Genomic DNA, 142,056 nt, shown 5'->3' on the forward strand with positions numbered 1-142,056 from the left:
TCTTTCTTTGCCTCAAATGAATAAATTAGAAAATCGTAAAAAAAAAAAAAAAAGAAATGAAAGTTTATCCCCATTGATCACCTGTAGAGGGTGTTTCCTGCCCAATATTTGAAAACAGGGTTAATTAAAAGTAACACATTTTTCAGATACCAAGCTTACACACATATATCATTTCTCCACATTTAAGATGCCAAATACATCGCTTTGTGTGCAAACATAACAATATTTACATCCAGCATCATTCAAGAAACTCATGTCTCCAGACACATGAAAAAATGCTCATCACTAGTTATCAGGGAAATGCAAATCAAAACTACAATGAGTCCGCTTCTCCCTCTCCCTATGCCTGCTTCTCCCCTCAACCTTGTGTTCTCTCTCTTAAATAAAAAATCGTTTTTAAAAAGGTTTTATTGGAGAGAGCATGCACGAGTGGGGGGAGGGGTAGAAGAAGAGAGAGAATCTGAAGCAGACTCCCCACTGAGCAGGGAGCCCAAAACAGGGCCTGATCCCATGACCCTGAGATCATGACCTGAGCCGAAATCAAGTCGGTTACTCGAACAACTGAGCCATCCAGGTGCCTCAAGTTTCACAGTTTATATTTGGTTAGACTCTTAAGCCTTTTTAAAGCTAGAACATGATCCCCCCCCATTTTTTTTTTTTCTGTTATTGAACCTTCAAAGAACAGATGAAAGACTTTACACATAAAAATTAGTATCTCGGGGCGCCTGGGTGGCTCAGTGGGTTAAAGCCTCTGCCTTCGGCTCAGGTCATGATCCCGGGGTCCTGGGATCGAGCCCCGCATCGGGCTCTCTGCTAAGCGGAGAGCCTGCTTCCCCCTCTCTCTCTGCCTGCCTCTCCGCCTACTTGTGATCTCTGTCAAATGAATAAATAAAATCTTAAAAAAAAAAAATTAGTATCTCAAGTCTAGAAGCCTGAGCAAGGCTCTGGGTGTCTGCACCCAGCCCTCTTCCTCCCAGGGCCCACAGGCTGGTAGGACAAGGTGTGAAGCCAGGCCTCATGCTTAGTGGCACCCAGCTGGTGACAGCCAGCCGGAATCCATCCCTGCCAGGCTTCAGGACCTGCAGCAGAGAGCTGCGGCAGAAGGGGCAGTTCTCCCAAAGTTATGGAGAGAGCCATGCCGTGGGAACCATGGACTGCCGAGGAAGCGGGCTTAAGGCTGCCAGCTACTGTAGAGAAGCTGGAGAGCGAAGGGCGAGGGGTACACCTAAGGGCAGAGCCCCAGGACCTCGAGATGCATCCAAACATAGATCTTTAAAGGTGTCATTTACAAAAATGAGGAAGTAGAACAACCCTGTTATTGGCTTGAAAATAAAGTTCATGTAACAGAGATTAGTTTTTTATTTCCTAAAGATTTTATTTATTTATTTGACAGAGAGAGCGAGAGCAGGAACACAAGCACGGGGAGTTGGAGAGGGAGAAGCAGACTTCCTGCTGAGCAGGTAGCCTGATTCGGGGCTCAATCCAGAACCCTGGGATCATGACCTGAGCTGAAGGCAGACGTCCAATGACTGAGCCACCCAGGCATCCCAAGAGATTAGTTCTTGTTTGAAAATTAATGTCTATATTATTCTTTGTTGAAAACAAGTCTACCAACGTATGCCCAAATTAATGTAACAAACTGATTACGTCCTAATGATTAAAATAGAGACTAACTGCTTTCCTCAGTATCCATTCTACAAGAGTTAGACACATTTATGGACAGTTGTTCACTATGAGTTTCAAGAATATTTCAAGCAGATAAAATGGTCTTTTATAGAAAATAACAATAAAGAGAGAGAAATCAAGTAAGACTTAAAGAATAATGCCATTATTTTTATTTAAAGCAAGACATGAAAGATTAAACACATCTCCATTTAAAATTAGGGAGGAAGAAAGGATGACAGTAAGTACTGCCTATAATAAACTCTGTGGTCCTCACAGGGAGTGTATTAACCAGGCCACCAGGCCTAGATGATTTTTCACTGGGTTACAAGGATCCATCTACCCAGCAGATGGCACAGAGACTGAGAGAGTTCACTTTATGTGTCACCTGGACTGGCCACAGGGTGCCCACACTAAACCTTGTTTCTGGATTCCTCTGCGAGGGCGTTTCCAGAAGGGATGAGCATTTGAATCTGTGGACTCGGTAGACTGCCCTCCCCAGTGTGTGTGGGCATCATCCAATCTGTGCACGACCCGAATACAAGAAAATGTGGAAGGAGGAGGAATTCACTTCTTTTTCCCGCCTCACTGCTGGAGCCACATCTCATTTTCTCTGCTTCTCAGGCCTTCGGACTTGGGACTGAGTTACACATGGCTTTCCTCAGTCTCCAGCTGGCAGACGGCAGATCGAGGGACTTCTCAACCGATTTGTCATAATCTCTCTCTCTCTCTCCATATATCTATCTCCTATTGGTTCTGTATCTCTGGAGAACACTGACTAAAACACACATAGTCAGTCTCCATAAGTGCACAAGAGAAACATCCGCAATTCTTGCAATCCAACCACCCATTTTCCACAACCATCAAACCGCTTACGTGTTATTTTATCATCTTTTTCATCTCAGTATATTTTTATTACAATTTCATTATAGTTGATATTTGTGGATTGGTCTATACCAAATGCATTTCAGATAAGCTATTCCCTAACAACACATGGGAAAGCAGAATCATCACATGGAGGGGGGCTGCCTATAAATCCAACTTCGCCTGTAGACTGAAAAATGCCATTGATAGAAATTTGACATTAACAACCTTTAATTCTAAGGTAATTCTGGGTATCACTGAAGCACCTGAGTGGCTTGGTTGGTTAAGTATCTGACTCTTGGTCTCAGCTCAGGTCTTGATCTCAGAGTTGTGAGTTCAAGCCTTGCACTGAGCTCCATGCTGGGTGTGGAGCCTACTTTAAAAAAAGAAAAAGAGAAAGCAAGCCTCGGTACCTTTTACCTTATCTTCTTGAACTTTTTCTTCCATTATCACATGTGCATCTACCTTATTGAGGTCTACAGCACTGTCACTAAACACAAAAATTAACCATGAATATTTTTTAGTTCCATTATATGCCTAGTACAGAGGTTCATCTGGTAGGGGGTTAAATACGTTCTGAAAGAAAGTGAATTTTAAAATATATATGCTTTACCTCCTAAAAATTTTTGTTTTTATAGGAAGCTAGAAAAGAAAATGAAAAAGCCAAAGAAATCATTTATAAAGAAATTACATATAAGGAAACCACGGGAGTGGCCTACACCCCATATTTGGCCAGTTCAAAAGATCACACGGGCTTCAAGTTATGACATATCGGGTAAGGCCTCCCCCGCGGACCTCTGAGAGCCTCCGGCAGTGTCGTAAGATATTCAGTATCACGTGAAACCGCTTGTCAGCTTTCAAAGCTGTGAACTCCTTTATGTCAGCTTCCACTATGAAATAATGACCTGAAAAGAAAGATATTAGTACTACTTTTCGTAAGGACAACTTTCAGGATGAGATTTAAAGGGATTTCATTGTGACCATGAATAACATGGATCATTTTTACTATCATTAGGCACCCAAAGTTGAGAACAGGTATCCTCGCTGAAATTATCCGTATTCTCTCACCTGAAGTTGCGTGATGTTTAGCGAAGCATTCTAGAAATGTAGCCCTGCTTATTGTATTACTAGCTGTCTGCTGATATCTTCTGAACAACTGACTTTTCAAGAAGAAATATGGGATAGTGGTTAAGAGAATGAAATCACTGGCAACTCCATCCCTTAACTGGCTGACCTCGGACAAGAACGGGCCTCATCTGCAAAACGGGGGTAACCGCACATAGCTCATAAGATGTGAGGACTAGAGCTCTCAGTACACTATCTGGCACGTGGTAAGTGTTTTCATTACTACTCCAATTCTGAAAACACTGGGTAGAGCTTTATAATAAACTCTAAAGCAGTGTTTCTCCACCTTGGAACTGGAGACACCTGGAGCTAGGTATTTCTTTCCGTGGCAGTGGTCTTGTGCACTGTACTCAACTGTGCTTTTAGTTTCCAGACGCCAGTGGAAGCCCAGCCCTAGCTGTAATAACCTGAATTATCTCCAGCAATGGAGAAAAAGTGCCCTACTGGGAAAACCACTCCTGGTTGAGAACTACCTCTCTAGATCCAGAATTTTCTAGAATTCACCTTGTTTCTCATGATTTAGTTGCACTACAAACATGCACACATATATAAGCTATCATTTTTACCTTTGGTATCTTTTGTTTCTTCGTCAATAAATCTGTGGTAGAGATTTCTGGCCACGGAACTCATGGACTTTTTTGGTTGATGTAGGATCTTGTATTTACTAACCACTGCCTTGTTGATTTCTTTAATAACATCATTAATTTGACAATAGGTTAAGCGAGATTTCATGTACCTGCAAATAAGTATGTGATTAATTTTTAAAGAATCATACAAAATTATTTTTTCTTTGAAAAGTGTTTCTGTATGATGACTTTATACAGAAGTAAAGCTATTAGAACTCTTCATAAAAATACATACATGTGTATAGGCACTTGGGTGGCTCACTTGCTTGAGCGTCCAACTCTTGGTTTCAGCTCAGGTCATTGTCTCAGGGTCGTGAGATTGAGCCCAATGTCCAGATCCACATTTAGCATGGAGTCTGCTGGAGATTTTTTCTCTCCCTTTCCCCTTGCCCCCAGCCCCCACCAAAATAAATAATAAATATTTTAAAAAAAGTATATCAACTTCCAAATAAACACATCTCAATAGCTGAAAAATTAAATAGAAACACAGAGTATCAGTTGCTTAACTTCTCTATTTATATCTGGATGTATTCATCTCCATTCTCTGCCTTAATACTTAATACTGTCTTAATACTCAGACTTAATACTACAATTTAAAAAAGGGTCTCAAATACTACAATTTAAAACAGGGTCTCTTGCTGGTTAACCACAAGAGAGAAGTTTATTTAAACATCTTTAAATGTTTGTGAGCAAGGGAAAGAAAAATATTAAGTAAAGGGATACCTGGGTGATTCAGTTGTTAAGTGTCTGCCTTTGGCTAGGGTCACGATCCCAGCATCCTGGGATTGAGCCCTACATTGGGCTCCCTGGTCAGTGGGAAGCCTGCTTCTCCCTCTCCCTCTCCCTCTGCCCTTGCTTGTGTTCCCTCTCTTTCTATCAAATAAATAAAAAAACTTTAAAAATATATATAAATAGGGGTGCCTGGGTGGCTCAGTGGATTAAAGCTTCTGCTTTCAGCTCAGGTCATGATCCCAGGGTCCTGGGATCGAGCCCCGCATCGGGCTCTCGGCTCAGCGGGGAGCTTGCTTCCCCCTCTCTCTCTGCCTGCCTCTCTGCCTACTTGTGATCTGTCAAATAAATAAATAAAATATTTAAAAAAAAAATATATATATATATAAATATATATTAAGTAGCTTACATAACTATATCTGGTTTTCTGCTAACTTATCTGTTCTGAGAAAGAAAGGGGAGGAGGGGAAGGGAAGATGGACAACAAAGACCACAACAAAGATGGTGACAACAATCAGGACAGAGGGCCAATAGTGCAGCATGGCAGAGGAAAAGGTCTGGGGGCGAGTTGCAGGGCAGAGGGGAGCCAGTGTGCAGCTAAATCCACTCTTCCAACCCCATCTCCCTCTTGCCATCCTCCCAGTCACCGTACAGTCTTAGAATAAGGCTGAAACAGGAGACTTGATTTCTCTGCACACACCAAAAACAAAACCCAATCACTTGCCTCAATTTTTCCCTTCAACAAACTGTGGATTCAATATGTGAAACGCTGCCCTTCACCTCTCTTCCTAATCAAAACTTCTATAATATGAAATAACATATATTATAATTATGTATAATAATTATATATTAATATAATATAAACAACATAACATATTAATATGTAAATGATGAAATATAAATAATATAGTACAAATAATATATTAATAATAATATATTAGCCAAAAAACATTTTCACTACTCTCTTTTTTTTTTTTTTAAGATTTTATTTATTTATTTGGCAGACAGATCACAAGTAGGCAGAGAGGCAGGCAGAGAGAGAAGAGGAAGCAGGCTCCCCGCTGAGCAGAGAGCCCGACGCAGGGCTCGATTCCAGGACTCTGGGATCATGACCTGAGCCAAAGGCAGAGGTTTTAACCCACTGAGCCACCCAGGCGCCCCTCTTCTTTTCTTTTATTTAAGAATTTTATTTATTCGAGAGAGGGAGAGAGAGCTGAGCGCACACCTACAAGCAGGGGGAGTGGCAGGCAGAGGGAGAGGGAAAAGCAGACTCCCCCTGCACAGGGAGCCTGATGTGGAACTCAATCCCAGGACCCCAACAACATGACCTGAGCCAAAGGCAGAGCCTTAACCAACTGAGCTACCCACGAGTCCCTATTCTCTTCTTTTCTAAATTCATTTTTTGCTTCTGTTGTTTGTAACTATAATTCCTACAAACTGTTGATCCTATAACTCCCCACAAAGCAATTCCTTTAAATCCTCTGAACTATTATCTTAATTTCCTTAGTGCCCACCCCCACCTTTGTCAATGTTCTCTATCTTAACTCTACCCTCAGTATTAATTTTTTAAAGATAAAATAAAGAAAAGCCCAATGCTTGGAATACGTTCTTCCTTATCCCAATCATCTAAGTTCTCTCAGTCAGTAAATAACCCCTTAGTTTAAAAATTAATACTCTACCATGACTATCCTAATTTCCTTCGTCTCTTCATGGAAGCATTTTATAAAAGCCCATCTACTCCGCTGTTTCTCACAGACATTTGCTTCTTTCTTTAGCTCAGCCAATGAGCAACAAAAATAACAGTTTAAAAAATTGAATAGCATCAAACACAATTTTCATGAAAATAAAGCTATCATAAAATAAATGACTGACCAAAAAAAAAAAGATTAAAGAGAAAGGTCAGTCTCATTTTAAGGAAATCTAACACAACTAATAAATCCAAGTTTACAATAATAGTTAACAATGGCAAAATGCTCATAATAAAAAAAGCAAGTAAACTCTATTAACAGTATAACTACATTGTTGTAATGACAATCAGAAACAACCTATTATACATGCACAATTAAGATCTGAAAAGAAATACTCCATCTTATCTGGGTGGTAGAACGACAGGTAAGTTTTTTTCTGACAACATTTTCTAACAAGCTGTTATTTGTAAAATGAGCACATAATACAATATGCAACAATATAAAGCCAAGAAGTTAAGCAAAGTCCTGGAACGATGAGAGTTTAAAACCATGAGCTTCCAGGGGCACTTGGGTGGCCCAGTCGGTAAAGAGTCTGATTCTTGATTTCAGCTCAGGTCGTGATCTCAGGGTCATGAGATTAAGCCCCACGTGGAGCCCTGCATGGGGCTCTGTGCTCAGTGGGGAGTCTGGATCTTTCTCTCTCCCCCACCCCTCTAAAATAAATAAATAAATCTTTAAACACACAAACAGGAGTTTCCATGATGGGCTCTCCATTACTGTCTTCTATAAAGAGCAAAGCAGACCTCCTTCCAGGGAAGGAATCTTGTCCTACTCACCCCTGCACTGTTCTCAGTGACCCATAGGCCAGAACAGAACACACACTCAAACATAGGTGTGGCATAAGTTGAAGAACAAATGGAAACCAAACACACACAACATTTGCCATTCTAATTCTCAAAGCTATACAGCACACGTTCCTTAAAATTACACCAAAACTGAAGCTACTTTTTTCTTTTTTAAGATTTTGTTTATTTATTTGAGAGAGGGAGTGCAAGAGAGCACAAGTGGAAAGAGGGAGAGGGACAAGCAGACTTGAAGCTAAGTGTGGAGCCCGACGCAGGGCTTGATCTCACAACCCTGAGATCATGACCTGAGCCGAAAACAAGATATGGACACTTAACCAACTGAGCCACCCAGACACCCCAAAACAGCTACTTTTAAAATGTAACTGGATAAATCTGGACCACAAAATGGTCCTGGAGAGGACTCAGCAATACCTTGACCCATCTCTAGATCTTGCTCTGAAGAGCTCTAGACCAAATAAAAACCATGTTTTTAAGCATCTTCAACTAAAGATTTCCTGCATTTTCATTGTCTGAGGTAAGACTAGTTGAGAAAAGATCAATATTTGAACACTGCACGCTGTGAATATAATCAGGCTTTAGGATGTAAACAATCACATACGTTAAAATTTTATCTTAAATACTTACGCTGGAATGCCATTAAATTCATCAGAAGTTATAAACGGCATTTCTTTTATACTTCTTTGTTCTTTTGGGGGCTTCTTTGTGGCTGCGGTTTCCTCAACTTTGACTGGTTCCTCAGGGTCAAGATCTGAGACATTAGCACTGCAGACAGAGATGCACAGAGGTACAAGCAATCATCAGAATTTTGCAGCATACTAGGAAGTTTTCCCAACTGAAAACAATCCGTTAACAAATACAAGATTCATCTTATTATAATTGTATAGCCAAAAAAAATTTTTTTTAAGATTTTATTCATTTATTTGACAGACAGAGATCACAAGTAGGCAGAGAGGCAGGCAGAGAAAAAGGAGGAAGCAGGCTCCCCGCCGAGCAGAGAGCCCGATGCGGGGCTCGATCCCAGGACCCTGAGATCATGACCTGAGCCGAAGGCAGAGGCCTCAACCCACTGAGCCACCCAGACGCCCCTATCCAAAATTTTCTTGCTGCCCCTTCTCCTATTGTTCATGAAGATCTGAATAGTGAAGAGAACACTGAAAAAAGAAGTCCCCAAATCTTTAGTAGTAGAATTATATTTACACACCCAAAACATGGATGTATGCTGTACCTAGGCTAAACGTCTTCATCAGTTATCCCACTGGCTTCTCAAAGTCAGTATGTGTCAAGTCGAATTTATCTTAACCTCTAAACAGCTTTTCTTCCTGACTCCGTAATTCTGAACATAGAAACATCAATCTTCTTATACTTCTATTTTTCTAGTTTATCCCACTGGTTGCTAGTATCAGTCTCTGCCTGTTGCAGATTCATTTTAGTTGCCAGCAATGAGCATGGAACTTTTGGATTCAGTCCTACCCAATTTTTAGAGTCAGTGAGAAGCCTAATATAGCTCCTACCCCACTAGCTAAGAGTCTAGAAATAGGCTGTAGCTCTGGGTGATTTAGCTGCCAGGGAAGGAACAGACCCTTGTTGGCAGCAGCAAGTGAAGCCATGCTGGCTCAACTACTCCAAAAAAGAAATGGGAGACAGGAGACAGAGCAGATCCAACCCAAGAGCAAGTGAAGGGAATCCCAGAAACACAGGAAGGTGAGACCCCAAGATGACAGCTGAGCACCAGACATGAGGCAACCAGGCCCTACTGAGGCGCCATGACTGCAGATGGACATACTGTAGGTTGTCAAGATGAAGATGGCCAATGCTATGGTACCATCAACCTTCTATGAGTGTTAACATGAGACTTCATGGTGAGCCTGGCTGACTCTTGGCTGTACTTGCTTGTCTTCACCAGATGCTAAGGAAATTACTGATTTTTTCCTTCATGCTCTGCTGTGACTGTCAGCTGAAAAGAACCATTTCAAGCTACACGGAAAGGTTCTGCTATGACCTTGGCTGAAAGCTGAAACTAAGCCACAGTGAGGTCAGGAGAAGAAAATTCCTCCTATTCCCCAAGCCATATTCCTGCTGGATGTCTGATGTCCAGCCCACGGCACAATCCTGGCAGATGTCCTGTGATGACCTCTGCTCTGAGCTTTCATTCATGACCTCGCCCACCATTTTCTCTTCATGCAGGGAAACTGCAGGGGAGCCTGACCATGCCAGGCACTCTGTGGAGCTTATCTTTTTCTAGAGAACTTCAACCATCCACAGTAACGTGGCTCATCTCCCACACGGCAAGGCTCGTGCCTTCCTTTCAGTTTTTCAAATTTAAGCAGCATCATGTTTATAGAAACACATATGTAAGAGTATGATTATCACAAACAGTAGGATGGCTACCTCTTTGATAAAGGAAAGGTCTGCAAGAGAAGAAGGGTTGTGAGGTACAGATAATATCGTATTTCTTTCTTTTTTTTTTTAAGATTTTATTCTTTTATTTGACAGACAGAGATCACAAGCAGCAGAGAGGCAGGCAGAGAGAGAGAGGAGGAAGCAGGTTCCCCGCTGAGCAGAGAGCCCGATGTGGGGCTCGATCCCAGGACACTGGGATCATGACCTGAGCCGAAGGCAGAGGCTTTAACCCACTGAGCTACCCAGGCGCCCCAATATCGTATTTCTTAATCTGAAAGTTAGATACACCGATGTTTGTTTAATTCTTCTTCAAATTTGCACAAAAAATGGTTAGTCACTTTTCCAGATATATATGATACATTTCAGAAGTTAAAAATTTTTATATTACGCATGGTATGTTTTTACATCCTTGGAACCCCCTTTTAGAGATGTAACTTTGGTGGCAGATGCCTGGAGAGGGGGAGCAGTGGAACCACGGAAGGACAAAGCACAGGAGCTCTCAAATCACAAAGACACGTGGTGATGGGAGATCGCACTCAGAGCCAGCCGATGAGAACAGAAGGGAGGGCTGGGACAGACAAAACCCCCCAGAGGCAGCGTGCATGGCTGAGGGCTACAGAGAGAAAGACAGGCGGAAGGTACCCAGCTCCTGTCCATGGGATGGACAGGAGGGGAGGAAGGGAGGGAGGGAGGGATGGGAGGAAGACAGCAGGCGGATGGGAGGAAGACAGCAGGCATGATGGGTTGGTAACAAGGAACTGGTCGGTTTGGCCTCAGACATGCAGAGCTGGAGGGAACAGCTCATGTGCTAGGCTCCTGGCAAGCAGCAGAGGTCACGTCAAGGCTGGAGTTAGGACACTTGAGAGCACTGACTATGGTGGAAGGGAAGCGTGAGCCAAACACAGCCTTAGGAGATGCCCGTAATTTAAAGGAGGGCAGAGAAACGGGAGGCAGCCAAGTTAGAGATGCGGGATGACAACGGAGCACTGAGGCAGAGCAGAACACAGCGTTTCAGAAATAGAGAGACAGCAAAATACAATCTGGAAAGAAGGATCGGGGCTGCCGGCGAATTTCTGGGTCCGCTTCCTAAGTGTCATGGTACTAGCAGCCCAGGGACAGGTGGAGGGGCTCTTGGGAAAAGGGGAGGCGCAAACACATACTGGTAGGGGACACTAGTTGTGGGGGAGGGAAGCAAAGCTAAGTGTTTTGTTCCCTTGGCTGTTTTTAAGATGGGAACTTCATTAAGCTTATTTTTGCCCTAAGACAGTGGTTTTCAAGGATCCGGGAGAGTCTGTCCCCCAGAGGACGGATGGCAATGTGAGGAGACATTTTTTTCATTGTCACAACCGGGCATGGGTGCGGGTGGGGGGATGGGGAGATGCCCCTGACATGTAGTTGGTAGACAGAGATCAGGCATGCTACTGAACCTCCTCACTGTCCTCACAACAAGGAATCATCTGGCCTAAGATGGCCGAGGTTGACAAACTCTGGTCTGAGGTAAAGGAATGAGACAAAGTGGGAAAAGAGAGCCTCGCGGACACTCGCCCGTGGGAAAGAGGCGCGATGATTTCTGCGGAGGCAGCAGGATAACTGTTTCTAGGGTAAATGTCAAGAAAACTAACAAACACTAACAAAACCACAAGTCCATAAGAAAGCAAAGAGTTGAGGTGTTGAAGAGTTTGATAAATGCAGATAGCAAGAATAATTAAAAATACACTTACAAGTTCTGGCTTACTGTTACTTGAGGCAAATGGGGAGGAATGTTTTCTTTGAGATGCTCCACGTCTTTATAATCCTCTTCAAGGGATTCACAGAGTTCCTAAAATTTAAAAAAAAAAAAAAAAAATGCTCCCAAGTAAGCATCTGTCCCACCTGTGTGTGTTTTAAGACATTGTAAAGAGCACAATCACAACCACAATGACAATGACTGGGAGTGTTCAGAACACAGAGGAGGTGGGAAAGCACTGACTGTAGCAATATTTTTTTTTTACAAACCCTCTGGTTTCCAGAGCTGGTTTTGGATGGCAATACAGTAGCTTTCTCTACTGGTTTTCAGAGAACAACTGTTATAATCACATTACAGCAGGGAGGGTTGACATGTCACCTTGGAGAGCAACTAAAAAATGCATGAAGGATTTTCGTTTGTCATTCTGGTAAATTGCTTTTGTTGACTTAACAAACATTCCCCGGTGTTATCTGTACAGCAGCGCCAGGAGGATGGTGCATGGCTGGAGCACACGTCCGAGACGCTCCTCAGAACCACCAGCATCGCTGACACGCACATACCCTGGCTTAATGGAAATTTCCACTGGATTATGACTGCTTTGCTTTTGTTCTGTCTTTACCTTTCACTAGAACTTGAGGCTACGAACTCATGCAAATTTAATAAGAAAAATACTCAACACCTTTGGATTGCTGTCTTCTGATTCTCAATCGTAAGATGAACAAAAATTCTCAATAGCCTTCAATTCTGAACGTAACATTCTCTAGGCCCACACTTAACTCTGGGCACTCCTGGATAGGTTAGAACTGAAACCAATATTGGTTTCTGTTTTGAATTTATAAGACTCTTTCTTTCTAAGAGCTGAATGATATTCATAGCCACTAATTTCATTTTAACAGTAGTAGGATTCATGCCTATGGTGGAAAAACGGATTATTTTAAATGGAAAAAATTAAGGATTATAAGGCTGAAAGGGACCATAGAGGCCACCTTGTTCAATCTCAGGGAACCCACCAACAGCTCCAACAGCACGAGGTAACTATGTACAGGTTGTGTATTTTCCCATAAGTACACAAGCACTTTCATTAGCTTAGTCAGTTAGAAAGCTTATTTAAAACAAAATGGGGTGTGAATGAGACTCAAATTTTTCTGTACTTGAGAATCCTTATATTACGCTTTATAGAACAGAGAAATGCAGAATAGAAGAGACCTAAGAAATAGTTCAGTATGACCCATTATTTTCCAAAGGTTGACCACAAGACCCAAAGAGGTAAAAGGGCTTTCTCAGGGTGGCAGAGGGTGCTGAGGGCAGCCAGGGCGAGAATCCGCATCTCCTCACCCCAGGCTAGGTGTTCCTTCCACAGCACTCTATCAGGTCATTCGTTTAAATTAATGCTACCAAGATTTATTTAGGAAATCTTCCTTTTCAGTACAGTTCAATTTCACTGGCTACCAACATAAGGAAACAAACACCTGTGGAGCTCTGGAGTCCTTTATACTAAGAAGATACAGTGTATACCATTAATAATAATTTACAGCTAAGAACATTTGGAATGTAAAGAATCCTTCAGAATTCCCTGGGGATTAGGCGGTTTGTATTTATTGCCCTTTCCTTTCTTCATTGGAAAAACATTACCTTGAGTGAATGGTTGGTTTGTTCTTGATACTGAATCTCCAACTCCAGTTTATTTAGAAGTTCATTTACTACAATGATCTCATCTCCTATTTTATCTAACATAGTCCTCAAGGCAGGTTCCTGACCTATTAGTAGACAAAGAGATAACGAAAAATCAAGTATACAGAAAAGTATTAGCACACTGTATTCTTCTCAATTGTACCCATTTAAACTCGTGGGCCAGAGCTTTACCTTAGAGAGACACTTGTGGGGAGGAGAAAGGACTACTGTTTCAGGTTTTAGAACCTGTCTCCATGGATAATCTTTTTTTTTTTTTTTAAGATTTTATGTATTTATTTGACAGACAGAGATCATGAGTAGGCAGAGAGGCAGGGAGAGAGAGAGGAAGGGAAGCGGACTCCCTGCTGAGCAGAGAGCCAGATGCAGGGCTCGATCCCAGGACCCTGGGATCATGACCTGAGCTGAAGGCAGAGGCTTTAACCCACTGAGCCACCCAGGCGCCCTCCATGGATAATCTTAAGACCTCATTTCTAAGTCATGTGGTAGTGAAGGAAGGGAGAGGTAAGTACAAAGTGTCCCCTGAGTCCCTTGATTTTGGCAAAGTCCTCCACTATAATAAACCACCTAGAAATGTTGGATTAGAAAAACAAACAAACAAACACAAAAAACCCTCTACCCTCAACCCTTCTACAGTTGAGCTTTCTTGAGAATAAGATAAATCTCCAATGGCTTCGGTATGAAGACAGACCCACAGACAGGCAATATGGGGGAGCTGATGCTACAGCAGCCCCAACTGGGTGTGCAGAGGAAACCTGGAGAGAGGAGTTTACCAGTCTCAGCAACCCAACACATTTGGTTTTAATGGGGTCAAGAACCAAGGCTTTGATAACTCAAAGCACAGGGTGTTGGAAGTGAGAATCCCAAGGGAGACTCATTCATGGGGTAAACCTTCAGTGAAATTGCATTCCTCAAAATTCTGTCACTGGCCAGAGAGAGAAGCTTTTGTTTTGGACTGGCTCTCAAGGGTGTGTGGAAGATGGGGGAGAGCTTCTCTTTATAATTTGTAGTAGTGGCTTGGGATGCACTTGGGTTTGAGATTCATATTAAACAGAAAAAGTAACATAAAAGTCACAGGCTAGTCATAAGCCTGGAGTTTTTGACAGAAACAAACATCAGGCGTTTATAAAGTAGCATGCTCTCATACTCCCAACACCCCCTCCAGCACCCCTCTTTAGTTCCATAGATTTGAGAATAGGAAAACCAGAGTCTCCTCCTCCCTAGAAATAAAAGTAGTAAAATAAAAAAAATTTTTTAGGAGATCAAAAGCACAAAAGAAAAACTATCCTCATAATCAAGTATTTCCATCTTTACTTCTAATAACCAATGAAATGTAAGTAAGTAAAGACACTATTAGGGAGATGAGGAAAAAAATAAAGAAAAGCACAATTCGACCATATCTGTAGATTCTGGAGGCTGTAGTGTGAAATGGCCAGAAGGTCCAAGACCTAAAGTCAGAGACACCGGCCCCTACCTCAAGGTTATTGTGAAGATAAGCAACAACATATATATAAGATAGGTTGAACATTGTGCCTGGAATCTAGTAAAACACTCAGTTTTACTATTCCTCATCAACATGACAAGCAATATATAATTCTTATCTAATATCATTATCATTATATCATTATCATATCATAATCATATCATTGTCTAATATCTAATAATTCTTATCTAGTATCAATGTTAATCACATTTGACAGTAGGTTCATAACGACTAAAAGAAATTAGTAAGTAAGTAAGAGTACAGATGTCTCTATCAAGATTAATTTCAGGGAGTTAAATAACTAGTTTGGACACACTTGCATTTCAAATAACTTTTAGTCGCCTCATTTTAGGGCCCTGTCTACTGATTTAGTAACTTATTGCAGCTATAGTGGCAAACAGATAAGGGCAAATAGATTGAGCTCTATTAAAAGAGCTATGGAGGGGTGCCTGTGTGGCTCAGTGGGTTAAGCCTCTGCCTTTGGCTCAGGTCATGATCCCAGGGTCCTGGGATTGAGCCCCGCATCGGGCTCTCTGCTAGGCGGGGAGCCTGCTTTCTCCTCTCTCTCTCTGCCTGCCTCTCTGCCTGCTTGTGATCTCTGTCTGTCAAAAAAAAAAAAAAAAAATCTAGATGTCCTTTTTGAGTTATTCAATAAAAGCGGCACAGAAGTAGAAAGAATACTAGACTGGGAATCAGGATACAAAACGGTAGTCCCAACCGACCACAATGAGCTAGGGAGCTCGGCAAGTGACTTGACTTCTGAGAGTCATGTGTGAAATGAGAGAGCTGGAAGAGTAGAACCCACAGTCCCCTCAGCTTGCACTTTCTACAGAGAAAGTAAGCCGTAAATTGTACAATGGGTGATGTTCCTTTACTGAAGGTTCTCGACAAGAAATGAAGAATACGAAAGTCCCTAGAAGGACACGTATAATTCAAAAGGGCATTTCAACATTATAATTTCATATTTTTAAAAATGTCTTAAATTATCAATTCATTGTACAAACTACAGTGAAATTCACCACAATTTTCCCAGCAAATAGAATTCTGCCTATAAATAAATCTTAAGCTCTCCTAGTATAGACTCGGGAGCTCACAATTTTTGTAAACAGTATTTTCCCAGACTTGACAAAGATCACCCATTTCTTTGCACTGTCATTGCCTCATCCTCTTTCAGCACTTCTGAATATTCTGGAAGATGGTTACAACCTCCAAGCTTCTGGACATTATAAAACTGGACATTTTCAATCAGTTGTTTCCTAGTCATATATAAAGAACAGCTTCTTGCAAAGCAAGCTGCTAGATGGATAATGGGCTATTTTTACCCCTGTGGGTCTTTTCCACTTCTATTTTTATCCCTTACATTTCAGTATCTCTAGCTTTACCACCACAAATGCCAGATAACCTTCAAATCTTCCTATTGTATCTTGTGTATCTCAGAAAAACACAAGCCATTAAGTCTAATTAAAATTCAGGTCATTGTTCAATATAACTTACGTTTTAGTACTCTGCTATATTCAAACTATTAATGCTGGAGCGCTTCAAAAAAAACACTGTTTGAAAGTTAAAATTACCTTTCACTTAACCAGGCTTGGGATATTCAAAGTGGAACAATAATTAAAATGCATTTTACATCTATGCCAGTGGAATCTGTTCTACTTACCACAGTTTCTTAGTGACAGAGTTCTTTTAATATTGCTAATCTTTTCATTAATATGAGAGCATAATTGTTCCAGATCTGAGGAGGCCATCCTTTAAGCCTCTGAAGAAAAAATAAAGAAATAAACATTTACAAAAACAGAAAGGACAACTTTCTGTTTATTTTCAAAATCCAATACTGGCATTTACCAGTATTGATCCAGTAATGTGATCCAGTAAATCATATCTTGAAAAGAAACTGCAAAAACTCAATTTCTTCTAATTCTACAAAATTCAGTTTTTAACTAGAGTCCAATACTGACTTGTCTTTGGGCCTTCTGTAATCAATGCATCCCAAACCAAGGTACAGGGGACTTAGGGGGACAAATGCACGACTTATATATATTAAAAATGTAAAATGCACGTGAATTAAAAAGAAAGCACACAGTAAGGGCAAAGAAACGAGTCCAAGTGAGCATTTCTCCCAGGCTGCGGGGGACTGGAGCTTTACGGTTTGGAGCTGATACAGAGGCAGAGGGAGGGGAAGGAAAGGAGTCAGTTATTCATTCCGAGGGTAGGACAGATCTAAAGCTTCCACTCCAGCCAGCCGAGTGGTGGGGAGACGAGCGCAGTCCCTCGGCTCGGCCTGGCGGCCCCGCACCCCCATTCTGCCCAAACAATGCCTCCGCCGGCCTCCAAGGGCAGGATCCCCAACTTCAGATTCCAACCTGCCGCGCGTCCGGGAGCAAAGCGCCACTCGCTACAGGATCGCCAGCGGCCGAGACCCCAGCCTCGGAAGCCCGGGATAAGAGATTCCGGGAGCGAAATTCAAAGTGCCCGCCGGGACCCCGCGCCGCGCAGGCGCACCTCGGCGGTCCCGGAACGCGAGCAGCTGGAGTTCCGGCGCCCTCCAGGGCCACAGCGGGGCGGGGCCACAGCGGGGCGTGGGGGGTGGGGAGGAGGGGCGGGGAAAAAGGCGGGGCTGGGGGGGGCTATTGACGCGCAAGTCTGCGGGAGCCCAGAGCTCCTCCCAGTCCAGGCGGTCTCGGTTGATCCCGGTCACTCGTCCAGTCTCGGCTGCAGGCCGGCCGGGGCTCGCGCGCTCCGGGGATCAAATGGTGAGCTCTAACAGTAGGTGTCCAGGCTGGTGGCAACGTTAGAATCACCAGGGACAGCTTTTACAAATTCCAATGCCTACGCTGGACCCCAAGTCTTTGAAATCAGGCACTCTGGAAGTGGGGTCCACGCCCTAATATTCTAAAAACCACCCCAGAAAATAAAAAAAAAAAATCCCTCCAGTTTGTGAGCTTAAAGGCAGAGACCTTCTCTTCCTAGAGTTTACAGCCTCTGTAAGGGCAAATACAAATTTAAACTAAGAAAAAGGGTTAATTCTCCCTGTTGGGGGAAAAAAAAAAAAAGAAAGAAAGTATCCCCAAGCTGGTGTGGCAACTCCACAGTCATCAACTATCCAGATTCCTTCTTTGTTTTGACGACACCATCCGTAGCATCATGCATTCTGGCTTTGGGATTTCCTGTGATGCAAGATGACCCCCAGTTCCTTCCTCAGATCTCAGTCTACAGCAGCAGAAAGAAGAGGCAAGGGTAACAGGCTCGCTTACCAGCTGAGCCACCATCTTTAAAAAGTTTTTTTGGAAGCCACACCCAGTGGTTTCTCTCTGCTTTCCACAGGCCATTCACATCTGCAAAGTAGACTAAAAGAAAAAAATCATTATTATTATTATTTTTTTTTTATTTAGACAGTTACATTGCATCCTCAACCATATAGGGGTTCTGTTTGTAAGGGAGAAGGAGAGCATAGGTTCTGGGTAGACAAATAGCATACTTGGCCGTTTCTACTTATTACTTTGAAAAATTTCTGGGAACTTTCAAACTTAAGTTAAAATAGGATAGTGAACCCCATGCTCAACCCATCACCCCAGCTTCAACCATTATTAACTTATCTCAAATCGTGTTTCATCTGTACCTCCTCTCCTCTCACCCTTTTCCTACTGGAATTTTTTTTTCCTACTGGAATATTTTGAAGCAAATTTCAGATATTGTATCTTTCCATCCAAAAACATTTATATGCTTACCTCCAGAAGATAGAAACTCTTTAAAAATCACATTAGCATTATTACACACAAATATTTTAACAATTATTTCTGAATAACAAATATCCAGCCAATGTTCAGTTTCCCCTGATTGTATCATTGTTTATTTTAAAAACTATTGGTTTGATTTAGAATCCAAATAAGAGTTACACATTATTTGGTTGATACATTTTCAATGTTTCTTTTAATTTTGACACACCTACTTGTCTAAAGCTAAAGTCCTTTAACAGAACAAAGCCTTTCATTGTAGGACTAAATGTGAGGCTTCAAATGTCAATATCTAAGAAAAATAACACAACAACGCAAATGCACCCTGTAGCATCAAGCACAAACATTTTCAGATTCTTTCCCATGAGAAAATAAACAGGAAGACCAAAGCATAAAGACAGTGAATACAAGGTGGGGGGGAATATGGGGGAAAAAATAGAGCAATTAGATTGCACTGCCTGATTCATATTTCTTCCCAGTATAGGATTATTTATCAGGATTTCAAGTACAATGACCGAAACTCAATCCAAACCGACTTAAGCAAGGAAAAAAAGACTTTCTTTGGCTTATAAAACTGTAAAGTGTGCATATATATGTGTCTACAGTTGTAGATGGACCCAGGAACTCAAACATCCTATTAAAGAACCGTCTCCTTCTCTCAGTTCTGCATTCCTCTGTGTCGATTCCATTTTCTCGCAGGCTTTTCCCTATGGTAACCTCTGGTACCTCTAGACTTATACTCTAATAGGTTAGAGTATAAGATCTAGCGACAGATCTAGCAAAAGCCCCAGGATTTCACCTCATTTTTCTAATTTGGGTCATCTGCCCAGTCTTAAACTAATCAGCCTGTTTAGGGGAGTGGAATGGTCTGACTGGCTAGACATTCAGGAGCTGGAAGTTAGGATAATCCTACCCTAAACAGGGGATCCAAAAGTAGGACAGAAGTAGTTTCTGAAACATTATTTTATGGGAAAGGAGGAGGGAGTTGGGAAGGGTTGTTTTGACCAAAAGTTTGCTGGGGAAGATCAAGAGTTCAGAGTGATGATGATTTCTCATTGGCTGAGTTGCAGAGATAGTTAATTTCTCCTAGGAGATACTATGTACATCTTTCTCTGCTGGGGCTTATAATTAATGGTTCTTTCTTGTTGGTGATTCTTCTTTTGGGGTCTATAATTGACAATTCTTCCTGTAACCAACACAGAATGGTAAGGCTTCCCCTTCTAGCCACCTGATTCCACCTTAGAGAGGTTTCCCTTTATTAATATTTACAAGAGCAAGATATAAGAAATTGCTGGGCTGGTCCTTGCAAGAAATATAATCAAGAGTTAAAGCAATGTGAACTCTAGTCTCCAGGGAAAAATAATATCAGAAAACTTTAATTGGGTACTTCATCTAATTCAAGCATTTTACACATATTACCCTGTTTAGTCTTTGTAGTAAACTTATGAATACTTACAATTATGACCTGTACTTTACAGATGAGCAACTGGGGCTTATAATTAAGTAACTTCCCCGAGTCGGTATCTTAGAGCCTGTCCTCTTTCCCATGATGCTCTGTGGCCTTTTGGGTGCAAGGGGTCAGTCACTTGCTCCTGTGTTTTATGTTTCTGAACCTAAAGACTTCCATCATTGTTTAATTCCCTCATGTGAAGTATATTACCACATGAACAATTCTAGATTCTTTATGAATTCTAAGCTTTTGATACCCAACGGACTTTGACAAAATACTTTACTTCCTTTCTGTCTTTTTCTTGCAGCAAGTTTAATTTCTTCAAGTTTAATTTCTGGATGTCCCTAAGTCAGAACAATTAAGGTCCTCATTGTAGAACAAAGATCAAAAATCTCTTTAAGCCCTAGGACTCTGCATTTCTGGGAAGCTTAAGAAATATTTAATCCCCTGGTTTTGGCAGTGGATAGTGACCAATAAGTTTGGGGACAGTTTTATAGCTGTCCTTTCAGAAGAGGAAAGGTCTATTGTAATAGATGGGGTACAATCTGAGATGCATCACTGATCACGAATAGGTCTGACCTTTTGGGAAGTAATAACATTCAAGGCAAGATTGTGTTTTTACATTTCCTACTAAACTATCTTCCTTTAATTTTTTTGAAGTCATTTTCCAAGTGGCAACATTAAAATCCAAGGCATATACTCATAATACAATTCTCACAGGGACCATTTCTCAGTTCTCATTATGTCATGGCACCTGAGGTGACGCATCCCAGAAAATCAAACTCCTCACTTGTACAATGTTTCATACCCTAAAATGATTTATAACTCTGGTGGCATTTTTTTTTTTTTTGGTTGGCTGGTTGTTTGGTTGGTTGAGGCTTTCTTTTTTGAAACTAGAGAGAAGAGGGAAAAGAAAACTTCTAACACTTTTTCCCTAGTCTTTATCCAGTGTGTACTTTTTTAAATGTTATTGTTACAGCCCCAATTTCTGGGCCAACAGGGTGCCTTTAACAAAGTCTCAGAGGCATATAGTATGATTAGAGATAGAGAAGGAAAGTCACAAGCTTGAAAACTACTCTGTGTGTGTGTGTCTCTCTCTCTCCCTCTCTGATGTCTAGAATTCTACCCATTCGTGGGACAGAGGGAAATGGAAAAAAAAATACCGGGAAACCTTTAGGTAGTCCCAGCTCAGTCATTAACTGGCTCTGTGAACTTGAGAAGTAGGTGATTTCTGAGATTTTGTCTAGCTCAAAGCATTTGGGTTTTTTCCTTCTGAAAATTATTTCCCTCTTCCTGAGACCTGCTTTTAAATATAAACATGACTAAGTGGAGAGTAATGGCCTTTAAAAAAAAATTAACATATAATGTATTATTACTCCAGGGGTGCAGGTCCGTGAATCGTAAGGTTTACACACTTCACATCACTCACCATAGCACATACCTTTCCCAATGTCCATAACCCAAGCACCCTCTCCCTACCCCCCCTACCCCCGGCAACCCTCAGTTTATTTTGTGAGATTAAGAGTCTCTTATGGTTTGTCTGAGTAATGGCTTTTTAAGTTAAAAGGGGGGAATTAAGACCATCCCACAGATTTTCCTTTCCCTACTTCTTAACAAAAGTCCCCCAAATAAGTTTTTATTTTTTAAAATCCTATTCCAAAAAATCACTAATAATTGGCAACAATCAAAGATAATGTAAGGTAATAAACTTCAAAACCTGATGTCAAGGAGGGAAGCAGATGATTTTGGAGCACAGAAGAGAAGTTGAGGATGGCTTGGCACCTAAACACACCATCACCCTGAAATCTTATTGAAGAACCTACATATCTCTGAATTGAAGGAAATCTGAATGTTACTGATTGCGGGATACTCTTTCTTTTCCCCCCTATTCTTGGTCATCGCTTTCCCTCTGAGTCTAATTTCTCATTGGGAAAGGACCCAAAATTGAGAGTATTCCTCAAAGGGGTGGACTATTACTTGAAATTGTGAAAAGCAGAACAATGGTTCAGTGCATTTAACAATGAAAATGAAAAAAAGGGGGAGAGTCAAGGAAGGAAGAAACCATGCAGAGATTGATAAAGAAAATGATCTACAAGAATACATATTTAAATGAATAGCAAGACGGGCGCCTGGGTGGCGAAGTCTGTTAGGGATCTGACTCTTGGTTTTGGCTCAGGTCCTGATCTTAGTGTTCTAGGATCAGCCCCAGGTTGGGTGCCTTGCTGGGCCAAAGAGTCTGCAGAAGTTTCTCTCTCACTCTCTCTCTGCCCCTCCCCCCAACTCTCTCTTTCTCAAATAAATAAATCTTTAAAAAAAATAGCACGAAATTTTTTATCTATATGAACTGTGTATATACTAATTAAAAATAAGACCTCATCAAGAACAGAGTAAACAGAAACAAAAGAAAGAAAACAGAGAACATTAGACTTAAAAATATAAATTGAAGGTTCAAACACAACCATACACTAAATTACAAATAGCAAGGAATAGAAGAGACACCCCTGACAATTAAGTAAAGAGAAAAGCTTAAGATGATTACAGTACATGCAGTTGAAGAAAAGGAAATTAAAGAAACACAGAGAAGCCCACAGAAAGAGAAGATAGAAAAGATCCAACATGAGGATAATTTGTGTCCTACATGCAAAGTGTCCCCAAAATGGGCAGAAGATTTATTTTTTCTAAAGATTTTATTTATTTATCTGAAAGAGAGAAAGCGAGCAAGCACAAGCGGGGTGAGGGGCAGAGGGAGAAACAGATTCCCAGATGAGCAGGGAACCCGATGTAGGGCTCCTGGACTCCATCCTGGGACTCCAGAATCATGACCTGAGCCAAAGGCAGATGCTTACAGGTGCCCCAGGGCCAGATGATTTAATAAAGATGGTTCAAAAAAAAAAAAAAAGTCTTTAGATGGAGAAGCACACTGCATTATTAAGGGACACTTGACAGCTATAAGTATCCAAGTTAAGTTATCCAACTTTAAGGATAAAGAAAGAATACTTTAAGCATTCAGGTAAAAAACAAACTGACTACAAGAAGGAAAAAATAATCAGGCTGGCTGGCTCTGGCAATGGCACAGTAACATTTCCCCCCATATTTTTATTTTGAAAAATTTCAAACATAAATAAAAATGGAAAAAGTCTGGGGTGCCTCGGGTGGCTCAGTGGGTTAAGCCTCTGCCTTCGGCTCAGGTCTTGATCTCAGGGTCCTGGGATAGAGCCCCGCATCGGGCTCTCTGCTCAGCGGAGAGCCTGCTGCCCCCTCTCTCTCTGCCTGCCTCTGCCTACTTGTGATTTCTCTGTCATATAAATAAATAAAATCTTTTAAAAAAATGAAAAAAGTCAAACAGCAAAGACTCATACACCCTTCACTTAAATTCTTCAAATTTAAACATTTTGCAATTTTGTCCTTGCTATATATCTGTACATGTATAGTGGTGGTTTAAAAACTCCATAAATATTATAGTATATTGCAAATTCTAGGGAGACCACTTTTTTTTAAAAAGAAGTAAAATTGTTTATTAATAAAAATGCTCAACTAAACCCAGGGAAAGTAGTAAAAGATGCTCCTAACAAAAAATAGAAAATAATTACAAACATGGCTGATATTAATCAATTACATCAATAATCACTTTAAAGGTGAATGGGTCTAGTTACACTAATTAAAAGACAGAGATTGTCAGAGTGGATTAAAAAAAAATAAGACCCAACCATATGTTATCAACAGGAAAACCATTTTATTTTTTTTTAAGATTTTATTTATTTACTTGACAGAGAGAGAGAGAGCGAGAGAGCACACCTGTACGTAAGCACAAGCAGGCAGGGCAGCAGGCAGAGGGAGAAGGAGAAACAGGCTTCCCGCTGAGCAGAGAGCCCAATGTGGGGGCTTGATCCCAGGACCCTGAGATCATGACCTGGGCCAAACACAGATGTTTAACCAACTGAGCCACCCAGGTACCCCAGGAAAACCATTTCAAAGGCACAGAATCTGACAGATTAAAAGTAAAGGTATGTAGAAAGGTATACAGTGATAACACCGATCAAAAACAAAACAAAACTGGGGCGCCTGGGTGGCTCAGTGGGTTAAAGCCTCTGCCTTCAGCTCAGGTCATGATCCCAGGGTCCTGGCATCAAGCCCCGCATCGGGCTCTCTGCTCAGCAGGGAGCCGGCATCCTCCTCTCTCTCTGCCTGCTTCTCTGCCCTACTTGTGATCTCTATCTGTCAAATAAATAAATAAAATCTTTAAAAAAAATTAATAGACCAAGCAGCCAAAAAAAAAAAATCAGTTAAGGATATAGTTTACTTGAACAACACTATCAATTTGATTTAGTTGATATTTATGGAATATTCTGTCAAACAAAAGCAGAATACACATTCTTTTCAAGCTTGAATAGAACTTTCACTGTGACAGACCACATTCTGGGCTAAAAAGTATACCTTAACAAATCTGAAAGACTAGAAATAATACACAGTATGTTTTTAGACTACAGTCGAATTGAACTCTTAAAAGTCGTATCTCCAAATACAGTCACTTTGTTGTGTTAGGACTTCAATGTATGAATTTTAAAGGGACACAATTCACTATCATATACACACATTTTTACTATAAGAGACTAACATGTCTCTGGCTTCTAGGGTCTAGCATTTTAATGAGACAGACTGTGTATATGTAATGAAAGAATAAGGTGAGAAGTCCAGTTGCTTATTGAAGGGAGGGACAAGGACACAAATGAAAAAACTTTGTATTTTTTCAATAATAATAATATCTTTCTAGCTCACATATTCCATAGGATGGCTGCTGCATTTGGGGGTATAAAATGTCCAACCCACACAATAACAAGGTATGAGTAACCCCTTGAATCCTGATGGGCTGTGGCTAAGCTGACCTCAAGAGAGACTCAGCTGACTGGAAATTGGAGCACTGATTTCTACTAAAAGAAAAGGGAGAAGAGATGTGTGACTAGAGCAGCTGTATAGTACAAAATTCCTCCAGTGTTTCACAGAGATGGTATGTTAGTATTTTCTGCCATATGCTTAGTTCACACAAAGGAAAGAGTAAACACATTATATTATTCAATATCTTGGCAAAAATAAGATTGGGGGGAACTGGATAATTTGAGGAGAATGTAATAAAAGGGACTACTTAAAATATGTGGTAGAGTTTTCAGAAGGTCACATCTTATGGCACAGTTCCCTGGGGTTTATAACTTAGGAAACAGTAATTATTCCTAAGCATAAAGATGGACAGTCCCATGAATTTGGGGGGCAGCTCTAAGGAAGTGACCACTTGTCAGGAGCCATGGTCTCTGGTTAGGTTCAGAGCACCCCTGTCAGGAATTCAGCTGGAAGGAAGCTAGGAGAATAAATATCTCCCTGTATTCTCCTCCCACCTATGGGTCTTCTGCTGATAACCCCAACTTCCATTGGCTGGACCCATCCCGAGGCCAGGAAGAAAAGGAAAATCTTGAAGCAGTCCATATGGGTCAGGCCCCCTCAGCCCAGGACTGCGTAGAAAATAATGGAAAGTAGATCTGGAGAGGAAGACAACCAACACATAAACTTGGATTACGGAATTCACATATTGGCATACTTTGTGAATTTAGTAAAATATTTTTTTGAGAACAGGCATCAGTATTTTACATATGAATATTTGAGATCAGGTTTTATACATTACAAAACTCTTTTATTTGACAGAGACTTCTCCCAAAGCATTTTAAACATGTAAAGGATAATGTTATATTGGTATTTATAAATGGCGCAGTTTGCAATTCTTGAGGTAGAGAGGAGCAATGCTTGCTAAATTTTCCAGAATCAATTAACTGCAGAAATACCTGCTAATCAGATCTCTAATAATGGGTCACAGGAAAGCTAGAAAAGACCATTTGTATACCATTTATATAGATGTGTTCATTTTGCTGAATATGTTCTAATCTTTTAGAACCAAGGTGTTTTTCTTGCTTTCCTTCTGCAAGTTCTTCTCCTTAATGGAAACTCAGCAACAAAATGAAAACTCAATTAGAATTTCATTTTATTAACTGTCATTATGATGTACAAATCTATAGAATGAGGTGATTTCCATGTTTTAGAAAATCTCTATCTGTCTAGATATGACCAAACAGGATATGTTTATAAATCTTGTGTAAGCTTTATATAAAGCTAAATTGATAACAATTCATGTATTTCAAAGATGCTTACAAGATTTTAGAGGTTTACATCAAAGATTTATCGGACCTCATTAGAACACTCCCAGCCCTCCAAACCCTCCAAATTAACTTCCCAGATAACCTAGGAAATTATTGAATTATATCAGAGATCTCTCACATGATGTTGAGTTACTATTATAGCAGAGGGGACAAACCCAAGCCCAGTAGATTGACCCTCCCAGGTTGCTATTGATGGTTGAGAGAAACTGAGGCCGCCCGGAAGCAGTCTGACTTGATGAACTCCCCAGAGCCTAGTGCACTCATAGGGAAGAGCACAATCGTGCCAGCCCAGGTGTGTCCATGCCACAATGGCGCCTAAAGCAGCAAAGCTCAATCCTGCCTGAGTCCACAGCTTAGGGATTACACGCACATTCTGCAGTTGAGTGGTTCAGCTCTTCCCTCATCACACCCCAGTGAAGCTGCTCCCAGGACCTTCACTGGCTCAAGGTCCCCCTCTGCCTTTTCTCTTATACCCAGCATGGGTCCCCCATACCCTGCTGCCAGACCATGTACTTCCCCTTCATGCCTTGGCCCAGCTGTTCGCCTCCCCTCCCCACTCCACACTATGGGTTTCCACACTACCCACCCTATTGCCTGTCAGGTCGACAATCCCCACCTCCATCATGCTCCACGGGTCTTTCCCAGCTCTTGGTCATGCCCCTTCCATTCTCACCTGACCCACTGCCACCCAAGGCACCTATGAAATAGTAATGGCACCCTTTTGTATTACTCCCCTCATGCTTGTTGTTCATTGAAACAGAATTGTGATTTCAGCTGATGGGAAGCCAAATGAGGGTTGAATTGTGCACCGCCCCCTCACCCCCATTCATATGTTGAAGTCTAACCTCCGCGACCACAGAACGTGACCTTATTGGGAGCTAGGGCCTTTAAAGGGGTAATCAAGTTCAGCTGAGGTCATTACATGGGCACTAATCCAGTATACGACCAGTGTTTTTATTAAAAGGGGATATTTGGACACAGAGGCACATACGAAGGAAGAGAAAGTGAAGAGGCACAGGGAGAACATGGCCAACCACAAGCCAAAAAGAGAGAAGCGTGGAACAGATCCTTCCTTCACAGCCATCGGAAGGTACCAATGCTGCCAACACTTTGATCTTGGACTTCTAGCCTCCAAAACTGTGAGACAACAAACTTCTGTTGTTCAGAAGTTGTTATAAGCGCCGAGCTTGTAGTGCGTTATTACAGCAGCCCTAGCAAACCATACAAGTTGTAACCGTAAGAAACCGCTACTCCAGGCCCCTGATTTACTGATTAACTATGACTAAACCGGGCTCTTCCTGGTGATATTGATTTTCTTTAAACCATAAGCTCTAAAGGAAAGGTTGTTTTGTTCAATATATTCTTTTTTAAGAAACAGTGAAAGTGTTCATTTAATTTTTATGTAGTTCCTTAAGAGTTAAACCTCGAGCGGAGTTCATAAGTGGAGTTCCTTGATGATGCCAAAAGGATGAGATTTTACCATAAAACAGAATACCTGATCTGTGCTTGGTATCAATAAGTCTTCAACCAAGTCAAAGTTTTACCCAGAACAATGTACATTTGTTGCCTTCTTCCGAAGTTGGTAAAACAAATTTTGGCTTTATTGAAATGCTGGTTGGAAGGCACCTTTGCCAAGTGACCACTAGATGGCAGGGCAGCACCATTCTTCTTGAGGCCACCAGCTAAATAAAATGCAAATTTAGGATACCTACCTGCTGGGAAAGTTTATGAAGATAAACTTCACTAGCTTCCTTTTCAGCGTTAGCTTTTTCTTTTATGAAGTAGTGCATGTTTTTAACGGCAAATCAAAACAACGCAGAAACGTATAGGGAATAAAATTAAAACTCTCATTATTCCACCTGTCAGAAGCAAGCACACGGAAGGTCCTCCTCCTGATATAAAATGGCTAAAGCGTGGACCATTCCCAGCATTCTCTGTAAACACCCCTGCTCAAGGTTCCCTCCCCTCTCACTAACTATGAATTTCACTCAAACTTAACAGAATCCGAACTCCGATCTAACCCTAACCCCAACCCACAATTCTCCTTAGGTTATTTTTAGAAATTTGTTAGCACTCCGGGTGAACACCCAGTGTTCACAGTGCTCACCATAAATACCAAATCTTATGTCAGCTGCGGCATCAGGTATTAATCTTGGTAAGACTGATAAACTCTGTCTTTGTTTTTTCCTTTGGCCATTTTTAATTATAGGTAAAACACTAACATCTGAAGAGACGTCACAGAGACATCAGACCAGTTAAAGAAACAAAACATATGTCACCTTAGGTGGTCAGACATAGGAAGTTTACTTATTTGGGGGTTAAGTTGGAAATTTCTGTTTTTTAAGTTAAAATACAGTGCTAAAATCTTATTTAGCACATGTAGAGATTTGCGTAAATTCCATGATGATCAGAATCCAGAGAAGTTGCATCACCCCAAAACAACTCCTCTGTCCCTCTGCCATCACACCCTAATGGCCTCTAAAATCTATAAATTCTCACGTGGCTTCGTCACTTCCCTGTTCTAAGTGCCACAGGACCAGTCCCCTGGTGTGTAACTTCTGCCTCCTCACCACCCCAGCCCTCCCCTACCTAATTCAACCCAAATCTAGGCATGTGTTTAGTGCTCCTTGAACCCTGAATCCATCCCCAAGTTTCTATATTGGTTTGCAAACTATAACAACATAAGTAGATGTATTTAATCCTCAATATGATAAAAGATCCTTAGATTTTAAAAAAACACAGTCCAACTATACACAGTTTGAGACACAACAAAACTAAACAGGTCCAAATATATAAAAAGAAAAAGGACAGGCTGCATGTGGACAGCATTATCTTTTCAATCTCACCTCCACAGTAAATCTAACATCTTCAAGCCTATAAACTGTTCTGAATTTAGATTTCAAAGATACTATAGATTTACATAGGAACAGCCATCTTCAGACTTCCAGGGGCAAATGCGGAAATGCCAAGCCTCCTTTCCTCCTCCCACCTATGCTCAGGGAAGAGGCCATGATCCTCCCCTTAAAGACGGATCTTCCTACTTTGTACAGGACGTTGTCCATTAAATTCTACCCTCTGCAGACTGTGTAATTAACATCCTCTCCCACAGGATTTTTTTTTTTTTAAAGATTTATTATTTATTTATTTGAGAGGCAGAGATCACAAGTAGGCAGAGAGGCAGAGAGAAAGAGGTGGAAGCAGGCTCCTTGCCGAGCAGAGAGCCCGATGCGGGGCTCGATCCCAGGACCCTGGGATCATGACCTGAGCTGAAGGTGGAGGCTTTAACCCACTGAGCCACCCAGGTGCCCCAGGATTGATTTTTATTTATTTATTTATTTATTTATTTATTTATTTATTTATTTTTAAAGATTTTATTTATTTATTTGACAGAGAGATCACAAGTAGGCAGAGAGGCAGGCAGAGAGAGGAGGAAGCAGACTCCCTGTGGAGCAGAGAGCCCAATGGGGGGCTCAATCCCAGGACCCCGAGACCACGACCCAAGCCGAAGGCAGAGGCCCAACCCACTGAGCCACCCAGGTGCCCCCCCAGGATTTATTTTTAAATAAATCTTCCAGCTCTGGTCAATTAATCAGCGAATCAATAAATATCATTCAGTACAACTAAATGTCCCTGGCTTTATTTTTTTTTTTTTAAGATTTTATTTATTTGACAGACAAAGATCACAGTAGGCAGAGAGGTAGGCAGAGAGAGAGGAAGGGAAGCAGGCTCCCTGCTGAGCAGAGAGCCCGATTCGGGGCTCGATCCCAGGACTCTGGGATCATGACCTGAGCCCGATTCGGGGCTCAATCCCAGGACTCTGGGATCATGACCTGAGCTGAAGGCAGAGGCTTTAACCCACTGAGCCATCAAGGTGCCCCATGTCCCTGGCTTTAATCCTTCTGCCTTTCGCACTGTTTTTCACTGTTTGTTTCCTTTGGTGTTTGCTTAAGATTCTCAGTAAAGCCTCTTGGTGAATTTCCTAGCAACATCACCTGCAGCTGGTCCGTCTCTCAGTGGTAACAGGTTAGTGCAATACAGCATCTGATATACCTGGACATTCCATTGCTAAACCGTCTCACCCCTAGAAGGAACATCCGGATTATGTGGCCCATTAGCCATCCTGGTCCTGTGCTTTCACCTGGACTGCCCCACATATGTTCAGGACAGATTTGGAATCCACAACATCCTCTTATGAACCATCATGGTCAGATTTGTTATTGCTTAGAAAAAATAGGATCAGAATTAAGAGTTCAGCCCTCGGGAGGGGAACCAGATCAGGAATGGTTTGAGTCGTTCGGTCAGGGGTGATTGTGGCAGGACTTAATGCTTCCCTGACAAAAGAGCCTTCGTGGCTGTCATCTTAAAAGGAAAGCCCAGGTTCCTTGGCCTGGCATACAGTTCTACTGTTGACCTGGCCCCTGACTACCTCATTAGCCTCAGCGACCACCCCTCTTGCCCAGCACTTGATACCACAGGAATCGATGTTCATGGTAGTTGCCAGTCCGTACATGCTGTGTGATACCTCTACGTCTCTGTTCGTAATGTTCTGTCTGGACTGTCTCTGAATAATTCCGAATCATCTTTCAAAATTTAGCTCAATAATTGCTTCTGCGGGTAATCTTCCTTGATCTCCCTTCAGAGCGAGTCAGATTTTTCTGAACTTTGCATTCCTCTATTATTGATGGTAGTTTTAAAAAAATATATTGAAATTGGTATCATATCGTCTTTACAACTACATCGTGAGTTTCTCACGGAAAAGGATGGCGTAGTAGCCGTCATAATCGATTTCCCAAGAGTGTCCACCCGCCCATCCAAAACCGAGAGCGAAGGAGCAAGGGAGACTGGGGGCGTGGCCAATGAGGAGGCCAGGACTACGCAGACTCAAATTCGACTCCCCGGGAAGTCGCGCGACTCCCCGGGGAGTCGCGCGACTCCGGTTCCCATGGTGACAGAGCCCACTTCCGGTCTCTTACCTCACTCATACCATGGTGGAGGGGGCACAAATATGTAAAGCCCCCTGATGAGACACCTTATAGCGTGAGGAGAAAAGCCACACTCCCACCATGGTGACCAAGGAAAAACAGGGGAGTTGTGGGAATGTGCCAGATCCTGAGATTCTCTGGCTTTCCCCGCCCCAGGCCCAACCCAGCCCAACAGGACCGCGTTCAGGTCTCCCATTAGGAAGGGAGCATGCTCTGGTATAGGAAGATTTGACAGATGAGTTCGCCTCTTAACCCACCGGCAAGAAGAATCCCCCATGAAGCAGCTTTAATATATAAATTATGTCTCTGGAAAATCATCTTATGGGGTCTTGAAGGTCGTTCAGTCTCCATGACACCCAACACCCAGGAGGGCCGTCACCTTGTGAGGGGTGTCTAGGTCCCAAGGAAGACACAGGGCTGGGAAACAGACATCTAGGCTCAGAGCTGGTCGTTAAGTGGCTTGAGATATGGAACTAGTTATGCATCTCGTGGTGCGTGGCCTGTGGGATCTGATGGAGCTGTGGGAGTCATGCCTTTGTCTCTCAGTCTTCTCTCCCGGTCTTTTACCACTGTTTTATGTGACCAGTTCGCCCTGACTAGCTGCCTGGCTGAACCGACCCCTCAGACCTGGAGACTGGAGGAAGGATGGAGGACTGGAAGGACTGTGGTTGTGTAGGAGACCAAGGGAATGCTACTGACCGGAGAATATTGCTAGACTCTGCATTCCACTGTAGACTGTTGCTGTAAGCACCCTTATTCCTTTGTTTCTGCCTAGCCAGTACGGTACTCCAGACACTATTCTGACCACACTTTTGCAATCACAGAAATATTGGTTTAGGCCCTGCACTGTGTACAGCTTGATGGAAGACCCAGGTGGTCACAATTATTCCAAGTATTACTGGTGGGAATGTAAAATTGTGCAGCCACGTTGGAGAACAGCCTTGTAGTTCATCAGATGATTAAATATAGAATTACCATATGATCGAGCAATTCCATTCCCAGTAGTAATTCCCAATAGCAATGAAAACGCATGTCCAGGGGCGCCTGGGTGGCTCAGTGCGTTAAAGCTTCTGCCTTCGGCTCAAGTCATGATCCCAGGGTCCTGGGATCCAGCCCCATATGGGGACTCCCTGCTCAGCAGGGAGCCTGCTTCCTCTCCTCTCTCTCTGCCTCTCTGCCTACTTGTGATCTCTTGTCAAATAAAGAAATAAAATCTTAAGGGAAAAAAAAAAAAGAAAACGCATGCCCATGCAAAAACTTGTCCACAAATTTCATAGCAGCATTATTCATAATTGCCCCAAAAAGTGGAAACATCCCAAATATCTATCAACAAGTGGCTAGATGAAATGTATTATATCCACACACCAGAATATTATTTGACTATAAAAAGGAATGAAATACTGATATATGCACCCGCATGAATGAATCTTGAAATTATACTAAGAAAAGAGTCACAAAATGCTAGATACTGTATGATTCCATCAATGTGAAATACCCAGTCTAACCAAATCTATAGAAATAAAAAGTAGATTTTGACTTCCTGTGGTTGGAGAAGTTGAGAGAAAGTGAGGAGTGTCTGCTAATGGGTTCAGAGTTTCTTTTTTGAGGTGATGGAAATGTCCTAAATTGACTGTGGTAATCTTTGTACAATTCTCTGAATATAATAAAAACCTTTGGATTACACATTTAAAAAAAGATTTTATTTATTTGAGGGGCGCCTGGGTGGCCCAGTCTCTAAACGTCTGACTTTGGCTCAGGTCATGATTCCAGGGTCCTAGGATCAAGCCCCACATCAGGCTCCCTGCTTGGTGGGAAGCCTGCTTCTCCCTCTCCCACTCCTCCTGCTAGTGTTCCCTCTCTCGCTGTATATCTCTCTGTCAAATAAATAAATACAATCTTTTTTAAAAGATTGTATTTATTTGTATAAATAAAATCTTTTTAAAAATATTGTATTTATTTGTATAAAATCTTTTTTAAAAGATTGTATTTATTTGTGAGAAAGAGAGAAAGAATGAGCAGGGGGAGGAGCAGACGGGGAGAGTGAGAGAGAGAGAGAGAGAAGCAGGCTCACCACTGAGCAGGGAGCCCAATGCGGGGCTCTATCCCAGGACCTGGAGATCATGACCTGAGAGTAAGATCAATACCTTGTTAAAGAAGAGTTTAAGTACAGTTGACCCTTGAACGAGACAGTGACTAGCAGCACTGATCCTATGTGAAGTCAAAAATCCACATATCATTTTGGGTTCCCCAAAAACTTAACTCCTAATAGCCTGCTATTGGCCAGAATCCTTATGGATAACATAAACAGTCGGTTAACATATATTTTGTATATTACATGTGTTACATATGGTATTCTTTTTAAATTTAATTTTATTTATTTATTTGACAGAGAGATCACAGGTAGGCAGAGAGGCAGGCGGGGAGGGGGGAAGCAAGCTCCCCACTGAGCAGAGAGCCCATTGTGGGGCTCGATCCCAGGACCCTGGGATCATGACCTGAGCTGAAGGCAGAGGCTTTAACCCACTGAGCCACCCAGGCGCCCCTACATATGGTAGGGGCATATGTACAAAGGCAGCTAGAGAAAAGAAAATGTTCTTAAGAAAATCATAAGGCAGAGCGGTGCCTGGGTGGCAGTTCAAATCCTTGTTGCTCAACACGCAACTTGTAATCTTAAAATACTACAAGCAATAAGAGGCTTGGTGACAGCTGCCCTGGAGGCAGGCAGGACAGGTGTGCCCTGCACAAGCCAGAGAATAGCAGGGAGCCTGCCAAAGCTCTTGTCTTCGCTTCTAAAGACCTTGGACGCTTGAAATCCATTAGTGGCCCAAAAGACGCCCCAAGGGTCTGGAGAGAGCAGTGGAGAAGAACGTCTTCCAGGTGGGGGCCCCGGTGCACTCCCAGGAGGACCCAGCCAGTGCAGCCTCTCCTGTGAGCCATCCTGCACTATTTCGGGCACCCAGCAGCATATCTGGCCTGACCTCTGTGCTTTGGCTCAGGAGATCCGACTGGAAGGCCACTGCAAGGGGGTCTCTAGCCACTGATCCTGGTGATTCCCTCCAGAGGCCTGGAGTCTGATGATGCACAGGAAACCCAGAAGCCTCTAAGGATGCATGCTTCCAGCCATTGACCTGGTCTACAAGTAGGGAAACACAGAGGCCACCTCCAACGGCTCCTGCAAAACATCTGGCGCAGAGGCAGTCCTCTGCAATTTCACAGAGCTGACCCAGGAGCAGCAGACTATCTCCAAGGATGGATCAAGGGTCAGGCACCAGGAGGGGCAGGAGGACATCTATGTGTATGACATTCACTACGTGGAGATGACCACTCCAGGATGGGTAGAGGACTTACTCCGTGTGGTCCTACAGCCAGGAGTGATGGCTAGCAACCAGAGGACATTTACGAAGGTGAAAATGATGAGAACAATGAGAAAAACTGGCAGAGTGAGGGCCCAGAGGAGGCAAACAATGCCGGAAATGAAGAAGATTCCAGAGGCTCTGATGAATAGGACGGCCTCAGAGAAAAGAAAGGAGGCAATGGTAGACCAGAGATGTGGGGCAAATCCCCTCTGGGGGTACAGAAGAAGTTGGGCTATGACAACCCCTCTGATCTGGAGTCAGACCAATGGTCTTGTGATGTCTGTGAGGTTCTGCCACTGGTCCTTGAGGGCCCTGTGACTGCAGTGTCAGCTGCCCTGGCAATATTTTCTTGGGCTTCCTAGCTTAACACATGGAAGGAAAATGCATGTCCACCAGCATCATTATACCAGGGAAATTTTTACTGAAGAAGTATGTCTTTTCGAGTAATAGTAGGGTTCCTTCACCTCAATCAAAAGTGATTCTATAGTTCATAATATTTTTTTAAAGCCATGAAAATGAAGCTCGTTTGCCTAGATGTTTTCCTATCCTCCTGCTGTGCTAAAGCCAGTAAGTGGAGGAGAGGCTCCCTTTCCCCAGCACTAAGATTTCCCATAACATCAGGGCACCTGTCTTCAGTAAAAGCCTGTTTCTTTTAATAGAGGGCACCTAGGGGCCCCTGGGTGGCTCAGTGGGTTAAGACTCTGACTTTGGTTCAGGTCATGATCTCAGGTTCCTGGGATCGAGCCCCGCATCGGGCTCTCTGCTCAGCAGGGAACCTGCTTCCTCCTCTCTCTCTGCCTGCCTCTCTGTCTACTTGTGATCTCTCTCTCTGTCAAACAAGTAAATAAAATCTTAAAAGAAAAATAGAGGGAACCTAGAAGGGCTATGGTGCGTCCCTTATAGCAGCTCAGACTAGATGGTAATAGCCACTAGGGAAGGAAATAGAATCTGCCTGAGCTCTGAGAGGTTCTAGTCAACAGCTGTCTCTACTTCTCTGCTTCCTGACTTTGATAATGGTTGTCAATATTGTTGTTTTCCTTTGGCAGTGGTGCCAAGAAACAGGGAATGTATGAATGTGATACCCTGTGTTTAGTAGAAGCTAACTTTAAATATGAAAAAGAAACACCAGAGCGATAGAAAAAAGTCAGTGACTTCCCTTTTCTCCCATTTTTGATTAAGGGAAAACATTTATTCATCTGAAAACATAAGCTTCAAATTATTTGTCACACCTTTTTTGTGGTATTACAAAGATTTCTCAAAATCTTTTACATAATGAGCAAATATAAGCACATATATTGTAAATTTATATAGGATTACATTAAAATGTTTAAGAGCAGACAATACATTTTATAGCTACATTTGTGTTTTGAAATGCAAACACACTGTCCATACTAAAATAACACACTAAAAACTATTTCAAAGAAATTACACAAGAATGGTCTTTTTAGTTGTTCTTTGTTTTCTTTTCATAGAATTCCCTGCTATGTTTGAGATCAAAGGAATATTAAGACAATTACAGTTTTTAAAACAGCACAAAACAAAAACATTACATGGCAGCCCACCATAAACATTCTGAAAACTGCCAACATTTGTTTTCCTCTGTTTGTATATGTCCGCCAAAGTGAGCACTTGTTTTATCTTCCTAAATCATCAGAAGAAAGAATAAGTCAAGGGACACAGCAGGGAGACAAAGTCATACCACAGTGGTAGAAAAAACCAAGTTGGCAAGTGGCGATAATAATTTGAGTTCAGTTGTGGTGCGAAAGGCGTTGCCCGGGAGAGAATAGCAGTTAGCACACATGGCCTCCAACTGGTCTCCCTCAGTGCGAAGGGATTCCCCTTCCTGTCCTAGTACTCAAGGCCCACGGATGGTAGGGAGGACAGGGGCTGACCCAGTCATATCCCAGAGGAAATAACCTCAGGTTCCCTGCCCCCCAAAGAACCACGTGACACTGATCCCCAAAGGGCTGCAGATCATTGTGTCACAGTCCCTTGAGGCCCGTGATAGGCTTCCTGCTTCCAAGGGGTCAATCAACCCTGTTCCCATCCAGAGATTTCCTTGTGCCAACCTGTTCCCAGACCTGCACTGGCTGGACTGAGTCTCTGTGATCTTCTCACCACATAGGGGCAGAGGGTTGAGTCCTTGAAGGGGTTAAAAGTGGCTGGGCCAGGAGCTCCCATCTTGTCCCCCAGTCCTATGACATTGTTCATTTAACATTTGTTAAGTGGGACGCAGGGGCCTGGAAGGTGACAGCTTGTGTTGGTGCTTTGGAAGACTTAATGTTGCTCCCATGATAGTACTACAGATTCAAACACCCCTATAAAAATCCCAGTTGACTTCTTTGAAAAACTAGACAAGCTCATCATAAAATCTTAGGAAAATTTAAGAAACCCAGACTAGCTAAAACAATATTTTAAAATAAAGAGACTTGGGGAGCCTGGGTGGCTCAGTGGGTTAAGCCTCTGCCTTCGGCTCAGGTCATGATCCCAGGGCCCTGGGATCGAGCCCCGCATTGGGCTCTCTGCTCAGCAGGGAGCCTGCTTCCTCCCTCTCTCTCGGCCTGCCTCCCTGCCTACTTGTGATCTCTGTCTGTCAAATAAATAAATAAAAATCTTTAAAAAAAAATAAAGAGACTCAGACTTTCTGAATTTGAAACTTACAACAAAGCTACAGCAATAGATATATGGTACTGGCATAAAGACAGATATACAGATCAATAGAATACAATTCAGAGTCAGAAATGAATCCTCATATTTATTGTCAATTGATTTTTGGCAAGGATGCCATCACTGTTCATTGAGGAAAGAATAGTCAACAAATAGTGCTGGGACAACTGTATATCCATATGCATAAGAATGAAGTTGGACCCCTACCTCACACCATACAGAAGACTCAAAATGGGTCTTTTAACTCAGAATGGAACAAAAACCTAAATGTAAGAGCATAAACTATAAAAGATTTTGAAGACAACATAGGTATGAATCTCTGTAACCTTGGATCAGATAGTAGTTTCTTAGATAAACCAAAAGCACAAGTGACAAAAAGAAAAAGTAGATAAACTGGACATCATCAATATTAAAAACTTTTTTTCCTTTCCCATCCCTCCACCCACCTCCCCTCTGGTGATCATCTGTTTGTTCTCTACAGTTAAGGGTCTGTTTTTTGTTTTTTGTTTTTCTTTTTTCTTTCCCTTTGTTCATTTGTTTTGTTTCTTAAATTCCACATATGAGTGAAATCATATGGTATTTGTCTTTCTCTGGCTGGCTTATTTCACTTAGCATTATATTTTCTAACTCCATCCATGTTATTGCAAATAGCAAGATTTCATTCTTTTTTATGGTCTGATAATATTCCGTTGTATATATATAAACACCATCTTCTTTATCCATTCATCTATCATTGGACATTTGGGCTGCTTCTATAGTTTGGTTATTGTAAATAATGCTGCAATGAACATAAAGGCACCTATATCCCTTCAAATCAATGTTTTTATGTTCTTTGGGTAAATGCCCAGTAGTGGATTGCTGGATCGTAGGGTAGTTCTATTTTTAATTTTCTGAGGAACCTCCATACTATCTTCTAGAGTGGCTGCATCGGTTTGCATTCCCACCAGCTGGGCATGAGAGTTCCTTTTTTTTTTTTTTAAGATTTTATTTATTTATTTGACAGACAGAGATCACAAGTAGGCAGAGAGGCAGGCAGAGAGAGAGGAGGAAGCAGGCTCCCTGCTGAGCAGAGAGCCCGATGCGGAGCTGGATCCCAGGACCTGAGATCATGACCTGAGCCGAAGGCAGGGGCTTAACCCACTGAGCCACCCAGGCACCCCGAGAGTTCCTTTTTCTCTACATCTTTGGCAGCACTTGTCGTCTCTTGAGTTTTTCATTTTAGCCTTCTGCCAGGTGTGAGGTAATATCTCATTGTGGTTTTGATTACCTTTTTCTGCTGATGAGTGGTGTGAGCATCTTTTCAGGTATTTGTTGGCCATCTGTATGTCTTCTTTGGGGAAATGTCTGTTCCTGTCTTCTGCCCATTTTTAATATGGATTATTTGTTATTTTGGTGTTGAGTTGTATGAGTTCTTTATATATTTTGGATACTAACCCTTTGTAAGATACGCCATTTGCAAATATCTTCTCCCATTCAGTAGGTTGTCTTTTAGTTTTGTTGGTTGAAAATTAAAAACTTTTGTGCTCCAGAAAACACCATCAAGAAAGTGAAGAGACAATTGACAGAATGGAAGAAGGTGTTTGCAAATCCCATGTCTGATAAGGGATGTAGCTAGAATATTTATAGATACAGTAACAAAATGAAAAATAGGCAAAGGATATGATTAGATATTTCTCCAAAGAAAATATAAAAATGGCCAATAAGTCCATGAAAATATGCTCAACATCATTAACCATTACAGAAATGCAAATCAAGCCCAGAATGTGACACCACTTCACACCCACTAGCACGGCTGTAATCCAAAAGAGAGATAACAAATGTTACTGAGGAGTTGGAGAAATTAGAACCTGCTGGAGGGAATAGAAAGTGGTGAAGCTATTTTGGAAAACAGTCTGGCAATTTCTTCAAATAGTCAAGCATAGAGTTATATGACCCAACAATCGTGTTCTTAGTTATATACTCAATAAACCTGTTTATCCTTAGCAGGTAATGGACTACAAGCACCCATCTTGTGCAGCAGGGGAAGGACCACATTCCTGGTGGGATATAGTAGTGGAGTTAGTCAGGCGCTCTATGATGTACATGCTTAAGCAGAACAAAGGAGTACACATTGAATGGGAAATTAAGGACTTCATACCCAATGCAGTAAGAGTCCCACTGGCTATGGGAAACCAAGGCTTACTGGTGTAGCTGATCTCCCTTTGTCCCTTCTCTGTGTGACTAGAGCATTGTTTTAACCAATAGTCATGTTGTTTTTGATGATCCTGACACCAACAGATCATGAAGTGTGTTGTCATGCAGAGACTGCTACTCTTCATTCCATGTTGCTGGTTTCCCGACTAAGATCCTAACCCCTTGAGTCTGATTACCTGGACTACTGATCCATTCCCTGACGTAGGTCTACTGTGATCCTCAGATTTCAGAACCTGCTCCATTCTATGGCTGCCCCAACAGCTTTTCATTTAGCTATTCCCATACTGGGGTTCCCTTAGTCTATGCCCAGATTTCAACCCACTAGGCAGCACTCAAAGGGGAAAATTATGGGGCACCTGGGTGGCTCAGTGGGTTAAGCCTCTGCTTTCGGCTCAGGTCATGATCTCAGGGTCCTGGGATCGAGACCTGCATCAGGCTCTCTGTTCAGCAGGGAGCCTGCTTCCCCCTCTCTCTCTTTGCCTGCCTCTATGCCTACTTGTCATCTCTTTCTCTGTCAAATAAATAAATAAAATTTTTTAAAAAGGGGGAAAATTGTTACTAACAATATCGGATTTATTATTACTGACTGTGTGATCTGGCAAGAGACTTAGGCTCCCTGAGTCTGGATTGCTTTCACTGTAAAGTGGGGATAACAATCCTAACTTTCAGGGACCTAAAAAAACACCTTCAAATTAGTTTAAGAATTATTTTAGGGTCACCTGGGTGGTTCAGTCAGTTAAGCCGCTGCCTTCAGCTCAGGTCATGATCCCAGGGTCCTGGGATCGGGCCCAATGTTGGGTTCTCTGCTCAGTGGGGAGCTTGCTTTGCCCTCTCCCTCTACCTGCCTGCTTGTGCTCTCTTTCTATCTTTCTGTCAAATACACAAATAAAATATTAAAAAAAGAATTATTTTAAAAATATTTACAGATATGGAAAAGTATTTCTCAAAAAAATATTAGATTGAAAGATTATAACTTAGGCCTGGAAATACTCATATAACCCCAAATCTGTTTTTTAATGTTCATGTACCTGTATGTACATATATAAATATGTTAGCAAGTTAACAGTGCTTCTCCCAATGGTAGGATTGTTTTGGGGTTTGTTTCACATATTTCTAGAGTTTCTAGTTTTTCTGCAGTGTGTTAGTATTATAATTAGAAGAAAGGTAAAGGAAAAATATCACAAATCATACTTTCTTTTCCTTGTGAATTTTAGGGCTTTACTACACACTATGTTTGCTACAACAAAAATTTAGATTAGAAAGACTTTGGGATGCCTGGGTGGCTCAGTCGGTTAAGCCACTGCCTTCAGCTCAGGTCATGATCCCAGGGTCCTGGGATTGAGTCCCACATTGGGCTCCTTGCTCGGCAGGGAGCCTGCCTCTCTCTCCACCTCTGCCTGCCACTCTGCCTACTTGTGCACGCGCTCTCTCTCTCTCTCTGACAAATAAATAAATAAAATCTTAAAAGAAAAGAAAGAAAATGTTGAAATGCAAATACTTTATTTAAAAAAAAAAAGAAAGAAAGACTTTGGGCACATGGGTGGCTCAGTCGGTTGGGCGTCTGCCTTCAGCTCAGGTCATGGTCCTGGAGTCCTGCGATCGAGTCCTATATCAGGATCCCTGCTGGCAGGGAGTCTGCTTCTCCTCTGCCCTTCACCCTGCTTGTGCTCTCTCTCAAACAAATAAACAAAATCTTAAAAAAAAATAAAACTTGGAAAGTTACTGTGCCTCTTCTGACGGGATTTCACTGGTGTATTTCTTTTTCTGTTATCCACCCCCTCAACCTGGTGTATTTCAAAGAATTTCTCTTCTCATTTAAAAACTTTTTTTGTTGTTATCTAGCAACTTTGGGTGTTCTCTTCCTGTGTCATCTACAGAAAGACAGGTAACTGCTGATTATTTTTAATATCTTAACGAGCATGCTTATCGTATCAGTTAACCAACAGTTATCTATGAGTCACTGGGTAGATAAAGTACTGTATACCAAAAAAAGTAAAAAGCTTGTATCCCTGACTTCAAACAGGTTCCAGTTTAGTTAGTGCAGTGAGAGTAATCCACGTCAATCAATCAACAATACTCAACAGTATTTGATTAATACTAATCTTTATGGTCTAGAAAATTGGTTCCCAAAGTGTTGTCTATGGACCTCTGGGGATTCCTGAGATGATTTTAGGCAGTGCGAGATCAAACTTTTTCATAATACTAAGGCTCCCCCCACCCCCATTCCTTGCTGCATTCATAGTTTCACCAATGGGGTAAAAGCAAAGGTTGGTAAAATTGAAGACGCTTTAGCATAAATCTAGGCAGTTTCTCTAAACTATACTGTTGACCCTTGAACAACACGTGTTTCAACTTACATGCAGATTTTTTAAAAATAAAAAATAGTACAATACTTGGGATGCGTGGGTGGCTCAGCTGGTTAAGCGTCTGGCTTTGGCTTGGGTCATATCCCAATGTCCTGGGATTGAGTCCCACATCAGGCTCCTTGCTCAGCAGTGAGCCTGCTTCTCCCTCTGCCTGCAGCGCCCCCTTTTTGTGCTCTCTCTTTCTCTCTCTCTCAGTACAGTACTGCAATAGTACAGTACTGAAAATATATTTTTTTCTTCCTTAGAATTTCCTTAATAATATTTTCTCTTCTCCAGCTTTATTGTAAGAATACAGTGTGTGAGTCATATAAACACACAAAATGTGTGTTAATAGACCATGTTATTGGTAAGGCTTCCATTCAACAGTTGGTTATTAGTAGTTAGGTTGCAGGAGAGTCAAAAGTTACATGTCAATTTTCAACTGCACAGGGCTTGGAGCCCTTTACCCCCAGGTTGTTTAAAGGTCAACTGTAATTAGTACATTTCAAGAAGGGAGTTTTTAAATTTTTGGTCTCAGGACACTATTATACTCTGAAAGTGGCAGACCAAACAGCCCACGAATTAATAAAACCACCCAACCAATCAAAAAAACCAGATTCATGAAGGGTTGTATTGGCTGGGGCTATGAAATGGCTTCTTCCCACATAGCACAGCAATAACAACTGCTTTTGATTTGTAGCTGACAGTGAGTTTTTGTTTGTTTGCTTTTCTAAGATTTTACTTATTTATTTGCCAGAGAGAGACAGAGAGAAAGAGAGAGTGTGAAAGCACACAAGCAGGGGTAGCAGCAGGCAGAGGGAGAAGCAGGGTCCCCACTGAGCAAGGAATCTGGTGCAGAACTCCATCCCAGGACTCTGGGATCCTGACCTGAGCTGAAGGCAGATGCTCAACCGACTGAGCCACACAGGAACCCAACAGTGAGGTTTTAAGAGTTATAGTATATCCTATCATGCAAAACCAGGACGGCCATACGGCTAGGTCAATTGCACTCAGCCAGACCTGTCTAGTAAGGCACATTCTATCTGGGGAAGAAAGAACAGTTTTTGTTTTTCTTTTTCTTTTTTTTCTTTTTTAAAGGAACACATTCATTTTCTTTATTGCTTTCTTTTTTTTAAGATTTTATTTATTTATTTGACAGAGAGAGAAAGAGAGAGAGAGAGATCACAAGTAGGCAGGGAGGCAGGCAGAGAGAGAGAGGAAAGCACACTCCCTGCTGAGCAGAGAGCCCAATGTGGGGCTTGATCCCAGGACCCTGGGATCATGAACTGAACCAAAGGCAGAGGCTTAACTCACTGAGCCACCCAGGCGCCCCAACAGTTGTTTTTCTTGACTACAAGAATAATTATACAGCATGAGCACATAAAACCAAAAAACTTAGCAAATAGGCCCCTAAATTTGGGAGGTGGTTTATCAGTCAGTTCTTCGGGCAGAGTATCATAATGTTTTAGGTCATCGACACTGAGGCTTCGACATTGCCAACCAATGGGTGATCATCTATGAATAGGTCGGACAATGTGGAACCTGTATTCCACCACTACCCACCACCTTGGCAAGAGCATTTGATGCTGGATCCCAGGGAGTTTTCATGTTCATTGCTTCAAACTGTCGGGTGGCCAAGCAGTCCCTGAGCAGTGGCGTGGTGGCTAAAAAGGCAACGGGTTTCACTACTACCCCTGTTCAGCATGGCTTGCCATGCCTCCACAGACTCACTTGGTGAGGAGACAACAAGCTGAAATACATTCAGACTGCTTATTAGATTTAGCAAGATCATCATGGTATCAATTTCCTGCAGCCCTACTCTCACAAACATAACACGCAATCAGAGGGGTCAAATGGGCAGTACTGGAGGTGGTCACTTTTCTGCTGAATCATCAGTTCTAAACTTCAGTCAAGTGCTTCTATAACCAGTGGCCGTTTCTGAAGGAGAGGTGAAGTGGTAAATCTTGTGCTCAGCTGCAGCTGGGGAGATGAATGAGACATGGTCTTTTGGCTATTCCTCATAAGGGGGGAAATCCAAGGCATTCCACCAAGACTCAGATGGCAGTTAAGTCTTGCCTACTTGGCCTCTGTGGAGATGTGTAAGGCAAACAGAGTGCCATGGTATAATAATAATCCTCCACAGATATTTCAAATATGAAACTAATCTTGCATTTTGAAGATCATTCCTGGCATAAATACATTTGTTTATGGTATATTAACCATTTTTACAAAGTGCTAGATGCAATTTGTTTATATTTTGTTAATGACTTTACATCTGTGTAGAAAAGAATTTAACTTTGCCCAAAGAGAGGTCTGGCTTTTGGTCTCCTTAACTTCTGGGAGGTGATCTCTAAGCCCTTTAATGTCATTCCTGACTGAAGTGTCTTTGCCTTGGGGTCTTTAGTCACTGGATAGTCTAACAATGTGACTTAGGGTGAGAACTTAAAGTCACAGAGTATCATGCTCTTGAAGGGATAGAAACTGTGATCAGACACATGGGTTGTCATTTTCTTTTCTTGTAATGCCTTTGTCTAGTTTGGTAGCAGGGAAATGGTTATGAAAATGAATTGGAAAGTGTTCTTTCCTCCTCTATTATCTCAAACACTTTGTATAGGATTGATCTTTTTTCCTCCTTAAATATTTGATGGAATTTATTAGTGAAGCTATTTGGGCTTGGAGTTTTCTTTGGGGGAAGTTTTTAATTAGAAATTCAAATAATTTTATAGCTGCTTGGCTACTCAAAATATCTATTTCTTCATGTGTTAGTTTTGGGAAGTTGTCTTTTTCAACGAATTTGTCCATTTTATCTAAGTAGTCAAAGATATTGCATTAGACTGTTATACATGTGTGAAAAATTCTCTTTTTAATATCTGTGAGATCTGTACTGATGGCTCTTTTGCATTCATGAGGTGAGTAATTTGTTTTCCCACTGTTTTTCCTCAATTGAATAAATCATATTTAATAAGTTATATATTAAAATTACAGTAATTGAATATACATTTAATTAATTCTACTTAGTTATGTAACTTTAGAAGATAATGAATTAGGTGAATTTGAATTAAAATTTAAGTGTATTAAATTGAAATCATATTAAATAAAATGTAATATAACAAAGGAAACAATATTAAATTGAAATTAAATGATACACAACATTGAAATGAATAAATTGACTTAACATTAAATTATTTTAAAGCAAATTAAATTTAGTAAATCAAGTCAGTAACGTTAAATTAAATTTGAGTAAATTTTTTTTTAAGATTTTATTTATTTATTTGACAGAGAGAGAGAGATCACAAGTAGGCAGAGAGACAGAGAGAGGGGGAAGCAGGCTCCCGGAGGAGCAGAGAACCCAATGTGGGGCTCGATTCCGGGACCCTGGGATCATGACCTGAGCTGAAGGCAGAGGCTCAACCCACTGAGCCACCCAGGCGCCCAAATTTGAGTAAACTTAAGTTAAACTTGAATTATATTCTCTTAAACTTATTTTCATACATCAAATTGTAATTAAATTAAAATTGAATTATATGAAATTCATTAATTGACGTTAAATTTATCAGTACCTTACCAACACGTACATATTCATTTATACTAACTAAAATTAACTTAATACAATAAATCAACAACTAAATTTGAAGAATTAAATTATGTTAATTTAAATAAATTACAATCAAATTAAGATTAATTCAACATGAATTAGAAAAAGGAAGCAAGTCTGGACCGGAAGGTCCGCTTTGTGAATTAAAAACACGTTTTAGGAAGGGAGGGTCATTGAATCCCTGTTGAAGTTCCTGTGTCTTCAGTTGTCTGTGATGGTGTGGAGGGGCCAGAAGTAAAAATGTTTAGAGAAGGTGAAAAAAACGAAAACAAAAACCAGACTTCCGAAATCACCGGCAGGAGAATCATCAGTAGCAAACAAGTTGCTATCACGTTGGGAGCCAAGAAATCCAGAGGAATTATCAGCAAAGGGGAAAAAGTTTCTTTTTCTCCAGACCTCTCTCCTCAACCCGAATCAAGTCGTTCTGATTCTGAATGTGGACGTGTGGACATTTACTACGACCAAGACTGGCGCGTTGGGTGGGGTTTGGGCTGGTGGGGGCACTGATCTGCTGTTTTTCATTTGATTTCGTGGTTGCCCGAGTTAGATCATTACCCTAACGGGACGTCTACCTCTCTGATCGATCAAAAAAAATTTTTTTTATTGCACATGATCTAATTTTAAAATGTTACAATTAACTTTATAGGAGAAAATTGAATATGTATGAAACCAGAGAACTGAAATGGACGTCACCAGGAACCCTGCAAATCCACATTCTGGCGGTGGCCGGGGGTTAGAGGAAGACTTGGTGAAGCCAGCTGTCTCCGATTTCGAAATCTGCTTTGGTTCAGCCCCTTCTCACCAGAGGCGGTCAGTTCACCACCGTTTATAGCCTTCCATGGTTGTTTCCATGAACCGTGCCAGGGCTGGCTGAGGAACTGGAAGGAAGACTGAGGGCGGGAAAGAGTGGTGGACGGTGACATCGGAGACATAACAGGGGGAAAGGTTTCCTTCGCAGCGCTAAAACACACAGTCTGCTGGCGCCCGATTAATGCATGTGGAAGGGGAAAGTGACTGAATGGAAGAGTGAGTGTAACTTGATACAGGTAGTGTTTCGGGAGGAGCCACTCTTTCTTTGAACTTCTACGCAGTGCAAACCGCTGGCGTACGGAATCGATGGCCAAAATGGCGGCGCCATCCTGGAATCCGCGATTTAGGACGCTGCCATGTATTGCCTGTGAACGTACGGACTCAGCCATCTTACGGAATCAGATTCCAAGATGACGGCATCTGAGTGGAAGTCGCGCACAGGCGCGGCCATAGTTCCTGCAAAGGTTGTGTCCGTACAAGCGGTCACCGTACGGACTTAGCCCACAAGGTGGCGGTGCCCTCGGAAAAGCAGCCGTATAGGTGCGGCCATGTTTCCTGCAAACTTACGGATTTGGCGGCCGTACGGTCTCAGTAATCAAGATGGTGGCGCCTGAGAGACCGTAGAGGCTCTAGGCGGCGGATCTACTTGTTTGCTGCGGAGCCGACGCATTAGGCCTGCGCAATAAGAGTACGGTGCCCGGGAGGCGCGACCAAAGCGGAAGTAGTTTCGGGCGCCTTTACAACGGCCGCGGACGCCGCCGAGAGGTCTGTACGGATTCGCGGGTCGCTGGCGGGGATCGCGGAGGGGTGCGCCGAGAGCGGAGAGATGGTGAGTACGGGTCCGGGGAGGGGGTCGGCGGTAGAGGTCAGCGGGGTTGGTAGTGGTGTGGTCCGTGGGCAGACTCTTGGGGGTCTGTGGTGAACCGTAGGGAGACTGAGGGCAGTATGGTGGGGGCCTGTGGTGAGCCTTAACAGGGGTCTGTGGGTAGAATGTTGGGGGTCTGATGTTCTGAATTTTTTTTGATGTGTGACCCGTCTGGGAGTTTTATGATGAGCCATTGTGGGGGTCCGTAATGGAAGTTTGGTGGCGATCCCTTTCGGTAGTTCGGCGGGGGTCCGAATGGGAAATTGTTTGGGCAGAGTGATACGGGGTTGGCGATGAGCGGTACTGGTTAGTATGTGGTGAGCCGCGACGAGTCAGTGTCAAAGGACCGGTGGGGAAAGGTGACGGGGGCGCGTTGTCTGTGGGGTTGATAACGGGGGAATCTGCGGGGAACCGTAATGGAAATACATGTTCCGTCTCCGGAATCTACACTGTGGTGTCTGTGAGAAGTGAGGGGGTCCTGTGAGGAGTCACGATGGGGGCCGATGGGGGCCGCAGGAGATGAACGGTCGAGTGAACTAAGTTATAAGTGTGTGGATTGAGTGATAGAGTGTTAGCGGACTAAGTGATGGAAAGTCTGAGACAGAGTGATGGGATTTGTAAGTGTGGTACTGGGGTGTCAGGGGTGAGCGGTGGGGGGCTTGTGATGGGAAGATTTATGAGGAGCTGTGATGGAAAGTCTATTGGCAGAATGTTGGGGTTTGTGGTGAGCCCTGATGGAGCTGTAACAAGGGATGAGGCACTATGATGGGGGTTCTCTAAGGAGCCGTGATGGTGGGGGGAATCCCACAGGAGGGTGATGGTTCAGACCCGGAGCCTCCAGATGCTGGGGAGGACAGCAAGTCGGAGAATGGGGAGAATGCGCCCATCTACTGCATCTGCCGTAAACCAGACATCAACTGCTTCATGATGTGAGCCGGGGAGAGGCGGGCGGGGCTGACACTTGCAAGGTTGGGTGAGGCTGATGGGTCCGGCCCCTCACATCTGCACCACTCACCCCATCCTCTGCAGCGGGTGTGACAACTGCAATGAGTGGTTCCATGGGGACTGCATCCGGATCACTGAGAAGATGGCCAAGGCCATCCGGGAGTGGTACTGTCGGGAGTGCCGAGGTGAGGGGGTCGGTGGCCTGGACAGGGCAGGCAGATCCATCTGCCTCGAGGGAGGAGAAGCCATGAAGGGAGGGTGGATCATGGGGAGTGGTGGTATGTGTCTGTGGGTGATTATTGGTTTGTGGTGAGCTGGAGTGGAGACCACTGTGAGCCCAAATACAGGGTCCCACCAGATGGGGTCGCTCTGCTCTGGAGTAGGGGGACAGAGAAGGTGGGTGGGATAGAGAAAAAGAGGAAGGAGTTCTGGGATCATCCAAATTTCTCAGTGTCCACCCACCTTGGCCCCACAGAGAAAGACCCCAAGCTGGAAATCCGTTATCGGCACAAGAAGTCACGGGAGCGGGACAGCAATGAGCGAGACGGCAGTGAGCCCCGGGATGAGGGTGGAGGGCGCAAGAGGCCTGCCCCGGATCCAGACCTGCAGCGTCGGGCGGGGTCAGGGACAGGGGTTGGGGCGATGCTTGCTCGGGGCTCTGCTTCGCCCCACAAATCCTCTCCACAGCCCTTGGTGGCCACACCCAGCCAGGTGAGTGGCTGCCATGGTTGGGGTGGGTAAGGGGATCCCATTTCAGGCCCAACTTGAGTTCCTGACTTTTGTTCTGGGCCCCTCTCCTCAGCATCACCAGCAGCAGCAGCAGATCAAACGGTCAGCCCGCATGTGTGGCGAGTGCGAGGCCTGCCGGCGCACTGAGGACTGTGGCCACTGCGACTTCTGTCGGGACATGAAGAAGTTTGGGGGCCCCAACAAGATCCGGCAGAAGTGCCGGCTGCGTCAGTGCCAGCTGCGGGCCCGGGTGAGCATGGGTAGAGCTGGGCAGGGTCAGGTGCGGGTGTCAGTATGTCCAGGAAGGGCTCACTCAGGCCAGGAGGGGTGGGCCAGGTGAGGTGGGGCCTGATTGCCTGCAGACAGGTGGGAAGGAGCCTGTCCAGATGAATGGGGCACGATCAGGTGTGCGGGGCTAGCAGGGGTGCCTCAAACCCTAGGTGGGCAGTGTAGAGCCAGATGTTTCAAGGTGGCCAGGCATGTTGGGGCCGGTGGGATGGGACTGAGCATGTCCTGGTTCTGAGAAGTGAGGGTAGTGGGTATGTCTGGGGAGGCAAAGTGGGGCCAGTTGGTGGGGCTAGGCTCTTGTGGGAGGGGTTAGGGCAGGGCCACCCTCCATCCACCTGGGGCTGACCTGGGCCTTCCTCCTGCCGGCACAGGAATCGTACAAGTACTTCCCTTCCTCGGTGAGTCCAGCCCCCCAGGGCGGGGCGGGGCATGCGGGCAGGGCGGTCAGGGCCAGTCCTGAGATTCTGCCCTGCAGCTCTCGCCAGTGACGCCCTCAGAGTCCCTGCCGCGGCCTCGCAGGCCACTGCCCACCCAGCAGCAGCCACAGCCATCACAGAAGCTGGGGCGCATCCGTGAGGACGAGGGGGCAGTGGCATCATCAGCAGTCAAGGAGCCACCTGAGGCTACGGCCACACCTGAGCCACTCTCAGATGAGGACCTGCCGCTGGACCCTGACCTCTACCAGGACTTCTGTGCGGGGGCCTTTGATGACCATGGCCTGGTGAGCAGCCAGAGTGTCCCACGGTGGAAGGGTAGAAGTTACAGAAGCTGAGTTTCCATAATAAGGAGAGATGGAAGATGAGGCAGAGTATTGAAGGCTGATGTGGGAACTGACTCGTGGTGGGGCAGTCACGAGTGGGGCAGGTGGGGCAGTGTCTGTCTCACTTGCAGCCCTGGATGAGTGACACAGAGGAGTCTCCATTCCTGGACCCTGCGCTGCGGAAGAGGGCAGTGAAAGTGAAGCATGTAAAGCGTCGGGAGAAGAAATCTGAGAAGAAGGTGATGGAGAGGGTGAAATGGTTGTGGGAAGGCAGCGGGCAGGGAGAGGAGGGAGAGGCAAAGGTCAGGAGCTGGATGGGACAAGAGCCAGAAGGGGGTGGGATACGGGGAGACAGGGATCTCGGGCTGACTTTAACTCTGCCCTAACCTGACCTAACCTGCTTTGTCCCACAGAAGGAAGAGAGATACAAGCGGCATCGGCAGAAACAGAAGCACAAGGACAAATGGAAACACCCAGAGCGTGCCGATGCCAAGGACCCTGCATCACTACCGCAGTGCCTGGGACCTGGCTGTGTGCGCCCTGCCCAGCCTGGCTCCAAGTATTGCTCCGATGACTGTGGCATGAAGCTGGCAGCCAAGTGAGTCATTCCTGAAAGGTTTAAGGGAATCAGGGAATACGGGTAGGGTGTGGCCAGAGCTCTCTGTAGTCTTCCCATCAGTCATCTGCCCACTCTTCGGTCCACAAAACACCATCTATCCATCCCTCATCCATCTACCATTCAAGTGCTCATCTGCTTATTTATCTACCATTCAGTTATCCTTTTTGCCATTTGGTCGGCCATCCGTTCTGCCAGTCGTGGATCACCCCACTTTTTCTGTTGTCTGCCACCTTTCCTGTCTGCACCTAACCTACTGCCTCCCTGCAGCCGCATCTATGAGATCCTCCCCCAGCGCATCCAGCAGTGGCAGCAGAGTCCCTGTATTGCCGAGGAGCACGGGAAGAAGCTGCTCGAACGTATTCGCCGTGAGCAGCAGAGCGCCCGCACCCGCCTTCAGGAAATGGAACGCCGATTCCACGAGCTCGAGGCCATCATTCTTCGTGCCAAGCAGCAGGCTGTCCGTGAGGATGAGGAGGTGAGCAAGCAAGGCCCAGCAGCACGGGGCCCCGTGCCTGGTCCTGCCAGGCCTCATCGTTTCTTCTACTCCACACAGAGCAATGAGGGTGACAGCGATGACACAGACCTGCAGATCTTCTGCGTGTCCTGCGGGCACCCTATCAACCCACGTGTTGCCTTGCGCCACATGGAGCGCTGCTACGCCAAGGTCAGGGTGTCACCCTGAGGGGGAGTAGCAGTGGGTCCATGGGGGAACAGATGTGTTGTCTGGGGGTTGTCTCAGGCAGGCATGCAGCACACATCCACAGTTCCCTCCATTTGTGCTCATCCCTCCAGTATGAGAGCCAGACGTCCTTTGGGTCCATGTACCCCACACGCATTGAGGGGTGAGTGTGGGCGCTCCGTGCAGTTAGACCAGGGAGGTTAAGGCTGGGGTTGGAAGTGGCGTGTTGGGGCAAGATATGGGCATGGACAAGAATAGATGGGTGTCCCTTCTCTCCCTTGTCTCTACTGTAAACCCCCAGAGCTACACGACTCTTCTGTGATGTCTACAATCCTCAGAGCAAGACCTATTGTAAGCGGCTCCAGGTGCTGTGCCCTGAGCACTCACGGGACCCCAAAGTAAGTTTTGCCCTCAACTCCCCCCATTCTGTCCTTTCTTCCTCCTCACTGCCCATTCATCCCTTGCTGCTGCTTTTGCCCTCCTTCCTTCCCTTTTCCCTACTTGATTGCTTCCATAAGTCTCACTTTGCCTGCCTTATCCCTCTTTATTCCTTTCCTTTCTCTTGTCTCATTATCTCCTGTTCCTCTCCTTTTCCATTCCTTTCTACTCCCTGAACTCTCTATTCCTTCCTTTCTATCTCTCTGACCACTCCCCATTCCTGTCCTCTTTTCTCCCTCACCATCCCCATTCATCCCTGACCCCTGCTCTCCTTGCAGGTGCCAGCAGATGAGGTATGTGGGTGCCCTCTTGTACGTGATGTCTTTGAGCTCACAGGTGACTTCTGCCGCCTGCCCAAACGCCAGTGTAACCGCCATTACTGCTGGGAGAAGTTGCGGCGTGCTGAAGTGGACCTGGAGCGTGTGCGTGTGGTACGTTTTGATGCTGAATGTGGCTGGGGTCAGGTGGGGCTTCTAGAGCTCCTTCTCATGGCTCTTTTCTGCTTCCCTGGCAGTGGTACAAGCTGGATGAGCTGTTTGAGCAGGAGCGAAATGTACGCACAGCCATGACTAACCGGGCAGGATTATTGGCCCTGATGCTGCACCAAACAATCCAACATGACCCGCTCACTACCGACCTGCGCTCCAGTGCTGACCGCTGAACCTCACACTGGCCCAGAAGTCCTCACACCTGCATTCCAGGCCGAGGAGCTGCCCTGAATCCCCCATTTGTCTGTTCTGCCATTCATATGTTTCTCCAATGGTCCCTGAGTTTGTCCCGGTGCCCATCCACCATCTGACTACCCAGCTGCCATTACCAGAGTGTCTCAGAATCTTCTCCTGTCCTTGTCTGTCCCTTTGTCTCTCCATTCTCTGTGCCTGGGTGGGACTGTGGAGTCTGCTCACTCTTGGCTCCCCTGTCCTGGTTTTGTTAATAAAATTTTGAAGAATCAAGAAAGATTACTACTGAAGGTTTTCACATTTATCCAGCTGCAACCGCATTCCCAAACCCCATGGGTAGATGAGCTGTGGGACACCTGTATTCAGAAGGGGTTGCAGTACACAGCTTTAAGTATACAGTTGGCACCTACGCTGTGTTCTGCAGGAGTCCCCCCCCCCCCCTCGGGCGGTGGGATATGCATTGCTGAAGGAGAGCCCAGTGACCCACATTCTCAGCATTTCATCTTGAAACAGTGGGTATACAGTTGGCACTAATTCAGTATTGTGGTTGACTTACCACCCCTGTGTCAGCATTGACATCCTCCGGACTAGAAATGTATTCGATGACAGACCCAAGGTCTCGTTCTCCCTCAAACCCCTCTTTTGCGACACGCGTGTAACAGAAGTCCGGGAACCCCGTCCCGCCCTGTCGTCGGGGCTATTGATCTCCCACAGCACAGCCTTTCCAGGACGGGCCCCGCCGATCTCCGTTGCACGGACCTTATGTTTACCTGCAGCGCTGCACCGCCCCCTTCTCCAGTTCCCGTGGAAGGCACTGGGGTTAGCGTGCGCCGGACTAGTCTCCGCGCGCTCCTGCAACTGTTCGGCGGAGCGGAGAGAGCGGGACGCAATAGTCCTGGGGGAGATGTTCGGGAAACCGCACGGCACAGTCGCGACATAGACGAGAGGTGGGAGAGGACCCCTCCGACACAACCTTAGCCTTGGGCACCCCTCCCTCCCGGTAACAGCTGGTGAAGACCGCCTGGAGAACAGCGCAGGGCCAACCCCAACCCTCCACGCCCCCTTAGGTTGGGAGAGCGCAGGCGCAAACCAGGTGGGCGGAGCGGGGAGAGCGCCGGTTGGGGAAGACAGGGGCTCCGGCGCTGCAAGTCTCCGATAGGGGTGCGAGCCGTACTTGGACGTCAGGGTGCAGGCGCAGTAGGTCCCGGGCCAGAGGCGCGCGCCGCTCTGGGACCGAGCACGCAGGCGCGGGGGTCCTCCCTACTAAGGGCAAACGCCGGAGGGGCATTAGAGCGCAGGCGTTTTGCCGGGGGCGGGGCCTTAGAGGGGGCCAGCGGGTTTCCGGTTCCGGGAGCAACGAACGGCCGCGGCAGCGACAGCTACCGCTTCAGAGGAAGCGTCTGCGGAGGAGGAAGAAGAGCAGGGCAAGGCGGGAGTCACAGGCGGGACCCTCGCCATGGGTCCGCGGACCTAGAGCGGCGGAAGCTACCGGCCTGGTGCCGAGCTGGTGAGACAGTTGTGGGGGTGGAAATAGAGAGCGCTGAGGCGTAGGATGGGGAAGAATTGAGGCTCAGAACCCTGACGGAGAGGAATGAAGGGCCCTCAGGCCGACGAGTGGGAGGAATGGCGGCGTCGGAATACTGAAGGGGAGGAATGGGAAGGTTTTGCCTGAGGACGGGGAGTATTGGGGCTCAGAGCGCTGACAGGTGGACGTGTTGGGAGTCTGGACGAGGACGGAGAGGGTTGGGGAAGGATCCGAACCCCGAGGGGAGATCTTGGTGCCTCTCAGGTTAAGGAGAGAAATGAGGGTTCAGAACGCTGAGAGGGAGAAATGAAGAGGGGTCTCAGGTTGATGACGGGAAGCAATGGAGCCATTGGGAGGCAGAAAAGGAGCGGCGGGGACGCCTATGGAGAAGAGAAGGACTAGGGGTTCCGAATGCTGAGTTAGGGATGGCATGATCTTGGGACAAAAACGGGGAGGATTGAGGGGTGGGTTCAGAATGTTGAGGGGGGAAAGCAGGGTATCTCAGGGTGATGAGGGGAATGGAGAATAAGAGACTGAAGAGAAGGAATGAAGAAACTTTGTAGCTGAAGATGAGAGGAATAAGGTTTGGGGACTGATATTGGTGAAGACTTGTGTCTCAGAGCACTGACAGGGAAAACAAGGGAGGAGGAGGCTTTCAGGCTGAGGAACAGGAGGGAGGGGCTGTTGAGGGTAAAGAGATGGAGAAGCAGGGGGCTCTCTGGCAAGGACACGGAGGAAACTGAGGCAGTAGCACTGAGGTAGCATGATAGGAGGACATCAGAAAGGGAAGGAGTGGGAGGGTTAAAAGACTGAAAGAGGAATTGAGGACTCCTGGGTCAATGATGAAAGTGAATGGGAGGTCAGAACACTGAGGTAGATAGAGTCCTGGGACCTTGGTCTGAGGATGAGCAGAATGGGGGCCTCTTGGGCTGATGATGGGAGGAATAGGGCCTCTCAGTTCGGGGAATGGGGTGTACGGAGGTTTCAGGGTGACAAAGGGGAGGCGTAGAGACCAGTAGGTTAAAGACAGTGTCTCCTGGGAGGAAAGAGGTTCTTAGGCTGGCAGAGGGGAGAAGTGATGGGTTCTCAGGCTGAGGATAGGGAGGAAGTGGGAATCAGGACATTGAGTAACGAATGGGGATCTTTGGGTTGAAGATCGGGACCCTTAAGTTGAAGATTGGGCTTCCAGGTCAGGAAGGGGGAGGAATGACAAGCTTCTGGGCTCAGGACAGGGAAGAATGAGTTGGGAAAGGAGATTTTCTCTTGTATTGGCCAGTTGGCTGTGGGAGGTACCAGGTCTTGGACAAGCATACTAGCAGTTTGGGGGACTAGGGTACAACACGTCCTCTCCTAGTCCCTCAGTTTTCATCATTGCTCCCTCCATGTTGCAGGCCGCTGCTCCTTCCCGTGGCTTCCATGGCTGAGGACTGGCTGGAGTGCCCAGCCTTGGGCCCTGGCTGGAAACGCCGTGAGGTCTTTCGAAAGTCAGGTGCCACCTGTGGACGCTCAGACACCTATTACCAGAGGTACTGGGTGGGTTGTGGACAGGGTCCTGGGTAAGGCTGAGTCTGGTTGAGCAGGGTGAAATCAGGGGGTGTGTTTAATTTTGTGGGTGGATTAAAATTATGCATATATAGTCCATTCTTATTACTTGTGTATTTCATATTTGCTAATTTGTTTGCTTGCTAGAATTTGTATTCTTAAAGTTGATTCCTTGTACTTTCATGGTCTTTCATAGACATGCATAGAACAGCAAAAAATTCAAGTTGCCTGATACATGCATTCCCAGCTGAGGTTGAATGTGACTTTCTTATTTCAGTTCTTTTACTGTAATCATGTGTCCTTTTCATGGTCTACTTAGTGCCATGTTTTTCACATTTTTGTACTTTTTATTGGTGATTTTAGTATTTAGAATGGCCCTCAGCATAGTGCTGAAGTTGCTATCTAGTATTCTTAGTGTAAGAAGTCTGATGGGCTACAAGGAGAAAAACGTGATGTGCTGCAAGGAGAAAATACACATTAAATAAATTTCAGGTGTGAGTCGTAGAGCTGTTAGGAGTGAGTGCAATGTCAGTGAATCAAAAATGTGGTACATCTAGAAAAAGAGAAGGAAATTTTCCAATTTGTCCAACTTCAATTTCTGGAAAATGCTAAAGTAACGCTGAACCTAAGGAAAAGGTGGGAAAAGGGCTAAGTAAAATAAAGCGTAGTGGGCATCGTGAAAGGCTGAACGCCAAGGACGTTGATGGTTGTGTTACCTTTGTTTAGGAAAATGTTGAATCTATCTTAGTGCTGACTGGTTTATGTGTTTCAGAAGGTGATACATTATAAAAAATGTTAAATTTGCATACAAGCTAGGTCTGCAGAGCAAGAGTTTGGAGAGGAATTTTTTAAATACCCGTTAAGTGTTACATGGGAAATGTGTCACGTAGAACGCCAGGTTTTTAATACTGACAAGGCTGGCTTGTTTTACAAGGGCCTTGGTAAAAGTACCTATATAACAGTACTCCAAAGCTCCTGGCTTTAAATCATTCAAAGGCCATACATAAAACGAGGTTACACATTGATCATCTGAGGCTCACAGGAAGCTAACCTGTAGTTTCCCTAGGACCAGAGGTTCTATGTTCACTAATTCAGTGTTTAATATGACTTTATACAACATACCACGAATGATAATTGGCCCTTAATACATGAATATACATGTTTGTGTGCTACTTGCATTTAAGGATCTAAGGTGTTTCAGGATCTATTAGTGATGCAGTTATTGAATTTACTCTTCCTGAACTTCCTGAAGTTCACTCTTTGTGAACTTTTTTGGTATCTAAGTTGCTGTTTTCCTGGAGGAATATAGTAAAATCATAAATATAATTGTTTGTTCATACTTAGTTGTATGTTTATCCACACATAACGCATCTGAAACTGTCACGATTAATTGTTGTTATCAAGAACCGTAAAAGATTAGAGATTTTGTCCTAATTAGGGCAAGATAACAAGTATGTCACAATTTTGTGGATGCTGGTGTAGGATATACAACACTCCTGGGTCAGAGATGAAAGATAGTTTATTACTCACAGTAACAGCAGTATTCAGAATGTCTTTATTTTCCTGTCAGTTCCCTAAATGCCAGTTCCCACATCATGACCTGAAGAGGGCTATCTAGCATCTGCCCAGGCATTGGGTTGGATAGGAAAGGAACTACTTGAGCTTCAGGAATCTACTCTTTTATGTTAGGGTAGTAAGGACGCCTTCCCGCTGCTCTGGAAGGAGGACTTATCTCTTATCTTCCAAGGCTGTTTGCTGTACAAACATCCTTGAAGAGATAGTTCATAACAAAGGACTGTCAGTCCCTCTCTTGCAAGACATGCAAAAATGCTGGAGACCCGTGGAGTATTCTCTTTCAGTATTGCTTATTCCTACTTTGTTTTGTATGTAGTTGCGTTTGTATGTTTATGCATGCATTTGCATATATATTTATGTGCTTGTTTATTTGTGTGTATGTTTTTAAGCAGGTATTTATCTTTTTTGTTTTTTTACATATTTAGTATGTAATATTAACTTACTTACACATTACTTAACAGATTGGGATTGGTATTTTTGACTCTATAGACTAAGTAGTAACATGTGACATAAATAAATACGTATCTGCGTTTATATTATTTGCTTATATACGCATATGTGCGGTTGTTTGTACACATCTTATATTTCTGCTCTGCAGGCTTAGTTGGGGTACGATCTGGTCAGGGTTTACATGCCAATCCCAAGCTACCTCCTGTGTCCCCTGCCAGCCTTACAGGCCTGTTCACCAGCCCAGTAGGAGGGTGGTGTGGGTGGAGTGGCCATGGCTTCGCCCAGGTACCAACCCATCCTGGCCCATCCTTAGCCCCACAGGAGACCGGATCCGAAGCAAAGTTGAGCTGACCCGATACCTGGGCCCTGCGTGCGACCTCACCCTCTTCGACTTCAAACAAGGCATTCTGTGTTATCCAGCCCCCAAGGTACTACACAGTGTGGGGTACCCAGCAGGGATGACTGAGCCACCTAACACTCACCCGCTGATCTCTTCCTTCTTTTCCTCTCATCTGCAGCCCCAGTCCTTACCTGTCCCTAGCAGGAAGCGGAAGAAACCTTCACGGCCAGCCAAGACTCGGAAACGTCAGGTTGGACCCCAGAAGGGTGAGGTCAGGAAGGAGGCCCCAGGGGATGAGACCAAGGCTGATGCTGACACAGCCCCAGCTTCACTGCCTGCTCCTGGGTGAGTGTTGACCTAAAGTGAGCCAAGAGGGTGAGGGTTGCGGTTGAGGGTGCACTTAGAGCCCCACACCCATGTTTCCCATCCCAGGTGCTGTGAGAACTGTGGAATCAGCTTCTCAGGGGATGGTACCCGAAGACAGCGGCTCAAGACATTATGCAAGGACTGCAGAGGTGAGTGGCCCCTAGGCCCTGGGACACAGAAGTGAAGCAGGTCTGATGTCAGGTTAGGACACCATTGTCAGGCTGGAGGTTGAATGGTGGACGTCAGGGGAGCAGCAGTGCATGAGGGTAGATATCTGATGCTTCTTGTTCACTTCTCCTTTTCCCTCTGCAGCACAGAGAATTGCTTTCAACCGGGAGCAAAGGATGTTTAAGGTAAGCACGACCTGCCTCCTCCTCACAATTGTGTGGTGGGAGCAGGATGTGATGGGGGCTTGTGGAAGGTCTGAAGGAATGGTGATGGATTCACAGTGTGTCAGAGTCATTTTGTAGGGAGCTAGCTACCGGCAGCAGACAGTAATGGGTCGTTGGGGTATCAGCAGTTTCAGCAATGAGGTTAACAGGGCACTGGTAGACCTTGGGGATAGCCTCTGATGGCCACTAATCAGTAGTTGTCAGGTACAGTGATGAGGCAAGTGGTAGGCTACTAGACGTGGCAGAGGGGGCTAATAATAAGAGACACGTAAGGGGCAGTGCCCCTGGAGCTACTCTGTCTGGGCCTGTGACCTCGCCCCGCCCATTCCTGGCAGCGTGTGGGCTGCGGGGAGTGCGCAGCCTGCCGGGTAACCGAGGACTGCGGGGCCTGCTCCACATGCCTTCTGCAGTTGCCCCATGATGTGGCCTCGGGGCTGTTCTGCAAGTGTGAGCGGAGACGGTGCCTCCGGATTGTGGAAAGGGTGAGCTGGGCAGGTGGGGTGGGCCAAAGGCTTACCCTAGCCCCTGGCTCTCATAGCTCTGGCCCCATGCATCATGCTTGTGCTCCCTCCCATCCCCCCAACAGAGCCGAGGGTGTGGAGTGTGCAGGGGCTGTCAGACCCGAGAGGACTGTGGCCGTTGTCGAGTTTGCCTTCGCCCTCCCCGCCCTGGTCTCAGGCGCCAATGGAGGTGTGTCCAGCGGCGCTGCTTACGGGTGAGTTAGGCTGGAGGGGCCAGCGCTGTTGGGGCCAGGGCTGGGGCAGAACTCATCTGCTGTTAAAGTTGCTGCTGCTGCTGCTGCTTCCTCCCAGTCTTGCCCACCTCATGTCTTCTTTTCTCCCTCAACCCATGCTCAACTCCCTGGTCCCACCTACTTGCCCCTATCTGCCAGCACCTTGCCCACCGTCTCCGTCGCCACCATCAGCGATGTCAACGACGCCCTCCCCTAGCTGTGGCTCCCCCTGCTGTGAGTGCTGCACCCCACACTCTGCCTGCCTGTCCCATGCATGCTTTCTGCACTTCTCTTGGGGGTGGGCATGAGGGTTGGGATCCTGTATCTGCCTGGTGCCATCAAGCCTAAACTACTCTTCTGGCTTTCTCCCAGGGTAAACGTAGCCGCCGCAGAGGAGGCTGTGACTCCAAGATGGCTGCCCGGCGGCGCCCCCCCCGAACCCAGCCACTGCCTCCAGTTCCCCCATCACAGCCTCCAGCGTCTCCAGAGCTGGTGAGGCCCTGGTGGGCCGGGGGAAGGAACAACCCTAATCTTATCCAGTACCTGCCCTGACCCCAGCCCATTTGCCTCTGCAGCACCCCAGAGCCCTGGCCCCCTCGCCACCTGCCGAATTCATCTATTACTGTGTAGACGAGGACGAGCTAGTGAGTGGCCCCACCCTACTTGGACAAACCTAGACCCTCCTAGGGTACTTGGTTAAGCCCAAAGAAGCAGCTGCTGCAATGGGCCTAATAGGGAAACAGCAAGACACAGTAATGGGTACTAGTATGGGGTGAGCAGACAATGGGGGAGGGACCAACATGGGATCAACAGGTGCAGCAGCAGTAGCTAATGTCAGGCGAACCCGAGCTCTGGTGGGGCTAATAGAGGAAAAGTCGGCATAGTGAAGGGAGTTCACATAGGTTGAGCAGATTCAGCAGGTGCAGTGGAGGGTCACAGTGGAGGCTCAGCAAAATTCTGCTTGAGGTGGGGGCCGAAGACTTGGTAGCCACTGGTCTAGCAGATGACGCGATGGATAGGCGTTGGGGCAGCCACAATTCTGATGGTATTGGGCACTGCCCACTATAGGGATGTGCCTGGTGTTGGACTACCAGGTGCCGAGGTGTGACCAAGACCAGTGCACAGCTGGTTCCCTCTGATGAGGCTAGTAAAGGAGCAGCATTGGAATAGTGCCCGTAATAGCATCCTCTTCTTGCCTGTCCCCCAGCAGCCTTACACAAACCGTCGGCAGAACCGTAAGTGTGGGGCCTGTGCAGCTTGCCTGCGCCGGATGGACTGTGGTCGCTGTGACTTCTGCTGTGACAAGCCGAAATTTGGGGGCAGCAATCAGAAGCGCCAGAAGTGTCGTTGGCGCCAGTGCCTGCAGTTTGCCATGGTGGGTGGGGCAGGAAGGGTCAGGTGGCTGGGATAAGTTGATCCAGGGTCCCCAGTGCCTGGGAGTAGTGGGAAAGGCCTGGTAGGTGGGTGGGACAGGCCAGATGGGCTGTGCCTCTTCAGAGGAGTGGGCAGGGCAGTAGGTTCAGCCAAAGATCACCAAACGTTGTGCTGGGGCAAATGAAGAATCTGAGTGACACTGGCATTGCTAACAGGAGACCAGCAGGCTCAGTGGTGAGGGCCTCCTGTGTAAGCAGCTTCCGTGCTAGAACTAATTGGGATGAACAGGCACATTGATCAGGGCAGGGTGGTGGATATTGGAGTTGGTCACTGTGCCACATGGCTGTAACACCTTGTCTTTATTCAGAAGCGGCTGCTGCCTAGTGTCTGGGCAGGATCTGAGGATGGAGCAGGGCCGCCCCCACCGTACTCTCGTCGAAAGAGACCTGGCTCTACTCGACGGCCCCGTCTGGGCCAGATACTGAAGACCTTGACCACACCCACAGTCAGATCAGGCCGTGCCCAAACTCCAATGAAACAGGAAACGGGCAGTGGCTTTGTGCTACCCCCACCTGGCACTGACCTTGTGTTCTTACGGGAAGGTGCAAGCAGTCCTGTGCAGGTGCCTGGCCCTGCTACAGCTTCCACAGAAGCCCTGTTGCAGGTGAGGGTCCCATCTTACCCTGCCCTCCCCAGCCCTATCCAGCCTTGTGCCAGGAAGCTGGGACCAAGTCTGCCGCAATCCTCCTTCACACAGGAGGCCCAGTGCCCAGGCCTGAGTTGGGTTGTGGCCTTACCCCAGGTGAAGCAAGAGAAGGTGGATGCCCAGGAAGACTGGACACCGGGCACAGCCATCCTGACTTCTCCTGTATTGCTGTCTGGCTGCCCCAGCAAGGTGGGGGTCAGTGATGGGTGGTCTGTAAGCAGAATGATGGTGGTTTTTTTGAGCAGAGCAATAGATGTGCTGATCGCAGCCTCACCATAAAGTTTCCCTACCTGTCTGACACATGCCCCACCTTCCCCAGGCAACTAACTTTGCCTGCTTCGCTGTCCAGCTAACAGAAAAAAGGAATTCTCTGAGGAAGGGGAAAGGTTTGTAGGTTAAGAGATGAGTTTTCTGGGCTGAAGTGTGTTGGAAGTGAGATTTGTCAGCACACTGACAGGTTGGTTGGTAAGAGACTCTTGCCTTAGGCCAGCCTTGCCCTTCTGACTGATGCCTATTTCCCACCTCTCCCAGGCAGTAGATGCAGGCCTGCCACCTGTGAAGCAAGAGCCACTGGACCCTGAGGAGGACAAGGAGGAAGAGAGCAAGGATGACTCCGCCTCCGACTTGGCCCCAGAGGAGGAGGCAGGAGGGGCTGGCACACCCGTGGTCAGTGCTGGGGGACACTTAACCCTGCCTTGACCCTGCTTTAGCCCCATTGGCCATGATGACCCATGATATTAATTCTTCCCCAGATCACGGAGATTTTCAGCCTGGGTGGAACCCGCCTCCGGGACACAGCGGTCTGGTTGCCAAGGTGTGCCCCGCACAGTGAGGGATGGTATGGGGTTGGTGCTGGTCAGATGTGGGCCTGAGTTTTAAAAGTAGAGTCAGTAATTTGGTGTGGTGCAGTGGGAGGTAAAGGCTCATATCACTGTATTGATTATGATCAGTGAGGGATTATGTGCAGGATGCTAGAGATTTCTCCTGAGGTTCAGGTCAGGGTTTTCCTTGGGTGTGTGTATGTTGGGGGGGGTGGGTGGAGGAGGGACAGGGGTCAGTGGAGAGTGAGGACTTAATGTCCTGCAATGAGATTTGAAAGAAAAATATAAAAGCCTGGTCCATATCTTCTTTTGGAAATCCAGAAGGGATCAGGTTTAATATATAAATTTTTATTCAGAGAATCTTTATTTGGGGTCTTGAAGGCCTCTGGAGTTGACAGGTGGGCTGGACAGTGGTGGGTGGGCAGGTCTGGGCCCTGAGATAGCTCTGATCTGGGGCCACGTGCAACTGCTGAATCTCAGGCTGTCTTTCACCTCCTAGAACATCCTTTGTGGATGGAGTCGGGCTGTGTTTCTTGAGCCTTTCCTGAGCCTGTTGAGGTTATTAATATAATTTTAGCTGCTCCAAAGAACTGTCCCTGCAGGCCTGGCAATAGGATGAAGGATAACTGCCCCTGAGGACAGGGCTGGCAGGAAGAGGACAAGGGAATGCTGCCTCCTGCCGGCTGTTCACGGGCTGTACCGTACAGCCCCAGACAAAGGCAACATAAACTGTTAGCCTAGGCACCTGGATTCCTTTGTTCCCACAAACTAGCTTCTGCAGGCCAGAACCTCCTCCATCTGCCTTGGGCAGTTACAGAGGTACTGACTGAGTACCTGCTGGGTGCACTGCAGTGTGAGAGCTACAGTGAATACAATGACCCTGGAAGGCTTATCCTTCAGGAGACACACAGATTCCTGCCTTCAGGAAACTTACCATCTAAGTGAGGAAACAGTTTCCCTATGTGTGAAATCAGTACATGTTTATGGAGAAGGTAATGATGTGTTATCTCGTTTGTAATGGAGTATTTTAAAAGTGAGAAGAGAGAGGAGGGATAATTATGGGGAAATGGGTGGTGTGCACAGAATACTAGGAAATGGTTTTGTAATGCTCCATTTTGCAAAGAGCAAACTTCATTCAACATACAGACCTGCTCCCTCTTCTCTAGGTCCAAGGACCTTAAAAAACCTGGAGCTAGAAAGCAGTAGACTGGAGGCTTCTGCAGACTGTAGGATTCAAGGTGATATTTACAGACTGGCTTTATGAGAGAACACTGATCTACTCAGAGGCTGGACCGTAGACCGAGGGGCTTATGTAGGATTCAGTAGGAACTGGAAAAACCTACCACCAAACCAGAGAAGCAGGCCTATTCAGTACAATGAGCTTAAAGAGGAAGTAAGCAGGAAAGGAAGAAAAAGAAAGTTGTTGCATTTGCTCCAACTGGTGCAAATCCCAGGAGCTTGACTGTGATAAGCTGTGGTGGGAGATCTGGGGTGGAGAGGGGCTGTAAAAGCCGCCACAAAACAGCCTGTACAAGCCATCTTCGTGAATAATTTTTCATTGGCTTCTGGATGAGACCTGGCAGTGTTTCTGAACATTTCCATTTCCTCAGAGAGACAGCATTGGAAAATCGTAATGTGAAAAAATGAGGAAAGGAACTATTTGGTTAGTTCCTCCTACTGACCTATTTAGTCCTCCAATCTTTTTAGGGAAACAATGATTTTTGCCCATTTTTGCATATGGGAAAACAGACGCAAAGAAATTAAATAACTTGTCCAGTGTCTGACAGACAGCTAGTATCAGTAAGCCTAGGAAAAAAAAAAAAAAACAGGTTGTAAAAACCTTGTTCTTTAAGCCACTGAACTGTAAATTGTAATCCTATATCCGATAATGTATAATATTATAGTAACAGAAGTTTCAAGTGACCTTGAAAACAAGGTGGATTACCCTAAACACAACAAATTGTTTACACTGCTGCCTCTAGCGTGGTTTAGGGAGTGCTAAGGCTGCGTGGATTTGGTCACCTTGTCACAGCACCCATGCATTCAAGAGACTGGGTTCTTCTGAGGCCTTGGGTGTTGCATAATATTCCTCAAACACTAACGGACATCCTTCTCCAGGGTTCACTGTCCATTTTGCTTGTTGCCCTCATTCTCCTCAGCCAAAGCAGTCTTCAGAAGTAAAGCTGCCAGGTTGGCTCATCTTTGCTTATAGCTTGCCTCCCCTGTCCCTTGATGACTTTTGTGCTTGGTTTGTCCTTGGTCCCTCTCTATGAGGGGTCCAAGTTCCTGCCTCAAGTCCTGCATAAGGGCCAGTCTTGACTCAGTCCTGCCTCACTTCCCAGTTCTTCATAAAGTGCCAAAAAGTTTAGACCTGTCCTTCATTACATAGCCAGCTTTATAGGGCTGTGACAGGGTGCATGCCTCCTTAAATTTTGTAGCCTTTGTATCTCCCCTGCCTTATTCTAGTCCCAGCCCTGCAGCTTTAGAAAATTCAGATGTAGATTAGACATTTACCTGCTGTTAACCCTTTCTGCTACCCTTCTTTGCCCCTTCCTTTGCTTTACCTTCTTGAGCCAGAGACAAGACTGGCTAATTTTCTGGTATTGTTTTGTTCTTCCCAGGACCCAGGCGCCTAACCCTAGTATTGTAATGTCTAAAATGAAATTTGATTGGCATTCAGACTTGTAAGAGTCTGATTACAGTGTGAGTCACAATACAATCAGAAAAGCAGTACCACTAATGTAAATATTATATATATATGTATATATATGTGTGTGTATGTATATATATATATATTATATATATGTATATTTTAAGGGACTTAATAGGGATTTGAGCTTATACAGTAGTGGGAGCTGATTAAACAGTCTCTAAGGCTGTGTCTTTGCATCTAATGCTGGAGCTTGAAGTCTGCAGGGCAGGCAATCGGGAAGGGAAGATGGATGTAAAGTGTGGGAGACGGAGGACACTTTGGCGTGCACGAGCAAGAGCTGGAACCGGCGAGGATGGCCTAGAACCCATGTCAGTGTCTCACCATCTCCAACTGCGATAATGTGGGTGTCCTGCAGAAGAAGCTGGTGCCCTTCATCACAGAGTTAAATACTCATCTGGCCCAGGAATTAGAGAAGCAGAAGGAAGATCCCAGGGAAAGTGGAGCAGCTGCAGGCCTGACTGCAGGCCTGACTGCTGCCCCACACCAACGAGGTGAGCCAGCAGATAAGTGACAACATGTGTGAACTGCAACGGTGCCTGGTGCGCCTGCGCCGACCTTCCGAGTGTAAAAACAGTATGCTGCTGCTTCACTTCTGTCCTCCAGTTACCATGCAAACTGTCTCTTGTGGCCCATCCTAACCGGAAGCATACAGGGAAGGGCGTTCTGGGAAACGTAGCCTAGTCAAGGTGACACATTACAAAGCCACCCTGCCATGAATCAGCTCCCAAGGGTCTCACTGCTCACCTGAGGATAACTTGATAAAGCTACGTTGCTGGAAATGCAAAGCTGAAGACCATGGATTTCATGGTGACCCCAGCAAGTACAGAAATACTGTCAAGCCCACCCAGAAAAAAACTGGCTGGTCTCGGCTATTTTTGTGTCATTCATTCAAGTAATGAGAACCTGGCCCAGGGTAGGCACTGTACTTGATACTGGGATACAGGAATGAAAAAGATACAGTCCATGCAATTTTATTAAATAACATAAGTATGTATTACAAATGGTGAATGGATATCCAACTTTATCATGGAATTTAATGGTGAAAATATAGAATTCAGGAAACTGTCGAGGAAAGCTCTTGCGTGAACCTTGGGGCACAATAGGAATTGGAAATAATATAAATAGTTTCTATCTCTGAGCTGTTCTATTTTAAAATTATTTTAAAATGATTTTTATTGTCCCGTTTACTGTTTCATATATTTAGTGTTTCTTTGGGGAGTGTCTTGATGGTGTAACAGTGTTGACTCTGAGAAAGTGGGATGGTGGGTGGCAAGATCAAGGTCAAGGACCTTGGGCCAACCACTTCTCTAGGCCTTGGGGCTTGGCTGAAGGTGGAGGCTCACCGCTGGTCCCGGTCCCGCCCCTCCACCGTTTTAATAGGCCCCCGCCAGGGGGCGCCGGGGCCGCGGTCATCCCACCACTGCTCTGGGAAGACGCAGCCCCTCACCCCTGGCCAGGGCGGCCCGGGGGCGTGGCCTCCACCCAGGCCGAGACCGCAATCCTTGGCCAGGCTGGGAAGAAAGCCGATTCTTCACTAGTGGTAGAAACGGGCAAAACCGACCGGAGTTAAGTTAACGGGATGCGCCCAGGGGAGGGTGCAGCAGGACGAGCTCTCGACCGACGCTGGGACGTTTGAGGACTGCGAAGTGTCACCAGGGGTCGGCTTCCCCGTCGCAGAACTCATTTCGACAGGATTCTACGGGCTGTACGACCCCTGGGGTGCCCGACGCGCTCTCTTGTATCTCTGCTGCCTTTCCCAAACCCAGCGCCTGACTGAGGTCCTTTTCATTGCCTCCCTTCTTTCCCAAGGGTGTGGTGTGAGGGGTGGTTCCACTCAGACCAACTGGTGGGCCACTCGCCTGTAGGATACGAAGATCAAGGAACTGACCCTCAGGACTCTGCCCAGGGAACCGAGACGACCTCTAATTTCTTTCTTTTTTGTTTGTTTCAGGCTACGTAAACTCTTAGCAGTAAATGAAAATGAGTATTTTACCGAACTGCAATTGAAAGAAGAAGCATTATAGGAGAAAAAAAAAAAAGACAAAATGAGAATTATTAAAAGAGATTATAAAAAGAAAAAAGAGACATTATTTTGTGGCTGAAAAGCTGAACCAGCATTTCAGGAAATGGAATCCAAATCTAGAAACGTACCGCATACAAAATCCGAAGTGGGTGGATTACAAATGATTAAGGAACGCTAATTTACAGTAAATTGCGGCCTTACGACGGTATACACAGTAGTTGTACTTTGGTTATTGTTAGATGTCAGTGACTGACTAGGTTCTGATTTTTTTCTGTGGTCCAGTGTTCTGTGCTGCTCGCTGCACTTGAGAACGAGAGTACCAAAGCGTCATTCTTAATTGGCTTTTAGTTGCTACCACCTTGCTCTTGACCAGAAGTACAGCCCTGGCTCCACCTGTGCCTAAGGCTCTTTCTAGGTTTCCGGAGCTGTGTTGCCTGTTCCCCTCCTCAGATACGGATTCTTAGGGCCTCATTACCTGCGCTTCTCATCCATGCCCTGACCCTGGTTTACTGTGAATGGTACCTCAGACTCTTGGTCTTTATTTTGCCCAGCCAGGTCATGCCATTGCCCTCTTAGCCCATCTGATTTGTCCCACATCCTAGGGTGCCCCGAGTCAGCTCTGGTTTCTGCCCAGTGCAATAGGAAGATCTTATTACTAACAAATTTATCATTACTGGTTTGGGTGGGCTGACAAGACAGGCTCTCTAGGCCTTGTCTTAGCTGGAAGATGAGAATACCTGCTGTTCCATCAACGCTCTAAGATAGTTGTGAGGCCCAAAGGTTTTATGTGTGAAAATACCTTGCAAATTACCGTAAAGAACTACACAAGCGTAGGGTGGTTGTCCTGTGATGATTATATATTATCAAGATTTACCTAGAGATGCCCACAAAATTTAACCTTCCCACAGAATATCCACTAACTTTCCTCATGCTTTTAGGCTGATTACAGGATATAAATAGCAAAGTCAATTGGTATGCAATTAGATCTTCGCCTTCACTTCAGGTTAAGGAGGCTTATTTCTGCTATTCTGATGAACCCTAGAGGAAGGGAGCGAGGTCGCTGGAGGCATGGCGAAGGGCGGGGTGAGGACTGCGCAGACTCAGCTCCTCGGCTCCGGGAGGAAGTTGGGAGCACCGGCGTCTATGGTCACCATGGTGATGGGACCGACTTCGGCCCCTCCCACCTGCCCCTCACCCTGCTGGGCGCACCATGGCAACCAGACCTCTGCACTGCGGAAGCCGGTCCCGCAGGTCTTCGCAGTTGGGATACCGCAGGGGACGCCGCCCCCATCCCGAGGGACTCGAAAATGTACAGCCAGCGATTTGGCATCGTACCGCGGGAGGTTAAGGGCCCCACTCCCAAAGTGGTGATCGTGGTAAGCGCGGGATGTGTGTGCGGGACCCTACTGCTTTCTGCATCTCCCAGCACTCCGGGCCTAGCCGAGCCCAACCTGGCCCAGCGGTGGCTCTCTCAAGGGGAGGAGGTGCCTTGTGCGGTGGGTTGAATTTTGAAAGAAGGAAAGATAAGGCCATTCACTTAGTTCCTGTACTCTGTTCCTCGACCCTCCCCCATCTCCCACTCCCCCCACCCCCACCAGTTATATTTAGATTATGTATCTGTAAGATCACCACTTGGGATACTGAGAGTTTTCAGTTTCCAAGACTCCCAAAGAAGTCTGTCCCCTTGTGATGTGGCATGGCTGTCACAAAAAGGGTGCTGGGCCCGGGCAGCGCAGGATATCGGGTCTGGGCTGCTGGTGATTGAGCTGTATGAGCTTGGGCTGGTCCTGCATTCCAGGGAAAACATAGGAGGAAGGAGGGTTGGGCTGTGAGGGCTTGTGAGCAGTTATACTGCCCATCCTGTGCCAACTCAGCTGTAACAGAAGTGTCCCTGCAGGCCTGGCAATAGGGTGGTTGGCTGCCTCTAAGGCTGGGGTGGTGGTAGGAGGCCAGGAGAACGCTGTGTGTTGCAGAATTTGTGATGGGTCTTGCTCAGAGCCCTAGACACTTGGTTTATGCACCTAGGTACCTTTGTTCCAACAAGCTAGTTTCTATAGGCTAGAAAGCCTTCCTGTGTAATTAGACAATTATAGAGATATTATTTGAGCCCCTGCTGTGTCCACAGCACTTCGGGAGATATGGGGGTAAAAACTGACTCAGAGGTTTATTTTCCATTAAAAGTCTGATCCCTGCCTTCCTGTTGCTTATTCTCTAATTGCAGAAATAGTTTGTTCATGCGTAAAACCATTAAAGGCTAACATGGTAGATAATCATGTGCTATACTGTCTGTGATGGTATTTTATGGCAGAAATACCAGCAATAATGAAGGATGCGGTTTTATTATGCACCACAGTACACATAGCAATTCTCAGTCCACTTACAGACCAGCTCCCTCTTTTCTGGGTCCAAGGACTGTAGATTCTGGGTCTGAAAATCAGTAGATTGGAGGCCTCTACAGACTGTAGAGTTCAGGGTTTCATGAGGGACAGAAACTGATCTACTTTGGGTTCTGTATCCCAACACAGAGCTCAGGGACTGGGCTATTGTGCCATTGCTTGTGTTGGGAACCAATAAAGAACATGAAAAAAAAAAATTACCACCAAACCAGAGAAGCAGGACAATTGAATACTTTGAGTTTATAGAAGAATAAAGAGGAAAAGGGAAAAATCAGTGTTGTGTATCTCAGAAATCAGAGTGTGATAAGAAGTATGGATGTTAGAGATCACACTTGCGGTGGGGGAAGAATTAAAGCCACCAGGGATGAGACTTGAAGCTAAAGCATTTCTCCAGGAGAAAACAATAAATGATGTAACGTCTGAAGTAAAGGAACAGTTACATGGTGAGTGCTGCTTGGGGACCCAGTTATTTAATGCTTAAAATAGTTTTTTAGGAGCACATTTATTTTGCTCATTTTTGACAGGTAAGAAAACTGAGATTCCAAGAGATTAAGCATCTTGTTTAAAATCACATAGTTGTAATGGGTAGAGGCCAGACTGAAACCTAGACTGTAAAACATTGTTCTTTAAGACATATAAACTGTAAACTCGATCATTAGAAACTGTAATTTAACATGTTACAGTGACAGACCCTTCAGTGACCTTGGAAACACAAGGTAGTGATTAAATCCTATGTTTTCCTGCCTTTAGCATGGTTTAGAGTTGCAGTGTCCAATATGGTAGCCACTAGCCATACATGGCTTTTGAGCACTTGAAATGTGCCTAGAGTCACATGTTGAAATGACAATATTTTGAATATATTGGTTAAATAAAACATTATTAAAATTAACTTCCTGTTTCTTTTTACTTTCTACAATGCAGCTACTAGAAAATGTTAAAGTATGGATCTGTTTTACATTATATTCATGTCAAACTGTGAATTTTGAGTAATACTGAAATTGTGCATGGATTGGTATCACCTTGTTATTAGAGAACTCCAGTTCATATTTTACTCCTCCAGACTCCTCTTCTTTCCTGATCGCAGAGTCCTGTACAGTATGCCCCAAGCTTTGAAGGGGCTCCTGACCCCTGGCTACTGCTCAGGGTGTTTCTCACTACCCTTTACCCTCATTCACTTTTTCAGTCAAAATGTACCTCAGAACCAGGTTCCTGCTCTGACAACTCAAGACAGTTGATTCTTGATGACCTTGGTGTTTGGTCCTCAGCCCATATGTCTACTGGGAACCTGAATTCCTGTGTGTACCCTGAACAAGGTGTAGTGTTGACCCTTTTCCACTTCATTATCATTCATAAAATGCCATACATATTAGAGAATAGTAGTTTGTTAATTAAGTGGCTCTAGGCTCTAAATGGTTATGATACGGATTATCTACCTACCGTATAACCCTTGACATCATCTGTCTCCAACCCACCTCAGCCCTGTCTTGTTCAACTAAAATTCAAAGTACCTGTATGTATACCTTGAATCTTTTCATCAAGTTATCTGCAAATGTTGATTTTCTTTTCCTAGGAGACTACTTTACCAAGACTTAACACTAGTATTTTGGTAATCCTGACAGTGATGTTAGTATAATGTTAGAAGTGTAAATTATCAGATTGATTTTCTGCCATATGAGTTAAGAATTTTATTACTTGTAAATCAGCATCCTGGAATCTCCCTATTCACCTAAGGTTGACTTGATAAAATTGGCTGAAATACAAAGCTTGAGACCGTGGATTTCATGATGGCCCCAGGAGGAGTAGAAATTGTGTCAAGCCTACCCAGAAATGTTTCCTTCTTCCCTCCTTTCCTCTCTACCCCCTTCCCTTCTTTCTTTCCTTCACACTGAGAACCAACAGTGGTAAGACATTATTCTTCAATGCTAAGAATACAGAAATGAGAAAGACTGTTCACATGATTTTATTAAATGTGTTAATATGTATTCAAAATTGTGTGTTTCCAACTTTTTAGTGGAAGTTTGTATAAGAAAATTTAGAAATTCAAATTATCCCAAAATGTCAGGAGTACTGCCCTTGCATTAAATTGGGCACAAGAAAAATCAGAAGAAAACATTACTATCAGTTTTTTCTCCTTTTTCCTTTCCCTTTTTTCCCTTTCAAACCCCCTCCCTTCCTTCTCAGTATAGGGTTTTTTTTTTAAATTGTCACAGCTCATTATATATATCCTATATACTTAGAGAGAGTAGCCTCTTCTAGTTGAAAGTATTTTGATGGTAACTGTGTTGTTTACCCCTGAGAAACAATGTGGGGGCAAGATGAAGGTCAGGAATTAGAAGACGTCTAATTTTTGTTCTATACAGTTTCGCCCTGACTATTGGAAGCACCTTGGACAAATCACTTACTGTTTCTGAGTTTGACTAAATAATCACTAGAGTCCTGCTCAAACTTTATAATTCCATGCACTTTTACTCAAATGGCACTTAAATATTTGTGACTGATTTGATGACATCTTAAGTATAGGCTCAAAGAATCAAACATGTTAAACCTCAGGCACTCAAGCTATCTGCAGTTGTAGCAGGATGTATTACTTTGATACAACCAATGTTATTTAGTATTGGTGGAGGTTATGATTACTTAAAAATATGCAATCGATTTTGGATCGATTGTAAGTGATAATTATTTGTTTTCAGAGAGCCAAGCCTCCCAAAGTTCACGGGGCCGAGCAACAACTGGAAAGAATCCAACGCAGCCATCAAAAACATCATGCTATTTTGGCTTCTATTAAGTCAAAGGAGAGAGATCGCTTGAAAGTTGAGTGGGACCAGCACAATGATCGCAAGTTTGTGGACAGTCTTGTGAAAGCAAGAATCAAGGATGCCATGCAAGGTTTCATCATCAACACTGAAGAAAGACGAAATAAGTAAGGTTCACAAACTGGTGCTTCAGACTATAAAATATTCCCAAGATCCTGATGTGAGATTGACCAAAAATCAAGTGAATTTTTATATTAAGGATCATAGCCAAGATATTCATACCCTTACCAAATCAGTAGCTACTGTTTGTTTGTATTTTCACTTGTGATAACCCACATTTGATAGAAAGCTAAAGAATATATTGTTTAATATTTTGTTACTTTAGTTAAAATCTGTTCATATTCTTTTGCTGAAGATGTACATTATCTAATTTGTATGAAATCAAATAAAATATGGCACATCAGTTTCTGTTGCTTTAAATGAGGACTAGTCTTATTTTATAGAAGGCTGCAGTGATTTTTTTTTTTCCTTGCAAAATTTATGATTAAACATGTTCTTTGGGGGCACCTGGATACCTCATCAGTTAAGTGTCTGCCTTTGGCTCAGGTCATGATCTAAGCATCCTGGGATTGAGCCTGCGTTCCACACCACCCCAACTGGGTCCTGCTCCCCACTCAGTAGAAAGTCTGCTTCTCCCTTTGCACCCCCTCCACCACGCCCATGCACATGTGCTCGCACTCTCTCTCAAATAAATAAAATCTTTTTAAAAATAAAAATAAACATGTGCTAATTAAATAAATACAAGTAAATAAAAAACAGTAAAATGGTCCATGTGGCATAACAGTTTTAATTTTTTTGTAATTATTTTCAGGCTACGTGAACTTTTAGCATCAGAAGAAAGTGGGTATTTAACTGAAATGCAGTTGAAAGAAGAAACAATTAAGGAGAAAAAAGATAGAATGAGAGATAAAACCAGATTATTGAAAGAGAAGAAAGAAAAAGAGAGACAAGATCTTGTGGCTGAAAAACTAGACCAGCAATTCAGGTAATGATATCAGGAAAAGCACACAGAATCTGAAGTTGATGTATGAAAAAATGATTTAGGAATACTAATTTATAGGAAAGTATGGCCTTGAGATGGTATTCCCAGTAGTTGTGCCTCTAAGTCTTAGTAATTATACACATCATTGGATAATGCAGGCACTGAAGGTTTGCTGGTTTTGTTTTGTTTTGTTTGTTTTTTAAAGATTATTTATTTATTTATTTGACAGAGATCACAGTAGGCAGAGAGGCAGGCAGAAAGAGAGGGGAAGCAAGCTCCCCACTGAGCAGAGAGCCCGATGTGGGCCTCGATCCCAGGACCCTGAGATCATGACCCAAGCTGAAGGCAGAGGTTTAACACACTGAGCCACCCAGGCACCCTTGTTTTGTTTTGTTTTAATCACAGTGTGCCTCCAACTGACTTTGCACATTTATGTCACCTGCCTGGCTTTTCAGTTATTGGAGTTTTTTTTTTTTTAATTAACATATAATGTATTATTTGCTTCAAGGGTACAGGTCTGTGAACCATCAGTCTTACACAATTGGTTTGCTGTTGTTTTGTAGTGAGAATGCTTCAGACCTACTGTGTTAACAAATTTTAAATATGCAATATAGTGTTATTGTCTATAGTCCTCATATTCTATGTTAGATCCCCATAACTTATTTATTCATCCTATAACTGAAAACTTGTGTCCTTTGACCAATATCTCCTCATTTTTCCTACCCCCTGTCCCTGGGAACCACCATTCTACTCTCTGTCTCCATGTATTCAACCTTTTTTTTTTTTTTTTGAGTGAGAGTACAGTCTTTCTCTGTCTGTCTTAACCCATTTAGTATAATGTCTTCTAGGTTCATCCATGTTGTCTCAAGTGGCAGGATTTCCTTCCTTTTTGTATTGACTAATATTCCATTTCACACACATCTATGTGTGTGTATATACATGGTATATGTATCACACATTTTCTTTATCCATTCACATAACACTAGGTACTTAGAATGTTTCCATATCTTGACTATTGTGAATAATGCTGGAACGAACATGAGATTGCGGGTAATAAGATACTGATTCCATTTCCTTTGGCTATATGCTCAGACGTGGGATTGTAGGATCATATGGTAGTTCTATATTTAGTTTTTTTAGGAATCTCCATTCTGTTTCTCATAATAGCTGTACCAACTTAAATTCCCACCAACGGCATACAAAAGTTTCCTTTTCTCTACATCCTGGCCAACAATTGTCATCTCTTGTCTTTTTGATAATAGCCATCCTAGCAGGTGTGAGTTAATATCTCACTGTGTTATTGATTTGCATTTCCCTGGTGATTAGGGACGTCGAGTGCTTTTTCACATGCTTTTTGGCCATTTGTATGTCTTTCCTGGGAAAATGTCTATTCAGGTCCTTTGTTCATTTTTTAATCCTATTTTTTGGGGCTACTGAGTTGTATGAGTTCCATATATATTTTTATATTAACCCCTTACAGATACATAGTTATCTGTTAAGTTATCCCATGATTATCTTTTCCGTGTTGTTGATTGATTCCTTTGCTGTGCAGAACTTTTTAATTTGATGGGGTCCTACTTGTTTATTTTTGCTTTTGTTGCCTTTCCTTTTGGTGTCATATCCAAAAAATAATGTCAAGACCAATGTCAAAGAGATTTTTCCCTGTTTTTTCCTATGTGTTTTACAGTTTCTGTTTTTATGTTTAAGTGTTTAATCTGTTTTGAGTAAACTTTTATGAGTGGTATATATAGTACTCCAATTTCATTCTTTTTCATGTGGATATCCAGTTTCCCCAATACTACTTATTGAAGAGATTATTCCCCATTTTGTGTTCTTTGCCTCCTGGTAAGAGATTGGTTGACTATGTATGTTCAGATTTATTTCTGGGCCCTCTATTCTGTTTCATTGATCTATATATCTTATTTTTATGCCAGTACTATATTGTTTTAATTATTATAACTTTGGAATATAGTTTGAAATCAAGTGTGTGATGCTTCGAGCATTGTTCTTCTTTTTTTTTTAACCAAGATTGCTTTGGCTCTTTTGTGGTTCCATCTGAATTTTAGGATTGTTTTTTCTATTTCTATGAAAAATTCCATTGGAATTCCAATTTCATTGGAATTTTGGTGGATATTGCACTAACTGTATAGATCACTGCATAGTATGGACATTTTAACAATATTGATTCTTGGGGCTCCTGGGTGGCTCAGTGGGTTGAGCCACTGCCTTCAACTTGGGTCATGATCTCAGGGTCCTGGGATGGCCCGCATCTGGCTCTCTGCTCAGCGGGGAGCCTGCTTCCCTCGCCTCTCTCTCTGCCTGCCTCTCTGCCTACTTGTGATTTCTCTCTCTGTCAAATAAATAAATAAAATCTTAAAAAAATAAAAAAAAATAAAAGCCCAATATTGATTCTTGGGGCGCCTGGGTGGCTCAGTGGGTTAAGCCTCTACCTTCAGCTCAGGTCATGATCTCAGGGTCCTGGGATCAAGTCCTGCGTTGGGCTCTCTGCTCAGCAGGGAGCCTGCTCCCCCCACCTCCACCCCTGCCACCTGCCTGCCTCTCTTCCTACTTGTGATCTCTCAAATAAATGAATAAAATATTAAAACAACAACAATAATATTGATTCTTTCAATCCAAGAACAAAAAATTCCTTTCCATTTATTTGTGTCTTCAGTTTCTTTCATCAGTTTTCAGTGCATTAATCTTTCACGTCCTTGATTAAGTATTTTCCTAAATATATTATTGTTTCTGTTGCTCTTCCAAATGGGATTGTTTTCTTAATTTCTCTTTCAGATAGTTCATTTTTTGTGTATAGAAATGCAACTGATTTCTGTATGTTTTCATATCCTGCAGCTTTACTGAATTTATTGATTAGTTCTAACTATTTATTTGGTGGAGTTTTTAGGGTTTTCTATATATAAGATCTTTCATGTGCAGACAGTTTTGCTTCTTTTCCATTTTAGACGCTTTCTATTTCCTTTTCTTGGCTAATTGCTCTAGCTAAGATCTCCAGCTCTATACTGAATAAAAGAGGCAAGAATGGACACCCATATCTTGTTCCTGATTTCTGAGAAAGAGCCTTCAACTTTCTACCTCTGAGAATGATGTGAGCTGGGAGCTTCTCATATATGGCCCTTACTGTGTTGAGCCACATTCCTTCTGTACCTAGTTTGTTGAGAGTTTTTATCATGGAACTATGTTAAATTTTGTCAGATGTTTTTTCTGCCTCTATAGCCATGATCTTACAATTTTTATCCTTCATTTTTTAATGTGTATCACGTTTATTGATATGTGTATATTGAACCATCCTTGCATCCCAGGGATAAATTCCATTTGATCTTAGCATATGATCCTTTTAAAATGCTGTTAAATTTGGTTTACTAGTATTTTGTTGAGAATTTTTGTATCAATGTTCATCAGGGATATTGGCCTATAATTTCCTTTTCTTGTATGTCCGTTTCTGGCTTTGGTAGCAGGATAGTGCTGGCCTCATAAAATGCATTTAGAAGTGTTTTTTTCAGTTTTTGGAAGCTTTTGAGAGGGATTGGCATTAATTATTCTTTAAATGTTTGGCAGAATTCACCAATGAAGCCACCATAGTCCTGGGATTTTCTTTATTGGGAGATTTTTTGATTAGCGATTCAATCTCCTGACTCATTATTGGTCTTTTCAAATTTTGTATTTCTTCATGACTCAGTCCTTTAAAAAAATATATTTATTTATTTGAGAGAGAGAGATCACAAGTAGGCAGAGAGGCAGGCAGAGAGAGGGCGTGGGGGAAGCAGACTCCCTGCTAGGCAGAGAACCCAGTGTGGGGCTTGATCCCAGAACCCTGAGACCATGACCTCAGCTGAAGGCAAAGGCTTAACCCACTGAGCCACCCAGGTGCCCCATGATTCAGTCTTGATAGGTTATATATGTCTAGGAATCTATCCATTTCTCCCAGGCTATTTAATTTGTTGGCTTGTAATTATTCATAGTAGTCTTCTATGATCCTTTATGTTTTTGAAGTGTCAGTTGTAATGTCTCCTCTTTCATTTCTGATTTTATTTATTTGAGTCTTCTCTCTTTTTTCTTAGTCCAGCTAAAGGTTTGTCAATTTTCTTAATTTTTTCCAGAAATGAGTTCTTACTTTCATTGATTTTTTTCTATCATTTTGCTAGTCTCTATTTTATTTATTTCTGCTCTGATCTTTGCTATTTCCTTTCTTCTGCTAACTTTGGGAATAGTTTGTCCTTTTTCTAGTTCCTTGAAGTAAAGTTAGTTGTTCACTTGAGGTTTTTCTTTTTTCTTAATATAGATGTTTATTGCTATAAAATTCCCTATTAAAACAGCTTTTGCTGCATCCTGTAAGTGTGGTATGTCATGTTTCCATTTTCATTTGTTTCTAGATATTTTCTGATTTCCCTTTTGATTTCTTCTTTGGCCCACTGGTTGTTCAGAAGTGTGTTTTTTAGTTTCCACATTATTTGTTAGTTTTCCAGCTTTCTTCCTGTTATTAATTTCTAGTTACATACCATTGTGGTCAGAAAAGATACTTGATAAGATTTTAATCTTCTTTAATTTGTTAAGACATTTTTTGTGGCCTAGCATATAATATATCCTAAAGAATGCTCCACAGGTGCTTGAGAAGAATATGTATTCTGCTGCTGGTGGATAAAATGTTCTGTATATGTCTGTGAGTTCCACTTGATCTAAAGTGTACTTCAAGTTCTTTGTTTCCTTATTGATTTTCTTTCTGGATGATCTATTTCCTGTTCAAAGTGGAGTATTGAAATCCCCTGCTATTACTGCATTGCTGCGATTTCTCCCTTCAACTCCATTAATATTTGCTTAATATATTTAGGTGTTAGATATATATATATATAATTATTATATTCTTTTGATGAACTGATCCTTTATAATTATGTAGGGACCTACTTTGTCTTTTTTTTTTTTAATAGCTTTTGAGCTAAAATCTGTTTTGTCTGATTTAAGTTTAGCCACCCCTTCTCATTTGGTTTCTATTTGCATGGACTTTTTCCATCCCTTCACTTTTCAGGCTTTATATGTCCTTTAAAGCTGAAGTGAATGTCTTGCAAGCACCATATAGCTGGATCTTGGGGTTTGTTTTTTTTTTTTTCTGTTCAGCCATTGTGGATACTTTCAAATTTCCTATCTTTGATTCTTAGATTTTTTATTCTATTTGATCAAATCTGGTGGTGATACCCTCTCTTGCATTTTTCATTTCACGCATTGTATTCTTTAGCTCCAGAATTTCTGTTTGGCTCTTCTTTATGATTTCTATCTATCTGTTGAAACTCTCACTTAGTTCATGTATTATTTTCCTGATTTTTTTTGTCTTATGTTCTCTTGTAGCTCACTGGACTTCTTTTTTTTTTTTTTTAAGATTTTATTTATTTATTCATGCATTCATTCATTCATTCATTCATTTGACAGAGAGAGAGAGCACAAGCAGTGTGAGCAGCAGGCAGAGGTAGAGGGAGAAGCAGGCTCCCCGCTAAGCAGGGAGCCCAGCACGGGGCTTGATCCCAGAACCCTGGGATCATGACCTGAGCCAGGGGCAGATGCTTAACCAACTGAGCCTCCTGGGCATGTCCCACAGAGCTTTTTTAGAACAATTGTTTTGAATTCTTTAGGATTGGTTACTGGAAAATTATTGTGTCCCTTTGGTAGCATCATATTTTCCTGATTTTTTTTGTGTTCCTTGAAGTCTTGTATTGCTCTCTTCACATTTGAAGAAGCAGTTACCTCCTCCAGTCTTTACTGGATTGCTTCGGGAGAGAAATACCTTCATCAGTCAGCCTAGCTAGGGATTCTGAGGCCTTCTCAGACCTTTTTACAGTTGTCCCTGCTCCTCACTTCTTGTTCTTTATTTTCAGGGAGAGGATTTTTAAGATTGTGTGCCTTCTCTCCATCATGAAAAGCCAGGCCAGATGCTGTGAGTCTTCCATTTGTTTTCCCTAGTATGGTACCCCAAAATGCTTAAATCCGTATACTTTCTCTCAGTCTCACAGAGTTGGACTGGCTTTCTGTGTATGCTGGCTTGCCATCTGCAAAGGCTCACATTCATTGTCTAGTGGAACACATGAAGGGAGCTGCCACCGGGGGTGTGCCATGGAGTAACAGGGGTGTTCATAGGCTGTGTCAGCAGGCAGAATGTCAGCAGTGGCTTACAAGTGGGCTTTCTGATGGAGTTCATGTGGCAGTTAGGAGGATACGTGTCCCTTGATGAGTTCCGGGCCCTGGTGGTTGTGTTTCCTGCCTCTTCCAACCCTTCAGCCATGCACCTCAGTATTTTGGGTGGGGTGAGAAAGAAGCAGGACCCTTTGGAAGAAGTCAAATGCTTCCTTACATGCTTTCACTTTTTCCCTTGAGAGAAATCATGGACTGAGGGACATCTTTCTTGGCACTAATTTTGCCACCTAGGGGGAGAGGTGACATGGATTAAAATGAAGCTATTCTTACTCCATCAATGTGTCCATTATTGGATTTTTGGCTCTTGTGGTGTGCCTTCCCCATGGGATTCCTAGACTCCCACAAAGGTACTCTCATTCGTGGGCAACTATCAGTATTGATTCTATGGGAGGATAATGGTAGAAAACTCGTAGTCTACCACATTGCTCATGTCCATTCATGCACGTATGGAGTTTGTGGAAGTCCTGTGCTCTAGTGTTCTGTGCTTGTCTCCCAATTAGAATGGAAGTACCAAGTGAGATTCTGTTATTGAATTTTAGATATTCACCTCAGACTTACAGTTGGTAGGAAGTTCCTGTCACAGGAAATCTTCGGTAGAGTTGAGTTTTCCTCGCAGTCCCTAGTGCTGTCTTCTCCACCTGTGCAGAACCTGTTCTTGGTTCCCTCTTTTTTACTGTTTCCTTGTCTGGTCTCTTGGTCCTTGGAGTCTGATCACTTAACTTTTGATCCACTTCCTGACTCATAACCACAGTGACTCTCAGTTTTCAGATCCCTGGTCTTCAGTCGAGTTCTTTGGTTGTCTCCATCAATCCTTTTTGTTTTGCCTTTCCCATCTTGGGATACCCTGAGTCTATGCCCTCATTTCAATCCAATATCCTGTACTTATAAGAAGGAAGATATGCATGGAGGTACCTCAGGGTGATCTTCTGAGATGATTTGTATCATGAAGAGCTTGGCAGAGGCTTTTAATTTCACAAACTGAGAAATGCATTACCTCTAAAGCAAAGGTATACTAAAAAAGTTTCAGTTTTTCTCATTTTGCTAGTCTCTATTTTTTATTTCTGCTCTGATCTTTGCTATTTCCTTTCTTCTGCTAACTTTGGGAATCGTTCAGCTCTTAGAGCAAGGACATATTCACATATTTAAAATTTCATTATATATATAAGTCCTCAGTTATATTTCCAGTGCCTCTAATAATGCCTTATAAAAGTGTGAACATCAAGAATTACTATTATATGTCTTAGGATGATATGTTGATTTTGCCTCCTCTTTTCACTCATGTTTCTTTTATTTTTTAAATTTAAAAAAAAATATTATATTTATTTATTTGACAGAAAGAGACACAGCGAGAAAGGGAACATAAGCAGGGAAAGTGAGAGAGGGAGAGGCAGGCTTCCTATCAAGCAGGGTCCCTGATGCAGGGCTCTATCCCTGGACCCTGGGATCATGACCTGAGCCAAAGGCAGACGCTTAACGACTGAGCCACCCAGGTGCCCCTCATTCATGTTTCTTTTTTCTTTTTTTTTTTTTTTAAGATTTTATTTATTTATTTGACAGAGATCACAAGTAGGCAGAGAGGCAGGCAGAGAGAGAGGAGGAAGCAGGCTCCCTGCTGAACAGAGAGCCCGATGTGGGGCTCGATCCCAGGACCCTGGGATCATGACCTGAGCTGAAAGCAGAGGCTTTTAACCACTGAGCCACCCAGGCGCCCTCATTCATGTTTCTTAATGTAGTGATGATCACATGATGTAACCCATGCAATGCTCCAGATTATCCACTTTATCGGTGTCTTAATTTTGGAGTAACTGATTAAAATTTTTATCTTCAGAAGGGATCTTTAAAGTTCCGATATTACCTGGAAATGCTTAAAACATAGCCATTATCATTCAATAATTAAATAAATATTTCTGAACCCCCACTTTGTGCCAGATTCTGTGATTAAATAATAGATTGATTGGCTTAACAACAACAACAACAAAAAATGAATGTTACTTAGGCCATCAGGTCACCAAATGTGAGCTGGGCATGTTGTATATTATGTTACTCTGGATTCATGAACAGAATAATGTAACAAAGTAACATAACAAAGTAAATGTAAACCCTGAGTTAAAAGTCTAGCACAATTCAGAAGGAATACAAGAATTCATTTTATTCAGCATGCAAAATTTGAGCAGATGAGAAATCCAAAGGTCAACAGGCGCAAGGAAGCAGCAAAACCAGGCATGTAGAGGATTAAGATATGGTTTCAAAGGCAGAGCTTTTGCCACCTCCTCTCTCTCTGCTATGAAGTTGTTATTAATCATATAGACTGCCCTAAATCCTCCTCGTAGAGGCCCAGAGGACAAGTAAGCTATTTCAATGAGTAGTCTGTACAAATTACAGATACAGCTGAGCTAGCAGTAAATTAGACTGCTCAAACTGAGGGAATGGAAAGTTCCAGGGCTTGGGGAACTGCTGAAGGAGGGCAGTGAAGAAAACCAGAGTAGCAATGCATAGGGCCAGAAGGGACTCGTCACTTTTTTCATCTAGCAAATGGGTAACTTGAGTTCCACAGGTATTACTTTTCCTGAGTCTTAAAGCTTGTAGTAACCAAGACAGAATTACACTTGGATTTTCTGGCCTATGTAAAGTGTAACCTCACCACTGTCCTTGGTAGGATTCAGACACTCCCTACTGGGTGCTGGAGGAGAAGATGCAGGGAGGGACAAAGGGGACACTGGCAAGGGAATTTCAATGACCATTCATATATTTTCCACTCCCTGATAAATGTTGTTCAACACAGTTTCATAGAGAAGTTGTGTAACTTGCTAAGTAGATAAATTATTAGGCTTTTGAAGAAACAGTTGTATCCTACAGTGTTATAATTCATCTGAAAACAAATTGTTTTAGTATTTTTAATGTAATATTGCCAATTCTTCCATACAGAGCATCACACATAGTTTTAATTCTTTATGAGAGTGAAGGATGAGGATTAAATTTTGACCAACGATGCTAAATCAGTCCCCATTGGGGTACTGGGTATCTCAGTCAGTCAAGTGTCTGACTCTTGATTTCAGTTCAGGTCATTATCTCAGGGTCCTGGGAATGAGCCCTGTTGTTGGGCTTAGAATGGAGTCTGCTTGAGGATTCTTCTTCTCCGCCTGCCCCTCTCCCTGCTTGCATGTTCTCTGCCTCTTTTTCTTTTTCTTTTTCTTTTTTTAAAGATTATATTTATTTATTTGACAGAGATCACAAGTAGGCAGAGAGGCAGGAAGAGAGAGAGGAAGGGAAGCAGGCTCCCTGTTAAGCAGAGAGCCCGATGCGGGGCTCGATCCCAGAACCCTGGGAGCATGACCTGAGCTGAAAGCAGAGACTTTAAACCACTGAGCCACCCAGGTGCCCCCTGCCTCTTTTTCAAATAAATAAACAAATAATCTTTTTAAAGATCATGCTAGTTCAGCAGTAAATAAATAAATAAATGAATAAGTAAGGCCTCATTATCGAAAATATAACTGGAGATTTAATACATATGTAGAGCAAGATGAAATTGCTGCTCCTCCTCCTCTGCTATCTCCTCTTCCTCCTTTTTGTATCCCCCTGTATGAATATGCCACAATTTATTCACTTCCCAGATGATAGGCATTTCAGTTATTTCTGGTTTGGGACTCTTATGACTGCAGCTGCTGTGAACATGCCTGTATGTGTCCTCTGGTAGCCACATGCTTTCATTTCTGTTAGGAACCTAGAATATTTGATGACTGGAATGGGTCATTTTTAATGTTCCATTCCTCTAAACAGAAAAATTATTTTCAGTAATAATGAAATGAAATGAATAATAATAACAAGACAGCCAATGATTTCTCTTATTTTAAATTTTAAAATAATTACACATTCACAGAAATTGTCAAGATAGTAGAGGTGCCATGTACCCTTATCCCAGTTTCTCACCATGGTTATATCTTAATATAACTATAGCACAATATGAAGAAAATTGACAGTGGTACATGTGTGCACAGTTCTGTGTCATTTTATCATGTGTAGATCCATGTAACTCGCCGCCACAATCATGGTACAGAACTCTTCCATCACCACAAAGATCTCCCTCATGCCACCCCTTTATGGTCACACCCACTCCTCGCATCCCCACCATTTCCAATCTCTGCCAACTGCTAATCTCTTCTCCATTTCCATCATTTTGCCATGTCAAGAGTGTTACATACAATATGTGAGGTTTTGAGATAGGCTTTTGTTACACAACATAGTGCTTTTGAGGTCCATCCCAGTTGCTGCGTGTGTCAATAGTTGGTCCTTTATAGTCCCTTTAATGGATGTACTTAGGTTTGTGCAAACCATTCACTACTGAAGAACATTTTAGTTGTTTCTAGTTTTTAGCAATTATAAATAAATCTAATATGAACATTTGTATACAGATTTTTGTGTGATTGTAAATTTTCATTTCTCTAGGATCATTGTCCTGGGCTATTGCCAGGTCTTTCTGTGTATGTTCATTTTTAGAGAAACTGCCAAAGTGTTTTCCAGCATGGCTATCCCATATTACATTTGCACTAGTAATGTATAATAGACCAAGTTTTTCCATAGTCTTGCCAGATTTTTGTATTGTCACTATTTGAACAGAGGTATGGTATATATTGATATCTCATCAAGGTCTTTTTTTTTTAAGATTTTATTTATTTATTTGACAGTCAAAGATCATAAGTAGGCAGAGAAGCAGGCAGAGAGAGAGGAGAAAGCAGCCTCCCTGCTGAGCAGAGAGCCCGATGTGGGGCCTGATCCCAGGACTCTGGGACCATGACCTGAGTCAAAGGCAGAGGCTTCAACCCACAGAGCCACCCAGGCACCCCTGATATTTCATCAAGGTCTTAATCAGCATTTCCCTAATGGCTAGTGATGTTGAACTACTTTTATGTGCTTATTTGCTATCTGTATATCTTCTTCGGTGAAATGTCTCTTCATGTCTTTTGCCCATTTTCTATTTGGATTAGCTATTAAGTTTTTAGAGTTCTTCTATATTCTATTTTTTAAAAAGATTTAATTTATTTATTTGACAGAGAGCTCGTGAGTGCAAGCAGGGGGAGTAGCAGGCAGAGGAAGAGGGAGAAGCAGGCTCCCCATTGACCAGGAAGCCAGATGAGCCAGGGAGCTTGATCCCAGGACCCTGGGATCATGACCTGAGCCAAAGGCAGACACTTACCTGACTGAGCCACCCAGGTGCCCCTGTTCTTTATATATTCTAGAAATGAGTCCTTTGTATGGGTTAAGTGGTTTGGAAACATTTTTCTTCTTAGTCTATAGTTTGTTTGTTTTCCTCTTAACAGGGTCTTTCACAGAGAGAAAGTTTTTAAGTTTGATGAAATCCAGTTTATCAATATTTCTTTTATGGATCATGCTTTTGATACATTGTGAATTTTTTTTTATTATATGGCCATTTAAAAATCTTTAATCAAATTTCATCAAAGATTACTGGCCATATTACATGCCAGGATTAGCTTTCTACAAACAACGTTGCTTTCTGTGCACAAATCAGTGTCAGTGAAATAAAAAATAAAATTGTATCCTAGGCAAAGAACTTTATTAACCTTGTTTCAAACTTTATTCCAGACTTCTTCAGCTTAATTAGCTGCCAAGAATGAATTGTGCACAAGCAAAAACTGAAAAGAGCTGCAGTGTCCAGTGGCTTGGGCTTAAAAATATTAGAGATCTAGATTTTACCAGATCCAGGGATAAAATTTTTAAAAAGCAGTCATAATAAAAATAACAGCTCCCAGTAACTTCTTCAAGTTTTATCTTCTTCAGAAATTGACTCAGTTAAGTTTGCTTATTCTTGGAAGCTTCATCAAAATTCTCCACAAGATCTGGAACTTCATCCTCCTCCTCCCAGCAAGTGGGTCTTTTCCATCCACAGACTGGGCAGAGCTTCAGCCAGTTCTCTTCAACTGGTCAGACTGTCGGCACCAAGTTGGCTTAAGATACGGGCGAGCTTTTCCATCAGCTGCTTTGTGTCAGCGTGGCCTGTGGTGGTGAAAGTGTTCGCTGCCAGCAATGCCTGAACTTTGGGGTTGTTAGAGCGCATCACTGTTCCTTGGTTTGTGAATTATTCACTTCTTCAATACCAGAGGTATTGTGTACCCCTAAGGAGAACTGAAGGTTTTTATCATTAGCTATAGCTCTTCTGTGAACCACCTTCTTTTGGCGAGCAGTTCCCTTCCCACCAATGTGCACTTGTGCTTGCAGTTAGGTGAGTTGCTCCTGGTGGGTGATAGTTTCCTTCATCAATCTTGTACGGGCAGAAATTGTACCACCCCGGGGGAGTAGGGTCGGCGTTTAGGTGGTCTCTGTCAGACCAGCTGAGATTAGGTGCACACAAGCAGGGACACAAGATGGCAGCTAGAGCTGTTTTGTTGTTGTTTTTTTATTTTAAGATTTTATTTATTTATCTGACAGAAATCACAAGTAGGCAGAGAGAGAGGGGGAAGCAGGCTCCCCGCTGAGCAGAGAGCCCAATGCGGGGCTCGATCCCAGGACACTTAGATCATGACCTGAGCTGAATGCAAAGGCTTAACCCACTGAGCCACCCAGACATCCCCTGAAATTTGTTTTTTTTTTTTTTTTAAGATTTTATTTATTTGACAGAGAGAGAGATCACAAGCAGGCAGACAGGCAGACAGAGAGAGAGAGAGGAGGAAGCAGGCCCCCCGCCGAGCAGAGAGCCCGATGTGGGGTTCGATCCCAGGACCCTGAGATCATGACTTGAGCCGAAGGCAGAGGCTTTAACCCACTGAGCCACCCAGGCGCCCCTGAAATTTGTTTTTAAGTGTCCTATATTTATATGCAATTAGCGATTAGATCCCAGATTAAAGTAGACATTTTTTGGCTTTATTTTGTTTTTGTGTTTTTATTAAAGGACTACCCTAAGATGTGTTGTCAGAGCACTCAAGAATTGTCTTGCCTCTGTTAATTACTGATAGAGGTGATAGAATGAAGTACAAAAGAATCCAGATTCCAGGGCCAGACTACCAGGTCTTCAGTCCCAGCTCTAGCACATATGAAATGTATGAACTTACCCATGATGCTTAACTGCTCTGTGCTTCCATTTTATTTAACCTGGAGATAATAATAAGAATGAACTTGGAGTGATGTTGCAACATTGGTTGTTATAAGAGTTCATAACATGTCAACTGCTCAGAACAGCACTGGGCAAATAATAAGCACTTAGTAACTGTTGCTAATAATATTACAACTACTGGCCATGTGGCTTGGGAAGACATTAAGTTTCCCTGAGTTTTAATTGCTGTAACTCCAAAATGGGAATAATACTTGATGCTCCATCTAAGTTGTAAGACACATGTGAGGATAAAATAAGATTTTACTGTGAAAGTACTATTTAAAACACTCACAAACATAAGGTTTTCCTCTTATCACTGATGATTATAATTAAAATAGAGATATACACTTTTATCTGTAGATAAAAATGAGTTTCCCTGAGTCAGATGTTCTCAAGGTTAAGTGAATAGGTGAATCATTAGGATGTAGGGAGGAAATATTTGATGTTTTTTATTTATTTATTTATTTATTTATTTATTATTTTTTTTTTAAATATTTTATTTATTTATTTGACAGACAGAGACCACAAGCAGGCAGAGAGGCAGGCAGAGAGAGAGGAGGAAGCAGGCTCCCCGCTGAACAGAGAGCCCGATGCGGGGCTCGATCCCAGGACCCTGAGATCATGACCTGAGCCGAAGGCAGTGGCCTAACCCACTGAGCCACCCAGGCGCCCCTGATGTTTTTTATTTAAATCTCATCTGTCTTTGGGTTTTGTTTTTGCTATATTTAGTAATTTAGGTTATATAGTAATATAGTAATAATTGCATACAGCTTATAAATAATAATCCTACCTGTTTGTGGGTGCTTAGAATTTTTTTTTTTTTTTTTTACAGAAAAGGATACCTAATCAAAGTTTGAAGATTTACTGATCTAAAGAAATACTTGATATGGACACCTTCGTACAGTGTTAAATCAGGCTTTCTGAGTTCTAAAGAGATATCAATATAAGTACATCATCAGGTGCCTGACACCATTTTTGTGCTCTGATTTTTTTAAATATATATTTTTTTTAATTTATTCATTTGATGGACAGAGATCACAAGTAGGCAGAGAGGCAGGCAGAGAGAGAGGAAGGGAGGCAGGCAGAGAGAGAGGAAGGGAAGCAGGCTCCCCGCTGAGCAGAGAGCCCAATGCGGGGCTCGATCCTAGACCCTGAGATCATGACCTGAGCTGAAGGCAGAAGCTTTAACCCACTGAGCCACCCAGGTACCCCTGTACTCTGATTTTATATTAAGGAAAGGAATACCTTAGGTAATCATCAGAGATAAGCAGAAAGAGCTACATTTATAAATATTCATTGCAACATTATTGTAAGAGTTAGAAGTAACCTATACATTCATCAAACAAGGAAATATTTAAACAAATTGATATATTTAAAGGCTCTAGCCTCTATTACATAGTTTAGTAAACTATAATAAAGTTTTGAGGTTAGGTGTTTTAAGAAGATTCCATGAAGAGACATTCCCAAAATAATGTTAGGTGGAAAAATTAAGATATAAGGAGATATCAATATAAGTACATAGATATACAGAATGACCCCAATTCTAATAAAAATGCACACACACAAGACTAGAATGAAATACACTAACATAGTAAAAGCAGTTATCTCTGGGGAGAGGGATTAAGCATTTATTTATTGTTTTCATTCTTTTCCGTATTTTCCGGTTTTTCTGCATGTATTAGTTTTGTAATTAGAAAGTTTTTTAAAAAAAGATTTTATTTATTTATTTGACAGAGAGACAGAGAACACGAGTAAGCAGAGCGGCAGGCAGAGGGAGAAAGAGAAGCAGACCCTCCACTAAGCAGGGAGCTGATGAAGGGCTTGATCCCAGGACTCTGGAATCATGACCAAAGTCGAAGGCAGACGCTTAACGACTGAGCCACCCTGGCGCCCCAGAAAGTTTTGTGTGTTTTTTTTTTTTAAATATCATAAGCCATACTTATTGTTCTTAGGCTTCAGTTTTTTATTAACTGAATAACTTTTCCAGAGTATAAGTCATAGGATTAGGAAAGACTTTAATTTGTTGTCATGGCCAATTCTGATAGAATTTCACTGATAAATTTATTTTTCAGTGTTAAAGTGGTTTTTTTGTTTGTTTGTTTTTGATAACCTAGCAATTTCAGCTTCTGTAATCTTTTTGAGCTTTCCACAGAGTATAGATAACTGGCAGTTACCATTATTTTGCTAATAAGCATAACTGTATGTCAATTTAACCAACAATTATTTAATGGACATTGGGTAGGTAGTATGGAGAGTATATTCCTGAAATATGTTCCTGAGTCCCAGCCCTCACAGAGATTTCCCCTTTAGTCAGGGAAATGAGACTCATCAAATGTCCTCATCAAATGTTGAGCAATACTTAACCATATCTGATAAATGTCAATTTCTGTGTATTGACCATGCTTGTAGTTTTAGACATCAACCTTTCTTTCAACCTTAGCAACTAAAATTCTTTGAAGTTTTTTATTGAGCCAATTCTCAAATTTCAGCTTCTTGGTGCTGAACTTGATGAAACTAGGAAGACTTGGTATTTTATAAGCATTACTTTGAATCAAAGATTCTCAAACTTGACTATATGCCAGAAGTTTCTGAGGCACTCTGAAAAAATATAGGTGCTTAGATTCTGCCCCCAGATATTCTGATTTAACTAGTCTGGACTGGGAGTAGCAGAGGGAAGAAGTGGAGAGTGGGATTTTAAAGATACCCCTAAGTAATTCTAAAGTGTGGACAGTATTGAATATCATAGCCCTTAAACTAAAAACAGGCTCAAGGAAGAACTTCTGAGGAAATTTGAATTACTAAGACTGAAAGGAAGGACGAGGCCTAAACACTTACAGAGAGAGCATTTCTTCTGGAATGGTGACATAAGCCTAGATATGAAAAGGTAGCGTTTGGGCTATTTTCCCAGCTCTGGCAGAAACCCCATCAGTGACATGGGTCCCACCAGGAATCCAGGGATACTGGGGCAGCTTTACCGTGATATGCTGACCCTTAGCTCTTTTCTTGGCTTTCAGGGCCTCTTCCTACCAAAGCCTTAATCTACGCGTAATATTGCAGGGACCCATGCCTCTTCTGTTTCCTCTGCGATCATAATAATAGTTACCATTTATTTAGCTTCTGTTATCTACCAGATAATTTCATCCATTTTCTCTGATCCTTACCAGAACCTTGAAAGAGAATTGTTTTACAGATAAAGAAACAGGCTCAGATAGGTCGAGTTTTTGATCCACGGTCACACAGAAATGTCAGATCGTGGTTTCAGAGTCTGCTTGGCCAGACTTCGGTGCCTGTGTTTTGTCTGTGTCCTCATGCCGGTCTCCCTGCTGCCCCTCACATGTCTTCTCGGCTCTGGTGGCCTACCTTTAGGTCTTTCACTTTTCATACTTCAGTGTCTGTGCAGATGTGTGCTTAAATAGAGCAGTGTCTCATGAGAGGCTGGGTTTTGCCTCTTAAAAATTCTCCTTTCAGGGATGCCTGGGTGGCTCAGTTGGTTAAGTGGCTGCCTTCGGCTCAGGTCATGATCCCAGCGTCCTGGGATCAAGTCCCACATCGGGCTCATTGCTCAGCAGGAAGCCTGCTTCTCCCTCTGCCTCTGCCTGCCACTCTGTCTGCCTGTGCTCACTCTCTCTGACAAAAAAAAACAAAAAACAAAAAACAAAAAAAAACAACAAAACAATTCTCCTTTCAGAGAACGGTGTGAGGAGCTCCGTGTTGAATTGTTTTGTATCCATGAGAAGAAGGTGAGCGAGGAGCGGAAAGCACAGGTAGCTTTCAATGAAGAGCTGAAAAGGCAAAAACGGGTGGAAGAGCAGATGTTCTCAAAGCTCTGGGAGGAAGACCGATTAACCAAGGAAAAGCGAGAAGCTGAAGAGGCGAGGAGGCAGAAAGAGCTGGTGGAGAACACACGCCTGGGCCTTAATGCCCAGATCACGAGCATCAAAGCGCAGAGGCAGGCCGAGCAGCAGCTGAAGGAAGAGGAGGCACGCTTTGTGGTGGGCCTTTTATGATGCTTGTTGTGGGATGATCCACTCAATGGGTATACTACGCAGTTTGTAGGCCTGCTACCGTGCCCTTTGCCTCATGGCCTGGATAGTTCCCCGGGCAACGACTATGGTCAGAGCCTTGGATTCCAAGGCCCAGTCAATAGTGCCATCCCATCGCACAGGGCAAGTTACTTCACTACTGCGACTTGGTCTCTTTCTCTAAAAAATGAGGCAAAAGGCACTTGTCTTTGTTGTGAGGATGAAATGTAATAATCATGGGCAGTACCATGAAGGGCTGGTGGCAGTTTGGCAACATCCCCCTATTCTTTGATACGGATAAATGACAGTTTCCCAATCCTATGTAAAGTGCTATGCAACAGCTACAGTGGCCCCTCTGCCCCAGCCACCAAAATCAATCATTTTGTTCCAACAAGGTCATTGCCCCTACTATAGAGAAATTAGAACTGTCACTGGAAAAGTATGAAAGCACTAAAAAAAGAAGCAATTCTATATGTATATAAAGCTTCCAGCAACTAGTACTTCAATGTCAACCAAATTTAGGAAAAATGTATATTTTCCTGGGAAGTCCCAAGTATTGAAATTTAGAACCATAAGAAATGCTAAAGGTAAGATACTTCAGAGCCTTAAAAATCTTCCTGGGTTTGAGACTATTTTCTTTTGGAGAGTTTGAAGATGTCTAAATATTTTTGCTTCTCTAAGAAAATTTAAATGGTGGCCCCCAAATTACTTCTGTTGTAAGATACCTAGTGAGTCATTTTTACTCACAATACTTCTGACACCAAATGTGTGGGTTTTTCCCTCACACCAAAGAATTCTGTAATTCTCCATGGGCCCTACCAACTAGGTGACCTACACTTTGATTGGATTCTGACACTAGCTACCAGCGATAGCATTAGACTCCACAGGTTTAAGGGCTCAGTCCCAGAAGACTGCTTGGACTCCAGAGACCAGTCACAAGTGGTAGGTCCTCAGGGTACCCACACCTCTGTCCAACTGGGCTACAAAATCAGAGTTTCTCTTAGCTCCCCTTAAGTTTGATAATTCACTAAAATAACTCCGACACCCCCAGAAAGTGCTTTACTTGCTATATACTGGTTTATTGTAAAAGGTACAATTCAGAAACAGGCAAATGGAAGAGATGCATAGGACAAGGTATTGTGGGCAACACACAGAGCTTGCACACCCTCTCTGGGCATACTGTGTTCCCAATACCTCCATGTGTTCACCAACCCTATTATTTGGCATTTTAATGGAGGTATTCTTATATAGGTGTGATTAATTGAATCATTTACCTTCGATGACTGGACTCAATTTCTGGTCCCTCTCTTCTCTGGAGGTTGAAGGGCATCTAGAACTGAAAGTCTCAACCCTCTAATCATATGGTTTGGTCTTTCTGGTTACTAGCCCCCAGCTGAAGTTATGGAGGGGCTCCCACCACCAGTCATTACATGAGGGTACAAAAGATAGTCTTACTGGGATGCTGGGGTGCCTCAGGCATGTCATTTCCCCCTTAAATACATGTCAAGTATGTGTCTCAATGACACGATTAAGGACATTTTCTTATACATGCCAATATCAGACCTAAAAAAATTAACTGTGATTCCTTTTTATTATCTAAAATCAATATCAAATTTCTATCATTGTCTGAACTATTAGATATTTAAATCAGAATCAAACATGTTCTTATAGTCTCTCTAGAAAGGGGGATTCTATCTTATTCAAAGTAAGGCACAATTGAGGTTGAAAGGGGTGCCATAAATTAATTATATTAGCACAACAGGTGCACAGTCAGAACTACCCTGGAGAAATCAAGACATGATGAACTGCTTTTAGGTCTGTTAATCTTGAACACTTCTCTCCTGTCCTATCCTATCTCCCCCATTTCTCATAACGGGGATTTGGCTGATTGCTTCGTCCTGGTGTAGTCAGGCTTACTTTAAAAAAAAAAATGTGACCTGCTGTTACACTGACTTTCATTTTTGATAGCCATTGCTTTTCCTTAGATGTAGCAGAGGATTTTCACGTTTTCTTTTGACCCTCACAATTGAGGATTTACCATTCATGACATTAATAGGAAAGTCTAGCATGTAACTGTCTTCTCACAAACCAGTGATCATGATGGCTGTGGCTGTTGTGAATCTCAGTTAAATCACACTGGGAATTGTATACCATCCTCACTATTGCCATGTCATCTCTTGTCCCAGCTGGGCAAGTACTTTTCCCTCCAGGACTGCTCAGCTGCCTCTGGAACAAGGACTAATGCTGCAGTTTATACCGTACCCAGATTTTCTAGCAAACCCACAATGCCTGACAATATTGGTGCCCTAGTTAAAACTGCTTGATTGGCCAGGCGGTTAAGCTGCCTCAGAGGATCAGAAAGGTAAGAAAATGAAAGGAATGGGGGAATACTTTTAAAAAAACAAAATGCATACAATTTAATTTTGTATATGTAGCTGAGGCACATTTCCAGTTTGGGGCTCCTATAGCTCCTTAATAATGTGTCCATATCTGGATGTGGTAGGTGTACATAGAAGAGTAAAGTCTAGAAGGCCAATACACTGAAATGTTGAGTGTGGTGGTGGGTGGTGGGTACTAGGATTAAAGGTGATTTCTCTCTATACTTTTCTGTATTTTGAACTCCACAACCATTTATTATTTCATAATCATGCACAGCACAAAGTGCTATTCCTGACTCGGCAATGAAAAGTCAAGTTTTCCATCTTACAGTCCCTCTAAATTCAGGTGTGTGTATCTCCAAGAGACACTTGATTCTCAGTCTCTTAAGTGAAATGATTTACCTTCTGTTTTGTTTTGTCCAACTGTACCAATGCATAATCTTCATTATTATTTTGCCTTAGGAAAATGACAAGGCACAGGTGAAACTCGAGAATGAACAGGATAAGCTGAAGAAACAGAAGGCAAAACAGGAAATTAGGGCTGCTTTGCAGAAAGCCCTCCAAGAGAAGATAGAACATATTCAGCAGGAATATAGAGAAGAACAGGATTTGGACATGAAGCTTGTGCAAAGGGCCCTTCAAGACTTACAGGAAGATGCTGATAAAAAGAAGCAAAAGAGAGTAAGATGTTTGTTCAAAATGTGCTACTACTATGTGCTAAACAAGATAGCTCGCTCAGCTTTCAGTCTTACAGGAGCCAGACACATGTGAACCATACTAGGCTACTCTTAAGTGTGGGCCATGAACCAGCAACGTCAGCATCATCTGGGAGGATGTTAGAAGTAGAAATTCATAGCCTCCAGAACTGAGTCTCCAAATCAAAATCTTGACAGGGGCAAGAAATCTTTCAACAAGCTCCCCCAGGGGATTCTGATGCCCATTGAATTTGGAGCCCGCCTATAAGGTGGAGTTGGCATTGTGATAGCAGGATGGGAGAGAAGGAAGTGGGTGACTAAGTATGCCGTGAAGCTGGCAAAAATGTCACTGAAGAAGTGGTATTCTTCGAGTTGGACCTTGAAAGATATGTAAAGTTTTGTCAGGCAGAGAGTAGAGAAAAGCGTTGGGTATGTATTCTGTTGTCTGTTCTTTTGAAATTTGTGTTGAAATCCTGAGGTCGTTGTGCCTTTCCCATAGGTACTATTTTTTGTTTCTTTCTTTTTAAAAATAAACTTTATTTTTTAGAGCAGTTCTCGGTTCAGAGCAAAATTAAGTGAAAGATACAGAGATTTCCCATGTACCCCCTGCCTCTACGTAGGACGTAGCCTCCTGTGCTACCAATATCCCCCACCCAGAGTGGATATTTGTTACCACTGATGAAGCCACATCCACATGTCCGTATCACCCAGAGTCCATAGTTTACGTGAAGGTTTACTCTTGGTGTTGTACATTCTATGGGTTTGAACGAATGTAAGATGACATGTAGCCACCATGAAAGTATCCTACAGTAATTTCACTATCCTAAAATCCTCTGTGCTCCCCTGGTTCATTCCTCTCCCCTGACTCCAAACCCATAGAAACTACATATCTTCTTACTGTCTCCACAGTTTCACCTTTTCTAGGATGTCGTCAAGTTGGAATCATACAGTATGATGCCTTTTTAGATTCACTTATTTCACCAAGTACTGTGCATTTAAGTTTCCTCCATACCTTTTCCCGACTCTGCAGCTCATTTCCTTTTCACTCTTAATAATGTTCCATTGTGTGGATGGAGCACAGACTATCCAGTCACCTACTGAAGGATATCCTGGGCTGCTTCCGTTTTTAGTGATTATGACTAAAGCTATTATACACATTTGTGTGCCGGCTTTTGTGTGGCTATATGTTTTCAGATCATTTGGGTAAATGCCAAGGAGTATAGTTGCTGGGTCATATGGTAAGAGTATGTTTAGTTTTCTAAGAAACTGCCAAATTGTCTTCCAAAGTGGCTGTAGCATTTTGCATTTCCACAGTCAGGGTCAACTGTACATACTAGAGGCCTGGCCCAGGGTGGAACCCCAGGTATGGGCTCTATTGCTAGTTGAGCGATCTCAGTGAGCTCTGTGGAGTTGCCAGGGGTGCACCTAGGAAAGGAATGCATGGTGTCCATGACTGAGTTTAGAATCACTGTGACTTGGGCTTCTGTGTCTAATAGAGCCAGGAATGTCTGGTGATTGCCTTTGTCCCAGTGGGTCACCAGAGTCGTAAGTGGACAACTGTGCAGATGGGACAAGCTCTGAGGAACTGCCAAATCCGTAGGGTCATTTTCTGGGAGACTGTCAAGCCTGCCATCAGGGATGTTGTTTGGGAGAGAGGGAGCCTTGGGATCTCTGAAGGCCTCTGAGACATTAACATTGGGCTCTGTAGTGAGGTAATCACTTGTTTTAAAGAGAGGAGCTTACTTCATATTTGTCTCAATATAAGATCGCTAGGCACCCCCAGTTGGTGGAGCTGCTAGTACAAGGCTCCCTGCTATTTAAAATGTCTCAGACATTGCTTCCTGACAGATTGGGCATGGGAGCTCCAGGACCAGGAGACAGGAAGGTTGCTGTACAGGGTGGGTTGCAGGCTTGGCACCTGAAAGCTAGCCTTGGGCTTGTGGGCTGTCTTGGTATTATAAAACCTGGGAGTCTAGTTAAGTGTCTCTTTCATGGGGTGCCATCAAGTTTACTCCTTCCAGTGCCTGCTGAATAGTATGGGAGGTCCCCACAAAGTGGAGGCACATGGCCCTGTTAATTTGGGAGGGGGGTTGTCTATAAGAAGAATTATCTGGATTTATGGACAATTGGGACCTCTTCAAGACTGGAGATAAAATCTGGGTCCTCTGGGTTGCTGTGTTCAGAGATGTGATAGACCCATTGCACCACACCAATGTTACAGAGGACTCAGGTCTCATCTAGTGTGTTCTGCTGGCTTTGAGCCTTTGTGGTAATAAGTACAATAGAAGGGTGAGGTCAGCTCCAAGCCATAAAAATCCAGGCAAGCGGAGGAAGGGATTCTCCCTCTGTCTTTCAGAGCTGGTGCCTTTGGGTCTGGACTCTCCCTCGTCATTGGAATCCTTGATTATGGTGTTTCTGTTTTCCCGCATGGAAGGCTACAGGGCTCCTGGAGTTGGGATTTCCCTCCTCTCAGGTCAGTTAGGCTCAGATAAAAACCAGAGCAGGTTAGGCTCTGGTTAAATATTTGCTCCTGAGAGCAAACCTAAGAACAGCATGTTCTGGTGGTGTATTTCAAAATGATTCCATTTCTTCTGCTGCGGGAAGCATGAAAGGCTTTTTTCTCTGCTATTCGCTGTGAGAACTTGGTAGAGCTTCAGGAGGTAAAACTCCCCAAAGTGTGGTCTCCTCCACCTTTCATGACTGGGTCCCCTTAGAGTTTTTAACTCTTAGAAGTGTCTGCACTGGGCCTCTAGCAATTCATCAGTTGCAGGTTTTCCTATCCCAGAACTGGTTCCCATAGAAGTTTCTGCTCATGGGTTTCCACTATGGTAATTTGTGATTGTCTGTATTTACCTGTCTGTCTCTCCAATCTGGGGGCAGTGGTTTGCCCTGTGACCTCACTTCTCTTATGGAACCAAGATTGTTGATTTCTTTTTAAGATTGATTTTTTTTAATTTCCGAGAGAGAGAAAGAGAGAGAGAACATGCTGAGCACTGAGCCTAGCACAAGGCTTGGTCTCATGACCCTGAGATCACGATCTGAATCGAAACCAAGATGCTTAACAGCCTGCACCACCCAGGTGCCCCAAGATTGTTGATTTATTAAGTTAAAATTAAAAGCTGATTTGTTAAGCTTTTTACTTGTTGTTAGAATGCCAGAGTGGCACCTTTTAAGCTCCTTATATACTAGATTGGGAACCAGGAATCTTCTACTATTTTTTTAATTAAGTTTTTTATTTGGGGATAATTATAGATAATTATAGATTCACATGCAGTTGAAAGAAATAATGCAAAGAGATAATACATAGAGATGCCATGGACCTTTTATTCAGTTTTTCTCTATGATGTCTTGAATAACTATAGGCTAATATCACAGCCAGGATATTGACATTGAACTGTCAAGATACAGAACATTCCCATCACAAGGATTCTGAAGAATCCTTCTTTGGCCACATCCACTTCCCTCTTGTCTTCATCCCCTTCTTAATCCTTGGCGACTGCTTCCCTGTTCTCCATTCCACAATTTTGTCATTTCAAGAGTGTTCTATAGTATGTAACCTTTTGGGATTGACATTTTCATTCAGCGTCATTCTCTGGAGATTTATCCAGTTATTGAATGTATTAGTAGTGTTTATTTTTATTGTCAAGTAGTGTTCATGGTAAGACTGCACCACGGTCTGTTTTTACCATTTACCTATGTACAGGTTTTTGTGTGAACACAAATTTTTGTTTCTATGGGAAAAAGGCCTCGAAGGTTAGTTGTGATTGCATGTTTGGTTTTTTGTTTGCTGTTTGTTTTGTTTTGTTTTGTTTTTAAAGAAAACTGCCAAGCTGTTTTTCACAGTAGCTTTACCGTGTGATCAGTAATGGTACATTCTTACCAACAATGAATGGATGATTGAGTATCTCCACATCCTTACCAGCATTTGGTGGTGGCACTCTTCTTTACTTTAGCTCTACAGATAGATGTAGAGTGATATCTCATTGTTTTTTTATTTTACATTTCCATAATAACCAATGATGTTGATCAATTTTTCATGTGCTTATTTGCTATATGTATATCTTCTTCAGTGAAATGTCTTCTCATATTTTTTTCCCATTTTCTAATTGGATTCTTTTCTTGCTTTCATTTTTTTTTTTTTTTGTTACTGAGTTTTTGGTTCTCCATTAGATCATTTTATTTTATTTTTTAACAGCTTCATTAAGGTATAATTCATAAAATTTCCCATTTCAAATATATATTCAGTGGCTTTTTGGTATATTCACATAAGTGTGCAACCATCACCACAGTCAATTTTAGAACTTTTTATTATCTCACTCTTCCCCACGCCTTGCCCCCTTTCCTTTTTTTTTTTTTTTTTTTTTTCAGATTTATTTATTTATTTGAAAGAGAGAGGGAGGATTGGAGAATGCACACAGCGGGGGATGGGGCAGAGGGAGAAGCAGCAGCAGATTCCCTGCTGAGCAGGGAGCCCAACTTGGGGCTGGATCTCAGGACCCTGGAATCATGACCTGAGCTTAACTGAGCCACCCAGGTGACCCTCCTTACCCCCATTCCTAAGCAACTACTAATGTATTTTCTGTCTCTATATATTTGCTATTGTGGACTTTATTATGAATAGAATTATATATTTTGTGACCTTTTGACTGTATCTTTCACTTAGCATAATGTTTCAAGGCTTATCCATGTTGTAACATGTATGAATAGTTTATTCTTTAATATGGCTGAATAATTCTTCACTGTACCGATGCACCATGTTTCATTGTCAGCCTAAGGATATTTGATTTGTTTGCATTTTTTGGGCTATTATAAATAATGCTACTGTGAATATTCTCATATAAATTTTTGATTGGACATAGGTTTTTGCTTCTCTTGGGCATATACCTAGGAGTAGAATTAATGAGTCCCAAGGTAACCCTAAGTTTTTGAGTACTTGCCAAATTGTTTTCCAAAGTGGTTTCACCATTTTATGTTCTCACTAGCAGTGTCGCAGGTTTTGATTTCTCCACACGCTTGTTAGCACTTGTTATTGTTTGTCTCTTTTATTTTAACCGCCTTAGTGTGTCTGAAGTGATCTGTTATTGTGGTTTTGATTTGCATTCCCTAATGAGTAGTGATGTTGAGCTTCTTTTTCTGTGCCTATCCACCATCTGTATATCTTCTTTGGAGAAATCTATTTGAACCTATTCGAAATTTCAAGAAATCTATTCTAATCATTTTCCCAAATTTTAATTGGATTATTTGACTTTATTACTGAGTTGTAATAGTTCTTTATATGTTCTAGATACAAGTCCCTTACCCATAAACTCTGTGCAGATATTTTTTTTTTCATCCTGTGGGTTGTCTTTTCACTTTATTAAAGGTATCCCTTGAAGTACAAAAGTTTTAATTTTGATAAAGTCCGATGTATCTACATTTTGTTTTGTTGCTTGTGCTTTTAGTGTTATATCTAAATGTCAGTTCCTACCCCCAAGGTCAAGAAGATGGCGGTCCTCTGTTTTCTTCTTAAAGTTTTATAGGTTTAGTTCTCCCATTTAGGCCTTTGATCCATTTTGAGTTAACTTTTGTGTATGTTGTGAGGTAGAGGTCCAACTTCATTCTTTTGCACGTAGATACCCAGTTGTCCCAACACCATTGTTGGAAGAGACGGTTCTTCCCCTATAGGATCGTCTTGGTACACTTGTCAGAATCAGTTGATGGTGAATGTGAGGGCTTAGCTCTGGAATCTTGATTCTTTTCCATTAATCTGTGTGTCCATCCTTATGCCAGTAGCACATATATATATATATATGCCTTGATCACTGTAGCTCTGCAGTAAATTTGAAATCAGGAAATGTGAATCTTCCAACTTTATTCTTTTTTAGATTGTTTTGGCTTTTCTGGCTCTCTTGCATTGCCATATGAATCTGGAATCTGCTTGTGGATTTATGCATAGAAACCTTTTTGGGTTTTGATCGGGATCGTTTTGAATCTGTAGACCAAATGTAGACAGTTGCCATTTTACCAGTATTGTCTTCTGATCCATGAACATAGGATGTCTTTCCACTTATTTTTTCAGTTTCTTAGTTTTCAGAGTATAAGTTTTGCACTTCTTTTGTTAAATTTATCCCCACGGATGAGACTATGAATGCAAGTTATTCTGAGGGTACAGTTCAGACCTTGTCAGTCCTCCCCCAGATTTATGATATTCTCAAAAGCAGTCAGAACAGAGATCGGATGGAATGGCACAAGTATAATACCATGAACAACAGAGACGCCAACTAAAAATGCCAGCATTGCAAAGCCCAGTTCACAGCCTTAGCTGCACATTAAAATCACTTGGCGAGCTTAAACACTGTTCATTAGAACGGACTCTCAGGGTGAGAATCAGCCCTTGGTGCTTTTTAAAGATCCCAGGTGATTCCAGAGTATAGCTAAGGCTGAGAATGTCTGTTATCAAGGTATCAAGTGACCATCTTGTAGTCAGAAGCAGTGCTGTCATAGTAGTAATGACTTACTTTATCAGGTTACAATTTCATAACCTATGTAAATGGAAATAAATGAAGATAAAGCTGTATAATTGAAAATTATCCAGACACGACTTTGAAAAACAGTTTGGGAAGTGTTTGAAGTGATTTATTCAAAAATGTATTATAAAGCGCAGGTACAAAGAATAGCACAGTAAACGCCCATATGTCCTTCACTTAGTTTCAGCAGCCACCAGCTAACAGCCTTTCTGTATTATGTGTGTGCCCCACCCATTCCCTACCACCACTCTTGAATATTTTGAACTAAACCTGAGAGAGAATATTTCATCCATAAATGTCTCATTATGTTGTTCTAAAAAATTGGGATTGTAGCTCTAAAAGATTGTTTTAAAACTTATCCTCCATACCATTATCACACCTACAATTTTAACAACGTGAGGTAATTCTTCTGTTTGTAGGAAGAGATGGCAAGAGAACAGGAGATATATCTTCAGTATGTGGCACAGCGGCGTGAGGAGGAGAGAGCTCAGGAGAAAGAACTGGACAGAATATTAGAGGCAGAGAAGGAAAAGAAGTTGGCGGAGAAGGACAAGGAGCTGAGACTTGAAAAGGAGGCAAGGAGACAACTTGTGAATGAGGTCATGTGTACAAGAAAACTTCAAGTTCAGGAAAAATGTAAGGACGTGAATTATAATAATATTATCGTTGGGCCTTAATTCAACTTAAGTAGTAACCAAAATATTTATAAGTAGGTATTATGTGTAAAATGATACGAGGGATGTAAAAAGGATTAAGGCAAGACCCCTGCCTTGCAGAACTTATCTAATTTAATCCTTGGAGTATAAACTTATGAAGAGTTTCATATCCTAGTAGATTCTGAGGAATCATGTGCGTTGAATGGTCTGTGCACCTTAGTGACTATAAAAGGGAAGTGAGAAGGTAGGGCACAACACACACCTCCCTCCTCCCTGTTATCTGTCCCTCTTTTCTTTCCGCAGGTGTCTCCATACCTCCATACCTTTACTGGGTAGTTTTCTCTGCTTATGATGCTTTTGATCCTAAGAAATCCTGGAGATCCTTCAAGGCCAGTTCAGATGTCTCATTCCTCAAATATGTCCCCTCATTCTTAATAAATCCTCTTTCCAGGACTCTCACTGTGGCTTGCTCACATCCCTGTCTTAGCACACTTTTGTATGCCCTCAGCTCCAAACCGTGCTTGGTCATGAAAGGAAGTATTTGTTGAGAGGGTGAACTGCCACCTTCAGATTTCCACTGTTCCATGTCCAGCCCAGTGGACCAGAGAGGCAGTAGATAGACACATTTACCATTCAGGTACTATTAGACTTCACACTAGTTGTCTTTGCAAGAGTTACTGATATATTCTCTACTCCAGGAATTATAACAGCCATTGAAAATTGGTAAGCCTGTATTGGGTGGAGTTGTAAGAAAATGAGAAAAAAAAGCCTATAAACTAAAAGATTTCTTTTACCCCTGATAAATATTTTGAAATATATTGAGACAACATGGGAAATATAAGTATTTGGGGCCATTTTTAAGCAAAGGAACAAAATCAACCATAATTCTACCACCAGGAATAGCTACTATTCACAGCTTCATGTATTTCCTTCTAGTATTTTTACTATGTATGTAGCAAATTAGGATTTATGTTGAAAGTATTGTTTTACAGCCTGCCTTTGCCACTTACCATAAACATTTTTCTAGGTCACTTTTTTTTTCAATTATAAAATTTGTAATGCTGCCTAGAAATCTATTATAAAAAGGGACCATGATTTATTTCATCTAAACACAACTAATGGACCTTCAGATTGTCTTTAATCTTTTTACCACTATTTTAGAATTACAGGTTACTATCTCTGTACATAGTTCTTCTTGGCTTATATATGATTATTTAAGAAAAGTTCCTATAAATGGGTTTGGGGGCCAAAGTTGTACATTTCAGTTGTGTTTTTGCTGACTGTATTTATTCTTTTGTGAACTCTCGTTTCTTTGTTATTTTTTCACCCTTACTGGATGCCTATGTTTTTAAATTTTAATTTATTAATGCCTTATATATTATAAACTCAGACCTTTTCTAATTATTTTGTCATAAATTCTTTTTAACATAAATGACAACAGAACTGTTTGTTCTCAAGATGAGAAAGGTAAGAAGTGTTCTAATAGTGATAATCTGGTTTGAAAAAGGCTGATCATAGATTTTCAGTGAAAAATCGTTGAGAGTAAAATCTGTGTAGATCGCACACATTCAAACCTAAATCATCATCTTCCCTTGATGGAGAGGACTGCTTTTACCCTATCGACCTACGACACAGTCCAGTGATTATAGGCTCTGCCTCTCTAAAGACAGGATGACCCTGATGCCAAGAGGGATTGCCAGCAAGCCTTGTCTGAAGAAAGTCACTTACCAAAAATTACTTTTGTTTTTCTTAAGTACAACGAAAGGCAAAAGAACAGGAAGAACGTGCTATGGAACAGAAACGCATAAATGAAGGTCTGAAAGAGCTTAACCGTGAAGAGAAGGAGAATTTTGCAAGGTATGGTTTTGTTTCCTTTATTATTGTTTACTGCCTAAAAAGGGGGAAGGGAGAGGACAATGTGCCATCACTCATGCATTACTGACATTTTTTATATCAGTATTACATTTGTCCTAAAAGCTCTAGTCACTTTACAAAATCCCATATAAAAATAAACACCAAACATCTTGGTAAAATTAAATTTTATTGTTATTGTGTACATTGTGGTTATAGACATTAGGTATTAAAATGAATGAATACCTTAAAAAATAAAGTAAGTTAAAATGATTTTTTAAAAAATAAGCTCCAACATTAAATACTAATGAAATAACAAGACTATTCTTTCATATGAAATGAACCCTGAAACTCAGTGTGACTTGATTAGTTGGAGTAGCAGAAATGGCTTCTGAGAATGGGAGTCCATACAGAATGTCCTCAGGAGAATTTTTGTAGCCTCACTGGGCGGGAAAACTGAAATGTTCTAGGTGCTTTGGGAAATACCACTGCCTTCCTCTGACAAGGCACCTCTGAGAGCCACCACCAGGCTCTGGTGGAGGAAATAGGCAGATCCGTCCGGGCAGCATTTCTTGGACCATAGCACCACTTTCCCACCGATGACCAAGATACCCAATTCAGATGACCAGTGTGGTGGAGGAAGATGACTTGGTTCCTCTAATTGCTGCTCCCTTTTCCTGTCCCTTGGCCCTGTCCCATGACACATATGCTTGGTACATAGACATAAGTTCTTTTCATTCTAGAAAAGAGTCGGGTTTATGTACCTGAGCCTAGTGTGAGCCTAGTGTTTGGGGGGGACTAACAATAATTTGTGGCCAACCCTACGGATTTCCTGCTATTGCTTCTGCTCTGGAGGTCTTTCCTTGTCACTTTTGAAGTTTATTGTTGGAGATGTGAGGGGGACCTGATAAATAGCAACAGGCTTCCCTGCCCAACTTCTGAATCAACTGAGAGAAGGAAAACAGTATGTGTGGAAGGTATCACAGCTACCTATCGGTACATAACCGAATGCCCCACGATGTGTGCCTTCAAGTGAGTTATGATTATCTCTGACGGTTCTCTGGTTGACAGGGCTCCCTTGGGTGATTCTTCCTTGAGGTCCCTCATGTGGTTCAAGTCAGATGTTAGCCAGGGCTACATTCATCTGAGGGCTCAACCGTCCTGGACACCTAAGATACCAACTCATATAGCTGGCAGCGTGCGCTGACTGTAGATGGGGACTCATCCGGTGTTGCCCCCCAGAACAACTTCATGTGGTCTTTCCATGTGCTGGGGCTTCTCACAGTGTGGTGGCTGGTTCTGACAGAGTTCCAATAGACAGGATAGGGAAGCTGCCAGGCCAGTGAAGGGCTGCCCCTAGGACTGGCGTAGCATCACTTGTCATAATCTGTTGGTCATGAAAATAGTCACCAGGGCTATCCAGATTCAAGGGATGGAGACAGAAGCTCTACCTCTTGATGAGGGGACTAGAGGTCCACATTGCAGGAGAGCGCACGGGAGGGAGATACTGCTGTGACCATCTTTAGAAAATGGACTCTGCCACAGAGGTGTGTGCATGCTTTCTTTTCTGATAAAAGCTGATATTTTTAAAATGCAGCTTATAGATTATAAAATGGCATGACCACCATGGAGAACAGTATGAAGTTTCCTCAAAAAATTAAAAAATAGGGGCGCCTGGGAGGCTCAGTTGGTTGGGTGTCTGCCTTCAGCTCGGGTCATGATCCCAAGATGTGGGATAGAGCCCCGCTTTGGGGCTCCCTGCTCAGCGGGGAGTCTGCTTCTCCCTCTCCCTCTGCCTCTCCTCCTGCTTGTGCTTGCTCTGTCTCTCTCAAACAAATAAATTCTTAAAAAAAAAAAATTAAAACTAGAACTACCACGTCATCCTGCAATCCGACTTCTGGGTGTATATTCAAAATAATCGAAAGCAAGACATTGAAGAGATATTGACACAGCCATGTTCAAAGCAGCACTGTTCACAATAACCAGGAGGTGGAAATAACCCAGGTGTCCATTAACACATGAATGGATAAACCAAATATGTTATATACGTACAGCGGAATATTAGTTAACCTTAAAATGGAGGAAAATCCTGTCAGATGCCTCCTCATGCATGAACCTTGAGGGCATTATGCTAAGTGAAATAAGCCAGTCACAAAAAGACAAGTACTGTAAGATTTCATTTATACAAGATCCCTGGAGTAGTCAAATTCATAGACACAACAAATAGAATGGTGGTTGCCAGAGACTGGGGGGAGGGGGGAAGGGAGCTCTTGTTTAATGGGTGGAGTGTTTCAAGTTTGCAAGATGAACACGTCCCGGAGAACTGATGTACGGCAACGTGAGTGTACTGAACGCTACTGAACTAGACACTTAAAAATCGTGCAGTGGTCAATTTTACGTTGTGTGTTTTTTTACCACAGTAAAAACAAAACAAAACGAAACAACACACTATAAAATGTAAAATGTGGTTTATATGTTTAACGTGTGGCTTACGTGCGGAGGAAATCATCTAGTTCATGCTGAGCAGGATGAGGTACACTCACCCCGCCAGGCCCCAGCAATGGCAGCCTGCTCCAGCTCTCTCCCGCAGGCGAGTGGCCCTTTGACAGCAGAGTGGAAAACCTGCAGACTAGTCTGTTCCTGGTTTGACCAGTAGAGAAGTCATTTCTTCTCAGAGAAGAGTGGGATGGGGGCTGGAGAGAGGCCAAGGACTCACTCCAGATAGCAGGAAATGTTGTGAGGGGGCCAGAAGTATTCCTTCCCTAAAACCAATATTTGTTCTGTTTATCTCAATTATTATTGTGTAAATAAACACATTATTGAATTTTCCGTCTATTTTTTCCTATATCACCCTGATTTTAATGGGAATTTTAATTTGACTTCAAAAGTTACATTTTAATTATGATGCCCTAAATGAATCCAAATGCTTGCTTTTACAATTTTGTACTTTGACATTTCTAATACCACAGGCGCTCCAGTTTGGCCCAGGAGTACAGAAAGCAGCTTCAGATGCAAATGTGCTACCAGCAGCAGGCCCGGGAAGCGCAGAAGGAGGAGGAACGCCGAGAGTTTGAAGCAGGGGTAGCAGCGAACAAGATTTGCCAAGACAAGATCAGGGAGATCCTGTCCTTCCATCAAGTGCGGCCCCGAAACATTCATCCCATGCGGAGGGCATGCCCTGAGAAGCTCCCACCGTAGTTTCATAGACATTAATATATTTTTTCACAGTCTTTTCATGTCTTTAACTACAGTATACTGGTCTGTTCTTTTCAACTCATGGATAAACTTCCTTTATTTCTCTGAGTTTGCATAATTCTACATAATGTTATTCCTTCAAATTAAACTTCGTGCCTTTTTTTAGACTTCATAGACTTACATATGTGAGGGATTTATTTCATATCATACAGTTATTTTCCTGACTTACCCCACACCTCCCTTTCTTGCTCATTTATTAATAGCTACAGTTTCTCCACCCCCCTACTCAAATGCCCATTTTCTTTAGCCTTTGTCTCATATACATAATTGCCTTGTCTCCTATACATAAATCACCCTATCAACAGGGCAGAGCTGGGCCTAACAGCCACTTTCATTAGCCCACTTATTTAATTATTACGTAAATATTTTCCTTGCATGTGACTTTGGCAAGAACGGAGCAAACCCCTTGCTTTTGTGGAGCTTATGTCCTGGGAGAGGAAACCAGATAACGTATTAAGTACTATAAAGCCGGAAATGGCAAGAGTACTTGAAGATCAGTTTGAGCAGGTGGTACTCGAATGAACCAACAATATGGTTATCTGGGCAGAAACATCCCGGCCAGAGGAAAGAGCCAGTGCAAGGGGCCGGGGGCAGAAGTCTGTTTAGTGTGTTTGAGGCATAGCATTTCTTCAGAGTGGAGTGAGTGAGGAACAAAGTGGTAAAAGATTAATCAGAGAGGCAATGAGGGCTAAATGATGTAAGACCTTGGAGCCATGGTAAAGACTAGCTTTTCCTTGGCTGTGAAAAGCTGTTACAGAATTTTGAGCAGAAGAGTGACATTAGATGTAAGAGGGTTGCTGACTGCAGACAAAAGCTGAGGACAGATTTTGTGGAGACAAAAACAGACTCAGTTAAGGAATGATCATAGTAGCCCAGGTGAGAGGTGAGGATGGCATGGTAGCCAGCCTCCACGACGGTCCCTATGATCCTCTCCCCTGTATCTCTGCCCTTGTGCAATCCCCTTCCACCCTCAACCATGGCTGCCCTGTGTGATCAGTAAGATACTTAAACCCCCTTGCAGACAAAGTGTTCTAGCGTCTTCTAGAGAGCCTCCTTAAAAACGGCGGGGAGGGAACTTTGGGAACTTCTGGGTAAGGAGCTCTGGAAATCCTCTCCCCAAAGGGCAGTAATAAAATGGGAAACCGTCAAAAACAGCCATTTCAGCACTGGAAATTGACCAAAGGCATGGAACAGATGGAGAAGCATTTATTCAAGAAAATCTACAAAACCTTGGTGAGAATGGTGGGAATCTATGGCCTCCTGGCCAGGAGCTGCTGCCACATCCCCCTCAGCTACATGGAGTAATAGTTCCACCGGGCAAGGCAGGCTGTGAGGACCTGCAACCTCACTGCCAGGGGAGGCCGACTTGACTGGGAGCAGCATTTGGAAAAATACGTGCTTGGGGCATTGTCAAAATAATAGTGGTTTTTGTGGCGGTCAGAGAAGGCCAACATCACAACTAGCCTGAGGTGGTGATACTGATTGGGACAAACAGCAGAACAGCCAGAATTTACAGGAAGATCTGGGGGAACATGACAGTCATAATGGGCTTTGGTATTTGAATGGGCTTCCACATATTCTTGGTAGTCAGGAAGGCTGTGTAGACAGACAGCTACATGCTTGCTCATAAAGGACAATGGACAGGTCCTAGCAGTCTACTGATCCTTGGCCAAATGTGAGGGCTTGCACATACAGAAAGTAAAAGCTGGGGCAGATTTGGCCTAAATTTTGAATGTGTTCCCCAAGCCTCACACAGACCCACAGCAAAAGGTAGAAGCCTTACTAGCTTCATCACTCACTGAGCATATGCTGTAAGGACAGAGGGCCAGCCCTAGGAAGCCAGCCAGCCTTAAAAATAAAACGGGAATTTTATTTTTATTTTTTATTGTGTTCAATCAACTGACATATAATACATCATTAGTTTTTTTAAAAAGATTTTATTTGACACAGAGAGAGAAATCACAAGTAGGCAGAGATGCAGGTGGTGGGGGGGAGGGGCAGGCTCCTTGCCGAGCGAGCAGAGAGCCCAATGCAGGGCTCGATCCCAGGACCCTGAGATCATGACCTGAGCCAAAGGCAGAGGCTTAACCTGCTGAGCCACCCAGGAATCCCACATCATTAGTTTTTGACGTAGTGTTCAACAATTCATTAGTTGTGTATACACCCATTGCCCATCACCACACATGCCCTCCTTAATACCCATCACCCTAAAAAAGGAATTGTTTTTGAAGATTTTATTTATTTATTTGACAGAAAGAGACACAGTGAGAGAGGGAACATAAACAGGGGGAGTGGGAGAGGGAGAAGCAGGCATCCCGCTGAGCTGGGAGCCCGATGTGGAACTTGATCCCAGGACCGTGAGATCATGGCAGATCAAAGGCAGACACTTAATGACTGAGCCACCCAGGCTCCCCTAAAACAGGAATTTTTAAAATGAGCAGGTATCAGTGTTATCTCCTCAGGTTGTATAAAGGTTCAAATGAAGTCTGGAATATGTGCATGATTTGATTAACTATAGAATGTTACCCATATGCGGGCATTAGTAAGTGGCCCATACTCCCAGTGCGGGGTTCTCTCCTCAATATCTTTAACTTGTGGCCACCTGTGTTCTCTTTGGACTCTTCTATTAATAAAGAAGTTCTTTACATCAGACTGAAATCTATGTCTTCTGGGTGTTGGCAGAACATATATCCAACAAAGGACTCATTTCCAGAATATATAAATAGCTGGTACAATAAATAAGAAAAAGGTAACTCAGTAGAAAAATGGACAAAAGATTTGTGCTGACACTTTGCAAAAGAGAATAAGAAAATGGGCACTAAGCAGGTGGGGAGATACTCAGTGTGATTACTCACCAAAGAAGTGAAATTAAAACCACCACGACTAACTCTACATACTCAGTGAAATGGGTAAACTGAGAAAAACAGGCCAACAAGTATCAGGAATAACATGAGCCACTGGAACTCTCCTACACTGACGCTAAGAATACAAATTTGAAAAATCATTTTGGGATACTATGAGGCAGTGTTTGCTAAAGCTGAAAATACACGTACCCTGTGATCCAGAAATTCCTCTCTTTGGTGTTGACCCAATGCATCCACATATGCGGTGAATGCCTTGTATGACACTGTTCATAGCAGCACCGTTCATAATAGCCCAAACCAGAAGCTGCCCAAATGCCCATCCAGAGTAGAATGGAAAACACTGTACACAATGACACTGAATGAACTCTGTTGCATGAAACAGCACCAGTGAGACTCATGGACGTGATGATGAGCAAAATAAGTCAGACGCGCTAGGACGTTCCACTTATGAAAAGCCCAGAAGCAGGCAGAACTAATTTTTGGTATTAGAAATCAGGTGATTAGCCTTTTGGAGGAGAGTTCCTGGAAAGGGACTTCTGGGTATTAACGTTGTGTTTCTTGATTTGAGTGGTGGTGATTCAGTGTGTGCAGCTCGAGAAAACTCTTCAAGCTGCACATTTAAGATCTGTGCCGTTTTCTCTATGTGTACTGGGCTCCCATTGAGTTAAAAAAAAAAAATCAACCTTTCTGAAATAGCTACCATTGGTCATGATGCTGGTTTCTGGATCTTTACAAACTAATATTTGGAGGCCACTATCATGTGTCTTGCCATTTATTCTCCGGGTCAAAATGTTTCCTTGGTCCATGCACTGCAGACCCTTCATCATCGCCGTGCCCTCTAGTGGTCACTGGTCATTTCCCCAGATTTGGATTAAAACAGGATGCTCAGAACCATATATAGGCAGCCCAGGAGAGGTCTGCAGAGCCAAATATAGTGGGACCACCACTTCCTTTAACCACTGCATTATACTTCATTTAATGCAGTTCACAGTTGGGCACCCACCATCCAAACTCAATTGGAAAAATGTAGGCACAATTGTCTTGTCCTTGGCAGGCCCTACCTGCTTTTTATAAACAAGCTGCATATAAACCCATAACTAATGATGTTGGATGCTCAGGGAGCCCTGGCTGGTGAACTCAAGGAGGACCTGGGAGGGAGACACACCCAGAGCGGGGACGGACGCTCGTCTCCCCCATACCTTGCCCTCCCCGGCTCCTCTGCTCAGCTGTTTCTGAGTTATATCCTTTATAACAAAGCTGTAAATGTAAATACAGAGTGTTCCTGGCTTCCGTGAGCTCTTCTAGCCAATTATTGAACCTGAGGAGGAGGGATGGTAGGAATTCCCAATTCGTAGCCGGTCGGTCAGAAGTCTAGGTGTCCCAGGACTTGCGACTGGCCTCAGAAATGGGGCGGGGTCAGTCCTGTGGGACTGAGCTTTTAGTCTGTGAGATCTGCACTAGCTCTGGATAATGACCGTCAGAACAGAACTGAATTGTTCAACATCGGTGTTCGGAGAATCACAGCATTGGTTGTTGGTGTTGGGGAAACCCCCCAGTTAGCGAGGGGTGGGGGGGTGGTCCTGGTTTTTGAACCCTGACGGAATACAGAGTCTGCACTTTCCGTTTCTTTGGTTTGCTGCCTCTCCACAACAGGTGGTACCAGCAAAATCAACCAAGGACAGACTTGTACAGCGTAAGAATCCATCACGAATATTTTAGTTTTCTTTATTTTGGAAATGATAGAACAGAAACCCCCTCCAAGTCTCCTGTCTCTTGGCTCACCACTTTTCTTCATATAACATCATGATTTGTTACCAAGACCCAATTTATCAGAGCACTCTTAATCAACCAGGATGCCCTTCCTGGCTTGCTGTCAGGGCAATACAGAGCATGAGGCTCTTTTCACTCTATTTCCATCACGCTGTAGCCTGTATCCACACCTTACGTGGGCTAACAGCATTTGGGTGCAAATCCATCAAGAATACTTATGCACACGCACTCCATAAATTACAAACGGGCATGATTATTTTTCTTTTTATAAAGCATCCTTCTGATACTTTGATTACCTTATATAAACTGGGCAAACAGCCACTCAGAATATAGATGAGAACTTCATTTAATAAAAAGAATAGAGTCCTATATAGGGACATCCCTGAGATAACAGGAAAAAGTCACAATAAAGAGATGTGATTCTGTTTATGCCTCTGGAGAAGCGGTTGGCTGGAGAGAGCTCTAGGAGCCAAAAATTGCCCCCGGATATAAACTCTAAAGTTCTAAGATGTGTGTTTTGGATAGAGGCTGGCTTTACTTACTATTTCCAAGCATTGTGATGTGGGACTTTTATTTGAAATGACTTTATAGATGAGGTTCTGGGAAAGCTGATATAACGAGACAGTTTCATGTTGGTTTCTTGCCCTGTGTGTCATTAACCAGCACTGTGACTTCTGGGGGGACTATCTGGGATGTCCTTTTCTTGTCTAAAAACCAAGGTGCTGGGGCGCCTGGGTGGCTCAGTTGGTTAAGCAACTGCCTTCAGCTCAGGTCATGATCCTAGAGTCCCAGGATCGAGTCCCATGTCAGGCTCCATGCTCAACAGGGAGTCTGCTTCTCCTGCTGACCTCTCTCCTCTCATGCTCTCTCATTCTCTCTCTCTCTCTCTCAAATAAATAAATAAAATCTTAAAAAAAAAAACCTTTAAAAACCGAGGTGCTTCTAGCTGGAAGGGTCCTGAGGGAGTATCTAGACTAGACCCTTCACGGTAGAGCTGAGAGAGAGACCCGGGCTATGAGGACTCGGCTGATGTTAGGTTATTTGGTAGGTGATCTGGGAAGAAGCTGGGGATGGGCAGAGTAGCAAGGAGCAGCCAGTGCAAGAACGTGCTACGGGGTGGTCACCACTGCTGGTCACTGGGTCCCATTCCCACCTGGGGGACTTCTGAGGAACCGTGTAGAAAGCCTCGTAGGTACGTATTGCCCAAGGTGGCAGCTGGGGCATTTCTCACCCCTCTCTGGCCCCTTTGTTGAGGGCTGCCCCTGCAGTGGCTAGGAGGCTAAGGAGGCTGTGGGAAGGCCCTGGGTGATAAAGCAGAGTCATGTGGGGGATGTCCCTGAGGTGTTTCCTGGAGCCCCATGGAACCATTGCTGGAATCTGGGTTTTATTTATCAAGCGAGTTGCTTGAAGCAGGTACCAATCTTAGACAGCTCGAATGATCCCAAGCTTTCAGCATGAGATTTTGCACAGAGCAAGTCTTCAGAAAATATTTCCTCATTTCTTCTTGGGTAAGAAAGGGAGGATCAGTGAGCAGAGTGACAGGGTGACCGTGGAGCCTTCTGTCTGATTCTTCCACACCCAGACCTAAGAGGGTCAAGCAGGCTGCCATGGGATGAGGCACGGCTGAGAGAGAAAAGCCCCAAAGGACCCCCGGCAGGGCCAGCAGTCGGCTCAAGCCAACAGGAGGCAGAGAGCCCTGACGTGAAGCGCCCAAGGCCGGAAGCAGGCTGGCAGCTGGGCCGGCCATTGAGCCGGGAGAGGCCATCCGAGGTAGCAAGGCTTGAGCATTCTACAGCTCCCAGATCTGGACAGGAAATGTCCTGGAGCTTCCGGTAGCCACAGCCTTTGGCAGAGAGCAGGTAAAGGGCTCCCGGAGGCTGTGGAAGAGGTTTGTACTCCCTCTGCTCACCAGGGGAGCTAGAATGTTCATAGACTCACATCTTGATCCTGGCACAGGTCTGTTCTGTCACGTCTCCAGACGCGGGCTTTCCGCTGAGAGACTACCCAGGGCCAGGTTAGCCAGATGGATGTGGAGAGTGTTGGGTGGAAATGAAAGGTGTTTTGCCCCTTTGTGTCTCTGGTCACTCAGTAAAGGTCCCGCCTCCGATGGTAGGCTTCTGCCTGCCTCTCTGTGGGGGTTCAGCAGACTTGGCCTGAGCAAGGAAAGAAGATAGGACCTCGAGATGGCCGGAGCACACACAAGCTTCGGTGGGGTGTGGCTTGGCCGGGGTTCCAGGAAAGGCCCATCCCTCACGGCAGGAGACCCAGACAGCAGGGATATCAAGCTGTCACCGTCCAGAAAAGGTGAAGGACAAGGGAAGCCCTGGGGGAGAGGGCGATCAGGGAGGGACTCACAGGTCTAGGTGATGTTGCTCAGGAGCCCAGTGGGAAGCCTCTGTGTCAGAGAACTCCAATGGGGCTCTGGCAGCGTGGGGCCTGACCAAGGCCTTATCTCAGTAACAGCATGTGGTGGTGGGAGGGGGTGTCGTGGGGTAAGCAAAGCAGGAGGTCTCTAATTGCCTAAGCTTTTGTGTGGGGGGGCTTTTTTTTTTTAAGATTTTATTTATTTATTTGAGAGAGAGAGATCACAGGTAGATGGAGAGACAGGCAGAGAGAGGAGGAAGCAGGCTCCCTCCTGAGCAGAGAGCCCAATGTGGGGCTCCATCCCAGGACCCTGAGATCATGACCTCAGCCCAAGGCAGAGGCTTAAACCACTGAGCCACCCAGGCGCCCCCATTGTTTGGACTATTTTTAATATAATGGGATGTGTGAAGATTTGAGTTTGGCATGGGAGGGCTTTTGAACTAACAGGTCTCTCAGCCTTCCATGTAGAAAGAAACAGCCCAGGGGCCAATCCACAGAGGCCATCTTGGGCTCTTTTCCTCTAACTCTCCAGAGCACCAAGAACCCAGCTACACAGAACTGATCGTCAGGGATCCCTAGTCCCTAAAGAGACGCCGTCCAGCTCCACACACGTCCGCAGGGCTTCACTCAGTCATAGCTGCTTTGGGCTGTCTCCACCACAAGACTATGAGCTCTCTGGGGGAAAGAGACAGCTAGGAACTGAGTTGTGTTCCCGTCCCCCTACCCTGTGCTAAAGCTCTGACCCCCAGTGTGACTATGGAGGGATGGGACCTTTATGAGGCAATTAAGTTTAATGAGGTCACAAGTGTGGGCCTCATCAGATAAGACTGGAGTCCTGATAAGAAGAGGACGAGACAGCAGAGCTCACGGGCTCTCATCATGCACAGAGATGATGAGAGATGATGGGAGATGATGCTCTTCAGGCCCAAAAGGGGGGCCTCCCCAGAACCCAGCAGCCTGCGGACACCTTGATCGTGGACTTCCAGCTTCCAGATCTGTGAGAAAATAAATGTCTGTGGTTCAAGCAGCACAGCCCGTGGTACTTCGTGAAGACAGCCCAGGCAGAGTGATACGGAGCCCTCTTACTCCCCTGAGGATCTCTCACGGCAAGGAGAACCGTGCCGGACCCGTCGCAATTCCTCAACAGGTGTTTGGGGAACAGAAGCGCAACGTGTGAATGAATGAGTGATGCACGGGGCTGAGGGTGCTCAGGGTCTGCACGGTCTCACAAACCCCATGGCTTGCTCCAGGAACATGGTAGAGACAGAGAAGCCGACCAGCATTCCTCTCCAACTGCACCACCTGAAAAGCTTGCAAACCAGGCCTGGTGCTAAACCTCATTAGCAACAAAACCTGACCCACACGAGTGTAAAACTACTTAAGATGATCTCACTAGGTTTTATCGCAGAACGACTACTGCTTTTGATTACTGGGAACTCTCCCACTGAGAGTATTATAAAACCTGCAGCTTAGGAGTCTAGTTACCTTGGAGCACCTGTGTGGCTCAGTGGGTTAAAGCCTCTGCCTTCGGCTCAGGTCATGATCCCAGGGTCCTGGGATCGAGCCCCACATCGGGGGCTCTCCTCTGCAGAGAGCCTGCTTCCTCCTCTCTCTCTCTCTGCCTGCCTCTCCGCCCACTTGTGATCTCTGCATGTCAAATAAATAAGTAAAATCTTAAAAAAAAAAAAAAAAGGAAACTACATACCTTTCTGAACTCCAAAAGATGAAGAATTCCAAAACTGGGACGTCTGGATGGCTCGGTGGGTTAAGGGTTTGCCTTCAGCTTGGGTCATGATCCTGGGGTCCTGGGATCGAGCCCCAGGTCTCGGGCTTCCTGCTCAGTGGGGAGCCTGCTTTGCTCTCTGCTGTCTGCTCCCCCTGCTTGTGCTCTCTCTTGCTAAAAAATAAATAAAATCTTAAAAAAAAAACCACACACACACACAATAAACCCCAGCAACGCATATGTGGCCCTGAGGATTTTGGATAAAGGATTGTGGCCTTGTGCTGCATCAGGGGTTAATCCCAAGCCCACAGCTGTCAACCTCAGGAAGACCAGGGCAAACACTAATTATCTGGTATATAAATAAACCGCAATTGCCATTTGAACAGAATGAGAAATAACTTAATCCTATGCTGGGGAGACATGTGATTGGAATTAAAACATGTTTATTGATATACACGCTCCGGACGAGAAGTTGATTTTCCTCAGCCTAGAAAATGTGCTGAGTACAGTTTTTAAAGAAGTAATGAGAAAGTACAGTATTACCGTGGAAAACAGCAGTGGTAGGGTTTACAGTCCAATTGGCTTTTTATAAATTGCCTTTAACAACTGGAGAAATCAATAAAAATGCAATTACAAGAGCACCCACGATTATTCTGTATGACTAGCAGGCACACTCTTATAAATAATAGGATGAATTTAACTTGCTGAATATACAGCGTCGAGTCTGTTTTTTGCAGAACTCTCAACGTCTTTGGTGACTAGTGTTCTCTTGGCTCTGTTAAACCCCTGTGAGACCCAATGGAGCAAATAAGCCTGATATGGTGTCTTCCGTTGGGAAGGTTAGCCTTGTCCAAGAGCAAGACCTGGGGAAAGAAAGAAATGTGAACAACACAAGGCAGTGTATAATAGCGCTGTGTTAAATATAATCAAGTGTGCAGGACAGACTTCCTGCCTAGCCTTCTTTTAAAGGCTCCAGAGTTTCCATGTTGCTTGGCTGAAGGGGGAGGCTTCCAGGTTGGAAGACAGGTATAGAGAGCACGTCTTGAAGGTGCAGGGAGTGGTGGCACACAGTTTCTGTTTAGATTTTGTGTTTATTTTTTTTTAAAGATTTTAAAAATCTATTCATTTGAGAGAGGGAGAGGGAGAGAGCGGGAACCAGAGAGCATGAGCAGGGGAGCGGGCAGAGGGAGAGGGACAGCAGAATCCCCGCTGACCAGGGAGCCCGATGCAGACTCAGTCCTAAGACCGTGAGATCATGACCTGAGCTGAAGGCAGATGTTTAACTCACTGAGCCACCCAGGAGCCCAAGATTTTGTGTTTCCTTAGAGTACTTGGCGGAGGGTCTTTTGGTGACTGGGAGGAGGGTGGTACCGCCCAAGTCACCTTTTGGAGCCACGCCACTGCTTCTCTGGGTTTCTTGAAAAGGGAGAAGTTTATTATGGATGAGTCTATCTAGGAAGACTTTTCTGTTCGCCTCAGTAAAATGTGTGAAGCTCACAGTGTGGTGAATTTTTGTGTCTGCTCCTGTATAAGCCCACTGGCCCACGCCTGGCTCATCGCCAGCATTGTGCCCCCTCCCAACCACTGCCCCTCAGCAGTGACCCCGCTATGACTTGGAGCACACCCTATTCGTTTTGCCTGATCTGGAGCATCACACAAATGGAATCTCATGCCGAATATAGTTTTCTGTGGGGCCCCTGGATGACTTAGTTGGTTGAGTGTCTGACTCTCGATTTTGGCTCAGGTCATGAGATCGTGCCCCACCTTGGACTCCCCCACCTCACACACTCTTTCTAAGGAAAAAAAAAAAAAAAAAAAAGAATGTATCTTCTGTTCTTCTGTGACCGGTCTCTTCCCCTCGACATAATGTTAATGTGATTTGTCCACACTGAGGCCTTTGTTAGGAGTTTGTTCTTTATTACTGCTGGGCTGTATTCCACTGAGTGAACATACCAGAACTTTCTTATCCATTCTCTTTTAGGCAGGGATTATTATTATTTTCTTTAAAGAATTTATTTACTCATTTGACAGAGAGAGAGAGATCACAAGTAGGCAGAGAGGCAGGCAGAGAGAGAGGGGGAAGCAGGCTCCTCACTGAGCAGAGAGCCTGATGTGGGGCTCGATCCCAGGACCCTGAGACCATGACCCGAGCCAAAGGCAGAGGCTTAACCCACTGAGCCACCCAGGCACCCTAGGCAAGGATTATTAAACAAAATTTGCCAATGAAGGAATCCAGGGCCAAAGTGACTTCGTTCCTTAGGTCCTCAGGTTGGGCAGCTGGAAGGTCAGGATTTGAATTGAGTGGTCTGCCTCCCAATCCAGAGCCCTTTCTAACATATATTGTGATGCAAACCACTTTCGAAGCTTTTTTTTTTTTTTTAGGTTACAGAGCTTTGAACTACATGACTTACAGTATCTTAAATCACTTGAAGAAAATAAGTAGTTCAAACAAAAACAAAAAGCAAAAGCAAAAATAAAAACCTTATGCTGTTGGGAATTCTCACTTGAAAATGAGGTGTGGACTCAGAGTGAATGCCATGCCTAGGGTTGGCTTTGAATAAATGGTTAGTGGTCCTGATTCACATGGAAGGAGTCCTGAGGTTATGGATTCAGCTCTCAACTCTCAGTGTTTATAGCTACAGCCTGAGCAAGGCTGGGGGAGAGAGAAGTACCACTCTTTCCCTACAGAGCGGTCTGCCTGTAGTTGGCTGGTTCAGGGTGTGTGTGTGTGTGTTTAAATTTACCATGCAACTAATCATGGTGACATTTGAAAGCCCTATTATGCATACAGGCACCTCTCCCTACACTGGAAACTGAGGCACAGTGCTCAGTTCCTGTGGGCCCTCAGCTTCCAGGGCCAATCAGGAACCTGTTGTGGCCTCTCTAGCTCTTTCTCTAAAGGACTGACTGCTGGTCTTGTTGCAGCCCAGGAAGCAACCATGCTCTGGATCCTGACTCGGGGAGAGACGCTGGAGACCGGTCATGGTGACGTGTGGAAAACTGGGGTGGGAGAACTAGATCCTGACAAGGATCTAGAGCAACAACACAAAACAACAAATCATTTCATCGTAAATGCTGCAAATCAAATCCCAAGTCTGGGGCCAAGAGCCAGAGAAATTTATGTGCAGTAAAAAGGCAAGGGAGGTAATCATTCAGGTTGAATGTGCTTTCCCAACAACGTGTGCTAAATGAGGTGTCCGCACTGTCAAGGAGAAGTCCCTTCTACTGCTTAGTGAAGAAATTATGTTTCCTGTAAGAGAGTCATCCAAGCCACCCAGGTTACAATGGTAAAAAATGTAAAAATCAGGTTCTATCTCTGGCAGTTCTTGTGTCCCCGTCCAGACCCCGAGTCTCCACCTTGTGACATTCGTCTCTCTCTCTCCTCCCAGCCCAGCACACAGTGACCAGGACTCCCCTCCACGACCTCCCCATCTCTCAGGCATTTTTCTCCCATGAAGACACTTGGCTTTCCCTCCTCCACCACCCACAGCAGGTTCTCCTCGCTCTCTTTTCTGACTCCATCTCTTCTTGATGTATGCAATACCCAGCCCTCACCAGAGGATGTTCAGGAAATCTAATCTCTGACACTGCTATGACCCCGGTTTGAGCCAACATCTTCATGGGACAATCCTGCTTGGGGCTTCCTACCACCAGGAGACTCCTGGGGATGGACTTTCAGGTGGCTTCTAGGCTTTTGTTATTTCAACTCTCACCAAAGTGGAATTTCTGGGGCAATGGGAATTGTGCATTTTAACGTTTGATCACAATTGTCAAGCAGGCAGCGATATCCTCATTGAGGCTACTGGTCAGCTTCAGAAAAGAAGGGACTGATGGAGGGCTGTAGGTCAGTGCTGGGAGGGCGAACACCCCCGTTAGGTTGCTTCAACTGTTTTGTGTATGTTTCAAGTCACATGGCAAATATCAGAAAATTTGTTGGCACATCTGAAAGGATTGCAATGAACGAAGCCAGACTGAGTCAGAGGTGATCACAACATGACGTTCCTGGAACAGGTCAGTGCCCCGTGTGGTCTGGACGAGCCCCCAGGCTGGCCCAAGGCGCTGATGTCCTGCCTGTGGACAGACCGCTTGACTGTGCCACCCACTCTCTCAGCCCGAAATGTGCCAGCAAACGGGGTCCCCCATTTCTTACCTCTCCATCAAAGCAAAGGACATTCTATTCATCAAAGCTTGTGTCCCCTGTCATACCCCAAATAAATGTTACATTGTAATCATAGTTTGGTGGTCCACTTGCGACCGTTCATGGCTATTAAGATCCACTGACCTCCAACCAAACAGATCTCCTGGCGGTAGCACGAAGCCTGGGGAGGTCCCAGTGGTGGGTCCCAGCAGTGAATCCCAGGGATCCTGACAGGTGAGTAGATCACAGCATTGAGAATCTGAAGCAAGATACAGGCAAGTCCAGACATCCGGGAGGAAGTGCTGCAAAAATTGGGTCGAAGGCATGAGACCTGGGCTTACAGATGGGACCAGAGACCAGGGGGATGACTGTGGTGGGATGGCAGAGGCTTTTCCCGGAAAAATCTGGGTATGCCACTGGGCATAGGACAGAGAGGAGGGCACCAGGACAAGAGGGGGTTCAGGTCCTATAACCAGACGTGACCATGTCTTTAAACATGGTTGCAAGGAGTAAAGCAGGATCCCAGTGACTGGAACTGGGGTTCAGGGCAAAGGAGCATCCAGACCCATGTGGGCAAAGGACTGACTTTGGGCTTAAAACTGGTTGCAGCCCAGGGAGGGGGAGCTTCCTTGTGGGTGGTACTGGAGGTGTGAGCAGTGGGGAGCCCGGGGCTGTACCGTTACTGCCCTGACCACCTGTGGAACGAGTTTGAACACCAGCTGGAGCAGGAATGGCCAAATACTTGAGTCAAAAGACAACTTTGTGAGAATTTTACAGCCCGATTTATGGAGTAACACATGTTGAAATCGAAGCTGACCATACACTTTTGGTTAGAGCACAAAAATAAAATGCTAAATGATAGGCCTCCCCACGATCCAAAGCTGCCAAGACAGTGGATGCAAACTTTATTGGGGAGCCATTAGGTGGCTGCTAATGGATGGCCTGGAGGGGAGGAGCCTCCTTGGCGCATGTGCAGGCACAGTCCCAACCACACCGTGGCGGAGCAGGAGCTTGGCTCTCCCTGGGGTAGGGGACTTGCTTGTCACTTTGTTACCTCGGGTGCCTAGGAAATGCCCAGCTTTTGTAAAAGCGTGTTGAGCAAATAGGTGAAGATAAGAAGGAAGACTTTGTTTTGCATAAACGATAGCATCTCCAGCCCCATATTTTTCTTCTGATGGGACAAAACTGTTACCGGACAAGGATTTCCTGAGATGTCACCTGTACTGGATTGAATTATGTCCCTCCAAAAAGATATGTTGAAGCCCCAGTGCTTCAGAATGTAACCTTATTTGGAAATAGGTTCATTGCAAGTGTAATGAGACAAGATGGGTCGTAGTAGATGGACTGGGTGGACCTGTAATCCAAAATGACTGGGGTCCTTATAGAAAGAGGAGAGGACACAGAGAGACACAAATGCACAGGGAGAATGCTGTGTGACAACGAAGGCAGAGACTTGAGTGACACGGCTTTAAGTCAAGGGACCCCAAGCATTGCCGGCCACCACTGGAAGCTGGAAGAGGCAAGGAAGAGTTTTCGCTAGAGATGCGGGGAGGAGTATAGCCTTCAGACACCTTGATTTTGGGCTGCCAGCCTCCAGAACCATGATATATGAATTTCTATGGTCTTAAGCCACCCAGTTTGTGTTTCTTTGTTGTGGCAGCCCCAGAGAATTAATATATCACCCAAACCCCTACTTCCTGCTGGAAAGAATTATGCTTGTGATGAGGACATCCTTTAAGAATTAGAGAACCAAACTGCGTATGTTCTCACAAGGGGAGGGGAAAAATGCACAGATAAGTAAGGAAAAGATAGACTATGCCAGACAGTGATAATGGCATAGGGAAAACAGAGGGACTAGGAACATGGAATGACAGGAGGAGATGTGACTTCCAGTGAAGTAGGCAGGGAAGGCCACAGGGAGAAAAGCCCTGAGGAGGTGAGGGGGAGGACACTGGGAGCCAAGGTAAATGCCCCCTGGGGACTGGCCTGGGGGTGTGTGAGGGACCCAAGATGCCAGTGGAGTGGAGTGGGTTCAGGGAGTGGAGCTGAAGCCACTACAAGGACTTTGGCTGAAGGAGACAGAAGACCTCAGACATTCGTCCACAGGGGCATCTAGGGAATGGGAAAAAGACATCCTAGACAGTGAAATGTTTGTGGAGTTAGGAAGCATGGGTGTGGGGTGGGGGGCTGGGGCCGGAGCTGAAGGATGGGGGCCACACCAGTGAGTACTCAGGCTCCGGGGAGAATGGATGGCTATGGCTGGGCACGAACAAGAAAACAATGTAAGACTTAGAAGAAAGGCGCTAAGATAAAACCTTCACATCTGATGACTTTGCCCATGGGTTTTCTCTTTAGGGGTGTTAGTGTTTGGATGATAGACGCCTACAAGTGTACATAGCCACTGAAAAAGAATGAATCAATTTCCCAAAACAGATCAGAGCCACAGGCCAAAGTATCTCTCTCTTTTTTTTTTTTTAAGATTTTATTTATTTATTTGACAGACAGAGATCACAAGTAGGCAGACAGGCAGGCAGAGAGAGAGAGAGGGAAGCAGGCTTCCTGCTGAGCAGAGAGCCTGATGCGGGGCTCGATCCCAGGACCCTGAGATCATGACCTGAGCCTAAGGCAGAGGCTTAACCTACTGAGCTACCCAGGCGCCCCCAAAGTATCTCTTAATAAGCTCAGGGGCAGTGGTAAGTGGGTGTTTTCTGACAGGCTGGAGAGTTTCAAGGTAGCTAATCTGAATTAGGCCAAGTTTGAATATGCAAGGAATTTTCTGCACTCTGACTTGAGTGCAACTTGTCTACTCTCTGTAACTAGCTCTTGTGAAATCGGAAAAATTAGGGCTAGCTAGCAGCTTCCTTCAACTCTAGTATTCTACCTGGGTTTGTGTCTGCTGGTCTTGCCTTTGGACCCCCTCACCCACTCCCCAGCCACAGAGCAGAGCTTGGCAGTGAACTATACCGGAAGCAATCTCACCGCGTGCCTGCTCTTGGTGTCTAGACCCGCACATGGGCTTCAGTCTCTAGGCAGAGGCTCAACGCAGCTAAACTAACATTTATTGAGCATCTCCTATATGATAACACTCTCCTGAGATCTGGGAGTTCCCTAGTGAACAAGAACAGACAAGAGAGACAGGGCTCTGATTCTCTGGAGCTTAGAGTGGTTGGAAGAAGGGCTAGACAGGAAATAACGGGAATATGAATAAGGGATTTCAGAGTGTGATGTGACAGAATGGAGAGAGAAATGAGAGAGTGCAATCGTAAAGAGGGGGATGAAGGAAATCCCTCTGATTAGGTGCTATTTGAGGTTAGGAAATTGAGAAGCAGGTTCATGACCAGAACTAGGGGGAAGAGAGTGAGGCACTAGCCTTGGGTGCAAAACTTTAGAGGGTACCAAAAACTCAGTAATCAAGATAAAAAATATGGGTAAAAAATAAAAATTCACGCCCAACATATGAGGAACGAAACATCCAGAATTTAAATCAAGGCAGGATCTGGCAAGAGCTGTGATGGGTCATATCAGACCCTGAGGCCAACAGAAAAAAATGTGTGTCCCTGTTTATATGTTTTAGTGTGTTTCTTTAGGTTAACTTTGCCCAGAAATAGATTTTGGAAATATTACTGATGACAGCATTTGTTTCATTAAAGCAAATACATAAAATGGTCCTACATTCTGTTTGGAGGATTGGATTGTAAAGGGTTCACTCAGCAAACTTGGGGTGTTTAAATCCTTTGCATTCCAAAGAAAGAATTGGTTCTTGATCACCTCCTCGGAGCTACCCTGTAAGTCTTTGGGATCCTCCCTAGGAGTGTCTTTGCGTGGCTTGCGCTTAGGGCCACACCAGAGAGTTTATACTGTCAATGTGATTTGTGTTGATGGCCTTTTTTTAGTCACCTGGGACCCGCCATGCTCTGTCAGTTTCACTTTGGGGTTGGAAGGAACAGGACTGGGTAATTAAGGTTGGTCAGTGGGGACTCATGCCTGGATGACTGACCTCCAGTAAAAACCCGGGAGGCTTGGGTGGGCTTCTCTATTGCCAAACAGGGACAGGGAATGTCATGTTGTCACACATCCTTGCTGAGAGAAGTAGGAACTGCCCCCATGAGTCTACTGGTAAGGACAACCGGAAGCTTGTGCTAGCCCTCTCCTGGACATCACCCTACGCACCTCTTTCCTTTGCTGATTTTACTTTGTATCCTAACACTGTAATACACCCAAACCATGAACAATATAACAGCTCCACTGAGTCCTTGTGAGTCCTTTCAGGGAAGAACCAAACCTGAAGGTGGTCTTGGGAGAACCCTCATCCCAGCATAAGTAAGAGATTTAAACATAAAATGATGTGAGTTTTAATACATGTACTTTATGATTTTTCGATCCTTACCCACTCCTTTCATGTTCTGGGGGAAAAAATAACCTTTAAAAAATACATGAGAGGGGGCGCCTGGGTGGCTCAGTGGGTTAAAGCCTCTGCCTTTGGCTCAGGTCATGATCCCAGGGTCCTGGGATGGAGCCCTGCATCGGGCTCTCTGCTCTGCAGGGAGCCTGCTTCCTCCCGTCTCTCTCTCTGCCTGCCTCTCTTGCCTACCTGTGGTCTCTGTCTGTTAAATAAATAAATAAAATCTTTAAAAAAAGATAAAAATAAAAATAAAAAATATATGAGAGGACACCTGGGTGGCTCAGTCAGTTAAGCATCTGCCTATGGCTCCGGTCATGAACCCAGGGTCCTGAGATCGAGTCCCGCATTGGGCTCCCTGCTCAGTGGAGAGCCTGCTTCTCTCCTGCTGGTGCTCTCTTTCTCTGTCAAATAAATTAAAAACAATTATATATTTATATGTATATGTACATATATATATACATATATATATATATATGAGAGCATGCATATAGGGGCTGCATTTGTACTGTGGTTTCAAACTCTTCTATGACTCAGCAGTGGTACTTTACATCCATATGGCTAAGATCTGGGGAAGAACATGTGTGGCAGGTGAAAATCAAGACTTTTGTTTCAGGCAGGTTAAGTTGGAGATATCTTGAGACATCTGTGTAGAAAAGTAAAGAAGGCAGCTGCATGTTTGAGCTGAGTCCCCAAAGCACATTTGTGTTTATTTCTAAACATCTAGTTTCTTTCAGGGTTCTTGAAACATAGTGGGTGTTTGTTTATTTATTTATTTTTTAAAAAGTTATTTATCTGTCAGAGAGAGAGAACAAGTGCATGCATACAAGCAGAGGGGTGCAGAAGCAGGGGGAGTGGCAGGCAGAGGGAGAAGTAGGCTCCCTGCTGAGCAAAGAGCCTGATGCTGGGACTTGATCCCAGGACCCTGGGATCATGACCTGAGCTGAAGGCAGTTGCTTAACCGACTGAGCCGCCCAGGCACCCTGGAATGTAAATTCCTAATAGAAGGTTACCCGGCCAACCCTAGAATTAAAGCTCAAACTAACTGTACACTGAAGTATTCCAAAGTGTATTATAGATATCATCAATCTCTGGTACCAAATAGAATAGAAACACATCCATGCAGTGCCAGAAGACTTCCTGGAGGAGGTGGGACACAGGGGTAGTTCTAACACAGAGGTTCTTGACCTTGGCTCCGCTCTAGAATTACTTGGGGCGTGTTTAAAGACCACACCCCAGAACAGGTGAATTGGGGCTTCTGAGTGGAGACACAGGGGTCAGGCTTTGTGAAGCAATTCCCAGGTCACTTGTATGTGTCACCAAGACAGAGAATCACGGCCTTAAAGGATGGGTGGGATTTGGAAACAGACAGCATTTTCCAGGCAGTTTGTATTAATTGACTAGATTGTATAATTAACAGAAGCCCTGAAATCCAGCCTCTGGCTCTGAAGGCCCCTTACTTTATCTCAGGATGTGAGAAAAGTCTCATCTGGAATCAGGGAGAAACTTGGGTCCCACAACAAGATGTCTGTTTGATGGTTCAGATTTGATTTCTTAATGGGTGACATGGACAGAAGGGTGTGCTTTTTGAGAAAGGCAAGTGGGGAGAGATTGTGAGTGAATTTCTCTGTCCCTCAGGAAGGGCTTGTGGGCCTCCACTTCTTAGTTCTTCCCAGAAACGTCCCGGCCAAGAACCGCTGGGCCGCCAATCAGCTCTGTGGCTCTGGGCGGGTCCCACCTCCTGTCTGAGCGTCAGTGCTCCCACTTGTCACATGAGAAGGTTGGACGTTGATCTCCTTGAGGCCCTTCCAGTTATGACTTTCAAAGATCAGGGAATTATGGAATACAGAAAATGAGAGAAAAAGCAAAAATAAAACTGGCTGCTGAGAAAAGTGTCCAGAAGAGGGCGCAAGATCCTGGGGATAGAATTAGCTGGGGTCCTGGACCTGGTCCTGGTCCAGGCCATTCTCTGCAAAGGGATCCTGCCTCTGGTTCCCTGAGAGCAGTCTTCGGTGAAGGGCAGTGATCAGAGGTTGGGAGCGGGCGGTGCGGGGACCTGGGCCTGGGGAGTCAGAGTCACTTTTGCAGGATGTGTAGATTGTGGCATGGAGGCTCTTAACTTGCATTTTCTTTGATCCACACCAGTTTATTTTTTAACTCCCTTTTCCCCAAGCTCCAGTAGCTATGCCGGTCCTTTCTGGGGGTCATTACAGTTATTTATAGAACAGCCCTGGGCCCTGCGAACAGCTTGTGAACAGAGATTTTGGGGATTCTGGGGAAGTGTAAACTCCACTTTTTTCTCTGGCTCTTCCCCCAAGAAAAGAATCTAAGCCTTTTGCTGCAGTCAGGGTGCCTTGTAGGAAGCAAAACCCTTCATTCCACTTGGGATTAAAGCCAAGCTTTAAATGAAACCCCCACTGAAGAGAACAAAGGATTTACAGTCTTACCGATTGCAAAGGCCTGATACCAAACTTTCCCAGGAGCTTTTCTTCCCATGAGGTTCTCAATATAGCATTTGCAACAACACATCTAGACTCTCTTTGGCGTCAGGAGCGAGGTGGATGGAGGACAGCCACCAGAGCCTACGCCCTGCCGCCTGGGGCTGGTACAGTCCAGCCTTGCACCCGCACCCGGTCACAGAACCTACAGCAACCTTGACAGTGTTAATCCAGCCTCTGCTTGAATTACTCTCAGGACAGCACACTCACTTCCTCATGAGAGGCCAGTTTCTCTTGTAAGCAGTTTTCCTGATTAGAATGTACTTGATCTTTGTGGTTGTCCTCTAACTTCCTCCCTGTGGTCTGAGTCTGGCCTCCACGAGGCAGGACCAGCCTAATCTGTCTTTCGCGTGACAGATTTTCAAGTATTTGAGAACAGTTATGCCGTCCCCATTTCTCTGGTTGGGCTACCCAGCCCCCCCCCCGCATTCCTCAGGGCCCTGAGTCCTTTCTCTCCCCCACCTCCCTCTACCAGCATCTTCAACCACTCCTCACTGCCTGGGGTTGCAGGAATCCAGGTTGGGTTCGGTGTCAGGGCCTCCTCCATACAGAGGGTAACAGAATTCACTGCTGAAGATCTCCCCGGCTGAGCGCTAACTTAGAATGGGGAAAAGGGCGCCTGGGTGGCTCAGCTGTTAGACGTCTTGGGTCATGATCCTGGGGTCTTGGAATCGAACCCTGCATCGGGCTCCCTGCTCAGAGAGGAGTCTGCTTCTTCCTCTCCCACTTCCCCTGCTTGTGCTCCTGCCCTTGCTGTCTCTCTCTGTCAAACAAATAAAGTCTTTAAAAAACCCAAAAACAGAACAGGGGAAAAATAAATCTGCATTGCCCTCAGAAAAACTCAGAGATGACCCTGAAGAAACCACAAAGCTAAAAGCATTCCACAGCACCAAGGCTGTTAATGCCATTTAAAAAAAATCATTATTTATTTATTTAATTTGAGAGAGAGAGAGAGAGAGAGAGAGGGAAAGCATGAGCAGAGGCAGCAGCAGAGGGGGAGGGAGAAGCAGACTACCCACTGAGCAGGGACCCTGATTGGGGGCTCGATCCTAGGATGCTGGGATCATGAACTGAGTGGGTGGAAGGCAGACGCTTAATCGACTGAGCCACCCAGGTGACCCCTATCGCCATCATCATCATCATCATCATCATTATTAATTTAAGTAAGCTCAAAGCCCACGCACGTGGGGCTTGAACTCACCACTCGGAAAGCAGGAGTCATGAGCTCTATGGATTGAGCCCGCCAGGTGCCCCAGTTAATGCCATTTTAAATCCTAAATTTCTAATAAAGTCTTAATTTGGTAGTTTGTGCAAGAGGTTGCCCTTTGCTCTAATGGACTTTCTTGCTTTCAGGCTCTCCAAAGGGATTTTGAAAAACCATGTTATGTCTCCCCACATTTTTAGTTTAATAACTAAAATTTTCATAAGTTTAGATAGTTGCAACAGATGCAATTTTTGGCATGTTGTACATATTGTCAGCTTAAAATAAAGCTCAAACTCTTCTAAATGGATTCAATGGGTTCTCACTGCCATAGCAATTTGATACCCTCTGTTGCTCGTTAAGAGAACACACAAATGAGTTCTTTAAACATTCGTTTTTTTCTTCAGTTTGAAGTTCCATTCCATTTTCTCTACAGAATTTTAGTCCATTTTTATGCTAGAAACTCTTTAAATCACCACCCTATAATACTTACATATAACAAAAGTATGTATATAGACTAACAAAATTTAAACCATTTCTAGTGGTCTAGTATTAACATTATCCTGAACAAAAGATGGTGTTTTTATGCAACTTCAAAATCTATTCTGATTTTCATTCTAGACATAGATGCTATATATTTGTTTACATACGTTAGTAGATGGGAAAGGAAGTTCTAATAGAACAATGTCCCTCCATTCTTTGAATTCCTTCAGAGTTGCCAAAATCCACATAGCGATTCATCAGATTATTTTTAATAATCTGTCAGCTGACAGGGGTGTCTGGGTGGCTCAGTGGGTTACGTGTCTGACTCTTGATCTTGGCTCTGGTCATGATCTCAGCGTCCTAGGACCAAGCTCCCTTGAGTTAGTGCTCAGCAGAATCTGCTTCTTTCTCTCTCCCTCTCCCTCTGCTCCTCACTACCCCACACCCCCATCACATGCACAAATCTTTTAAAGACAATAATCTGCTGGCTGACAGCGGGTTTGGGTCCTCCTTCAATTTTGTTGCTAACAGAATTGGAATCTACTTGTCCTGCACAGGGTACGTGGCCCCTTCAGGGGAGTCACTCCCATTATCAACACCAAAGTTTCTGTCTTTCTGTTTGGTGTCCTGGAGGCCCTTGCTCTCCAAACAAAACATCTTTCTTCTGAGCAGTAAGGAGGGAGATCTGATAACGAGTCCCCCCCTTCACTGCTGTCCTGTCTGTTGGCAAATCAGTGTTGAGATTTGTCAGGGCGAATGGAGATTGAGGATCTGGACACCGACTCCCTTAAAACAGGTTATGGACTAGAACTCCTTGAAATGTCTTGGCATACAGTAGTGCACACCCCACCCCAGTAAGAAGATGGGTGCCTTGCCGGTAGGAACATTCGGGAAAGCAACCCGCCACGAAGGGGATGAGAGGAAATTGTGGGGATGAAGTTCTTACCGGTAAGCCAGTCATCACAGTACACTTTCTGTATGTGATTTTATTAGTCATCTTTTGGCACATCACAAAGCACCCCAAAGATCAGGGGTTTCAAACCACACCCATTTATTATCCCACAGTTTCTGCAGGTCCCCAGACTTTATTATGTTTCTTTAATTGAGACACAGCATTTCTGAATCCTCTGTTTGAGGGTGTTTCATGTGGCTACGATCAAAATGTCAGCTGGGGCTGTGGTCTTCAAGTCCCGTCTGGAGTCTCAACTAGCAAGGAATCCACTTCCACTCTCACTCATTCACCTATTGGGAGAATTCAGTTTGAACTGACTCTATGCCAGCTGGGGTACTTATTAAACACACAGATTCGTGGACCACACGTGGACCAACAGATTTAGCACCACCTGGTACCCCATCGGCCTGGTACACATTAATGGTAAAGAACCCCCAGCGTAAAAACAAGTGCTTAGAGTGAGACAGAGTGGAGTTGAAGGCCTGCTCTAGAATGTTCCCCACACCGGCCTCACCTTTCTCATCTGTGAAATAGATTCATTATTTAAACTTCCTTTATAGGGCTATTCTGAGTCTCAGACAAGATCCCAGAAGGAAAGCAGTTGGCAAGTTTCCTGGCACAAAGTGAGTTTTAAAAAATCTGTATTATTATTCAAAGAGGGAAAGACCATATCTGACTGTGAGATTAGAAATTCACAAAGCCCTGGCCAAGAGTAGGATTCTCTTCAGGGAGGTAATTTGGTTCAGTCAGTATGAACTGAGCTTTTAATCTGTGCCAGGTATGATGGAAGCTAGAAGGTTGGAGGCAGGGAGGGGATAGGGAGGAAGGATGGAAACAAATGAGTTTCAGGTTAATGCTAGGTCCTGGTGGGACTGCTAGCATTGTCTACCGGGCAGGTGGAAAGGTGGCTCTATAGTAAGGCTAGAATTATATTTGAGAGTTAACAATGCAGTGAGAGGCAAAATGGGGACTGCAGATGAGAAAAAGAGATTTGGGAAATGGGCCACAGTTTTATTGAAGAACCAGCAAACAGAGTTAGAAAAGGGAATCATGGGGCACCTGGGTGGCTCAGTGGGTTCAAGCCTCTGCCTTCAGCTCAGGTTGTGATCTCAGGGTCCTGGGATCGAGCCCCACCTCAGGCTCTCTGCTCAGTGGGGAGCCTGCTTCCTCCCTCTCTCTGCCTGCCTCTCTGCCTACTTGTGATCTTTCTCTATCAAATAAATAAATCTTAAAAAAGAAAGAAAGAAAATGACGCCACGAAGGTATGTTTAGAGAGGCTGGGAAAACAAGAGGAGAAAAATGAGAGGTGCTAAGAAGAAGATGGTTGAACCTGAGTGGGGAGAGTCATTTACTACCCCATGCTTCAGAGGAAGAAAACAATTTCAGTAGGATGCAGGGGGAGCGGTCATTTAGGAAGGGACTAAAGCAGCAATTCTTAATCTTGGCTGTCATTAGAATGACCTGGGAGCTCTTAAAAATCTTTTTACCCAGGCAGCACCCCAGACAAGTTAAATCAGAATTTCTGGGAGTGGACATCAGGCATTTGTTTTTATAAAGGTGCAGAAAATGTTGAGAACCCGTGAATTATGGGGGACTGTGTTTAAGTGGAGCCAGCTGGTACAAGCTACTACCTGAAGTTTAGCAGGTAGGAGAACAGAGAAAGAGTTGCTGGTACAGACGAGACCCCTGATGGATAATGGTGGTGAAGCCAATGTCCAGAGCAGACATGGGGACTAAGCTGTAGCAAGGGGGTTTCTTTACCCAAAAGGGGAGAATCCCTTAGGTGTGAAAACAGGGTGCAGGCTCCACTCCCAGCCTTTCAGATTCAGCAAGTCTAAAGCCTGACAATCTGTAGCTCTAAACTTCCCAGGTGATGCTGATAGCCCTGGGTTGCACTTGGAGAACTACTAGAAAACAGAAAAGGAAACTAGGCAGACAGAATTTTGAGTGAGAAATAAGTGGTGGAGCCATTTCCTTTCTGTTCCAGCCGGTGATGTGAAGAGCTTCATTTCAGATCCAAGGAGAGTCCTCCAAACTTTGGTCACTGCATTTGTCAACCTCGGAAGTACAATCTTTTAGAATTACGGAAGAGCTTAAAGATTCAGACACCAGGGTCCCACTGTTCACCAGTCAGAATTCCTGAGGGTAGGGCTCCTTCCTTGGATCTGGTAAAGCTCCCTAGGCCATTCTCATTGAGGAGGCACAGTTGGGAAAGGTTGCGCAGGTGAATTAAATGGAGGTCCTGGATTCCACGTGGGAAGGTCTTAAGTGCAGAGAGTTTAAGAAGCCCCTTCCAGGGTCTGAGGTTCCAGAACTATTTCTGCAGCAGGGATGAACATATACTGCAGCTGAGAACTACCCTCAGAGGCCATTTTTCATTTAGGGACAAATGCCACCTTCAGATAAACCAAGGTCCTTTTCTTCTACAGTATTTGCTCTCCCTCAACCAACTCCTGCCAACTACCTTCCTTTGGGCTGAAGTTTACTTTTCTACTAGGGAGAAGGAGGACAGAAGCTACTGCAGGCAGCCAAATACCATTAGCGGGGAGGGGGGCGGGGGGACGGGACAAAAATGAGGTAGAAAGTGGCAGAGAAATGGAGAGTGCGCATGTAAGAAAGAAGAACATGAAAAACTTTCCTCAAAAGCTAACTATAATCCTCTGATGGGGGTGACGGCGGTTAAGGAGCCCAACTGGAAGCCGTGGGTGAAACAGGCAAAACCAGTAGAGAAGCTACGAACCCACTTCTTTAGTAAGGACTTTAGGCCAGGGAGCTCAGTTTGACGGAGACCGTCGTTGGTATAGCTAAGTCCCCTTTTATAACCTCCCATGACAGAACTGAATTTTAATGAGAATGTTGAAGTTCGGGGGAAATGATGGGAGGTTTCAGCCATAGACTTCTATTCCTCTATTTCCTCTCTCCCTCCGCCTCGCAATCTCTTACTTCTCGGTCTTGTTTTCACTCTCCCTGCCCGGCTTCTCCCGAGGGCACCCGGAGCGTGGCGCGGCAGGTGCAGCGCCCGCGCGCACCTGCGCCGGCGTGCCCTTGGCTGCCAGCAGGGGGCGGCCGGCGCCAGCTCCGCGCCCAGCCCCGGCCCCGCCCCCGGCCCGGTGGACCCCGCTGCAGCCGGGGCGCTGGAGGGCGCGTCCAGCCCGGCCCCCGCAGGGCTCACAGGCGGCGGCCGCACGGCACCCGCCGCCAGCTCCGCGGCCCTCCCTCTCCGCCTTCGGCCCTCCCCCTCGGGCGCCCGCACCTCCTCCCCTACCTGAGCGGGGAGCGGCGCCGCGCCGCCTCCTCCCCCGCCCGCCACTCCTGCCCGGCCGCAGCTGCGCCGCCACCGCGGGAGTAAAGGTCGCGCCGGCCGAGGGAGAGCCGGCCGCGGCGCCTCCAGGAAGCCGGCGGGACAGATCCAGGGGCGAGCGGCGAGACACCGGGAAACTCTCGGCCGGCCCGGGAAGATGGCGCCAGGAGGGCGGGCGGTGGACTGAGAGCCGGCGGGCGGAGAGGAGTCGGGACCCGCCGCGCGGCGGGGCACGGGCGAGGGCCGCACGTCAGGCGCGGTGCCCCGGCGCGGGCCGGCCCGCGCGGTCATGTCGGTCGGCGAGCTTTACAGCCAGGTGAGCGCGGGCCGCGCGCCGCGGTCCCGGCGGCCCAGGTGAGGGCGAGGGCGGCGGGCTGCCGGCCGCCGCGGCCCTTGGGGGCGCCCTCTTCTGCGGTCCCTGGAGGCGGGCGGGGGCCTGGGAGCGGCCCGGCAGCCTACCCCCTGCTTGCTCCCTGGCGCCCAGAACTTCGGGAGGCAGAGAAAGTTTGGCTACTCTGGGAGCGTCCTGCGCTGACCCGACGCGGCTCCCGGCTGCCCGGCGGCGTCTGCTCGGCAGCTCGGTGTCCGGCCAGGGTTTGTCGCCCCCTCACCGACGCCCTGCTGTCGCTTTCCTTGCCTGGCTCTGCGGAGTTTCCCGGTCCGTTGCGGGGGGGGGGGGGGTTGTTTGCTGCCAGTGCGGGGCCCGGGGCGTGGGGACAGCCCCGCTGCCGCCCCCTCTCCTGCCCGTGGACCCCGCTCCAGCCGCTCTGCAAAGCAGCTCGCGAGGGCGTCCCTCTAAGGCTTCCTTTAGCTCCAGCGCACCAGTGGGGGATGACCGCACTTAGGGGATGTTAGCACTCCTGGGATGGAGAGAAGGGGACCCAACCTGCTGTGAGGGGCTGATGGCTAGGGTGGGCAAGGGGAGATAAGCAACGGGGGAAGTGAGATGCTCGAAGGATCTGCAGAGACCCCAGGGAAGCGCGTTCTTAATTTGCAGGGGGCGGGGGGGCTGGAAGCGGCCCCTCCGCGTGGGTACCAGGAAGGCTTCAGTTACCGATGGGAAGGGGGTCGGAGGAACGCTGACCTGGGGGTGGAGTTTGGATTTCCGGGATGTCCTCAAGGTCAGCAGGGATGTGCGGGGCTCGGCCCCCACGGTCGGGAACAGGTGCGGCTGGGTGAAGACGCCCTGCTTCCGCGGCAGTTGTTTAAAGTTCGGGACCAGCCGCCGCCTCCCCGAGCGTCCACGGCCGCTCAGCCGCCGCCGCGCCCCGATCGGGTTTCAGCTTGGCAGGGGACCGCGACGGGCCGAGGCCTGTAAGCATGTCCCCCTCCCCCCTTCAGTAAGTTTTAGAGGCTTGCACGCCCCCTCTTTTCCGGGGCTGTGACCCGTTTGACAGTGGCTCGTGCGTCCGCGTGCGTGCACGGGTGGGTGTGTGCGCGCGTGGGCGTGCGATTTGCAGGAGACCCGCCCCGGCCAACAGGTTTAGGCGGGGAGGAAAAGCTACTTCCGCGTCCTCACCTGGCTCTTGCTCTGCGCTGCTCCGCGCGTGGGCGAGCTCTGCGTCGGGGTTGGCTGGCTGCATTGTTAGACGGATTTTTAATTTCTCCTGGCAAGGGAGAGAGCCGAGCTGGGAGGACACTGAAGAGGTGGCTGTAGAGGGTGGGGTCACCGCAGCCTCGGACATCTCCTCCACCAGGGTTCCGGCCCGGGTTGCACATGGGTGACAGCTTCTGGAAAGGGGGAGGAAAGGGGGAAGGCTGGGGGAGAGCGGTTCGGTGAAAATCTCTGGCGTGTCTGGCTTTGAAAAGTGCCCCACCCGCTTTACCCCTGTGCGTCTTGGGAGGAGCCCTCAAAGCCCTGGCTTTCAGTTTTTCCTCGGAGCGGGTTGTCAGGCACTTGGACTAGAGCTGGATCCCGGTAGGGATCTGTTAACACCCAGAAGTGCACGGAGACACTACTTGACTGCCAAATAAAATGAATGCCTCAATGGCCCATGCCTGCCATGTATCACAAAGTCCTTCATCAGGTCACTGTGGTAATTATGTGAAGCTAATGGATAACTGAATAAACCTGTAATTTTAAAAAATATTTTATTTATTTGACAGAGATCACAAGTAGGCAGAGAGGCAGGCAGAGAGAGAGGGGGGAAGCAGGCTCCCTGCTGAGCAGAGAGCCCCATGTGGGGCTCCATCCCAGGACCCTGAGATCACGACCTGAGCCGAAGGCAGTGGCTTAACCCACTGAGCCACCCAGGCGCCCCCCCCTTTTTAAAAATATTTTATTTATTTATTTGACAGAGTGAGATCACAAGTAGGCAGAGAGGCAGGCAGAGAGGGGAAACCTGTAATTTTGAAGCCCTGATCTTAAAACAAGATTGGATTGCTTTTCATAGACCATACTTCCAGGGGAAAACACTCGATTTTTCTCCTTATTAACGAGTATATTATGTGTTATAAGTGAGTGAATTGCATGTTAACTATTAGAAATGGATCCTAGCGGCAGTCCGAGCCACAGTTAGTAATTTTCTGGGTTTGTGGTAAGGACAAAACTATCCTAAGAAAAGGGTCTTGAGCGAACACACAAGTCACTTAAATTGGCTTCATGGATGTTGAGGGTTTGACACAACTCAAGGTATCAGAATGCCTTTGCAGGGCTGAGGGACTTGACCTGATCGTGTTAGGGGGTTTCTAGTTCTTAATCACTTTTAAGTAGATGAATCTGAAATTTGAGACTTTCTGTGGCTCACCCAGTAGCTTCCAGATTGAATTTTGAGCAGCTGTTGTTAGACTTAAGCTTTACTATGAGAAGCTGGTGCATTGTTTCCTAACCATTATTACCCTACTTGCTAGGCTGGATTCTCAGTATGCATATGAATCACAAATTACATAGAGAAACCGTGCCTGCTACTCAGATTCATTTTCTTAGGGAGATGATTTGTTCATTTTAGTGTGTTAAAACAGTTCATGTTCTCCCTTTTAACTCGCTAGGCTAGTTTAATGTGATGAATGCTGGATACAGGCATGCACTGTAATGTATTATGCATGATGGAAATAATTATCCATTATGTCAACAGCATTTATAAGTGGGTTGGAAATATTAAAGCCCTTTAGGACTATACCTGTTGCTTTAGTGACCTAGTTGGAAGATATTATTGGAAGGAGAACTTTAAGTGCATAAATTAATCTGAAAGTACAGTTTCAGGTAAGAACTTATATATTATTCTATTCCTACTTATTCTAGAATAATTTTTTTTCCTCCTCTGCCACATTACTGTTTTCTAGCTAGCTGCACTCTCCAACTGGATGCTCTCATGCTATGTGAATTTTTTTTTTGAGTTTTTAGTCCTTGATCACTTCCCAGCTTCCCATCAACAAGGGAATGTCTGTTTTCAGAAGACCCAACACCTCATCTTTGAGAAATTGCTCTCTAGTGAGACTTTTCTTGGAGGGAAGAGAATTAGAATCCATGCCAGGCACTTTAAGGGTGATGTCAAGGTGCCCCAGCCTCCTCTACTCTTCACAGGAACCTGGAGCTGACAACGAGCGGTCGTGTCCCAAAGCGCATGTATGTGGCTCTTAGTCCTGCTTTTCCTGTGGGTTGGAGGTATGGGCTAACTTGATTCGCACAGGTCCCAGGAAGAGACCTGAGCATGCGTAAGCATCAGAAATACAATTTGTGATAACTGCAGAAAATAGTCTGACTTTAAGTTTTTCATCAGAATAACCCTTCTTACACTGTTCTTTCAGAGGAGTCTTTCAGGAGGCTGTTCGGATTTTAGCCAGCTGAGTGACAGAAGTCACAGACTGAAACAAGTACCTTCAAACAATTTTCTGGTTGATTTTTTTTTTCGTAATTGACAAATAGTGTCCTAGCCGGGAATGTTTGCTGCTGATTTACTGATTTACTGTGTATGTTAATGGGGGCTTTGTCCTCTGCTTTCCTTATGCATCGGGTATGCAGGTGTCTCCTGGGTGTCCGTCTGGAAAGCAGCAGGAGCCGCCTGCCTCTTGTCCCCACCTGCCACCCTTGGAGGCATTAAGGATTCACTCCTACTTTTGGCTCCCAAGGGATATTTCAAAAAATGTGCCGGTAGAGACGTAAGTGGTAGCAGATGCTGGCAGTGCTCCTGTGGGCCCTTGACTCTTCTCTGGTGCTTGTTCACTCCCGATGGCACCTGTTTCTGTCCAGGGTTCTTGCAGCCTGAGCATGCATCCCTGCCCCCAGACAGTCCTTTAACTAAAGGGAGTATAACTCCTTTAGTTATAAACTACCTTCCACACTCCCCAGCCTTGGGAACGGGACTGCCCTAGGGTCTTGCTCTTTCCAGAGCTGTGCAAGTTGAGCCCAAGTTTCACTTCTTGGATTTTGCTGAATATCACACCCCTGCTTGCCTTCTTCCCCTTCCCTGTCCCACTCCCCCAGTCTTGGGAGCACCACCCAGCAGGTCACTTAAACAGGAATCTTCATCTTAGAATCTGATTCTGGGAACCATGGTGGCTCGGCCGAGGGGATGTTGAGAAACTCAAGGGCTCTGGCTTCCTTACGGTCCTTTGAAGCTAGGTTAGTCACACACAGGCCATTAGTGTGCCCCCACCCCTTCCTTCTTGCTTTATTCTCTGCCTTGCGTCTTGCTGCCTTTCCCATCCCTAGTTCCCAATTCTTCTTGTCTGCCTAACTTCCTCAGATGGGCCTGCAAAGCTAGTGGGCTCTTCTTGGCTCTGCTGGGGAGCTTCAGAATTCCAAAGTTTGCATGCAAATTGTCCCCGGTTCCGGGCATGTTCTCTGCCTATTACAGGTATACACTGAGTGAGCGTGCCCTGCCCCAACCCCCTTGTCAGTAGTTCTTGTCCCATTCTTCCACCCCCTTCCCCCAGGCTGAGCACACCTAGAGAACAGACAACACCGCAAACCTTTTTTTGAGCCTCCGGGGTGTTTAGCACTGTGCCTTGTACTGAAGAGATGCTTACGAGCTTGTCCCCACATCCCCCCCCCAAAATGCGCCCGCCCCAAGTCCTCCTGGAACTTCCTTGTAGCTCTTTGCTGACACCGTGTCTCCCCACTCGGGCCTTCTTGGGAAGGCTTGCATTCTGGCTGCTAGTTTCTTCCAGTTTCCTTTTGGTTAATGTGCTCCGAATAGTTCAGTTGACTGCAAGGTACCCACCCCCGTGAGAGGCTTCTTGACCACTCGAGGTCTGGTCAGAGTCTCTCCATATACCGTTGTACGTACTTTGTTCAGAGAGATGGCATCCACTTGCTGGTTGGAGGGCCAAGGCACCTCTAAGTAAAAAATACATTTTCTATGATGTGGCAAGAGATTTCTGTTATTTCTAAATATTTTGTGTCGTAATGGTCAGCTATAAGGTATACTGCTAAAAACCTTTAAGTCTGAATACAGCCTTCCCTGAGTGATAGTGTATTTCACTATACATAGTTCCAAGGTAAACTCATATTAGTTGAAATAGTTGGCCCATCATACATTTCAGTAGGCTCCCAGAAACTGCATTAAAAAGCAGTTCATTTAAGAGTGGAACGTCTGTTCGGATGGGCTTGTCTGCACAAACATTTTGCATTGTCATCGGGCAGTAGAACCTGAAGTGCATGGAGTTAACAATATAGCCGTACCCGTGTGTCCTTAACAATACAACATTACCCTGTGTCACAGGAGGAGCCCTGTGTTTCTGTCCAGGGTTCTTGCAGCCTGAGGTGTTTTGTGGAAGCAGGAGTTGGGTGTGCTGCGGTGGGGGGCGGGGGGACAAGGGGTGGGGAAGGACTTCCTTTAGCAGTGGTGGGCTGTGACTGGGCCTTGAGTGAATAGGATTTAAATAGACATGGAGGGTGCAAGGGGGAGGGCATTATCAGGAGGCGATGGGAGAGGGCTGGGAAGCATGGAGGGGCGGGGGGAGGGATGAGTGAGACTGAATTGGGGATGGCAGCCATAGTAATAGCTTAGCTCTTGGATCATGAAATTTTAGACTTCTGGAACAATTGCAAAAAAAAAAAAAAAAAAAGGCATGGAGTTGTGTTTTATTCCAAATACCCCCAATGTTAATGCTGTCTGTAAGCACGGCCCAGTTGTTGAAACAGGGAAATTAAGCTTCATGCGGAACTAACAGGTCTGTGAACCTTACTGAAGCTAATCAGTGTTTCCACTAATGACTTTCTCTGGGCCAGGGTCCCTTCTAGGATTCCACATTGTTTAGCATCTTTGCGCCTTTGATCTCCAGTTAGGGGCTGTTTCTCCGTTTCTTCTCTTTTTACAACATTGGCAATATGAGTATGGGTCCATTATCTTGTAGAAACGTCTTCAGTTTGGATAACCCTGGTGTATTCTGCTTACATGACATTTATGAATTTTGGCTAAGAAAACATCAGGAGAAATCAATTGCTCTTAGGGCACCATATCAAGACATCTGTGCTATCATCGTGTCCCATTTCTGATGGTATCCCTTCGATCCTTTGGTTAAAGTGACGTCTGTTTCCTTTTATTGAGGGGTATTTACATACTAAGATATGGGGTGCTAAGTATCTTTTTTAAGGATTTATTCATGAGAGACAGATGCAGAGGGAGATGTGGGATTCAATCCCAGGGTCCTGAGATCCTGACATGACCCAAAGACAGATGCTTGACTGAGCCACCCAGGAGCCCACTTACACTGTTTTGTTGTTGTTGTTTGTTTTGTTTTTTAGCCACTTAGGGATTATTGAGCCTAAAATTCAACAAGGGCAGGAGTCATCAAATACGACCTTGAAGTTTCCAGCTTGAGGGTGGACAGAAAAGTTGGAATGGGGCAAGGAATACTCAATACTTTTTTTTTTTTTTAACCTGTTCAGTTTGGCGTGATACTTTCCACTTATATAAACTGATATTTGAGGATATATAAGCTTAAAGGAGAAATGTTAGGATCTGGGGGATTCTTGCAAATAAAAATTTGGGTAGGATTTTCTCTAAAGATGCCAGTCTTAGAACATGATTTTAATAAAGATCAGATCATGATCTTGGTGTGGGCAGTCCTGGCCTCTGGTCATGATTTTGGTAAGGACGGTCCTGGGTATGTGGTTAAATGCTCCGCTCTGACGTTTTGGAATAAATGGATTGATTTTTCTAAAAATTTTTAATTTTTTTCATCTGAAACTGGGACGGTACCTGTGTCTTAAGAGTCCTGGAGGATCACATGCTTTAACCTGTGAAGTGACCACCTTGTGCAGTGTCTCATGCCCCACACCGGCTTAACTGGTGATCAGCTTTTCTCCCCCTGGAGTCCTCCTGCTGTGTGGTGGGTAGCCTTGGAGGTTCCACTCTCCCACTGCCCCCCCTGGGAAATGGGCAAGAGCAGTTTGAAGGAAGTTTTCAATTAAAGCTGTGCTTTCTGGCCTTTCATTGGAGTTCTTAAGGGAAATCTAAACACTTCACAATGCCTTTTTTTGTTTGTTTTTGTTAATACAAATGATTATGGAAACAATTCCTACAATCTGGGAAGGGCAAAGGCTCTGTTAATCTCGTTCCCAGAAACCGCTGCTGTTAATCACTTACGTATAGTTTCCAGACCTGTGTTGTTCAATAGGCTGTTCCTAAGCACTTAGTGCTGCCGGCCCAAGTGGAGAGGAGCTGGAGGTGTTAAAGACAAAACCAAACAAAAACAAGGACAAAAAAACCCCCTAAAAACCCAACTCAGATTTTAAAGATTTTGTACAAAAGATGAATGTAAAATATCTCCTGATATTGTTGATTCAATGTCGAAATACTTTGGATCTATTGGGCTAAAGTGTTTGATTCACCTATTTTTAACATGGCTACTAAAAATACTTAAGACTCCATACGTAGTTTCTGTTAGGCAGCACTGTTTTATTGATGCACGGTTCAATATACACTTCTTAAAGGTTTTATGTATTCGAGAGGGAGACCAAGCACACAAGGAGGGGGAGGGAGAAGCAGGCTCCCCCACTGAGCAAGGAGCCTGATGTGGGGCTTGATCCTAGGACCTGGAGATCATGACCTGAGCTGAAGGCAGATACCATCTGAACCACCTGGGTGCCCCAGTATAATATACTTAAAAATGGGATCATGCCATAGATACTATTCCAGATCTTAAGCTACTATGCCCCCCTAACTCTGTAGCATATAAAGGTAATTTTACCATATAATGGCTGTATAAAATGGCATATTATGGATTTACCATAATGTTAACTGTTCCAATTTTGATGAACATTGAATTGTTGTGTGTGTGTGTGTGTGTGTGTGTGTGTGTGTGTGTGTGTAAAATGTTGCAGAACATTCTTGGAACCTCTTTCCAGTTATTCACTTAGGATATGTTCCTAAGAGTAGGATTGTTGGCATGCATGTTTAGCTGTCCTCAATATGACCAGTAGTCTCCAAAAAACTTTCTTCACCTCTCCCCAGCACCGGCTGTTTTTGCTCTTCTTAAACTTACACTACCAGGTTCATTTTTGACTTAAAAGTTGGTTTCCCTTGCAGGATTGAGCATCTCTTCATATGTTTAATGTGTTCATTTGTAGGTTTCCTTCTATTACCTGTATCAAGGCAGACACTTAATGGACTGAGCCACCCAGGTGCCCAATAGCTAACTCTTTTAATGGAAGCACAATTAACAAGATAGAGGGTGTGGAGGACAGGAACCCTTCTGCACTATTGGTGCAGCCAGTATGGAAAACCTACGGAGGTCCCTCAAAAAATACCATATGATCCAGTAATCCCAATACTGCATATTTACCCCAAGAAAACGAAAACCCTGATTCAGGGAGCTAAGATAGCTATCGTTCGTGGAGTCCTTTTGGAGCCTGGTTATTTCTGAGTGCTGTGTATTAATTAACTTAATAGTAACTACTTTCCATTACAACTGGAGGAGCTCGGCTTATGGACTGGCCGGAAGCTGTACTTCTCTTATCAAGGAAGTAGAACCCCCAGGTGTCTGGCCAGGGACTGGCTTCTGCCTTCCACGAGGATTTGTTCCGTTGATGGTAGAACATCTGTACAGAAGAGTCTGGCATATGGAGGTTGCTTTCTACCTAGCGCTGCCCTGTCCCTCAGCAGCAGAGAATCCTTCAAGAGGAGAAAGGAGGAGGGAAGGATGGTCTGAATACAGAAATGTAGGCAGATGGTCAGACCCTAGAGTTCCTTTGTTTAGGAACTTAATGCTTTTCATCCTTCTGCCGCCACAACCTTCAAACCCAAGGGCATCCTGGTGCCTCGTCACACTGTCCCAAATGCAGGCAAAATGGTCTTTGGCTTTCCTTAGCTCTCCGTGGCACCCAAAACGGTTCACCTCTTGAAGATCCAGACATAGAAGATGTAAGACACTCAAGCAGTGTAAACCTGGGGGACTGGAAATGTAACCATTTTGACTCCTTTCCAGACACTTTGCCTGGCTCTGTCCCCCACTCCCCCAACAGTACAGCAAGAACATCCTCTTTCTTGCCACACTCGGTATCTAGTGAGCCTCTTGTTCTAAGAACGAGTGGAGAGCAGGCACGGTCCTGGGAACCCTTTTTCCATCTGCTCATTTAGTCTGGGGCCTCTTAGATAAGGTTTCTCTTCGGCATCTGAGGAGGGCGCCTTCCAGAGGGATAACCAGGTCTGTAACTGTAGGGGCTTCTCCGGGGCTTTGCCCAAGCAGTTCAGCAGCCTCCTGCAAGCAGGGGCGTAGTAGGTGGGACGGGAGGGAGGTCCTCACATTGTCTGGATCCTGGAGTGTGTGAGTGCTGGTGCTGTCTTGCTGATTTGATGTGGGAATGATGAAGACTCTAGATCTGAGGTCCAAGTTAATAGCGCATAATGCTCCTCTTAACATCTATTCACTGGCTCATAAGTTCCTGCCCTCGTTTGAGTGACTCTGATACCGACGTGGACCCTGGAGGCTTTTCTCTCCTTGGCTGAAGTTTGGGGAAGGAATGAAGAGGCTCATCAGGGAAAGTTAATGATTTTTTCCCAGGGAGCTTTTGCCAAAATGTGTGGTGATGTGAAATCCTAAGTGAACAAAAACATCGGATGCTTTCTGCATGGAATTCAAACACTTCCCTTACAGTGTTCTCTGCACCAAATTCTGGCCCCCCGGCTTAGAGACCAGCCTCTATAGGTAAACCTACTGGGCAGAATTCCGGTTCCATTTGTATTCTGACCTCGGAACTGGTCATCTTTGGGGAAGAGGACAAGGTAAAGATCCTTGAACTGGTAAAATGTACTATATTCGGCTACTTATTTGTGTGCCCTGGTCATTCACTGGGGACTCTAGTTATCTCTTGATAACTGGCCACTGGACCCTAGTACAGTCTTGCCAATGACAGGATGCATGATTATATTATCTCCAGTTTAGGTACCACTAGTCGTGTTGAGTGCTTTAGAGAATGCAGACAATGCTACCACCAGCTAGGAGTTTCTGATTAGCAAAATGGACCATGTTGTTGGAGGACGTATGTATATAATGAAACTGGGTGGGGGGAAAACTAGAATGGTGGTGACCTGGGGGACGGTGGGGCTGTCAGCAGACTGCTAGATCGCATGGTGAGTTCACAGGTTTTTGTTATTCTGCTTCACCAGTGACCTATCCGACTGTTTCTGCTGAAAATGGGATGTTTTCAAAGCCAGATTTTATGAACCTCTGACATAGCCTGGATGTCTTACGCATGTGTAGTTGAAGGTTGAGTGTGCATATCCATGGTTCCTCTCATTCAAGGTGTAGGTTGGATCTTCTCCCATCCCTTCGTTCCCAAGTTACAGTTCTTGCATACTGTGGAAACTCC

At 44.5% G+C, this 142,056-nt stretch overlaps 5 protein-coding genes across 33 annotated transcripts in view; 4 read left to right on the top strand and 1 right to left on the bottom strand.

Moving 5' to 3' along the window:
• Nucleotides 1–2,919: 2,919 nt before the first annotated feature.
• Nucleotides 2,920–27,892, bottom strand: SKA1 (spindle and kinetochore associated complex subunit 1). 2 transcript variants are annotated; one of them, XM_032882498.1, is made up of 8 exons: nt 27,738–27,892; nt 18,113–18,205; nt 16,519–16,618; nt 13,319–13,443; nt 11,682–11,779; nt 8,185–8,322; nt 4,218–4,387; nt 2,920–3,431 (listed from the first exon to the last, which is right to left on the bottom strand). In XM_032882498.1, the coding sequence occupies exons 3-8, from the start codon at nt 16,604–16,606 to the stop codon at nt 3,283–3,285; spliced, it is 768 nt and encodes a 255-aa protein (XP_032738389.1). In that variant the 5' UTR covers nt 16,607–16,618; nt 18,113–18,205; nt 27,738–27,892; the 3' UTR covers nt 2,920–3,282. The 2 variants fall into 2 exon arrangements, with proteins under 2 accessions (XP_032738389.1, XP_032738388.1); XM_032882497.1 differs by lacking the exons at nt 18,113–18,205; nt 27,738–27,892 and adding an exon at nt 17,221–17,353 and having other exon boundaries at nt 16,519–16,617.
• Nucleotides 27,893–45,916: 18,024 nt separating this feature from the next.
• Nucleotides 45,917–52,475, top strand: CXXC1 (CXXC finger protein 1). 2 transcript variants are annotated; one of them, XM_032882500.1, is made up of 15 exons: nt 45,917–47,019; nt 47,866–47,984; nt 48,085–48,185; nt 48,476–48,711; nt 48,803–48,979; nt 49,389–49,415; nt 49,493–49,738; nt 49,909–50,016; nt 50,191–50,375; nt 50,664–50,871; nt 50,950–51,060; nt 51,189–51,238; nt 51,377–51,473; nt 51,792–51,944; nt 52,028–52,475. In XM_032882500.1, the coding sequence occupies exons 1-15, from the start codon at nt 47,017–47,019 to the stop codon at nt 52,172–52,174; spliced, it is 1,968 nt and encodes a 655-aa protein (XP_032738391.1). In that variant the 5' UTR covers nt 45,917–47,016; the 3' UTR covers nt 52,175–52,475. The 2 variants fall into 2 exon arrangements, with proteins under 2 accessions (XP_032738391.1, XP_032738392.1); XM_032882501.1 differs by lacking the exon at nt 49,389–49,415.
• Nucleotides 52,476–53,525: 1,050 nt separating this feature from the next.
• Nucleotides 53,526–66,769, top strand: MBD1 (methyl-CpG binding domain protein 1). 27 transcript variants are annotated; one of them, XR_004385591.1, is made up of 18 exons: nt 53,528–53,700; nt 55,110–55,244; nt 57,599–57,713; nt 57,804–57,970; nt 58,058–58,140; nt 58,304–58,344; nt 58,719–58,865; nt 58,970–59,098; nt 59,276–59,350; nt 59,489–59,608; nt 59,692–59,760; nt 60,324–60,491; nt 60,858–61,154; nt 61,248–61,385; nt 61,728–61,862; nt 61,949–62,010; nt 64,927–65,221; nt 66,682–66,769. XR_004385591.1 is itself a non-coding variant. In XM_032882516.1 (18 exons), exons 2-17 carry the CDS (start codon nt 55,135–55,137, stop codon nt 63,221–63,223), a joined length of 1,896 nt encoding a protein of 631 aa, XP_032738407.1. In that variant the 5' UTR covers nt 53,528–53,700; nt 55,110–55,134; the 3' UTR covers nt 63,224–63,255; nt 64,927–65,030. The 27 variants fall into 27 exon arrangements, 26 of the variants coding, with proteins under 26 accessions (XP_032738404.1, XP_032738409.1, XP_032738416.1 ...); XM_032882516.1 differs by lacking the exon at nt 66,682–66,769 and adding an exon at nt 63,184–63,255 and having other exon boundaries at nt 64,927–65,030; XM_032882517.1 differs by lacking the exon at nt 66,682–66,769 and adding an exon at nt 63,184–63,255 and having other exon boundaries at nt 64,934–65,006.
• Nucleotides 66,770–66,896: 127 nt separating this feature from the next.
• CFAP53 (cilia and flagella associated protein 53) lies at nt 66,897–105,729 on the top strand. The gene is made up of 8 exons (XM_032882531.1): nt 66,897–68,129; nt 71,840–72,069; nt 72,774–72,947; nt 89,933–90,236; nt 93,107–93,325; nt 100,265–100,481; nt 102,256–102,358; nt 105,322–105,729. Exons 1-8 carry the CDS (start codon nt 67,728–67,730, stop codon nt 105,548–105,550), a joined length of 1,878 nt encoding a protein of 625 aa, XP_032738422.1. The 5' UTR covers nt 66,897–67,727; the 3' UTR covers nt 105,551–105,729.
• A 25,563-nt stretch (nt 105,730–131,292) lies between these two features.
• MYO5B (myosin VB) overlaps nt 131,293–142,056 on the top strand; it is a 342,886-nt gene continuing 332,122 nt past the window's right edge. Inside the window, exon 1 of the mRNA XM_032882535.1 lies at nt 131,293–131,616. Within this exon, the coding sequence (XP_032738426.1) occupies nt 131,590–131,616 (27 nt within the window). The 5' untranslated portion in view covers nt 131,293–131,589. The remainder of the gene's footprint in view (nt 131,617–142,056) is intronic.

This window comes from Lontra canadensis, unplaced genomic scaffold, assembly GCF_010015895.1.
Source record: "Lontra canadensis isolate GAN:19392208 unplaced genomic scaffold, GSC_riverotter_1.0 scaffold82, whole genome shotgun sequence".
In the NCBI taxonomy this organism is placed as follows: domain Eukaryota; kingdom Metazoa; phylum Chordata; class Mammalia; order Carnivora; family Mustelidae; genus Lontra; species Lontra canadensis.

What these genes read in the sequence shown, in the direction of transcription:
- CXXC1 (XM_032882500.1), top strand. An exon ending in CTGTCCGTGAGGATGAGGAG is followed by an intron (nt 50,872 to 50,949) that starts GTGAGCAAGCAA and finishes TACTCCACACAG; the next exon opens with AGCAATGAGGGTGACAGCGA. An exon ending in TACCCCACACGCATTGAGGG is followed by an intron (nt 51,239 to 51,376) that starts GTGAGTGTGGGC and finishes GTAAACCCCCAG; the next exon opens with AGCTACACGACTCTTCTGTG.
- SKA1 (XM_032882498.1), bottom strand. Translation starts at nt 16,606, where the DNA reads ATGGCCTCCTCAGATCTGGAACAATTATGCTCTCATATTAATGAAAAG. An exon ending in AAACCAACCATTCACTCAAG is followed by an intron (nt 11,780 to 13,318) that starts GTAATGTTTTTC and finishes TTTAAATTTTAG; the next exon opens with GAACTCTGTGAATCCCTTGA. An exon ending in AGAAACAAAAGATACCAAAG is followed by an intron (nt 3,432 to 4,217) that starts GTAAAAATGATA and finishes CTTTCTTTTCAG; the next exon opens with GTCATTATTTCATAGTGGAA.
- MBD1 (XM_032882502.1), top strand. Translation starts at nt 55,135, where the DNA reads ATGGCTGAGGACTGGCTGGAGTGCCCAGCCTTGGGCCCTGGCTGGAAA. An exon ending in TGTGTTATCCAGCCCCCAAG is followed by an intron (nt 57,714 to 57,803) that starts GTACTACACAGT and finishes TCTCATCTGCAG; the next exon opens with CCCCAGTCCTTACCTGTCCC. An exon ending in AGTGCCTGCAGTTTGCCATG is followed by an intron (nt 60,492 to 60,857) that starts GTGGGTGGGGCA and finishes GTCTTTATTCAG; the next exon opens with AAGCGGCTGCTGCCTAGTGT.
- CFAP53 (XM_032882531.1), top strand. Translation starts at nt 67,728, where the DNA reads ATGCAATTAGATCTTCGCCTTCACTTCAGGTTAAGGAGGCTTATTTCT. An exon ending in CTCCCAAAGTGGTGATCGTG is followed by an intron (nt 68,130 to 71,839) that starts GTAAGCGCGGGA and finishes ATTTGTTTTCAG; the next exon opens with AGAGCCAAGCCTCCCAAAGT. An exon ending in AAGAGGAGGCACGCTTTGTG is followed by an intron (nt 90,237 to 93,106) that starts GTGGGCCTTTTA and finishes ATTTTGCCTTAG; the next exon opens with GAAAATGACAAGGCACAGGT.